The sequence below is a fragment of the Pseudochaenichthys georgianus genome, chromosome 10, assembly GCF_902827115.2.
Source record: "Pseudochaenichthys georgianus chromosome 10, fPseGeo1.2, whole genome shotgun sequence".
Classification (NCBI taxonomy): domain Eukaryota; kingdom Metazoa; phylum Chordata; class Actinopteri; order Perciformes; family Channichthyidae; genus Pseudochaenichthys; species Pseudochaenichthys georgianus.
This window is the reverse complement of record NC_047512.1, coordinates 30,461,030-30,605,208: the sequence shown is the minus strand read 5'-3', so window position 1 is coordinate 30,605,208 and position 144,179 is coordinate 30,461,030. Positions and strand designations below refer to the sequence as shown.

At 42.4% G+C, this 144,179-nt stretch overlaps 2 protein-coding genes and 3 long non-coding RNA genes across 14 annotated transcripts; 4 read left to right on the top strand and 1 right to left on the bottom strand.

The window, feature by feature from the left end:
* Window positions 1–5,441: 5,441 nt before the first annotated feature.
* Window positions 5,442–5,904, top strand: LOC117453802 (uncharacterized). Its single transcript, XR_004552930.2, has 3 exons — window positions 5,442–5,508; window positions 5,621–5,696; window positions 5,793–5,904. It is a non-coding gene; the product is annotated as an uncharacterized lncRNA (long non-coding RNA).
* Window positions 5,905–6,238: 334 nt separating this feature from the next.
* Window positions 6,239–6,870, top strand: LOC117453801 (uncharacterized). The gene is made up of 4 exons (XR_004552929.2): window positions 6,239–6,262; window positions 6,353–6,429; window positions 6,508–6,585; window positions 6,671–6,870. It is a non-coding gene; the product is annotated as an uncharacterized lncRNA (long non-coding RNA).
* Window positions 6,871–7,843: 973 nt separating this feature from the next.
* LOC139434621 (uncharacterized) lies at window positions 7,844–8,879 on the top strand. The gene is made up of 3 exons (XR_011643954.1): window positions 7,844–7,932; window positions 8,029–8,143; window positions 8,405–8,879. It is a non-coding gene; the product is annotated as an uncharacterized lncRNA (long non-coding RNA).
* A 52,823-nt stretch (window positions 8,880–61,702) lies between these two features.
* On the top strand, window positions 61,703–130,039 carry LOC117454338 (rho guanine nucleotide exchange factor 9). Of its 9 annotated transcripts, none has more exons than XM_034093540.2 (15): window positions 61,703–62,045; window positions 63,162–64,828; window positions 65,876–66,214; window positions 68,142–68,268; window positions 68,355–68,464; window positions 106,804–106,983; window positions 108,327–108,416; window positions 109,400–109,600; window positions 116,562–116,741; window positions 117,577–117,809; window positions 119,049–119,178; window positions 120,297–120,428; window positions 122,007–122,250; window positions 122,928–122,996; window positions 125,916–130,039. In XM_034093540.2, the coding sequence occupies exons 2-15, from the start codon at window positions 63,233–63,235 to the stop codon at window positions 126,089–126,091; spliced, it is 3,807 nt and encodes a 1,268-aa protein (XP_033949431.1). In that variant the 5' UTR covers window positions 61,703–62,045; window positions 63,162–63,232; the 3' UTR covers window positions 126,092–130,039. The 9 variants fall into 9 exon arrangements, with proteins under 9 accessions (XP_033949431.1, XP_033949434.1, XP_033949432.1 ...); XM_034093542.2 differs by having other exon boundaries at window positions 61,704–62,045; window positions 122,928–123,019; window positions 125,916–126,004; XM_034093543.2 differs by lacking the exon at window positions 65,876–66,214.
* A 102-nt stretch (window positions 130,040–130,141) lies between these two features.
* On the bottom strand, window positions 130,142–139,555 carry LOC117454340 (ankyrin repeat and SOCS box protein 12-like). Of its 2 annotated transcripts, none has more exons than XM_034093550.2 (4): window positions 139,367–139,555; window positions 138,701–139,030; window positions 130,998–131,526; window positions 130,142–130,915 (listed from the first exon to the last, which is right to left on the bottom strand). In XM_034093550.2, exons 2-4 carry the CDS (start codon window positions 138,983–138,985, stop codon window positions 130,770–130,772), a joined length of 960 nt encoding a protein of 319 aa, XP_033949441.1. In that variant the 5' UTR covers window positions 138,986–139,030; window positions 139,367–139,555; the 3' UTR covers window positions 130,142–130,769. The 2 variants fall into 2 exon arrangements, with proteins under 2 accessions (XP_033949441.1, XP_033949442.1); XM_034093551.2 differs by having other exon boundaries at window positions 138,701–139,025.
* Window positions 139,556–144,179: the final 4,624 nt, after the last annotated feature.

Sequence of the window (144,179 nt, the reverse complement as noted above, 5' to 3'; positions counted from 1 at the left end):
ACAGGTTCCGCAAGGAAACATTTTTGGAAAAGGAGGCCAAAAGAAGCGGGGCAGGGTCTGCAGGGGGTACAGGCCCTGGCGTTTCATGTCAGTGATGGGGTTTTTAACCCCATTCATCGTAGACCGTGAGACGTCCAGCAATGTCCCCCGGCAGACCCTGCCTCCATCCACCCCGGTGGAAGAGGAAGAGAGCCAGATAGATAGCCAGTCCACCAGCCAGTCCGCCAGCCAGCCAGCCAGCAGCAGCCAGCATGGAGGAGAATGCTGAGGTCCGGGGGAAAACACGGGGGAGGGAGATCTCCCCGTTTGAAAGAAGTCTGCTGTCTGCTGTGACCAATTACATACCAATTGCCCAGCCAACCCCACCAGTGGTGGAGGAGGACGAGGACTTTCAATTCTTCAAGAGCCTCTTGCCCACCATGAGGCAGATGACAAAGGCACAGAGGGCAAGAGTCCGCCTCGGGGTACACCAGATCATTTTTGAGGTGGACCAGGAGAACAATGTATACTTTTATAATTTTTTCACACATACTGATCCACATTACATTTGTTTACACTCATCACACACACTTCACTCAAATTCACCAAATAAAACATTATTTCAAGTATGTTATGGCAATACTGTGTCTTCACTTGTTCATGTAGTTTGTCAGTTGCAACATACCAGAAGCTTCATGTATGTCGGTATATATAATGTGCTTTCTTCTGTAATTGTTCAGTGAAAACCTATTGTAATTATGAGTGGTTTATCAGTAAAAACAGGGCTGAAAGAAAAAAGTTGTTAGTCATATCAAAATATAATAATATCAATTCAAGAAACATGTTTATTAGGAATGTTTGATTTTAAAATGGCTCATTTGGAATATTTGCCCTTTAAAGAAAATGGGTAGCTCTTAAAAGAGCTTTTGGTTTGGTGGAGCCATGGTGACCCTACACCACGTTATGCTGCCATGACACTACACCCTCCTCATTCAAATAGGAGCAGAAGGTCTCCCGCAGTTGGATGGATCGGCGTGTGGCATTGTTGGAGCCCATCATAGGTGCATCGCGCAGGGTTGGAGCTTCATCACTCGACTCTGCGACGACAGGGACGACAGGTGTGCATGATGACCTTCCTATTGTCTTCCTGCGGAGGAAGTTGTGCAACACACAGGTGGCCTTCACACACAACTCTGTTACCTCCGGGCTGGTGGTGATGACACACCGGAACATTCTCCACTGAGATGAGAGGATGCCAAACGCACATTCAACCACCAACCTGGCCCGGCTGAGGCGGTAGTTGAACAGCCTCCTGTGAGCTGACGTCCAGGGAACGGACGCAGCATGTTGTCCAGCAGCGGAAAAGCCTCATCCCCAACAAACACATGGGGAAGAAGGCCGAGCCGCTCTGCTCCCGTGATGACGGTGTCAGGTGGTAGCTGCAGACTGCCATCTCTGAGGCTCTCTCCAAAAGCGGAATTCCTCAGGCTCCCACCGTCGCTGCTCCTTCCAAAGCCTCCGACATCCACTACCCTGAAGAGGTACTGGGCATCCACGACAGCCAGCAGTACCAAGGAGTGGGTGGACTTGTAGTTGAAGTAGAGGGACCCAGAATTTGCTGGAGCCTGGATCACCACGTGCTTCCCATCAATGGCACCAATGCAAATTGGAAAGTTCCAGCGCTCCCGCATCACAGACACACACACACACACACACACACACACACACACACACATCACAGACACACAATTACACCACAGGCAGACACACATCACAGACACACACATCACAGACACACAATTACACCACAGGCAGACACACACCACATACACACACATCACAGACACACAATTACACCACAGGCAGACACACACACACACACACACCACAGACACACACATCACAGACACACAATTACACCACAGGCAGACACAGACATTACAGACATACAATTACACCACAGGCAGACACACATCACAGACACACAATTACACCACAGGAAAACACACATCACAGACACACACATCACAGACACACACATCACAGACACACAATTACACCACAGACACACAATTACACCACAGGCAGACACACACCCACAGGCAGACACACCACACACACACACACACACACACACACACACAATTACACCACAGGCAGATACACATCACAGACACACACATCACAGACACACAATTACACCACAGGCAGACACATCACAGACACACAATTACACCACAGGCAGACACACACAACAGACACACACATCACAGACACACAATTACACCACAGGCAGACACACACACACCACAGACACACACATCACAGACACACCACAGGCAGACACAGACATCACAGACACACAATTACACCACAGGCAGACACACACATCACAGACACACAATTACACCACAGACACACAATTACACCACAGACACCACACACTCACAGGCAGACACACCACAGACACACAATTACACACACAGACACACAATTACACACACCACAGACACACACCACAGACACACAATTACACCACACACACACACACACACACACACACACACACACACACACACACAATACTGCGTTTACCTAGCTATCTTAATTAATGTCATTCATCTGAACTAAATCACAGACTTCATTCATCCATTGCATGCATTCTCTTTCTTTATATACAGAGTCATATTAAATAAGTAGAAATACACAAAACGTACCGTAGGCAGATGGCGAGTCACTCGGCGGGTCCGATTGACAAACGCAAACGGGTGTCTGCCTTTGCAATCAGTGGACCGACTTTTCCGAGCAACTCGTCGAACGCGTATTTGCTCATCCTGAATTACTGCTGAAACAGTACACCATCCAGGTGGAGCTCTTGGACAAAAACGTGGTATTCCCCCCGTTGCAGACGTTTTCTGAGTATCGGATGTACCCAACAGCGACGCACTTTACGTGGCCTACTGCGATACATTGAATAAACCAACGCTACCGTTGCTACAAAACCGGCATCCATTTTGGCAATAGTGAAGAAGAGCCGGGCTTTTTTTTGCTTTGTATGCCGGGGGCGGGCGGGAGATTCCTGATTGGTTGTTGGTCGCCTTGGGCGCGAGAAAGCGCCAAGCCTCGGACACGCCCAGCTTCAAGCTTTTCTGACGCCTGTAGTGTGTACGGGCCGTAAGAAACACTGATGCATTAATCAATAACAATAATCCACAGCTCCTCTCTCTGCTCCAGAGGATATCAGCAGTAAACCTAGGGGAAACACTGACATTCAATATTATGTTAGAGACAAGTTAGTTATTACTCACATATCAAAGTATTTTCATCTGCAAGATGGAAGAATAGCTGGGTGCTGCCTGGAGAGACTGATGAGGAGTCACCGGCTGGCTTCAGCAGCTTTCCACACAAAGCCATCACATGTTCTGTTCCATAGTCTTTACTGTCCACTGTGCTCTGTCAAAAGAGTGAACATCACAGCTGTCATGGTAACCCTTTGTTACACAACATACAACCAACATGTGTCAAAAGTGACCCAAATTAGTTTAAATTGTAAATATCTTTGCAATAAATTACCTCCAGGAATTCCTCAATTAACCTGTTTTTGATCAACACCAATTTTCATTAAAACTTCTTACTTTTTTTAATAAAAATCATGTTTGTATCACTACACTTCTAAGGCACAACATGGGTAACAAATTATCCCTATTATTTCCTATGTTATTCCTAGTGTTTCTTTAAATACATTGTTTTTGATTACCACAAATCATTATTTTAATTATCCAGTTCTAATTGATGAACTAAAATAGTTTATGCCAAGTGTGATACAAATGCAAAAAAATAAAGATAATTTTGTTAAAAATAATCATGTATGATGTAGTAATACACCAACTATTTTAGTTCACACAGTGTGACATTAGCTAGTCATGTTAGCTTGTAATATATAGAGCAGAGCTAACTAGCAAGTTAGCCAAACGTTAGTGGTTAGCAGTTTATGCTATGATAGCTGTTGGCTACTGAACATTAACAAACTGGATTCCTATGGAGCTATTTCAGGGTCATAAGTTTTGATCATTAAAAAAAATACAATTTATTTGAAAGTCCAAGTTTTCATCCTGAACTTTGAAAAATACAGTGTTGTATTCAAAACAAAAAAAAGTATTTGAAATAATTTTTCAGGTTGAATATTATTTTGATTCAGTTCAGCAATTTTTTTGAATAAAATATTTATTTTCATATTTCACTTTTATACATATTTTGATATTTGAATATTTGTTTTTTTCAGTTTCAGATTTATTTTTTTTAGTTGCAAACCTTTTTCTTTCGCTTTCAGATTTATTTTTTTCGCCTTCAGATCGTTTTTCACTTTCAGATCTTTTTTTTTCGCTTTCAGACTTTTGACCCTGATATTGCTTCGGGGGGCGGGGCTTACCAAAGAGTAATTTGGTACCCTGAGTGACAGCCCTCCCCTGTCATGATGCCTTCATGGATGTTAGGTAGCGCAAGAAATACAACTACACACTTTCTATACATGATACTCCCATGATTGGTGGTAAACAAAACTGATACTAGCGTCAAAGTTCCATTAAGCGAGCTGTTGAGCATCGTAGTTGGCAAAAATTGCGGTATAAGAGCAATAAACTGTGCTAGAATGTGAAATTACGTATCCGCAATGAAGCGTTGTCCTTCCCCACTTCCACGTAGCTCCTTGAACGCAGCATAGTATTGGCTTGGCTTTTGTGATGGCGTCAGGTCCACCTGTTGGCTCCATGGCTGGCACCAGTGCACAGGTAAGAAATATTAACTTTTTTCCATTCATGGTCTTAGATGTTATCCAAGAGCATGATTATAATATTATAGCGACATACATAAAAGGAAGGCAGGCCTTTTGAGGTGGGGAATGAATGTGGCAACGCGGGAAACTAACCATGGCATTGAGGCTACTCATGTAGGCTATGCTATTAGCTATAGTCAGTGCAAGTGAATTTCTCTTATGTTGATAGAGTCCAGCTCACGTGTTTCTCAATCTGTTTTTGCCAGAGTGGCGACCGTAATTCATCTGTGGCTGCAGCAGCACACACTTTAATAACCATGCTCACACAGCATCTAAGCCAGGGACAGCCGGAAGGAAGGAAGGAGGACCAGACACTGCCTGGTCCTTCTGTAGAGCAGGAGATGGCCAGGTTTTAGATTTTAATACATATATATTTGTGTTTATCTACAGGTAAACTGCAAGTTGATATGTCCATTTATGATTATGTGCTAAACAACATTACTTTTTTGTTTAAATAATGCAGATCTTTCCCTGGATTCTTTGTGAAAAAAAAAAATTGCCTTGGGAAGAGAAAGCTTCCAGCTCTCAAGACCTTTGCAACTCAAGCGAAGAAAAACTGGAGACCCTTTACATTTTATGTTTACCTGTTAAACTTCAATGCAGACAGTACCCCAACAGCATCGGAAGAATGTGCGCTTGCCCAGGCGGGACTGGGCAAAAGACATATATCGATGCCCCTGGACGTGAGCCATGAAGAGGTATTGTATAAAGAAAACCATATTTATATAACCTGTATTCATATTTGAAACTTCGAACTTATTTGTAGAGTTGGTTTGATTTCAAGAACACCCTACTTTATTGTTTCCTTAGTTCTTCAGTCTCCTGAAAAAGGAATATTCAAAGTTGCAGGCGCTGGATGGAGGATGGCTCCTCTACAAATCAACAGGTGCGAAAAAGTGTCAAATAACATTCCTTGTAATACATTTTCATTTAAATATTGAGCTTAAAGCAACTGAAATGATTCAAACAATGTAAATTACAGGAGGTCAGGGTAAACGAAAACTTATAATGATTCCGCCTGACTCGGACGGATACACCGGCACACTCCTCCGCAGTGTCACAGGGGCAGGGAAGAACACCCTGTATATTGTCCCTCTGCAGCATGAATTCGACCTAACACCTTTGCCCACGGATGCTGTAGAGTTCCAGAATATGCCAAAAGCCCAATGCCAAACATGCAAGTTACATTTTCCTTTGCAAATTTTGGCTCTGCATGTCCAGGAGTGTATGGAGGAGTGTCTATCATCGGAAGAAGACATTGAGGTAAATGTGGGCATGAAATATATGTAATGTTGCATTTTTAATAGTACAACTTGCTTTAAATATTTCTTTATTCCGTGAGTTATAACATATGTGTTGGTAATATTTTTTGTTTGTTAGACAACAAGTGAGGTGGAAATTGTTTCGGTCGTGCACCTTGTGCAAAACCATACAGAGAAATCTCTTGAAGAGGTAAAGGACTTAATTGTATTGCATTGCACTGTAAAATTGCCTATATAAACTTGATACAGCTGCTAATATTTAAACTTTTACCTCCATCAGAAGGTGCCATGTCCCATCTGCTTCGAGAGCTTCACACCACAGTTTTTAGAAATACATGCAAGCATGTGTGGAGAAAGGTATTTTAGAGCGAGTACATTAAGGTTCATTTTACATGTTTTATATTAACGATATACATCTCCTTTGTACTTTTTCAGAGATCAACATGTCCGTCTGGATGAGAAAACTGACATGGGCCACAACAATGGAAAGGCAATGGAGAGGCAATTTGAAAGGTAAATACTGGGATCTTCATTCTAAAAAAGCTCTTTATTCAATATCAGTAGTTTACGCCTGTTGATTATGAGTTTTGTTTGGCAGTGTTGATGACGTATTGGACACAATCTCTGGAAGAGTAGACGAAGAGAAACGTTTCAATATACAAATCTCACGAACAAACATTCTCGAAAGAGGCCTTCTACAGTGGCAGCGTCAAAAAGGCAGTTCACCCACAGCTACCCTGAACGTGACCTTCTTTGGGGAGGCAGGAGTCGACACAGGAGCCCTCCGAAAAGAATTTCTCACAGGTAAACAAAAACAACCATTTTTGCATTCTTACATTTGACTCTTAATTAAAATAGTCTAGATTTATGGATAATGTTTGTGAAACTTTGGTTGAAGGGCTGATTAACAAAGACTTTTTTTCTTTTAGTCTTTGTTATATACTACTTAACCTTTTTTGTATTTAAACGGGGTTAGACATTAATAAAATACTTGTAAAATAGTATCCTGATTATTAAAGTAAATGGTCTTTGTACTTGTGTGTAGAAGTGGTGGCAGGAATTGAGGGTCGTTTCTTTGAAGGACCTCAACAGCAGCGGATCCCACGTTACTCTCTGAATGACTTGGACAGTGACCTCTACAGGTTTGTTTACTTTTAAGCATGACCAGTAAGGACCAACTGTTAATTTTTGATAAATCTTATATAACGTAAAAATGCATTCATGCTCAATCTGTGTTAATAGGACAGTGGGAGAGATTTTGGCTGTTAGTTTGGCACAAGGTGGCCCCGCCCCTGCCTTCTTCAGCCCATGGACTTACAGTTACCTCTGCAGTGGACGTATAAACCAGAAGGTTCTCAACAGTGATTCAGTGGCAGATGTCCAGCTGAGAGTTAATTGACCAGGTATGAGTTCTATATTATGTAAATGCTGGGTTAATAAGAAATAATCATTTATTTTCCAATTATAGTCATAGGTTTATATTGAATATGGTAAAGAGATGTACTTCTCTGTTTTCAGGTTGAGTCGGCGACTGAGCATTCAATGATGATAGGCCTATCTGATGAAATATTGAATTTTGGATACACTGGAAATGTCTCCATTCCAAACAAGGACACCATTGTTCGGTATGCTTGACACTGGTTTATTTTTGTATATTAAAAGAGGTTACATGAGTACCTTTTATTTAGGATTGCATTTACTTTGTAATTTTGTAGTGCCATCATACTCCACGCAGTGCTGCGGCTGCAGCCTATGTTGGAACAACTAAGGGAAGGCTTGCAACTGTATGGGCTCCTTTCACTGATGAGTCAGTACCCAGATATCTGCCAGCCCTTGTTTGTTTCTGGGGAAGATGTCAAAGTGAGCAGAACAAAAGATACCATTCTTTACAATTTGATATTTAAAGTTAAGGAGTAAAGAGTACATCATTTACATCTGGATTTGTTCTCATCATAGGTCAATGCAGAGTTTGTCATGGCATCCATTCTTCCTCAACTGAGTGACAAAGGGACTACCAGGCATCAGGTTGAGCTGGAGATGATGAACTTCATTCAGGACTTCCTATATGAAGGTATAAAGTTTTCAATGTACTTCTAATGAAGATTTAAGTGTAAGTTGGGTTTTTAAATTTGAAGGCATTGGGCTTGGAAAAACATTAAAATGTCCTTGAATTTAATGTTTAAGATGTTGTAGGAATCCTGAATTACAAAAACTTGATTACCTTTTTTGGATCAGATATTCTGTGGTTAAAAAACCTCAGTACAATTCACTTGCACGAAAGGAAAACTACACTTTAAACTGTCATAACGGTTTTTGTTTATTTTCCTCATAGCTGAAGATCATGGGCATGTAGATAAAGATGGCCTACATCCCATCACACCTGCAACGTTGCTGCAGTGGATCACAGGCCAGGGTCACGTCCCACTTCTTCCCTCAGAGAAGAAGGACTTTGCAGTTGTGATCCAATTCAATCATGACTGCAGTGCAGACTTTGGGCATCACAGTGTCTGTTACCCTGTTGTGACAGCATGTGCCAAGACAATCACCTTACCTGTGAGACATATGAGGCCCTATGACAAATTCAAAAACATCCTGACTGAAGCGTTTCAATTAGGCCAAGAATTTAGCAATGTGTAATAAGGCAACCATTAATTACCTCTGTTCCAAGTTAACCTTACTGTTTAAGTGTTAAAGGTTTAGCATTGACTACTTCCAGTCAAGTAATCTTAAAAAAAAAAGTAATGGCAGCAATAGAGTGGTGCAGTGATGACGTGTTTTTGTAGGCTGACCCGGAAGTAAGCTGCAAGGGTTCCCTCAACAAAAAAGCAGTGGGATTTCTCCATACTGTAGGATATCCCATTGCTTTTTGTCGAGGGAACCCTTGCAGCTTACTTCCGGGTCGAACTACACAAATACGTCATCACTGCACCACTCGGTTAAACATTGCTTAAAGAAAACCAAACAAATTGATATAATGTTGTAACATGTTGCTACCCAGAACTGTGATATGGAATATAATAAAATGTTAAGGGTTTAAAGGTGTTGATGTTGTTATGACCGGCTCGTAGGCCACAACGGAAAGATGACAAGACGTACACGAGTTTCCATAAACCACGGCACATTTATTGCGGTTGTTCAGTATAAAGTACAAGGTGAGAGGATCACCGTGTTACTCCTCCTGCGGCCGGCTTTGAGAGAGTCAGGGCCGCCATGTGACTCCGGGCAGCTGGGCTTAATAGCACCTCGGCTCTGGCCAGGTGTCCGCGATCGCAATGTCTAAGGCTGCGGCCCCACGAGGACGAATTCGGTCGTTTGCGTTACTGTTTAGTGTCATAGACCGTTCGGCCACACGAGGACGACCGAATATGGCACTAAACGACTGAGGAAACGACAACGGGTCCCAAGGTGGATAGAAATGCATACGCCACTCTCTGGGGGGTCAAACAGCTCCGTGTGTGCGCCCTATACGGACATTTTCAGATCACTGATAGTGATTGCGCAATAGCCCCGCCTCTCCCCACCTCTTCTGCTCACCTCCGCTTACCCTGCGCCATTGCTGAAGTGTTTCGCCACCAACAACAACAACAATGGCGGATCGCAGAGTTGCTATCGTGCTCCGGACGCTATTGACCATGCTACAGTTGTTTGTGCAACATCTACAGCAATAATGATGAGGCAATAGCCCCGCCTCTCCCCACCTCTGCTGCTCACCCCCACGTCAAAGTAAACTGCACCCTGAATTCAGATTATTTATCTTTCTCTCGCGAGTGAAGTCTAATCTGACAGGACGGAGACACGCAGCTCTGCTCACCTGCAGCTCCTCCCGCTGCAGCAAAACACACACTTCAAGTCAGATCATCACCCTTAGCTATTTTAATTACCTCTCAAACTCCCTAGTTATAAATATGTTTATTTTTTATAGTCGGCCGGGTCACTGATTACTGGATCAGCTGCTGCATGAGACAGACACTGACGCTGTCCGAAGAGAGGGAGGAAAAAGAGAGGCTCCGTGTATTTTATCATTATATTATATAGAGTCGTTATTCATTTGTTTTAAAGCTCAATAAATAACAAAGAAGACCTTTGACCGGCACTTTTATAATTTTGTCCGGAAGATTTCAACTTTAATACACGCTGACTGGCGAAAAACTCTGCCCGGTTCCCTCGGCCCCCACCGCGGAGAATAAACAGAAGGGCAACCATGACAACCTTCTTCTTCGCTGCTTTTGTGGAGGAAGTTACAGCGCCACCTACAGGCTCCTGCATATGTACTGCAGCTTCTCCAGCGGTTGGAGCTAAACGGAGCGGTCTCGTGTGGGCAGACACTATCCGGATAATTATTGCATGTGGACGGAAGCCGTTTGCGATTGCGTTTGCGTTAATCCTATGCGTTTAGCCGTTTTCGTCCTCGTGGGGCCGGTTAAACCCTTGAAACATGTTTGCATTTACAGTAGGATGCATGATTTAATACATGGTTCAATACAGCTAAATAAATGTCTCGGCCGTAGGACCCAGATGGTCTTGTAACATCAATATTGGCCAAAAGTCCTGCCATAGCTCACTGAGGGGACTTTCAACAGGTGGGAGAATCACTCCAGGACTGGTCTCATCTGGCTCACTGGCAGTGTTGAAATCAAGATCTGCATCCTCCATTTCCTTGATAAAAATTAAATATCAGTCATGGATTTTATGGGACCAAGAATAACTTTAAGCACCACAAACACTAGAGAATGTAAAGAGTAAAAACAAAACACTTTTTTGCCTTTTCAACTGTACATCTATCAAAAGTGGTGATTTTGAGGTCTTACAAAATGCATTTCAAGTGCAGTCCCATGCTTTGCATTTTACATTAGTAAGCAAGTTTTATGCAATTTTATAGAAAAATATCTATCTTTCATTTATTTGATGCTAGTGATTGTAAATTCTATTGAAACATGACAAATATAATTTTTTCCTAGCCCAAAGGTTCAATACTAATGTAATGAACAGCGAACATACAGTGGCAATGCCAATTTCTTTCATAATATAAGTTTAATGGAGTTCCTTTAATTTTGTTAAGCTGTTTTAAGCACAATACTTTGGTCTAATATATCTTAGTTTAAATAGTTTGAGAACACTGGCCAAAATGATGTTGATACAATTTTGCTTGAAATAAACATGTAATGAGTACCTCTGCAAGGTCTGGAACGTCAATAGGATTATGGAGGAGTCCCATTGTCCACAGTTGGTGTGGGGACAAATTTCGCTCTGTCCTTAGAGGGTGATTATCCCAACCCATCCTGAAGACATTGAGATCCCTCTGAAGACTCGGAAGAAATACATGCTGGGCACAGAACATGTGGATGCTATCAGACGGATCTAGAACACCCTCATCCTCGAGGCTGTGAAGAACCTCGTAGTGCACGTTTCAAACAGCCATCCAAACATCTCGCCACAAACGTTCGATTCTGTTAAAATAAAAATCATCAAATTGGACAAAGCACAGTATATTCACAAATTATGGCTTTGTGTTTGTCATTGTTTGACATTACTTCAAAGAATGTACCTTTGATTGTGCACACTTTTCCCTGACATGAAGCTTCCCCTTCCACAGCCCCTTATAGTGAACATGCATCGCGCTATGCCAACATTTTCCACTCCTTGGTCGGCTCTTACTCTTAAAAAGATGAATCACACACATGAAATAAAACATTACAAAAAGTTATGACATGGCATTTTTAAGATTTCTTAATGTAGAAGAAAATAGGCAAGTTATTTTTATTATTGTTTTTTAAAGACAGGTCAAAACTGAATATGTAATGGAAATAATCCTAAACATGGTTTGTTTGGAGAGACAGAAGGTGACTTAGTCATCAAGTATTCTATACGATATATTTTATTATCAATAGGGCTTTGGACAGATTGAGGTTGGTTTCAGTCAGATTTATTTCGAGAGTCGTAGTTACTTCCTGACTCGGTCGTGAATAATTCTCGGCTCATTTCAGTGATCAAAACATTGATCACTGTAAGTGTTATACAAACCATTATGCATCTTTTAATGACAGATAAGGCCCACATTACTAAAGAGTACAACAGGGAGCCACACCTAATGTTGGCCTTACCTTAATGGAATGCCATACTTTTGCACACCCTCCAAGAAGAAGTCAAGTGAAGTCGATGCTTTATTATTAGTGGCAGCACCCAGGTACATGATCTGCAGCAGAGAAAATTATTAAGCAGAATAAATAAAAGCAGATCTCTAAATGTGTTTAAAAACCAACACCAGACATTCTTGCTACAAGGTTTAAGATGGATACAAACTAAAAATATAGATATTTTGAAAGGAACTGTAAATCATGAATCAGGTTTAGTTATTAACCAATAACTGTCATTATCTGACTTATAGATAATCGTTATTTGTGAAAACAAAATTACCTTCCGTGAGAAGCCATCAATCCCTCCAAAAATAACAAGACCATATCTTTGAAAAACAACACAAAATCACTTTTAGTGTCCGTTATCTATTATGCAAACAACTGTGACAGGGCATTTTAAAACATAACTTTTTTAATTTGTACTCTATTATCCTTTATTGTAAATAGCATGTAAACATCAAATGTGTGGCGTACCTGATGAGTTTATGATTTGTGTCGATGTGTACCAAGTGCAGAGGACCCTGAACAGAATATGTCCTTCTTGCAACACACCCCATCCTTGCCATTCTTGTGAGTACACCCACAGAATCAACACAATGCATTGATGAAGACACTCTCTTCCATTGCACACGGTGACCCATGGCCTTCAGGATTCCTTTCATCATTCGATATCCTACATGTGGTGTCCTGGCATTAACTGACCGAACCAAATTGTCTAGTTCATCATCAGTTAGGGTACTGTAGGACTGTTTTATGGAAAGGCCATTTTCATGCATGCGCCTTTTGACTGTCTTCTCAGATACACCCAGAAGTGTTTCTATGGCCGACACTGGTAGGGACAAGTCTTCTATTAAGCCTTGTAGTTGCTGAGGACAGACAACATATTTTGGTCGTCCCATTTCTCCTTGCATTACTGGCACCTGATGAGGGGTCTGATTAGAGATGTCTTCAATATTGACAAGCCTTGACAGCTCAGTCAAAGCATTGATAACATCCTGTGGCATATCAACCTGGCCTGATAGCGACCTAAAAAGAGCCATCTCCTGGTCCACTGCAAACTGCAAATAGTCAACATCTAAGGGCAGTCTTTCCGTGATCTGGGAAATTCTAGTCAGTAGTCTCTGAAGAAAGTCCCTTTTCAGTTGCTCCTAGAATTGACAAACATCAATTTACCATATTGCACTGGATTAGTTCATGTTCAAATAATAAACAGCATGAAAACTATCGTTAAGGACATGTGCAAAGAAAATGACTGCAACAATTATGCTTTGTAAACAAACTCTATAAATAGGTGATCAAATCAAAACATAATGTAAATTATTACCAATCATTTAAAGAGAGGTGCTGTGTGAGCACGGTTATTAAAGTGTGTGCTGCTGCAGCCACAGATGAATTACGGTCGCCACTCTGGCAAAAACAGATTGAGAAACACGTGAGCTGGACTCTATCAACATAAGAGAAATTCACTTGCACTGACTATAGCTAATAGCATAGCCTACATGAGTAGCCTCAATGCCATGGTTAGTTTCCCGCGTTGCCACATTCATTCCCCACCTCAAAAGGCCTGCCTTCCTTTTATGTATGTCGCGATAATATTATAATCATGCTCTTGGATAACATCTAAGACCATGAATGGAAAAAAGTTAATATTTCTTACCTGTGCGCTGGTGCCAGCCATGGAGCCAGCAGGTGGACCTGACGCCATCACAAAAGCCAAGCCAATACTATGCTGCGTTCAAGGAGCTACGTGGAAGTGGGGAAGGACAACGCTTCATTGCGGATACGTAATTTCACATTCTAGCACAGTTTATTGCTCTTATACCGCAATTGTTGCCAACTACGATGCTCAACAGCTCGCTTAACGGAACTTTGACGCTAGTATCAGTTTTGTTTACCACCAATCATGGGAGTATCATGTATAGAAAGTGTGTAGTTGTATTTCTTGCGCTACCTAACACCAGTGAAGGCATCATGACAGAGGGAGGGCTGTCACTCAGGGTACCAAATTACTCTTTGGTAAGCCCCGCCCCCCGAAGCAATATCAGGGTCAAAAGTCTGAAAGCGAAAAAAAAAGATCTGAAAGTGAAAAACGATCTGAAGGCGAAACAAATAAATCTGAAAGCGAAAAAAAAAGATTTGAAACTGAAAAAAATAAATCTGAAACTGAAAAAAACAAATATTCAGATATCAAAATATGTATAAAAGTGAAATATGAAAATAAATATTTTATTCAAAAAAATTGCTGAACTGAATCAAAATAATATTCAACCTGAAAAATGATTTCAAATACTTTTTTTTGTTTTGAATACAACACTGTATTTTTCAAAGTTCAGGGTGAAAACTTGGACTTTCAAATAAATTGTATTTTTTTGAATGATCAAACCTCTCTGAAGAACCAGCACCTTACCGTGGTAGAGAGGTTTGTGTGCCCTGATGAACCTGGGGCTGTGTTGTCTGGAACCTTGTGTTCCTGGTAGGGTCTCCCATGGCAAATTGGTCTCAGGCAAGGGGCCAGACTAAGATTGGTTCAAAAGACCTCATGAAAGGAAAAACAAGAAGTGAGGATACCCGGCCCGGAGGAAGCCCGGGGTCCCCTTCTGGAGCCAGGCCCAGAAGGAGGACTCGTCGGCGAGCGTCTGGTGGCCGGGCTTGCCACGGAGCCCGGCCGGGCCCAGCCCGAAAAGGCAACGTGGGCAACACCTCCGCTTCTCTGTCCCGCGGGCCCACCACCTACGGGAAACATCGATGGGGTCGGGTGCGCTGCCAGACGGGTGGCAGTGAAAGCGGAGGGTCTCGACGGACCAGACCCGGGCGGCAGAAGCTGGCTTTGGGGACGTGGAACGTCACCTCTCTGGGGGGGAAGGAGCCGGAGCTTGTGCGGGAGGTGGAGCGGTACCAGTTGGATCTGGTTGGGCTCACCTCTACGCACAGCGTCGGCTCTGGAACCTTACTTCTGGATAGGGGTTGGACTCTATTCTTCTCCGGAGTTGCTCAAGGTGTGAGGCGCCGGGCGGGTGTGGGGATACTCACAAGTCCCCGGTTAGGTGCTTCGTTGTTGGAGTTTACCCCAGTGGACGAGAGGGTCGCCTCCCTACGCCTGCGGGTTATGGGGGGGAAAACTCTGACTGTTGTGTGTGCTTATGCACCCAACAGCAGTTCAGAGTATTCGGCCTTCTTGGAGACCCTGGAAAGAGTCCTGTATGGGGCTCCTGAAGGGGACTCCTTAGTCTTGCTGGGAGACTTCAACGCACATGTGGGCAATGATGGAGACACTTGGAGGGGCGTGATTGGGAGGAACGGCCCCCCTGATCTGAACCGGAGTGGTGGTTTGTTACTGGACTTCTGTGCTAGTCATGGATTGGCCATAACAAACACCATGTTCGAACATAAGGATGCTCATAAGTGTACGTGGTACCAGAGCACCCTAGGCAGAAGGTCCATGATCGATTTCGTTATCGTATCATCGGACCTGAGGCCGTATGTTTTGGACACTCGGGTAAAGAGAGGGGCGGAGTTGTCAACTGATCACCATCTGGTGGTGAGTTGGGTCGAGTGGCGGGGGAAGCCTCTGGATAGACCTGGTAAGCCCAAACGTGTAGTTCGGGTGAACTGGGAACGTCTGGAGGAGGCCCAAGTTCAGGAGGCCTTCAACTCACACCTCCGGCGGAGCTTTTCGGGCATTCCTGTGGAGGTTGGGGACATTGAACCAGAGTGGTCGGTGTTCAAAGCCTCTATTGCCGAAGCCGCGGTGGGGAGCTGTGGTCTCAAGGTCTTAGGTGCCTCAAGGGGCGGTAACCCTCGAACCTCCTGGTGGACACCGGTGGTCAGGGAAGCCGTCCGACTGAAGAAGGAGGCCTTCAGGGATTTGTTATCCCGGGGGACTCCCGAAGCAGTTGCAAGGTACCGACAGGCCCGAAGGGCAGCAGCCTCATCCGTGGCCGAGGCAAAGCAGCGGGTGTGGGAGAAGTTCGGAGAAGACATGGAGAAGGACTTTCGGGCGGCACCAAAGTTGTTCTGGAAAACTGTCCGACACCTCAGGAGGGGGAAGCAGGGAACCATCCAAGCTGTGTACAGTAAGGATGGGACGTTGTTGACCTCAACTGATGGAGTGTTGGGACGTTGGAAGGAACACTTTGAGGAACTCCTGAACCCGACAACTCCGCCCTCTATGTTAGAGGCAGAGCTGGAGTATGACGGGGGATCAACGCCAATCTCCCGGGGGGAGGTCACTGAGGTCGTCAAACAACTCCACAGTGGCAAAGCCCCGGGGGTGGATGAGATCCGCCCGGAAATGCTGAAGGCTCTGGGTGTTGAGGGACTGTCATGGTTGACACGTCTCATCAACGTTGCGTGGAAGTCGGAAACGGTACCGAAGGAGTGGCAGACCGGGGTGGTGGTCCCCCTTTTCAAAAAGGGGGATCAGAGGGTGTGTGCCAATTACAGAGGCATCACACTACTCAGCCTCCCCGGGAAAGTTTACTCCAAGGTACTCGAAAGGAGGGTCAGGCCGATTGTCGAACCTCAGATTGAGGAGGAACAATGCGGATTCCGTCCTGGTCGTGGAACGACGGATCAGCTTTTTACTCTCGCAAGGATCCTGGAGGGGGCCTGGGAGTACGCTTATCCGGTCTACATGTGTTTTGTAGACTTGGAGAAGGCGTATGACCGGGTTCCCAGGGAGTTACTGTGGGAGGTGCTGCGGGAGTATGGGGTGCGGGGGTCTCTACTCAGGGCCATCCAATCTCTGTACTCCCAAAGCGAGAGCTGTGTCCGGGTCCTCGGCAGTAAGTCGGACCCATTTCCGGTGAGGGTTGGCCTCCGCCAGGGCTGCGCTTTGTCACCAATCCTGTTTGTAATATACATGGATCGGATTTCGAGGCGTAGTCGTGGGGGGGGGGGGTCTGCAGTTCGGTGGACTAAGGATTGCACCACTGCTTTTTGCAGATGATGTGGTTCTGATGGCTTCATCGGTCTGCGACCTTCAGCACTCACTGGATCGGTTCGCAACCGAGTGTGAAGCGGCTGGGATGAGGATCAGCACCTCCAAATCTGAGGCCATGGTTCTCAGCAGGAAACCGATGGACTGTCCACTCCAAGTAGGGAATGAGTCCTTACCCCAAGTGAAGGAGTTCAAGTATCTCGGGGTCTTGTTCTCGAGTGAGGGATCAATGGAGCGTGAGATGGGCCGGAGAATCGGAGCAGCGGGAGCGGTATTGCAGTCGCTTTACTGCACCGTTGTGACGAAAAGGGAGCTGAGCCGGAAGGCAAAGCTCTCTGTCTACCGCGCCATTTTCGTTCCTACCTTCACCTATGGTCATGAAGGATGGGTCATGACCGAAAGAACGAGATCGCGGATACAAGCGGCCGAGATGGGTTTCCTCCGCCGGGTGGCTGGTGTCTCCCTTAGAGATAAGGTGAGAAGTTCGGTCATCAGGGAGGGACTCGGAGTTGAGCCGCTCGGAGTTGAGCCGCTCCTCCTTCGCGTCGAAAGAAGCCAGTTGAGGTGGTTCGGGCACCTAGTTAGGATGCCACCTGGGCGCCTCCCTAGGGAGGTGTTCCAGGCACGTCCAGCTGGGAAGAGACCAAGGGGTAGACCTAGAACCAGGTGGAGGGATTATATCTCTTCGCTGGCCTGGGGGCGCCTTGGGATCCCCCAGTCAGAGCTGGTTGATGTCGCCAGGGAAAAGAAAGTTTGGGGCTCTCTGCTGGAACTGCTACCCCCGCGACCCGACCACGGATAAGCGGGAGAAGATGGATGGATGGATGGATGGATGAATGATCAAAACTTATGACCCTGAAATAGCTCCATAGATTCAGCAGTAAAAAAGCTGTGAAACTTTACAATAAGATTGGCGACAACACTGTGACACCCTGCTGCACGTTTATGTGTAATCGTCCCGCGTTGGAGACCAGAGGGTGGCGGCAGCACTGCAATAAGCTGTAAGTTAACGTTAGCAGCCACCTTGTTAACCTTTATATCCCGATTGTCCCGCCGGTGGGACATCTTGCAAGAAACAGCATCTCAGGACTTCTTAAAATGTAACAACAACCTATTAATGATGCTTACCCACTTAACGGGAAGAAACTCAGCTAACTGACGATATTAACCATTTTTAACTAAACGAAACACAAGTCTAACAGCTAACGGGTCTAACGCTACTTTAGCACATAACTGGCAAAAGTGATCTTTTTTACTTCATGCTATCTGCACAAACGTATCATATGAAAGCTGAGATTCCACAGATTCCCTTAAAATATATGTGTCATCACTCAAAACTCACTGAACTAGAAGAAGAAACGTAACCTTAAATACACAATTAAACATTCACAAACTAAGGATAATCTAAATTAGGGGTCGACCGATTATCGGCCTGGCCGATTATCGGGGCCGATATTCCGCATTTGACCGATTATCGGTATCGGCCTTTTTTTTATAATATTGCCGATAACACTTTGGCTCTGATGCGGCCGTTTCTCTGGCTGCAGTCACCACTCTCTGTACACAAGCAATGTCCCGCCCACAGCATTATCTGATAGGCTATTACTGAAGTGCAGTGTTGGGCAAGTTACTTCCAAAATGTAATATATTACATATTACTTATTACTCTCTTTTGAAAGTAATAAGTTACATTACAAAATTACTGTCTCTGAAATGTAATGAGTTACACTACTTTAGTTACTTTTCTAGTTACTTTCACCAAAATAACCGCAAAAGAATGGCTAGGTATTTTAAATGCTAAAATGTAGTTTAGTGCAGCTCATTATACATCCAATGAAGGGCAATGTGGTTTAGCATAACCACTGTGTAGGCCCTTAAGGCTACTAACAACTTGTATTACACGGGTTAGTTGAATACTCTATTCTGATTGTAAATTCTTAACATGCGACACGTTGTTAATAGAGCAGTACAGACCACTGTCAAGGACTATAATGAAGGTTGCTTAGGAAAGAAAGGGAAAGGAAAAGAGGTTAAAAGACGGAGCGCTGGACGTCAGATAAATCACCAGAAGAAGGCAGAGAGGAAGTGAATAATAACAGGACACGGAATGGGCTCTGTAGTGTGTTTAGTATATGGCCGTGTACAGGCCCGGTTCCAGAACAAAATGACTCAGGGTGAATCTGAGATTACCGGGTGCCTCTGAGATCACAGGGGGCGCAGCAGTAGCAGGTTTACATGAGCAGTAGTGGCCGGCAACAGCAATGAGAAATAGCATTGATGGTTCCAATGAACAGATTATGGCATTTGTTATGTTTTGAAACCAAGCAAGTGAGAACATTTCAAGTGAGTTAAAAGTGCAATCCTGAAATATCTCATACAGTCCAAAGTGGACTGTGGCAAAGAAAAGCACAAAAGCTTCAAAGCTACTGATAAAAGAAATGAGTTTTGTAAATCAAGGCAAATATTATTTGAACCAGCTCATGGTTTGAAATGGCAAACATTGAAAAGCAAAAGTATTATTAAAACCATGTATTATTAAAACCATTATTAAAACCTACTAAACATCACCTTGGTCCCATCATATACTCTGGGAAGAGAATATTTACTGTGCTTGAGAACTGGTATCACATCATCATGTGAGGTTGACTTTGTGACCTGGAGATCATTTCAGCTGCAACATCAGCTCGTTGATAAGCTTGGGATATGAGATCTTTTTGTAGCCATTCGTGGTGAAGGCATCTGTGCTATTGTATGCATTATTTTTGACCCAACATTTCTACAGGCATGGCTGAATATGGCACTATTTTCACATATTCTAGCCCTTGTCTATTTGTATACCACGAGCTGCAAAATGACCACCTAACCCCACTGTACAGGCGGGTACTTGTTTAGATATACCTGGGCAGGCTCTGTTTTGTCGTGGTATCCTGGCACCTGCGGGCCGCAGAGGGGCGGCGGTGTTTCGGTCGATGAAGACTGCTGCTCCGGGGTTGAGGGCGGCGAGTCAGGCGGGAGTAAGCTAGTGTCCACAGCGGAGGGTCACGTGATGTCCCCATCTGACCTGTTGCTACGGTCTGCAGTAGATGCAGTGTTGCTGGCGTTTAGTGATGGTTGCTTTAACAATTTTCGTATAAATGATTATCCACAGATGTGTGTCACTGCTGTGGAAGCACTTTGGAAATGATGCACGCGCAGCGGAGCAGGTCACGCGCACCTGACACAATTTGTTGTTAGTATTTTTCGCTCCGTTCTCTTTTTTGAATAGAGGGTGAATAACATTCAACTGCGCCGAAGATCGCGGCGCGAAGCCTGAAGAGTTTACTAATCTACCCGCACAATTTGTCTGGTGTCGGAATGTCTCGCTATGTACCATTTAATTTCGGGTTAAAATGTGTTGTAACTGCGTTATTGCGCATTGTAACGGGTAATATATTACCCACATTTCATTAGTAATGCGTTACATTACTTCGTTACAGCAAAAAGTAATATATTACTGTAACTCCGTTACTTTTGTAACGCGTTACACCCAACACTGCTGAAGTGTCAATCAACACTGAAGACTTTCCGGGCGGGAGCCAGCCATAGAGGCGGGACCTTCTCAGATTACAGGCAGGCAGGTGCGAAGAACGCAGACACAGACAAGCAGCAGCGCTGAGCGGCAGAGCCACACATGTGTTTCGAAGGTAAATCAGTTGAAAGCCGAAGTTCAATAAACATCCCCATCCCCTCAGCTGAAGTTGCAAAAACACCACGATCTATTGATCCAATTCTATCAGCTTCCCAGTTACACAGGGACGCGGGAAGTCAGTCAGAGTTGGGGGTGCGTGCAGCGTCTCGCAGCGGAGTAACTGTGGTGCGGGGGGGGGGGTGCTGCGAGTGGAGCCTCGCAGTTTTTCAGGTTGATATGTGAAGCTCATTCGCTAGCCAACATGTATTTAGCAAATGTTTAGCAAAATATTAGAAGTGAGGCTACTAGTCTAACAGTTACGTGCCATAGTGTGTGTGTGGTCGTGTGTGTGTTTTTCCTCTCTCCCTCTGATTGTCCCCAGGTGCAGCCTCTCCCCAGGTGATCCTAATCGGCAATCAGGACTTCCATATAGGACCGGAGGAGGACGGCAGTGAGGCCCTTCTTCCTCTCCTTCTCGTCTGGCTGCATGTGTGCAGCGTGTCTCTGTGTGAGACCCAGCCTAGTGGTGTGCTGTCTTTGTAAACTTGTGTTGTAATTTGGCTGGTGAGCCGCCTTACTTATGTTATTATTAAAACCTCACTTAAACTCCTTCAGCATTGAGTTTCCTCTTCTTTTTCTCTCGTCCAGCTGTCTTTTGTGTCGCTACTTCCCTTGGTACCCCTAGATCTACCAGGGAACGTAACATGGGGGCTCGTCCAATCTTTGAGACAAAGAGTGAGTATTTGGTTGTTGGTTAGTGTTGATATTGTGTGTGGTGGTGAGCAGTAGTGTATATAGGTGTAAGATTGGCTATGAAGTGTCTTCCTGTTGAACAGCTTCCTCAGTTTAGACAGGGGAGTGTCTAGCTGGACTGAATCAGTCCTTCCTTCGGGCACTCATTTTTTATTTTGCCTTTTTTATTTTCGGGGTAATCCTGGGTGGGGATTCATTCCCTGTTAGGGGCAGGCGATTCAGGGTTTTGGCCGCTGATGTTTGCCTTTAAAGTCGCCTCGAGCCCGGCACGCTCCAGAAGATAGTTAGGTAAAGTTTGGTAGGCAGGATCTGGGGAAGTTTGTAAATAAATAAATAATAATATTTGTAAGTAGCCGTTGCTATGGGGTCTAAATTAGATGCCAGGGTAAAAGTGCGTATGGCTCGTCTCCAGTGTGAGAGGGAGGAGCGTGAGCGAGAGTTTCAGCTCAGGAGGGAGCTGGAGATCAAGAAGCAGGAGCTGGAGATCAGGAAGCATGAGCTGGAGATCAGGAAGTTGGAGGCAGACACTGCTGTCCGGATGCGTCAGCTAGAGCTCCAAGCAGCTGTGGTGGGTGATTCTGCTGTTACACCTTCAGGTTCTGCTGCTGCTTTTGATGCTGGTAGCAACATTCAGCTAGTCCCTGTCTTTCTGGAGTCGGAAGTGGAGATGTTCTTTAGTGCATTTGAGCGCATTGCGGCTGCTCTGCTCTGGCCAGACGACGTGTGGGCCATACTTGTACAGTGCAAGCTAGTCGGCAAGGCTCAAGCGGCTTGCTCTTCTCTTTCTGTCGAGGATAGTTTGGAGTATGACAAGGTGAAAGGTGCTATTCTCAGGGCATACGAGCTTGTGCCTGAGGCCTACAGGCAGCGTTTTCGCGGCATGAAGAAAGCTGCTGGCCAAACATACGTGGACTTCGCGAGGGAGAAGAAAGTCCTCTTTGACAGGTGGTGTAGAGCAGGTAAAGCGGATGACATCGCTTCAGTATGTGAGCTGATGCTGGTAGAGGAGTTCAAAAACTGTGTACCGGAGCGTACGGTAGTCTACCTGAATGAGCAGAAAGTGACTACCCTTCAGCAGGCTGCCACTCTGGCAGACGAGAGTGCGCTGATACACAGGAGCGTTTTGTTTCAGCGGGATCCTCCTCAGCGGGACACTTATCGGAGAGCTCCTGATAATTATGTTCCCTGTGCCAGTGTTCCAGTGTTAGGTCCCAGGATAGACAGAGCTTGTTTTTTTTGTCTTGACCCAGGTCATATGATAGCAGACTGTGCAGCTTGGAAGAGGAAGCAGGCCACCACTATGGCGGATGAGGAAGGGCTTGAGCTATCACACAGTGGTGTTTTGGCTCAGAGCGATTCTCCTCATCGTTTTGGTTTCCGGAAAGCTCGTAACAGGCGTGCCACACATGCTCATTCTGCTTCTCTTCCAGGACCCAAGAAAAATAAATTGTGTTTCTTTTGTCTTGATCCTGGTCATCTAGAGGCAGAGTGTGGAGCTCGGAAGGAGCAGGTGGCAGCTGCTCTGGAAAAGCCAAAAGACCGGCACCCGGTTGCGATGCGACAGAGTGGTGAGTTGCAGTTAAGTTCTGCATCTGTCGGTGACGGTGCTGTGGGTGTGGGTGTTTCCGTCTCTGAAGCGGTGGGTGTGGACCTAGCTCAGAGCGCTGTGGATCTGTGTTCAGTGAGTGGTGTGTGTGTTGTGTGTGTTCCATGTGTTGTTCCGGTGTTGGCTGCTGGTGAGCAGTATAAGGTGTGTTTTATGGGGGGAAGTGTTACGTGCCGTAGTGTGTGTGTGTGGTCGTGTGTGTGTTTTTCCTCTCTCCCTCTGATTGTCCCCAGGTGCAGCCTCTCCCCAGGTGATCCTAATCGGCAATCAGGACTTCCATATAGGACCGGAGGAGGACGGCAGTGAGGCCCTTCTTCCTCTCCTTCTTGTCTGGCTGCATGTGTGCAGCGTGTCTCTGTGTGAGACCCAGCCTAGTGGTGTGCTGTCTTTGTAAACTTGTGTTGTAATTTGGCTGGTGAGCCGCCTTACTTATGTTATTATTAAAACCTCACTTAAACTCCTTCAGCATTGAGTTTCCTCTCCTTTTTCTCTCGTCCAGCTATCTTATGTGTCGCTACTTCCCTTGGTACCCCTAGATCTACCAGGGAACGTAACACTAACGTTAGGTCTACTGTAATAGCCTCACTTTTAATAGTTTGCAAAACATTAGCTAGCACTAGTGGTTTGCAGTTGCTAGCAATTTATTGGGATTTCATGCTAGATAGACAGATATAATAAAGTAAGCATTATTGTTAGTTAAGCATGTCAGCCTGCAGCCCCACTTCTTGTCTCTCTCTAACTCATAGCAGATGGCTGCACTAAAGAAAAGGGCACAGAGAGGAAACCAGTTGTAAGATGTTTAAAGGTTCATTAAACATAATATATGCTTAAATGCATTTCAAAGAAGTTGAGTTGTGTTGGAGTTTGTGTTATTCTACATTTTGACCAAGATTTTCTGATTTTACTGCAAATGTATATCGGTTCCAAATATCGGTTATCGGTCTCCTTGATTACTAATAATCGGTATCGGTATCGGCCTTGAAAAAGCCATATCGGTCGATCCCTAATCTAAATAAATGTTTAACTCCATTACAGTTGCAGGACTCACCAGATCTCAAGTCTTCTGTTCTCTGTTGACGTCCCGATGCTCATATTTAACGTGTAGATGTAAAACTATTCCGATATTAGTCCATAAACTCGTGAGCAGACATACAGACAGCTGTCTCTCCGCAGGAGAGCCGCTCAAACTGACGTGGAAGTTTCAAATTGGATTGAAAGGCGCAGACAGTGCTCATTGGCAGGTTTTTTCGATGACGTTTATATCAACCAATCAGGAGTGTTGTGGACTCATTCCAATCCTGCTTGTCTTGTCTGCCGTTGTATGGCTGGATTCCATTTCAAGTGCCGTAGCTTTTTACATACATTTTACGTTTCTTATTTGACACTTTTTTTGTTACAGTTAACTATTTTAGTATACTATGAAAACTACTTTATTTACACAAAATCATTTTTGGGTATTTCTGCAATATATTACATTTTTTGTGAAGATGTATATTTATTTAACATTTTAGAGATGTTTTATTACATTACATTACATTGCATTTAGCTGACGCTTTTATCCAAAGCGACTTACAATAAGTACATTCGACCAGGAAGACACAACCTTGAGGAAAACAGAATCATATAAGAACATCAGGTTTCAAAGAGCCAATCGTTTCAAGTGCTGCTCAACTGGCTATAGATAAGCCAGTCCTTTATTAGTATATAAGTGCTCTGTTAGCAGTTCTTTGTTAGTCATTCTATCGCTCGAAGTGGAGTCGAAAGAGATGAGTTTTCAGTCTGCGCCGGAAGGTGTGTAAGCTTTCTGCGGTCCTGATTTCAATGGGGAGCTCATTCCACCATTTTGGAGCCAGGATAGCAAACCCACGTGTTTTTGCTGATGGGAACTTGGGTCCCCCTCGCAGCGAGGGTGCAGCGAGTCGTTTGGTTGATGCAGAGCGTAGTGCACGTGCTGGGGTGTACGGTTTAACCATGTCCTGGATGTAGGAAGGGCCAGATCCATTCGCAGCATGGTACGCAAGTACCAGTGTCTTGAAGTGGATTCTAGCAGTTACCGGAAGCCAGTGGAGGGAGCGGAGGAGCGGCGTGGTGTGGGAAAATGTTGGAAGGTTGAAGACCAGACGAGCCGCTGCATTCTGGATGAGCTGCAGAGGTCGGATGGCACATGCAGGTAGACCAGCCAGGAGGGAGTTGCAGTAGTCTAGGCGTGAGGTGACGAGAGCCTGGACCAGAACCTGCGTCGATTTCTGGGTCAGCTGTGGGCGTATCTTCCTGATGTTGAAAAGCGTGTATCTGCAGCAGCGGGTTGTAGCAGCGATGTTTGCAGTAAACGACAGGTTGTTATCTAGGATAACACCCAGATTCCTTGCAGTCTGAGTCGGGGAAACAACAGAGGGGCCGATGTTGATAGTTAGGTCAAGAGAGGGACAATCTTTTCCCGGAAGGAAAAGCACTTCACTTTGTCAAGGTTGAGCTTGAGATGATGAGCGGACATCCACTGAGAGATGTCAGCTAAACAAGCAGAGATGCGTGCGACGACCTGGGTCTCTGAGCGGGGAAAGGACAGAATTAATTGGGTGTCGTCAGCGTAGCAGTGGTATGAAAAACCATGTGGGCTAATGACAGATCCGAGCGAGTTTGTGTACAGGGAGAAGAGGAGAGGACCAAGAACAGAGCCCTGAGGGACCCCTGTAGTTAATTGACAAGGGTCGGACTCAGACCCTCTCCAAGTAACCCTGTAGGTGCGGTCTTTGAGGTATGAGGTGAGGAGGGAAAGTGCAGAGCCTGAAACTCCAAGTTCTTGGAGAGTGCGAAGGAGGATCTGATGATTCACCGTGTCGAATGCAGCAGACAGGTCCAACAGGATGAGGACAGAGGAGAGGGAGGCTGCTTTAGCAGTGTGCAGTTCCTCAGTGACAGCAATGAGAGCAGTTTCTGTGGAGTGACCTGCCTTGAAACCAGACTGGTGCGGATCCAGAAGGTTGTTCTGATGGAGATAGCAGGAGAGTTGTTTAAAGACAGCGCGTTCAAGTGTTTTAGACAGGAACGGGAGGAGAGAGACAGGCCTGTAGTTTATAACATCAGACGGGTTGAGAGTGGGTTTCTTCAGGAGAGGGTTTACTCTCGCCTCCTTGAGAGTGTGTGGAAAGTGACCAGAAGTTAGAGAAGTGTTGATGAAATGGGTGAGAAATAAGATTTCTTTTTATTCTACAACAGTACAGAATACAGTTATTTTTTAGTTTTTTTACATTTTGTTACATTAAATTTAAGGTTTTACTGCAACAAAAAAAAGAAACTTGCCTTCATTTTACATGCAGTAAGATTATGTGTATTGTATGTGTTTTTACATAGAATTCTATGTAATTTAACATTCAAGACAATTAAAGAATGGAATTATCCTGTAAAAAAACGATAATTTCTCATCAAACCAATTTACAGAATAAAACCTTTATTTATTTTAAATAAAAGTAATTTACTTTTATGGTATTTACACGTAATATAGAAAAACAAGAAAGGTCTGTAAAATAATACAGTACAATAAAAAAAGATTACAGTGTACCACTAGGTTAAAATAGGATATTATGGGACATTTGGACTGCTCCACTCCTTGTAGTCTCTGTCCAAAGGTAACTTTTAGATGTTTTTGTCATTACGCACAAACTTAAGAAGATTTACACTTAATAATTTAAAAAAAAATCACAACCCATTGTCCTCAACATATGGTGCTTAATTTAAAATGTAAGGCATGCACACGCACACACACGCGGCTCACACACACACACACACACACACACACACACACACTTTGATTCTGACACACACACACCCCAAAAAAAACTCTCTTTCTGAGAGAATGGGAATGTTACTCTTTTACTGTCGCTTTATGTCTGGATAAACTCCAGTCCAATGCAATTTTAAAGAGATAGTCATTTTTAAGTAATTAGTGGTTATTATTAAATATGGCTCTTTTATTGCTACTTTTAACTTTTTAATGGATCCTATGTAAGTAAAGCCTGATAAAAGTGTCAAACTCCCAAAATCCACCAGAATACTGGAAATTACATCTACTCTGTTAAAAATGTCCTGGGGGGACCCCCAGACCGCTTGGGGGCGTGTTCAGTATGTGCCCCCCCCCCCCCTGGAAAAAAATGTCCTGTTATCGGACGGTGTGAGGTTGGCAGGTATGGCTAAAGAGCTGATTAAGAATCCGTTATCCGATAGTGTCACAACTCAGGAGGAGACTGGCTCAGGAGGGAGCCAGTCTCGATTGAGGCCCATCAGCTCTGATCTGCGGCCACTTCTCATAAATCTCATCCTGGTCACTGACCTGCCAGTGTCCATCCATCCATCTTCTCCCGCTTATCCGTGGTCGGGTTGCGGGGGTAGCAGTTCCAGCAGAGAGCCCCAAACGTTCTTTTCCCTGGTGACATCAACCAGCTCTGACTGGGGGATCCCAAGGCGCTCTCAGGCCAGCGAAGAGATATAATCCCTCCACCTGGTCCTAGGTCTACCCCTTGGTCTCTTCCCAGCTGGACGTGCCTGGAACACCTCCCTAGGGAGGCGCCCAGGTGGCATCCTAACTAGGTGCCCGAACCACCTCAACTGGCTTCTTTCGACGCGAAGGAGGAGCGGCTCAACTCCGAGTCCCTCCCTGATGACCGAACTTCTCACCTTATCCCTAAGGGAGACACCAGCCACCCGGCGGAGGAAACCCATCTCGGCCGCTTGTATCCGCGATCTCGTTCTTTCGGTCATGACCCATCCTTCATGACCATAGGTGAGGGTAGGAACGAAAATGGCCCGGCAGACAGAGAGCTTTGCCTTCTGGCTCAGCTCCCTTTTCGTCACAACGGTGCGGTAAAGTGACTGCGGTAAAGCGACTGCAGTACCGCTCCCGCTGCTCCGATTCTCCGGAACCATCTCACGCTCCATTGTTCCCTCACTCGAGAACAAGACCCCGAGATACTTGAACTCCTTCACTAGGGGTAATGACTCATTCCCTACTTGTAGTGGACAGTCCATCGGTTTCCTGCTGAGAACCATGGCCTCAGATTTGGAGGTGCTGATCCTCATCCCAGCCGCTTCACACTCGGTTGCGAACCGATCCAGTCAGTGCTGAAGGTCGCAGACCGATGAAGCCATCAGAACCACATCATCTGCAAAAAGCAGTGGTGCAATCCTTAGTCCACCGAACTGCAGACCCCCTCCCCCACGACTACGCCTCGAAATCCGACAAAGTGATTACAAAGTGGTGACAAAGCGCAGCCCTGGCGGAGGCTAACCCTCACCGGAAATGGGTCCGACTTACTGCCGAGGACCCGGACACAGCTCTCGCTTTGGGAGTACAGAAATTGGATGGCCCTGAGTAGAGACCCCCTCACCCCATACTCCCGCAGCACCTCCCACAGTAACTCCCTGGGAACTCGGTCATACGCCTTCTCCAAGTCTACAAAACACATGTAGACCGGATAAGCGTACTCCCAGGCCCCCTCCAGGATCCTTGCGAGAGTAAAAAGCTGATCCGTCGTTCCACGACCAGGACGGAATCCGCATTGTTCCTCCTCAATCTGAGGTTTGACAATCGGCCTGACCCTCCTTTCGAGTACCTTGGAGTAAACTTTCCCGGGGAGGCTGAGTAGTGTGATGCCTCTGTAATTGGCACACACCCTCTGATCCCCCTTTTTAAAAAGGGGAACCACCACCCCGGTCTGCCACTCCTTCGGCACTGTTTCCGACTTCCACGCAACGTTGATGAGACGTGTCAACCATGACAGTCCCTCAACACCCAGAGCCTTCAGCATTTCCGGGCGGATCTCATCCACCCCCGGGGCTTTGCCACTGTGGAGTTGTTTGACGACCTCAGTGACCTCCCCCCGGGAGATTGGTGTTGATCCCCCGTCATACTCCAGCTCTGCCTCTAACATAGAGGGCGGAGTTGTCGGGTTCAGGAGTTCCTCAAAGTGTTCCTTCCAATGCCCTAACACTCCATCAGTTGAGGTCAACAACGTCACATCCTTACTGTACACAGCTTGGATGGTTCCCTGCTTCCCCCTCCTGAGGTGTCGGACAGTTTTCCAGAACAACTTTGGTGCCGCCCGAAAGTCCTTCTCCATGTCTTCTCCGAACTTCTCCCACACCCGCTGCTTTGCCTCGGCCACGGATGAGGCTGCTGCCCTTCGGACCTGTCGGTACCTTGCAACTGCCTCGGGAGTCCCCCGGGATAACAAATCCCTGAAGGCCTCCTTCTTCAGTCGGACGGCTTCCCTGACCACCGGTGTCCACCAGGAGGTTTGAGGGTTACCGCCCCTTGAGGCACCTAGGACCTTGAGACCACAGCTCCCCGCCGCGGCTTCGGCAATAGAGGCTTTGAACACCGACCACTCTGGTTCAATGTCCCCAACCTCCACAGGAATGCACGAAAAGCTCCGCCGGAGGTGCGAGTTGAAGGCCTCCTGAACTTGGGCCTCCTCCAGATGTTCCCAGTTCACCCGAACTACACGTTTGGGCTTACCAGGTCTATCCAGAGGCTTCCCCCGCCACTCGACCCAACTCACCACCAGATGGTGATCAGTTGACAACTCCGCCCCTCTCTTTACCCGAGTGTCCAAAACATACGGCCTCAGGTCCGATGATACGATAACGAAATCGATCATGGACCTTCTGCCTAGGGTGCTCTGGTACCACGTACACTTATGAGCATCCTTATGTTCGAACATGGTGTTTGTTATGGCCAATCCATGACTAGCACAGAAGTCCAGTAACAAACCACCACTCCGGTTCAGATCAGGGGGGCTGTTCCTCCCAATCACGCCCCTCCAAGTGTCTCCATCATTGCCTACATGTGCGTTGAAGTCTCCCAGCAAGATTAAAGAGTCCCCTTCAGGAGCCCCATACAGGACTCTTTCCAGGGTCTCCAAGAAGGCCGTATACTCTGAACTGCTGTTGGGTGCATAAGCACACACAACAGTCAGAGTTTTCCCCCCCATAACCCGCAGGCGTAGGGAGGCGACCCTCTCGTCCACTGGGGTAAACTCCAACAACGAAGCACCTAACCGGGGACTTGTGAGTATCCCCACACCCGCCCGGCGCCTCACACCTTGAGCAACTCCGGAGAAGAATAGAGTCCAACCCCTATCCAGAAGTAAGGTTCCAGAGCCGACGCTGTGCGTAGAGGTGAGCCCAACCAGATCCAACTGGTACCGCTCCACCTCCCGCACAAGCTCCGGCTCCTTCCCCCCCAGAGAGGTGACGTTCCACGTCCCCAAAGCCAGCTTTTGCCGCCTGGGTCTGGTCCGTCGAGACCCTCCGCTTTCACTGCCACCCTTCTGGCAGCGCACCCGACCCCATCGTTGTTTCCCGTAGGTGGTGGGCCCGCGGGAGGGAGAAGCGGAAGTGTTGCCCACGTTGCCTTTTCGGGCTGGGCCCGGCCGGGCTCCGTGGCAAGCCCGGCCACCAGACGCTCGCCGACGAGTCCTCCTTCTGGGCCTGGCTCCAGAAAGGGACCCCGGGCTTCCTCCGGGCCGGGTATCCTCACTTCTTGTTTTTCCTTTCATGAGGTCTTTTGAACCAATCTTAGTCTGGCCCCTTGCCTGAGACCAATTTGCCATGGGAGACCCTACCAGGAACACAAGGTTCCAGACAACACAGCCCCCAGGTTCATCAGGGCACACAAACCTCTCTACCACGGTAAGGTGCTGGTTCTTCAGTGCTGATTAAGAATCCGTTATCCGATAGTGTCACAACTCAGGAGGAGACTGGCTCAGGAGGGAGCCAGTCTCGATTGAGGCCCAACAGCTCTGATCTGCGGCCACTTCTCATAAATCTCATCCTGGTCACTGACCTGCCAGTGTGCAACTCGATTTTGACAGGATAACAACTGGTGACTTCTAGAATTGTGTGAGTAACGTTCTGTTTTTAGACTTCTCTGTTTCAGTGTGTGTACTCTGTATAAATGCTCTGTAGTTGATCTGACTGAAATTGTGATTTTAAATCTCAAAACCGCTACAGTATCTGTCAGGCAGAAACTTGGGACAAGTAATTTGACTGAAACCTGAAAACTGAAAACTGAACTAACTGACTGCTAGGGTTAACTTTGATTTAAACATTTGTAGAATACTAAGAGCTTTATTGAGTAGGTGTAACTGTATTAAGGGTTAAACTCATAATTGTATAACTTAGGGTTTAATGTAATTGTAAAACCATTGGGGGACTGAAAAGATACAATAACAACTCAGGAGGGAGCCAGTCTCGATTGAGGCCCATCAGCTCCGATCTGCGGCCACTTCCCCCCCAGAAACTGTATTTAAGGCCCCGGCCACACGAGGACGAAAACGGTCGTTTGCGTTACTGTTTAGTGTCATATAGACCGTTCGGCCACACGAGGACGACCGAATACGGCACTAAACGACTGCGGAAACGATAACGGGTCCCAAGGTGGATAGAACGGCATACGCAACGCTCTGGGGGGTCAAACGGCTCCGTGTGTACGCCCTATACGATCATTTTCTGATAATGATGAGGCAATAGCCCCACCTCTGCTGCTCACCCCCGCGTCAAAGTAAACTGCACACTGAATTCAGATTATTTATCTTTCTCTCGATATGGACATAAACGCGAGTGAAGTCTAATCTGACAGGACGGAGACACCTCTCAAACTACCTAAACTAGTTGTCGGCCGGGTCACTCATTACTGGATCAGCTGCTGCATTAAACAGACACTGACGCTCTCCGAAGAGAGGGAGGAAAAAGAGAGGCTCCATGTATTTTATTATTATATTATATAGATTCGTTATTCATTTGTTTTAAAGCTCAATAAATAACAAAGAAGACCTTTGACCGGCACTTTTATAATTTTGTCCGGAAGATTTAAACTTTAATACACGTTGACTGGTGAAAAACTCTGCCCGGTTCCCTCGGCCTCCACCGTGGAGAATAAACAGAAGGGCAACCATGACAACCATGCTTCTTCGCTGCTTTTGTGGAGGAAGTTACAGCGCCACGTACAGGCTCCTGCATATGTACTGCAGCTTCCCAGTGGTTGGAGCAAAACGGAGCTGTCTCGTGTGGACAGGCACTATCCGGTGAATATTGCGTGTGGACGGAAGCTTTTTTGCGATTGCGTTTGCGTTAATCCTATGCTTTTAGCCGTTTTCGTCCTGGTGTGGCCGGGGCCTTAATCTCATCCTGGTCACTGACCTGTCCTGCCAGTGTGCAACTCGATTTTGACAGGATAACATCGAGATATAACGCAAAATAGAAAGCCCCTTGACCCCAGCCAATTAAGGAGAACCGTAAGGCCGTGTATGACTAAAGTTATATGGGTATGTTCGGGGCAGCGCGCAGCGCGCTGACCCAGAATATGTTGTTTAATTTTGAAAAAATATTTTTCCAAGCCTTTGAGACAGTTATTAATGATTATCTTGGCCACTAGGGGTCGTACAGCTTTGAGACTGGCACCGTTGGATTCAGCGTCAAAAAGTAAGTCGGAATAGATATATTTTGATAAAAGACAAAACAAACAAAAAACAATTGGGGAGTCCCTAGCTCAATGAATGTTAGGGAAAAATAGTGTCACTACAAAGTACTACCAATCGAATCCAAATTGCCTGAAACGTGCTCCTAATTATTTTTAGGTGGTCAATTTTGGCCTCAACACTTAGTCCTGTGGGCGGGACTAAGTCTCGAGGATAGGAGTCGAGGAGGGAAGTTAGAGAAATGAGAAAGGGCCAGAGGCTGCTGTGCCTCCTGTCATCATTAATGGACGTCTCTTTAAAATTACCGCTCAGAGGAGAGGAGTTCTCATTTCTCTAACTGCCTGCTGCTTCCCCTCCTCTCTCCTCGGTTCCCCTCCTCAGTCGTCCGCTCGCATCTCCTGTGGGCGGCACTAAGTCTCGAGGATAGGAGTCGAGGAGGGGAAATTAGAGTATTGAGAAACCTCTAGTGTGTTTGGGCGCTGGCAAATTGAAGCACGACTGTTACATTGCGATATCACTTGTAAGTATGTAAGTAAACACAGGAGTCCAATTGAGGCTTAAATAATGGCTTGTTACATGTGGTTTCTTTACACTGTAGTTTAATACCTATCAGCCTGCTTCCTGCTTGTCAGACTGCTACTTGGACTTTTGACACCCTTAAGCATTGTTATACTATTGAACTTCTCTTGTGGTTTTTATTCTATCTTTGTGTCCTTCCCCTTGTTCCTCTAGACTTTGACATGTTCATTTTGTGCTTTAATAATATTCAACATTCACTAACATAACACCTACAACAGGCATAACATGGACATATTCCTCCCTGAAAAGGCATTGATTGATGTGAAAAAGCCTCACATTGTGGTGGAGATAAAACTTCACAAAACTCTGTCTCAACACTGCAGGAAAGAATTCAGCACTCAATTTCCTTACGTACTAAGACATTGCAGGTAGGCTACACTGTATACATATTATATAAGCCATCATTTAAATCCAAGCACACCAAGAAAGATATGTATATCACAGTGGCCTTGATACCCCGCCTTGAGCCTGGTATTAAACGCTGGAAAACCGTGGTATTTATGATGACAGTTTGACACAAATGCTGGTTCCAGTTGATCCCCGAATTTGTTTGTCTTCCCCAGTTGAAGCCTTTCAGATGTATACGTTCAAACTCTTCTTTGGGTCCACACAAAAGACAACACAAGACATTTAAACATCACATTCTTAAACATCCACAATATTAAAAAAAAAAAAGCTGAATGAATGAGGTAGTATGTAGAAATCATGATATCACCTCAACAGTACGTGATTAAATCAAATAAAAGGTTAAGATCTAGTAAAATAAATATAAAGGATACTTTTACTTTTTTACTTTTATAAAGTATAAAATAGAACTGCATAACAGTAGTATTGCACAATTAAGAATTACCTAAGCACGACAGATATAATTAACCTTCACATATAGTATTATATTTAGCTTTATTTAAATGTATTTCTTAAAGTCAGTCATATTATTTCAAATATTGGTTATTTTTAATAGTGCTAATGAATGATTTTATGAAATAAACATCTTTGTTAATGCATTTATTTCACTGCTGTGCTATTTAAAGTGAAATTATCCTTAACCCTAAAGCTTAATGCAGTATTAACGTGTACTCAAAATCATGTTTTATTGATGGCCATTCTGTATTTATATATGTATGTATTTGGTACAAAATCCAGGCCTGGCAGAGAAACTGTTAATTTCAAGTTTGTCTAAGTCCCAACATTATACAGAAATGCAGCTTTACACCTTGTGACTAAAAGAGCTACTCTAATCTTATTAGAATTTGAAATAAATTCCACATTTTCCTCCAGGCTCATATTTCTAAAAGTAATTTGACACTATTTAATCAGAGATGTGTAAAATTGGTCTTTTCACTACTGGATTCCACTCCTCGCTCTCAGGTAAGGACAAACTAATTAATCTGTAGCCCGTGACAGACTGTAATTTATTGAGATGAAGTCACACAATCATTCCCCTCTTCTCTGCCAACATTCACCATCCATATGGGATTAGTTTTGTTTCATAAAGATAAAGCAACACTTTCTCAGAATCAAGCAAAACTAAGAGTTTAAGAGAAAAAAAAGTGAGTCAAGCTAAATAAATGTAATTTAAAAAATAAGACTATAAGTTGCAAACAAATCATTTGTGTAATCATGTAAACTATAAGTCTTTTTATATTTAGAGTTTATGATTCATGAAAAAAGTTTCGCCTGCTTGCACGCTGCCCGCAGCTCCACCCACTACCCTCTCACTCACAAGCTCGTTTAGTTGGCACTGCATGTTTACCAGGCATTGTTGCTGCTGCTGACATGTCGAAAAGAAAAAAAAAACGTCCCTTGGGCAATTTCTTTAAAAAGACGGCCAAACAACCTGATCAAGAAGACCAACCGAATGTAGCCGGTGGTAGCACATCGTACGTTGTGACTGCTGCTACAACAGAACCGAGAGAGGAGGGAGCTAAGGTCAGTGCTAGTGCTAACTTGACAGCTAACGTTAACTTGGGGGCTGAAGAGCTATGTGCATCGTTGTGTTGTGTGTGTGGCGTCGCGTCTCTCCAGGCAGTGAGAGGGTTGTGTTGTGCTATAGCTGTATTATTAATATTAATATTGTTCATGGTTGGTGCCGCTGGCTGCTCTTATCGCGTGTGTTTGGTTCATAGACTGTGTATATATAAATGGACGTAGGGTCCGTGACGTCACCAAGCGGCAAACTCTGGGGAAGAGCCATATATTGGCCGATAGGCGATGGCTGCAGAAAGGAGCAATTTCCATAGACCCCCATGTTAAAATGCCCAATTTTACAGCAGAAAAAAACATGTTTCTACCCCTGGCTCCATACATTTGTATTATCGATATAGTTAGATTCCACCTTCATGATTATGGATCTGTGAGTGAATTGTTTTCTAACACGACCCTTTTATTTATATTAGGTCTTAACGTTTTTGCATAAATTAGGGCGTGGTCACTTTGATGGACACGTACATGCCTCACTGTCAGCTAACAGCAACTTGTCCACTCTGCTAGGCTACAACCATAGAGGCTACAACGTTAGTTAGTCATAGTTACTGTACTTGACCCTTTAGCCGTGTTCGTTGTGATTGTGGGAATATTGTTACAAATACCAGACAATTAAAATGTCGTGCTGTGCGCTTGAATGTACTAACAGAACTTCCAAGAAGTCTACTCTCAGCTTTTTTCGGTGAGTAAAATGATAATATTATACATGTTACATACAGCAGAGACTCTACTTCCTGAGAATACTCAGACAGGATCTGCTTGTGTCCTTCTACCGCTGCGCCGTGGAAAGCATCCTCACCTACTGCATCTGCGTGTGGTTCCTCAGCTGCACAGCCGCAGAGAGGGGTGCGCTCCAAAGGGTACGCTCCAAAGGGTGCGCTCCAAAGGGTCATCAACTCGGCCCAGAAGATCATCGGTAGCCCCCTCCCCTCCCTGGAGGTGCTGTACAGCTCTCGTTGCCTTAAGAAGGCAGTCAAAATCCTCAAGGACCCACACCACCCGGGTAACGAGCACTTCGTACGGCTGCGCTCAGGCAGGCGCTTCCGTACCATGTCTTCCCGGACAAACAGACTCAAATTCAGTTTCTTTCCCAGGGCCATATGTGCACTAAACACTGCTAATGTTTAAGTTATATAAACCTTCCGTGCAATACGAGGGGAATCGTGCAATTTAATTTATCTATTATTTATTTATGTACATATTCCCTTTTTTAAGTCCCATTTATTGTTTTTATTGTTTCTATAGTGTCTTGTTGTTTTTATATTGTCTTGTTGTTGCGTGTTGGCACCTTGAGTCTGTTGTAATTTCGTTGTACTTGTACAATGACAAATAAAGTTATATCTATCTATCTATCTATCTATCTATCTATCTATGTTAACCCCGTTAGCAGGTGTTTGTGTGCTTGTTAGCTTAGCTTGTTATGTAGCTTATTAGCCAGCTAAGGACGTAACCCTTTATACATGTGTATATATATATATATATACAGTTTAGTTTATGATTCAGCCTTGGATAAGACTTTTATAGTCTATGGCTATGACGCCCATAATGCTAAATGGGAGCAAATGTTAAAAGGGGACCCAATTATCCCAGTGGTGGCCGCCGGAGTCCGCCGCCGAAGCTAACCGGAGCCGTCGCTAGCCCTTTGCGGCTCCGTTAGCTTCGGCCAGCGGCGGAGCCCGGCGTTATAACTGGAGATCAAGGAATGCAGCGAAACGCGGAATTGGTTCCCCTGCAGCCTTCTATAGTATTAGCTAAATAAATGATGTTGAACAAGGCTTATTAAGCTGAACATCGCCACAATTGTTCTGCTATGTATCGGTACCATTTTATTTTCTTAACGTGTGAATGACAAGCATTAAGAATAACAACAAATAGCTATTTATCTTGCATATTGTCTCGTTTGATTATGAATGTAACGTTTATATATTGGAACTACACTGTTTTATCAAAACCAAAGTGCCACGCAGTAACTTGGTAGGCCCATGCATGTATTTCAGCAGGAAATGTGCAACCTATATTACATTTACCAACACAGACTATATAGAAATATTTGTAAAAGTTGTTCATGCGTTATTAAGTGAATATGGCATTAACTCTCCTGTTGTCTTTGGGTCGGTTTTCATGTATTTTTGAATAAAGGTTTCCTTTAGGTGATCCAGACAGGCTGGACCAGTGGGTGCTGAACATCCGGAGGAATAAATGGACCCCCAACGTTTCTTCTCGCCTGTGCAGTGAACACTTTGAGAGTCATCCCTTCAGCACGGACTCATGGGTACAGATCCTTTTTTTTTTTTAAATAACTTGGTTCCATCTCTGAGTGTAAATTGTTGTTACTAATTAAATACATGTTATACATCATACAATGCTAAATAATTGTTATGGCACAGCTTGCACATCAGTGATGAGTAATGTTCTTTTGATTAAAGGAATGGTCCACTCATTAGATAATTAATCAAAACTTCAGTATTTAGTGAAACATTATGTTTAAACCATACCCTGAAGAAATCAGCGATATTCCCCGGTAAATAATGATTTTATAGCTCTTTTTTATCAAAACCTGTATATTCCGTCTGGCCGCCGCCATTTTTGCCATTTTCAGTAGTCACGTGATGGTCGTGACGTCATCCATGCGTTCACTTTGTCAACACACGGAAACATGGCGGAGTATTTGAGTTCGGACTCGTCAGCAGAGGAAGAAGTTTTGACCAATGTGAAGAGATTGGATGGGGGAATCAGTATGACAATACGACACCCTCTGTCCTTAGACCCTCACATCGTACAAGGAAAAACTTCCGGAGAAAACCCCCAGTTTAAAGGGAACATGGGAGAAACCTCAGGGAGAGCAACAGAGGAGGGATCCCTCTCCCAGGACGGACAGACGTGCAATAGATGCCGTGTGTAAATTGAAAGATAATACATTTGCAACATAGGTAGTCCAAATGTTTGGAAATGCATGTGTGTATAATAGGAAGATGATATAAGATACTATATGTATGCATGTAGTCAGAGATGTTCACAAGTCTTTTTTTGCAAGTCCAAGTCAAGTCTCAAGTCTTTGGTCACGAGTCCAAGTCAAGTCTCAAGTCTTTGTGGGGTGAGACTTGATCAAGTCTCAAGTCTTTGGTCACGAGTCCAAGTCAAGTCTCTAAAAAAATAAAAGTATTATGTCTCTTCTGGTTGTAATAAGCCTTCTATTGTCTGCTGCTATCCAGTCTGTTAAGAATACTGCACAGCTATATCTAAGAAATTCAAAGCATTTACTGTGTTATTATCACTCCTATATCTATTAGCATACAGTATCAGTACTGATTAGTTGTTTGTTATACGATCACTTTAAACAGGCTATTGCAATGCAATATGAGGAAAAACATCACACTTTAGCTAAATGCAAACAACTTATAAGCAAAACACTTCAGAATCAGAAATCAGTATCACAAATACTTTATTAATTACCCGCAGGGAAACTGTTAAATGTACTTAAAAGCGGGTAATGATTAACGTTACCGACCTTTTTTATGTCATGTCAAGAGTTGGATGTCAACGCCACTCAACTCAAACAAGTGTGACAAGCAATTCACTAATCTTTTCAAATATTCAGTTACAAAGCTAGTAGCAAGCTAAGTTAACATTACACAGCTGATGCTGAGCTAAACATGTTTGCTAACCGTCCATGCGTTAATGTGACTGACCTCTCCGGGTGAGTTTTCAAGTGCCTGATGAAATTCGACGTTGTTGCGCCAGCATCCTTGATTTTGATATTGCAGACTTTGCAGTGTGCGCTCCTTTTGTTGGTGCCGCCGGCGTTTTGTTAGAAGTTTTTGTAGTTGAACCTAATTACAAGCGGTACAGCCGCAGGTGTGCCGCAGGTGTGCCGCCGGTCGCTATTGTGTTACTACGAGGTAGTAACAGAGGCGCGCACGTCTGCGTAATGAGCCCGGCTAAAATAACTGGATGGCCTACCTGCCTGTCAGCCTTCCATCTGGGCACAAACTTATCTCGTGCCCTCATTGGTCATGTGCGTGTTCGTGTGTGTTGGAGGAGGCGGGCTCTATAAGGAAGTAGCAGCCTCTAGCAGATTATCTCCGGTTGTGTATTTTCAAATTCTAGTGATCTCGAGCCGGTTTCTCTCAAATGTACCTACCCCACCTTTAATACGCCAAAAATAGAAAACACAATGATTGTTCACGAGTCCCAACACACGAGTCCAAGTCGAGTCTGAAGTCTTTTGGTCACGAGTCTAAGTCAAGTCTGAAGTCTCTGTGTGTGCGACTTAAGTGCGACTCGAGTCCGAGTCGCAGACTCGAGTCCCCATCTCTGCATGTAGTACCACCCTTGATAGCGATTCCCTCTCTAGTTTAGCATACTCAGCTTCGTTGTCCCTGGCCATAGAATCACGATGTTATGGGGCCGGAAAAAACTGGGGGAAAATACACACTAGCCGGTACTACGCTATATGGAAAGGCCACCAAAAACTGTCCTGGCCTGGACGCTAAAGGAAGTTAAAACGGGACTAGCCGCTGCAATGGAAATGTGCTATAACATACCTTATTCTTACTCCGAGCACTACTTCTGCTCCTCCGTTGCTTCACACTTGCAGAGGGCGATTTCTCAACTGGCCGAACTGGTGTCCTGGTCGGTGATGACACCAGAAAGACCGATGGTACTGCATCTCCATTAAGTAATGGTTGTTCCATAGATCCCATGTTATGTTTTATCATACTCTCAGAGTAGTCGTCCGGAAATTTGAAATGTTCGCTGCATACATGAGCCTGTGAATCTTTCGGTTCGGGCCGGCCACATTTCGCTAGCCACTGCCTCTGAATGTACTTCTTACGCTTACCTTTTGGCAACAGATGGAACTAAGCATTCCGTGGATTATTCCTATCAGAATTGTGGCAATATTTCGCGATACAGTGAGGCATATTTGAAGAGAGAAACTACAGTAAATAACATGGAGATCAACGTGTCCTCGAAAAACAAACGCATGGTTTACGTCACGTCCGGAAAATGGCGGCGCCCACAGTGTTGATGTTATTTCGGTATATAATCAGTTTAAAATCACTGATAATGTCATCGGATTAAAAAAAAAAAAAAAAGAATGGCAGAGACTGGTCTGTTTTATCGGATGATAATTATTTAAAGATGAGTGTCATGAGCATACCATTCCTTTAACAGCAATGAGGAGGTTGCAGATGTCGACCATGGTAGTGGTGAAAACAGTCTTGCTGCTGATCAGAGCAATATCATTATGATACAAGGCACACCTGAAGAAGCCTTTGTTGTTCCACATGTGGAGCGTAATGACATTCCAACAGTCAATGCTTGTGAGGATGTTGGTTTGGGTAGCAGCAGCCAACAAACAAAACAAATTGGAAAACAGGCAGACTCCGCCTCTGTTCACTCTTACACTTGGGCTTTAAACTAAGACGGGTCATACTGAATAGTTGGTGCACACGTTTTTAACATGTGATCTTTCTTTCATGTAGGACGCTTGAGGGAAGTTGCAACGCCTCGGCCAATGGGATGTCTTCTCCACGTGAAAGAGATTGAAGGCATAATTTATAACTTGAGACAATTTTCCAAAAGTTATGACTTGTATTGGCTTAGGTAGTAATGGATTACATCTAACATGAATCAAGATCGTATAGAAAAAAAGGAAAGTGTAATCCTTAGATACATAGGAAAAGATGTAATCGGATTAGTTTGACTTTTTTTAATAATAGGGAAACTCAGGATTACAATCTTATTCAAAACCTAAAAAGAGCATATAGTGCTTGTTGTAAAATGATCAAATGGTATCTCTTCTCTGGAAGCCGTACTGTTCTGTAGGCTAATCCTTTAATTGTGAATCTGTACACCTACTGCCTGAATCTGCTTTATGGTATTATATTATACATTTTAAGTAAAAAAATCATATTCATATTTCTTCTCTCCTGTGTTTGTTTGCATTGCATTTGATATTGAGGTAATCCAAAAGAAAAATAAAGTTATCACGTTACATTACTTTTATATCTTGATACTCACATGAAGTTACTGGTTGTGTTTTTGGCAAGTAGCCCTCCCAACCCTGTACATAAGTTATATCATTTTAATTACTGATACAGTTGTTGCAAATCTTTAATTTATTTTCTAGTGTACTTACTGTAAGTCATAAAATGATTCGAAACCTTTACTTTTCATAAAACGCAAGATGTAACTTTCAATGTGGCTTGTGTATTTATCACATTTTCAATGTGAAATAGATCTGATTAAATAAAGAGTAAAAGCACAATCTTAAATGTTGACAGTTATCATTTTCCTATGCTTATTGTTAATGTAGTGGTGTTATAAACAAAATGTTGTCCTAAAGGAAATTAAGATGTTTTTTATTTGTTGACAAAAGATTTAAAGTTGATGCTCACAACATGTGGGAACATTTATGGAGAAAAATGTTTCTATTGTAAAACAAATATTTATCTGCATACTGAACAATTTCGAAACTCTCTAAAAGGTATTATCTTCTGTGACGGTACGACCCTGTAGGGATTGTAGGTATTGCACTTCATAATTACATTCTATGGTATGCTTATGACATTGATGCCAAAATACATGGGACTAGGGGAGACCTTCTTGTTGTTTGCATTGTCACTGATAAATGACAGCGTAGTATTCATTGTCAAGATGTTGTGTTTTTAAACTTGGGACTCTTTTCAGACTGCTCCGGCTTGGGAAAAGATTTGAGCCTTAATGTGTAATGTGTTCTGTATTGTATGGTAAGCTTATCCTTTCATTTGATAGTCCCATTTGGATGTGATAGCTAACATTTTCAGTAAGCAGTAGACAAAAGAAGTGAAAATATGAATGTAATTTATTTTCAATATTTACATAAATACATAATTATTTTAACAAATAAAATAACAAAAAACATCATAACAAATACAAAATAAAAGGTTTGACAGACAGCCATGCCCAGCATGGGCCTGGAGAGCTACAGAGTCCATTGGGGGAAGAGGGGGGGGTGGGATGTGGGGAACAGGAAGAGCAGCCATGTTAACAGTGGCTACAGATGTAATATCTAACTCAACATTAGCCATGACAGTCTGGGCTTAGCAAGGGCCTTAGAATACATACTCTAAAGGCCAAATCCAAAAACAGTGATACTGACATTTTAGCAGTTCACAGTCTTTGGAGGTGGTTTTTCAGGCAATTGGCTAGTGACTTAAAAAATATATAATTTCCCCTAGGGGTGAAATGAACTCTATCTCGCAAAAACAGCCCAGGACTGTCATGTCTAATGTTGGAGTGGTCAACAATGGCACCATTTAGGCTATGAACAAAATAAGCCATAACACTGTTAACAAACTTCCGGGCCTTGTCAATTTTGACAGGATTTGCACCAGCCCTCCACCGGCGCCTCTGGGAGAGCATGATCTTCAAGCCAGGGTGCCGATGGTGAAGCTGGTGCAGGTCCTCCTTCATCTGGTTCAGCAACTGAACACTGGGCACATCCCCCAAGTCATTGCCGCCACAGTGGATGAGGAGGACATCCGGGACTGCTCTTCCTCGCAGGGAGTAGGAAAAGAAAGGGAGGACACCTCTCCAGCGCAGTCTACCCCAACCGAACCAGCACACCCTCAGGTCGAGGCCAAGGTTGCTTCCGATGGTCTCTGTAGCTCTCTGCAGAATCCTATGGGTGACGGTTCGGCTCTGTGTAGGCTACAGCCATAATAGGTTATAGCCCATGTGAAACAATGTAGCCTGTTTTTGAGTCATTTTAAGTTGATTTAATTAAACAGTCAAACGTTACATTGGTGGTCCATGGATTATTTATAATCAAGTTGATTGAAGTTTGCGTAGCCCATACATGCTCGGGAAATCTGTTGACATGAACATGATCCATCGGGACGTTTCATGTAAATGTAGACCTGTGGCACCACCCCGTGTGCAACAGATTTTCTCTTTATAATAGGCCTATGTCTGTGCTGTTGCTATTAATGCACGGATCAGCATTTACAATAATGGACATGCAATAATGGACTGACCAGTAGTGCTATACATTCATGCACGAAATATGACTACTACTCTACTGTTTAATGCTTTGGTTAACTTAATGTTACTTCATGTTAAGGTTAATAAAAATGACAAGGCTAAGCCGGCTGTAATGCTAACTAACGTGCTTGCTACTAGCTAGGTAGCTAACTTGATCCAGCCACTCTTGGTCCTTTCATCAGACGGTAAGCGAAAGAATGAGCAAGACCCATTGCTGGTATGATAACAACCTGGTACTAAGCACACAGCCATCTTGTTAAAGTTATCTTAGCTATCTCTTATATTTAGTGGAAGAAAACAATTGTGACATCAGTTATGACATCACTTACACGACTCTGGGATTTGTAGTCTTTCTAGTTGCATATTTTTCATAGTCTTATATTTCAACAGTTTTACGACAAACTCTGACCTTTTTTTTAAGATGACAAACATCATATGTGTAATTCATGGCACAATTCAAACGGGATCGAAAGATAATCTTTCTCTCCCCATTGACTTCAATACATAATTTTTCTGAAATAAGGTCCCATGGACCGGAAGTAGATGGGCGGGACTTCGCCTCTCTATGGGAGTCGGAGGCGGCGTGTTGAGTATGGAATTCCATACTTTATTTTCCATTAGGTTTACAGAAGGGAAGAATAACTTGCATACATGCTACTCAAGCTAGAATGATAAAAACCACCAGGTACACTCTCTAACGGCCCGTCCACACAGCAGCGTTAAAAAAAATCTTGAAAATCTTGGAGGTGGGCGTGTCTGAAAGCTTGGGGATTTTTTGCGAGCAACGTGACCAACAACCAATCACATGAATCTCCCGCCCCCAACATACAAAGCAATAGCAATGTTAAAACAAAGTAAACTGGATATAAAATCCCCAAACAAACGAAAACCTACCAGTTTCACCCACTGTCTCTGCCACCTCCCTCCATGCCTGGTTTCTCCGGTTTGTAATCCGGTAAATTCAATGTTGTACATTCGCCATGTAAATGGTGACTGGTCCTGTTAAACCCGAGAGACCCCGGTTCCGGGGGCCTCCTGCAATATCTTGCAGAAAACAGTGTCTGAGGGCATGTTCATTTAATAAACTATGAATGTTTTATATCCATGTAACGGAAAGAAACTCATCTAATTGATCATTTTAATTTTTTTTTCAAAAAAAACCCCACAATGCTAACGCGGAGCCTCTGAATTAGCAACGAGCGAAAAATGCTAACAGATGACTGCACCGAAAATCACTCACAAAACCTTATTATTTATCTTTGCTGCACATCTCAACCCATCGTTTCACATCGTGAGGGGACACAGAATCGATGGGTACCCTCATTATCACTCAATTATACGAATTCTCGGGGATAATAACAAGAACACACATCAAAATATATGGAGCTAGTTAGGTAAAAACGGCAAAATGGCTCACCTGTGTGATAGTCTGATCAAAAGTGGTCTTCAATGGCATTAAGACGATAAAAATGATGCTAAAGTTAATCCATAGGTTAATCCAATGTGTCTGTGTCACTTTGAATGATTTCTGATAATCCATGAGAAATAAATCTGCTTTTCAGTTTTGAGATGTCAGACCTAGAGACAGCTTCACTCTGGAGCAAAACTGTGTAGCGAAGCCCCCACCTTTTTGTTTTACCATGTGTGTGTGTGAGGAGATTCCCCTTCGATTCTATTGGCTCTAACGGTCAGAAAGAGATGTCACATGTCAAAATCGAAGAAGGGGGGCCAGAGATAAGGAAAATCCACCCAAATGGCCCCAGAAGAGGTTTTTTTTGCTAAATCTGTCTAAAAAGGTCAAATATCACTTGTTTTGCATCAATCTTGATACAGGGTACTTATTATATGTTGTACTTTGGATTCCTAAAGCTTTTAGTCTACTAACCCATCATCCAAGGTTAGTTTTCACTATAAGTACAAAATATGTTTTGGACGGACACTATAATTTACAGTTTTTTACCATATTAATTTAACCCTTTTAGAAGGGAAGATATGGTTATTTGTTCTGGGAATGTCATTTTCGAGCCTGAGACCTGAAAAACAGGCTCAGGGCTTAACGGTTAAAGAACCAGGTGATTTGCTACCGCAATAACTAATTTCTCCTCCATTTTCAGGAATATAGAAAATGAACTGCGGTCTGGCTCTCCCAGCTTGCACGCGGTTTGATTGGCTAGCGCTTGTACTGTCAGATTTGCTTAAACAGGATTTGATTGGCTGACGCTTCCACCTCAGCTTCAAAAGTTGAACATTGCTCAACTTTTTGAATCCTGAAAATCCTGAAAATCCTGGAAATCTTCGCTTTGCTTCCCCACAATGCAGTTCGGCAAAAAGCGAGGCAAAGTGACGTTACCCCATTCAAAGTCAATGGGCAGAAGCGTTGGAAGATTTTTTTAACGCTGCTATGTGGACAGGCCGTAACAGGTCCGTGGTGCAACACACACTGTATACCACAGTGAATTGTTTCCCGTAATGTTCCACCACACGTGTTAATAAAATAAGCTATCATGGCTTAGCCTATACTTGCATATCTAAACACAATCATGAAAGCATGTTGGTAGAGTGAAAAGTCTGTTTGAGTGTGTGTGCCGGTGTCTGAACGCTCACTCACTACTAGCTATGTAGCTAACTGTCCCTTCTGTTAGGCTACTCATTGTTATGGATCTAAAGTTAGCAAAAGCCAACTTTCATAGGACAGCTTTTCTTTACTTTTCACTTAACACAATAAAGAAACAGACTTTATTTGTTTTATGTTGCTTGACTCATTTTTTTTTCTTCTCTTAAACTCTTAGTTTTGCTTTATTCTGAGAATGTGTTTCTTTATCTTTTTGACACTAAACTAATCCCATACTTCCAGAGTTAAGTCTAAAATAAATAGAAACACTGCAATGGATACAGATTGAAGAGAAACCAACCATAGACTGTTGGTATCCTTTGTATCCTTTTCACTTATAAATCCTTGTAACTCAATCATAATAGGGATTATGGTGTAAAGTATTACTGTAACTAAATGTTGACTTGCATATTATGTATAGGAAATATAAGCATCAAATGTTGGTTTATGCAATGAAAGACACATGAAGGGTTAGGCTATGTTTTGCCTGCTGCAATATGTTCAACAAGTATTCAAATCTGCGAATGTTAGACGCAAAACTAAGGTAAAAAAAAAGCAGCAAAATCCATGACTGAAATTTTAAACCAATGGGAAGTTTCTGGAGTTGCTGCAAAAAGATTGTCAAATTGTATAGAAGACTATGAGAAAATTACCTTGGTTCTCCCTTGATTTATTACCTCAGTAAACATTCTCCTTATGAGTTTATGGCCTCGATCACTAGTTTTAAGTATTTTCAATACGGTTTGATGTTAATTCGGTAAATGATGGTCCAATTTAGAGTAAAGTAGATGATGAAGTAGAGTGTGGCTACCTTGTTCAAAAGACTGCACTCTGGACTGTACAGGGTCAGAGTTGCTGACACAGCTAAAGACTCTCCAATTATTCCCAATAGAAGAAACATTGCGGAGCCCTGTTAACCCAAAGTATTATCCTTTTGCACTGTGACTGGCCAACAATTGAAAACCCACCTATGAATAGAGTTCAAACGATAAGTAATGTATCCTTGATTCAGTTCATGGAAAAAATGAATCACCAACATCTTGATCTATTACTTATTCAAATCATTCAAGAAGCAACAATGACTAACATGTTCTGGTTTCAGCTGTCTTGATAATGTGAGGATGTGATGCATTCATCTGTTTTATATGATAACAAATTGAATGTATTTAGGGTTTGGATTTGTTGAAAAAACAAGGAGAATGGACAATTTCTTGAGATTCAAGAATAAAAAATGTATTCATCATCATCATCATCATCATCATCATCATCATCAGCAGCTTTATTGAAGAGACTCAAGGTCCATTTTTAAAAGACATACAACACTCAACACTTGATTTATTGTTAATTAATTAATTAAACTTCAGCCTTAATTTAAAATGATAGGAAATACACATAAGCAAACAAATCATTGCTACTTTGACCTTTATTGAGATCATGACGTACTATCAAAATAAGAGGCTTATTTTCCCTTAATCAATTGTTAAACTACTTGTTGACTATTGCAGCAATGAACTGAATTATTGAGCCAATGACAACTTAATCGCTTACTTTAATGCATGGCTGTCCTGCTAATGCAAGATACATTGGTTACGTCCAATTTGCGTCCATCCAATTAGGATTGGTTGATGTATCTGAATCCAAACCAGGGAAATATGGTGATTTAAAGGTTTTTTACGTGATGTTTGGTGGCTCATACAAAACCAATAAACTTGAGACATTACGACACCAACAATAAACACTGCAGATGGGAATTACATTACATCGGGCTCATGTACATATATCCAATGGTAACATAAAAAGAAGGATCGAGTGCCCTTCAGCGCAATAGACAGTTTACAACGGCCTCAGGGGAAGATGACACAGCAGGGGAGAAGAGACACAAGTGTTTTGATTAGTAATACTAATTATCTTCAGACCGTTAGCAAAGAAGAGAGCATCAAGTTAAATGGCCTGCTTTAAATTCTCTTTCTTTCAGCAACATAAATAGCCAAACAACTAATCAGATCTCCATCTCTTTCTTATTCTCTCCCCCTCCGACTCCCCCTTATTACTCTCCCTTTGAGGAGGGCAAAAAGAGTAGAGATCCTGCTCATTACAAGGAAATACAGCACTAAACTGTTCAATTAAATCCACCCTTCGTCAGACGAGACGCCCTCAACACAACTTGGTTCACACACCCAGGTCTCGGCAGACCGACGAACGGATTCCAGCTCTGCTGTCACACTTAGATGATAATTATAGTATATATTGTCACAGTGGATGCATCCTGACAAAACACAAACACACCATATGCAGATTGGCCAGTTTAACAGGCTGAGAGTAAATCAACATTTAGTGTGCACCGACGCTGGGGAAATATTTATCCTGGAGGACAAACGATGTGTGTGACAAAGCAGCCATATTGGGAGAAGTAAATAAGGCAGATTAAGCGTTCTGGTGTTGTGGGGATGTTGTGTTCCTAGACATGTTCTAGTAGCACAGATGGAGGCAGTGAGACATGCAACCCTCATTGTTCTCAACACAGACTGGGCAAAGCCGCATTAGAATTAATCAAATGAAAATGAACTCTGTGTGAGGAGTGCTTCATTACTTATCGTGTAACGACCTAAAAGGAGAATTAACCAGTGCTTCATCTTGAGGCTGGAACATCGAGTGTGACCATTTAACGTCTGCCTTCTGAAATATATAGACATTATATTTATCCCTAGCAAAAAAACTATCTGTTTTGATTTATTTTGTTAATGAGGGTAATATTATCATTTGTGTGTGCAGTGCCTTTACCCTTTCCTCCCAGCCTCATCACTCTTCCTGCACAGGTGTTTTTGAAACCCCTCTGCCACCGATCGCTTTTACTCCCCGATTATACTCTGTCAACAAAATGGTGTGCTTCTCTTTTTTTCCTGGCGGACAAGGCTGTCTGATATTGATGTCAATCCGTTGGTAAGGTCCAGCCGGACGAATGAAAGGTCAGAAAACAGACTCTATATTCCTTTTCAGTAGCAGCCGGAGTTACCCACATGTAATACTGTGCGCTGCATTATCAATCCTGATGAAAAGACACGAGGCAATCTTTCATCTAACCTAACTGAGAAATGTCATCTCTTTTCACTTGGACTTTGCCAGCGGTTGAAGCCTTTTGTGTTTGTACTCTCTTTGCCCCTGGTTTGTTGTGTTCCTCAAGGTATTAAGAGGTGAAAATAATATGACTTGTTTGAGCATTCATGCAAGTTGTGTGACTTTGATTAACTCGGATTGATTAGCTTTTTCTAGGGTTGCGAGCAAGTGTGATAAGTGAATATCTGATATTTCCTATGAGAAATAATGCACACGTAATCTTTCAAGGTCTAATAGCATTTACCTCCTGGCAAAGATCAGACTGAGACACTGAGACACAGATCAGTGGAGGATCCTCCGGGAAAAACTCCATCTCCATCTTCCTCTAACAACACATGCATGCTTATAGAAGTAAATATACCACAAAATCCTCTTTCCATTTTATTCATCTCTCTTCCTTTGTGCTTAGTATGTGTATGTCTGTGTGTGTTATATACATTGTCACTACTTATTTCCCTGCTTATTTACACTGCATAATCAATGTGAAAAGACCAGGGGACGTTGCAATTACATTCATTATTTCCATAAAAACAATCTCTGTGTATATTCACACACCAGAAGGACCCGTCTAATTCAATCTATTTCCTTTGCAGATGATGGATTCACCTTCTGTCATGGTGGATGTTGTCTGATTTCCATGCTGTGGAAATATGGTTTTATTTTCGGGCTTATCTCTGCTGCCTCTACCTCATCTGCTCTCGGTTCCCTCCGCATTACGCTCCCTCCCTCTTTTTTCTCTCTCTCTCTTACTATCTCACTAACATTACCACCACCAGCAGAGAAATGATGGTAATTGGCCATTTTGGGCTTGGACAGCTGCTAACATGAAAGCGAAAGTGGCTTCAGCTTGGAGTGCTGGGTTCTAACCTCTTCAACAGTCTCCCTCCTAATAACCAGAATACCTCTTTTCCCTTTCACATCCTGTGTACTCTCATTAGACACGGCTGAATAAATGAATGTGTACCCAGGTTAATGTGCAAAACAAGAATGGGACAAATACATACACTATTATTTATTTCTGATTTCACCTCGTCTTTAGTGATTGGAAGTGCGAGAGACAGACGTATGTCTCCCATACAGATTTTAAAAAGCCTCTTATCTCGCCTCTTAAGGCCTTTAAGCAAGGACGATGTGCTTGAAAGTTCCACTTGACTCTAAGCTTTTTAATTTAAACTAAGCTATTACCTAACTTGTATCAATTAGGCATAATAGGATTCATTGGAATTGGCCTGTAAAAGTGTAAGATCATCCCTTCTTTTCCTTATTTTAACTGCGCCTCCATGCACATGTGTAAAGCAAATGAAATCATCCCACAGTGTTACAGTGGAAAATCATGAAATTCAATAGAGTGATTCCACCTTTCTGCAGAAAATCCCAAGGCTTGGTACCTTGTAACAGAGATCCAATCGATGCCTATAGCCTTAATCACATCTAACTTTAATGCTAGCCACATCTTCGAGGTCTAATTCTTTACTTTCACACCAAATTACTTTTTCGCCAGAGGCACATCTCTCAAAAAAGTGTATCAGCGGTCACAGCTTCAGCGGTATAACCATGGTCCATTGATTGACACACGGCTAAAGGCTGAATTCCAATGGAGAGAATACCTGATAACACATATTGCTGCCTGTTACTATGGAGTTGTACATGTACCTACACCTTCATTACAGAGAGAGGAGCCCGGAGCCTCAGGGTACCTTTGCCATTAATGCTGCCTAAATCCAGTTGCAGAGCATAGTCACAGCTCTTTATCAGATTTAGTAGCAGTTTCTTATTGAACCTCTCTAACAGACACCAATAGTTCAACGGGAGAATGAGCTGCACCTCAGAACCCTAGTAGTTAATTAAAAATCCTTGCAGCGAATTTGGTCAATTTCATTTAATCATTTTAGATCAACTCCTTCGGTTCCACTCTATCAGTTTAAATTCCCCTGAAACTTTGCCTGTGTGGTAATACTCCTGAAATAGACAATATTCTCAAATGTACGCCGTATCTGATTTTTTAATAATAAAGGATTGTCCTGTAATTCACTCTTTCACTGGCAACATGCATGTGATGTCCTATAAAAGAGCCAGAGTGCCATCATGTGGAAGAGGTCTGTTACTGCAAAGAGGTGAACAGGAAGTCTCATACACAGCGTACAAGTATTTATTACATGTATAGTGACAGCCTTTTCTGTGAGAAGCAGACTTTTGTGCAAAAATTGTCATTTCATAGTGCCTGTACTAGTATTCAATATTTGCCATTGACACCCTGTTGGTTAATAAATGAGGACAGTTTCGTCTGGTTCCTCTAGATGTCTCTCTTCACTCAAGTGTATCTCTGCTTTTGGCTCTTTGGCATGACTAACAACTCCACATGCAGTTACATCACCCTAACAGAGAGGATCTAAATCATAGACTGTTTGATCTAAATGGGTGCATGTGTGTGTTTGAAGGGGAGGAGGGTTGTTAGGATGGCAGGGAGGGGTTTGGTTTGATTCTGTCATCAAACCAGCCATACATAACACACTTAGTCCAGATATTCGCAAAAGAGAGAAGGAAAGAAAGACAGAAAATAAGATCGAAAAAAAAGGAAATATATTTTCTAAGAACTTGAACTATACTTAAAAGAGATATACTTAGTGAAATAAACATGGATATGCAGAAACATGATTACATAATAGCAGATAACTCACACTAGTTGTTGCATAGAACCGAAGGTCATAGCATAAAAACACCAAATGGTCCAAAGTCGTCCATGATAACACCAAAGACAATGACACTTATTATACAAATGTCCTCTTTCCCTTTCTTCTTTATATGATCTCAGCTCAATGCAAAACCATGTTAATGATTTCAAATGATAATAACGTTTCAGAATTGGATTTTAAATCTAGGATTACTAACTGTTCTCGATGTTTAAAACCTTGGTACTATGAGTGAATGGACAATTTGGTTATCCTACTAGCCCAATGTAAACGTAAAAAATGTCAGCCCCACTCCTTCTTTTGCCCCCTCTCTTGGTGATAAGACAGGATGTGCAGGAAAGGAATGGGAAGCTCGCAGTGCATTTCTCTCCTTCCTCTAACTAGGACACGGTGAAGCAGCTCCAGCGAGGACAGAGAGATAGAGAGGGACGCAGGGGGGATTATATCCAATTATTATTGATAGCCCTAATAATGTGCCAATCGCTTCATCGCCATTAAAAACTGGGCTGCCCAAATCACAATTTTTACAACCTTACCCGATCAGAGGATACTGACCAGGGACGGCCGTGTGGTCATAGGTCAACATTCATCAAGGAGATAAAAAAAAAAGGTTCCTAATGACGAATCAGTTTGAGGAATGCCGTTTTCCTATCAATCACAATACTAATTGTGTACTATCTGGCTTTAGATCTCACCCTTATATTTCACTTCTTGTGTTGAGAAGACGCAGGATTATCTGCAATGTTTCATCTCCTTTTGTTCTTAAATATCCCTCCTCTGCCCGCCTGCAATCCCTCCCTTTAATCACCCCATCCCCCGGGCTTTCCCCAATCAGAAAACGTCCCTGTCCGTAGAAATGGAAGCACCCAGATGAGCGGAAATTGTGTTTTGTATGCCGGGAAGCTTTTTCTCTCTACTGCTGTGACCCACAAACACAGCCAAGTCCTGCTCAGCCCCCAGCCAGTATGACAAAGCCAGAGAAACCATCACTTGTGTCAAAACTGGGATGAATATCTGTCTGATCACACTGTTGACAGCAATATTTACACAAAGAAAAGAATGAAACAGAAAAATAGGTTTGACAAACGGGGAATTTAACAATAACAATAATTAATTTTGTCAAAACCAGAGTATTGTATCTGCTATAGAGATGTTCTTTATACGTAAAGTGTTGATTCTGATTTGAATTCCTAAAAAATGTGTGGTTTCCTCCCTTGTTTTAAAACAGGAAGTAGAACTGTGGTCGTCTTCCGCTCGTCTTGTTTAATGGAACCCGCCTTCCTGTTTTCAGATTCATCCTGATAATGGCTGAAAGTCCCCAGCTGAAAACACACAAACACAAACACACACCCTCCCCCTGTCCTGTCCCTCTCATTCTTTCTACCTCTCTATGCCCCCCGCCCCCTGCCTCTCAGATGGATGTTAGATAAAGTCGTTTAGTGAGACCTTCCCATCACCATCAACAGCCAGACCTTTCCTAATGCTGACATTCCAGCGTCCCATGTGTGTGCCATGTGAGCTGGTACGTGCGTGCGTGTGTGTGTGTGTGTGTGTGTGTGTGTGTGTGTGTGTGTGTGTGTGTGTGTGGTGTGTGTGTGTGTGTGTGTGTGTGTGTGTGTGTATGTGTGTGTGTGTGTGTGTGTGTGTGTGTGTGTGTGTGTGTGTGTGTGTGTGTGTGTGTGTGTGTGTGTGTGTGTGTGTGTGTGTGTGTGTGTGTGTGTGTGTGTGTGTGTGTGTGTGTGTGTGTGTGTGTGTGTGTGTGTCTTAGCATTACTATACTTGTGGGGACCTAAATCTGTTTACACAGTCATGTGTGGGGTCTCGCCTCCCTTATGGGGACAAATTGGAGGTCCCCATGAGGGGAATCATTAATTGTAGGCTGAAGACTTGGTTAGGTTAGCTTTCATTTTTGTAAAGCACCTTGAATTGCCTTGTGTTGAAAGGTGCTATATAAATAAACTTGCCTTGCCTAGGTTTAGGATTAGGGTTAGGGTAAGGCTAAGGTTATGGTTAGGCATATGTTGGTTATGGTTAAGGTTAGGATAAGTCTCCAGGAAATGCATGTAAGTCTATGTAATGTCCCCTGAAGTGATGTATACATGGTGTGTGTGTGTGTGTGTGTGTGTGTGTGTGTGTGTGTGTGTGTGTGTGTGTGTGTGTGTGTGTGTGTGTGTGTGTGTGTGTGTGTGTGTGTGTGTGTGTGTGTGTGTGTGTGTGTGTGTGTGTGTGTGTGTGTGTGTGTGTGTGTGTGTGTGTGTGTGTGTGTGTGTGTGTGTGTGTGTGTGTGTGTGTGTGTTCAGAGCCCAAACTGATTGATTATCCCAGACTGATTGTAAAGATGAAAGTATCTGTGAACTGCTAGAATCGACTCAAATGTGTGTGTGTGTGTGTGTGTGTGTGTGTGTGTGTGTGTGTGTGTGTGTGTGTGTGTGTGTGTGTGTGTGTGTGTGTGTGTGTGTGTGTGTGTGTGTGTGTGTGTGTGTGTGTGTGTGTGTGTGTGTGTGTGTGTGTGTGTGTGTGTGTGTGTGTGTGTGTGTGTGTGTGTGTGTGTGTGTTTCAGGGATGGTGCCATGTGCAGCCAGGCCAAGGAAGTATGCAGGTCAGAGCTGAGGGAATTTCAGGAATGTCAGTGTAATTCAAACTCTCTCTTCGGCCACTGAAGGCAAACCACTACCTGGGCATTTCTTACAGCAGAAGTGGGCAGAAATGTTAATCTGCATAAGTGTGTGTGTGGCACTTCAAAACGCTACTGTTTAAGGAGCCTCTGTGTATACCAGCGTCTAAATTACATTACATTGCATTTAGCTGACGCTTTTATCCAAAGCGACTTACAATAAGTGCGTTCGACCAAGAAAATACAAACTTGAAGAAAACAGAATCATAGAAGTACATCAGGTTTCATAGAGCAAAAACATTTCAAGTGCTACTCAACTGGCTTTAGATAAGCCAGTCCTTTATTAGTATATAAGTGCTTTGTTAATAGTTCTATTGCTCGAAGTGGAGTCGAAAGAGATGAGTTTTCAGTCTGTGCCGGAAGGTGTGTAAGCTTTCTGCTGTCCTGATGTCAATGGGGAGCTCATTCCACCATTTTGGAGCCAGGATAGCAAACCCACGTGTTTTTGCTGATGGGAACTTGAGTCCCCCTCGCAGTGAGGGTGCAGCGAGCCGTTTGGTTGATGCAGAGCGGAGTGCACGTGCTGGGGTGTACGGTTTAACCATGTCCTGGATGTAGGAAGGGCCAGATCCATTCGCAGCATGGTACGCAAGTACCATTGTCTTGAAGTGGATTCTAGCAGTTACCGGAAGCCAGTGGAGGGAGCGGAGGAGCGGCGTGGTGTGTCAATGTCAATGCTCGAGCTTTTATTCTATAAAACGTTTTTTTAAATCTACTTTATATCTTGTAGTAACTCACGGGAGGCTTCTTTTATTTTATTTGTATTCATAATAATTAAAAAAATTCGTCAGAATGTAAAATTTACATTAGTTACGAATTTGTGTTCTCAAAAAACAGTGCATTGTGTGTAATGCAACTGTGATTTTTATTAAATTAGTTAGTTTTTAAGGAAGGCCAGAGGGATTCCCATTGGATAACGGAGAATTGTACACCCGGAAGTAATAATTCTCCTTACTGTCGATTGATTATACAGTGATATCTGCACTACTCATCGACTAAAAAACACCAGATTATCCTTGTTAATTACACAACATTGATTGGTTTGAATTGTGTGCAATGCTTTTGTATTTTTCCCCTTCGATTCGGAGAAACAAATGTTTTTTCGGAGTTTTAGGATGGCCGAAGACACTACACTACCCAGAATCCTCAGCTATCGTTTGGGACTACACCATGTGCTTAGCTTGACAAACCCTTGATCAGTCCTCAACCTCTGTGATTGGATGCGGGAAGTTTACACAGAGCGTCCAAAAGGACTTTGAAATGGAATGAAACCCATCGACGGCACACTATTCAAAACAGGAATCGAACGTGTGTCTCCCCCCCCCCCCCTTAGGTCACAGGCTCCTCCAACAGTGCTACGCAATAAAACAGATAGGCCTACACAGAAAAAATAGTGAAATAGTGCAATAAGAGTCTACAAGTGATTGGAATATGATATATTAGATAAATAATTTCTAAGTAGCAGCCAGATGAATGTTATGGATGTTGTTTCTAAGTTCAAGTGTTTAATAATCGTATAGCCTGTGGGATGAAGCTGTCTCTGTGTCTGGTGGTTTTAGTCCGGATGCTGCGGTACCGCCTGCCAGACGGCAGCAGACAGAACAGTTTGTGGCTGGAGTGATGGGGGTCTTTTATAATCCTGAGGGCTTTCTTTAAGGTTAACCTGGTATTTTTACTCCACTACATTTATGTTAGTTACTTTACAGATTTGGATTAATGATGTGAAATATAAACAAGCCTTAAATCAGACTTTAGTTACACCTGAGTGAAATTCAGTGAAGGTGATTGTCAAGTGCCAACAATCAGGCAAGATATTTGACAGTTGGTGCTTGAGAAGACTACATATCTATCTGCAGATCCATTAAAGCATATTCATTACTCGTTATTCTCTAATAGTTCATTAAAGACTGTATATAATTGCTATTTTGCACATCCCTTTCAAGATTTCAAGATTTTCTAAGGTTTATTGACATATCATATACACAACAGTGTAGTTATGTAATGAATGAAAAACTTGAGTCACAGGTTCCTCAACAGTGCATTACAATACATCTATCAATATGTGTGTATACTTCCACCATTACACTGTCGTATTCTGCACATTTCTTATACTATCTACATACATAAGATTATAATTAATGTGTATAATATCAGTTAAAATAAGTGCTTCAACATAGTTAACATTGCAGGAAAGTTGATTGTCAAGTTCCAAAACAAACCATGCAATTTAGACTTTGTCAGGCTTAATATTTAGATACCCCCAAAGCTTTTTTCCTATTTAAATGAAGACCTTAACCTAAAGTATTCTTTAATGTTTAAATAAAGCCTTATTAGTTAGCACATCCTCCTATCAGGCACTAAACTGTTTTATTCTAGATATCATTTAAGTATCTTCTTGATATTTTCTATTCTATATTTATATCATTGACCTTCTACTTTCCCACTATTTTGTATGTACTCTTAATATTTAAATGTTTTCATAAAATATAACACATTCAAAAGTGCTTTACAAAAATGAAAGACATTAAGAAAAAGGCATTTAAACAGTCGTTAAAAAGCAACACAATCTTCCTGCATTGCAATTACTCTAAACGTGCAATAACGTGCTTTAACCAGTAGGTGGTTTGGGTTAAAAAGCGTCAAGTTTACAGTGTTAACAAAATAAGATATACTGCTGTTTCTGGTTTAGTTTACGACGAATATTATTTTGTTATTGTTTTGATATTTGTAACACAAAAGCGATGGAAAAACCCCATAGCAACACAGAAAAGATGGTCTTAACATGACCCAGCGGTCTAGTAGTTAATAAAAAACAATAATATCAAAACAAAATATGACTACTAATTTATTGTGAAATTAAAACAGAACAGTAAAAGAATAGTTTCCGGTCTATTTCTGATGCCCGATCTCTGGAGATAAATAAAGAACTATGACAGATGTGTAATATTTAATGCAGCCAAACCATTTATTACAATGCATTCATGTGATGACTTTTAAAGAGTAAAGCAAGCACTGCTGAATAAAGTATGATTTTCTCTTTTACGAAACCTTTTTTATATGGAATGCAGTTGGAGGTCAACCAATCAAAGAGCTTGAGGACTGATCACGGGGTTTGTCAAGCGAAGCACATGGTGTAGTCCCAAACGATAGCTGAGGATTCTGGGTAGTGTAGTGTCTTCTGCCATCCAAAAACTCCGAAAAAATCTTTGTTTCTCCGAATTGAAGGGGGAAAATACAAAGCGGCCGAGATGGGTTTCCTCCGCCGGGTGGCTGGTGTCTCCCTTAGGGATAAGGTGAGAAGTTCGGTCATCAGGGAGGGACTCGGAGTTGAGCCGCTCCTCCTTCGCGTCGAAAGAAGCCAGTTGAGGTGGTTCGGGCACCTAGTTAGGATGCCACCTGGGCGCCTCCCTAGGGAGGTGTTCCAGGCACGTCCAGCTGGGAAGAGACCAAGGGATAGACCTAGGACCAGGTGGAGGGATTATATCTCTTCGCTGGCCTGGGAGCGCCTTGGGATCCCCCAGTCAGAGCTGGTTGATGTCGCCAGGGAAAAGAAAGTTTGGGGCTCTCTGCTGGAACTGCTACCCCCGCGACCCGACCACGGATAAGCGGGAGAAGATGGATGGATGGAAATACAAAAGCATTGCACACAATTCAAACCAATCAATGTTGTGTAATTAACAAGGACAATTTTGTGTTTTTTAGTCGATGAATAGTTCAGATATCACTGTAAAATCAATCGACAGTAAGGAGAATTCTTACTTCCGGATGTACAATTCTCCGTTATCCAATGGGAATGGACGCTCGTAATACAATACAGGGGACATGATCATTATCTTTTAAATAACGTTAACTAAAGGGAACAATCTATTTGACACAGCTGAAGCTCTGGCCTTCCTTAAAAACTAATTTAATAAAAATCACAGTTGCATTGCACTGTTTTTTGAGAACACAAATTCGTAACTAATGTAATTTTTACATTCTGACGAATTTTTTTAATTATTATGAATACAAATAAAATAAAAGAAGCCTCCCGTGAGTTACTACAAGCTATGAAGTAGATTTAAAAAAACATTTTATAGAATAAAAGCTCACTGCGGGACGTTGTAGAAATGCGTGTGTGCACCACGACAAAGGAGCCTCATTCACTTTACATTGGGGTTGTTTGCGTGGTGCCGACACGTAAATGTAACAAGGTTCGTGACTCGTATTGTGGTGTTAAGGAGTCGTGGTGGAGTCACGCATTCTGGTGAGATCAGGTTGCATTCATTTCATGGTACTTTATACTTCTACTTCACAACACATTTTCTGGCGAATATTGTACTTTCAATTTATTACAACATAATAAGATTCTTTCCTGTGTGCAGAATCAGATTATTAGTTTTACACAGTTGTATTCAACTAATCATGTATAATGTATTATTATAGATTTAGAAACCCAACTGCACTTAAGGTATTTAGAAAATGCTCCAGCTTTAACAGCTGTAACATTATTGCATTCATATTTAAAATCCAATAATATGACACAATATCTTTTATTTTGAAAAGGGCAATTCTGATTAATTATTAATTTTAGTATTTTAAAGAGGCCTTATTGTGCTTATTTTCAGGTTTCATATATTTTATTTTGTGCCTATACTGTGACATGTTTCCATGCTTTAATGTTCAAAAATCTCTTTATTGTTCTCATACTGCCTGTGCTGCAGCACCTCTTTTCACCCTCTGAGCCCAGTCTGCTCTGATTGGTTAGCTGGCCGGCTCTGTTGTGATTGGTCAAGAGATGTTCCGCCCCTAGGCCAATCACGTACAATTTGTTTGAGCGCAAGCCAATAAAAGTATGAGTGTTACATAGTGATGTCACTATGTTACGAAAGTAAACAAAGGAGTCCAAGGCGTTTCAGGCAGTGTTACAAAATCCCTCTCGAGGGAACTTTGGGATTTTAGCCTTTGCAGACCTTTTACATGCACAAAAACCTAAATAACACACTAGAGGAAAGGGAAAACCCCCAAAAGCATAAAAGGGCCCCTTTAGTTATATTATAAATGTTTTTATATAAAGTTTAGAATGACATTTCTACCTTTACTTGAGTAAAATATATGATTACTTCTTCAATAATTTGTGTCTACATAATCACAGCGCCATCAACATCTCCCTATCTACGTACATCTAGTAATATTACACAGCTACACAGTGTGTTGGCCTCTATTTCACAAACACCTGCACTGGAAACAGAATGTGACTGAACTCCCAGCTGTTCCCACACGAGCTACACCTCCTGAATCCAGTTCCCAGGCTTTTAGTAAGCCTTTCGTTTGATATCACAACATATCTAACCCCCCCGCACTCCCTCCCTGTCTGGCCCGGCTTTTTCACGGCTGCCTGTTTTCACTCAGCTGCTTTGACAAAGACTGGTGAAAAAATTACAGCTGGGCCTAAACTCAGAAAGTGTTTGTCTTCTGTAATCTCTTGTGAGCCCAGCAGTGGGGACCGTGTCATAGGAAGAGGAGGAAGAGGGCGATTGTTCTAAAAACGAGAAGCTGATGACATCATTTCAAAGAGCTCGCTTAGAAATGTTCAACACTCTGGTGAATAGGCAACAAAGTAAACTCACAGTAATGTACGCAGTTCACAAAACGTCAACAAAACGTATCATTTCAGACATGTGCACAGCTGTTAGAGCGTCAACAAATCTCAATCTTTCATCAGTCTTTTTCTCCTTGTCATGCTTGCTGGCATAAAGACTGCTGTTTGGATTTATTTCCTAAAGATGAGAGTAAGTTAGTTTTATGTCTCTATATAAGTGAGGTCTGAGCTGAAACATTTGGCCTGTTCGAGCCAGGATGTCTTTTGTGACGGGAGGGGACAACAGGAAGACGGCTTGGGGTTCTGAGGAAGTGAGTGAGTAAGGGGAGGGAGGGGAGGGAAGGAGGGAGGGAGGGAAGAAGTGAGGAAACAAACAGAAAGTCAATGCAAAACTATGAGGAAAAATAAAAACAGAAATAGACAAATCTAGGTTACTATATACTGTATGAAGACAAGTGCCCATTTGGTCTACATATAAAGCCATATGCTAAAGATGCTAAATCCGAGGAGAGGTCATTTGAAAATGAGGTTGCTGTAATTCAAAGTGACAGTTGCGGATGACCTCTGGGGTAAGTGTGTAAATCACCATGTTGCAACTACTACTAATACACCCTGAAGTGGTCAAAACCTCTCCAGGGAGAGGGCCACGGAGAGGAGAGAGGCTCCACGGGCAAGCAAAGGGAAGCATGGACACATAGAGATATTTACATACAGTCAGACAGACTTCCTGGCATTGTCAGCCTGAGAGCGTTGATGTCAGATCCACTCCTTCCTGTGCAGAAGGGAGAACGCCATGCGATGACAATGGGCCAACAACAGGACAAAGAGGAAATGTTTAAATTTAGGCCCCCTCTTCCACCATCTCCTCTTTCACGGCTATGGAGCTCTGGAGCTGTTTAGTTTTTATGAATTCCTTCAGTTTCCCTCCCTGAGCTCCCTCTCCCCATTGTGCCTTTTCAATAGAAGGATTTTCACATCAACGCAAATCCCAAAGGAGGATCAGCTACTGAGACCAGAGTTCAGACAATCACTTGTTTTCACTGATGGTATACTTAAACAAATCACAAGTGCTGTGTTCAATTCCACGGACCAAATATGATAAGGAAATAACTTCAACATCATTAACATATATTAATGACTTTAGATAATAAAGATAATTCATGTTCTGTAGGATACAATTTTAGAAAAACACAGTAAACATCCCAAATTAGTAGAATAATAAAATATACATATTTAAAATATATATTAATATGTTTATAAAACACTTAACTTTGCTATGATTTTGCTATCTGAAGGATTAAGATAATTATAAACAAAAGCACAGTAAGCATTCCAATATAATACAAAAACATATATAATTTGTTTTAAATCTTAACTTAAACTTAAATTGTTGTGTATTACAACAGACTCACATTAAAAATAATTCATATTTATGAGGTTTTTCAGTGTTTAGCTATATGTAGACATGAAACTTTGAATAGGACATTTAACGTTTTGAATTATAAAAATAGGAGTAGGATAGGCACAGTAAACATCCCATTATAATTTTCTATTGAACTTTATTGTTATAACAATTAACTTAGCTCTGATTAAATATAAAAAGGTGTCTCTGCGTGTAGATAATTGTGTGTGTATCCTATTGTGTGTGTGTGTGTGTGTGTGTGTGTGTGTGTGTGTGTGTGTGTGTGTGTGTGTGTGTGTGTGTGTGTGTGTGTGTGTGTGTGTGTGTGTGTGTGTGTGTGTGTGTGTGTGTGTGTGTGTGTGTGTGTGTGTGTGTGTGTGTGTGTGTGCGTGTAGAGGGTGTGTTGGTGTCGGTGTGTGTGTTGCTCTGTCTGCGTGAGAGCTTTATCAGAGTGTCGGCGTCTGCAGGAGTTTGCAGGGCAAGAGTTCACCGCTCTGTCGCTAAATCCGGGAGTTCCTCTCAGTTTCATGATAGCTGGCGAAGTTTACGGGCAAAAACTGGAACTCATGACAACTTCGAAGGAGTCGCTGTCCGCAAAATAACTCCAGCCTTACTCATGGATATAAATGAAACCCGTGAAATACAGCGGATACTTTGAGCCGGTGTGGAAGGCGGTGTTTTCATTGGCTTTACGGACAGCAACGAAGATTCCCTTTTAAACGAGGAGAGTTTTCTGGGGGTAAGTGACGGCTTAAATAATGTCGAGAAAGAGATACGCAGAGATGAAATACGTATATTTTCGCGGGTTTAACTTGATAAACAAGTCTTTTAAGTTTTGAAAAGTGTAACTACGACGTTTACTCCAGCAAACAAATGCTAAACTAATGTCATTAAACTTAATTCAGCAACCAGCTGCGACGTTAATGCCAATTGTATTGACGCCTTTATTACAAGAAATACGACTGTCAGACGCCCAACCCAGTGTAAAGGCAACCTGTCACTTTTAGCTATGAGTTGTCAGTTTTAGGTGGAAACAGAGGTGGTAGTTACCGTACGTTTTGTGACTGTGGAAGTCAAAAACTGCAAAAAAAAGTGTATTTTTGGAGCTTATGTCATTCCTAGTAGGCTTTTTAAGAACACATTATCAGAATAAATGGATATTAGGCTAATGGTACACAAGATTTGTAGAAAAGTCACATCTTGTATTTTAATGCTAACATATTTACTTGCTCATTGAATTTGGACTTTATTTGTTGTTGACACATTTACATTTTTTTGGAATGATTGAGCTGCTTCAGAAAGTATTCATTAAAAGCTTATCAGTGAAAAGGTGTCTTAATGAAATTGTGCCATTCTGCGAAAAGGCCATTTGAAATGAAACACATCTTTTGTGATGATCTCATGTAACAACAAAGACACATGCTGGAAGCCCCAATTACACAAGATGCTTCCATACATTAAAGGGATTAATAAATGGGGGTAATTAACATGTTGAGCACTTGCTGAGCATCAACCCTCAGAAGGAGCTTATCTGAGCTCGGATGATGTCACAGCCGGAGCAGACCTGAAATAACCACACATCTCTGTAGTGTGGGTTTCCATGACAACACAGCCTCCTGGTTTAAATGGTGGACGGGGACTGCGTCTCAAATAATTACTGTGGATGGAATATGGGGGGTGGTTTGTGACTGTTGACTCATGGTACAAAAGCCCTTGTCTGATATAGATGACCCTCCAATGAGATGATTTCATATAATAGGTTGTATTTTACATTTATAGCATACTTTAGCATTAGCATGATATGAAGAAATGAGGTAAAACTCTTGAATAAAAAATGTTGTTTTGTTACTCCAAGTATTTTAGGGAGAGGGGCCCGAGACATGATGTCCATCGGAGCTAAAAGCTGACGCTGTAGAATGAGAGAGGATGGAAGAGACAGACAACCCTGCCCCCGTGAGCAACAACCCTAATGGGTTTGTCAACCGAGTGTTTAATGTTTCTCTGGACGTGGAGAATGAGAGCAGCAGTGTTTATATTGAGGAGGCTGGGCCAGGGCCTGCAGAGGGGCAGGGAGACCCCCAGGCTGCCTCTTCTCAGACCCCTGTCAAGGACAGCCAGGAGGTCAACCGGAGGCCCCGTGCTGCTACAGGGGGCATCTGGAAGATGTTGAACCGAAAGAGAGCGGGTTCAGAGCTGGAGCGCAGACCCCACTCCATGATCCTGCCCGGGGAGGCTTCCATCCCTAAACTCTCCTTTGCTGACAAAGTTCGCTCCTTCAAGAAGCTTAAATCCCCTATTGTGTTCCGAGGGAAGACGGGGAAATTGTCCACTGCCAGGTTCGGCAGCTCCTTTGTGGATGAGGACCCTTTCTGCCACGACATTGGCACACCACAGCAGTCCAGCAGGGGCACTCTTAGAAACCGTGGCAAGAGGCACTCCTATGCAGGCTACACAGCAGAATTTGAATGCTCGTTTGAAGACATCGACCTCACAGCTACTTTAGACAGACACCAGCGCAGTGGAACAGGGGAGACTGTGACTCAGAATGGTTGTAAACCACCAGAAAGAGTCTGCTATACTAAAAGAAACCACAACAACTCTACCAACTGTAACAAAACTGCTGCAGGCTGCGAGGAGCCGAGCGTTAAAGGTAGCCCGAGCACCCACCAGGGTCAGGGAAGGAAGAACAAAGATGTGTGGAGTTACCTGAGGAGGATCTCCCTGTTGGGGAAGGCCAATCCCGTCTTTTCAGAGAGGAGCTTTGACTCAGAGCTTCCCTCTTGGGACAAGACCATGGACTCAGAATACGGTTCTGTGGACTTTGAGAACGTCAAAGACTTTCAACCGCCGCCCCCGAAACACTCCACTGACACCAAGGGGCACTTTGGTGGTCTGTTCAAGTTTTTTAACAGTGTAGCAGAGACAGCCAGGAAGTGGCGGACCACATCACACTCCTTCGCTCCTCCAGAGGGAGAGAGGACGCCGATGAGCTCACCACAGCCCACAGTGGACAACATTCACAGTGTTTCCCTGACACTCCACAGTGATGGGCTTCCAAAATCCCAACCAGCAACACCAGCGACCGCTAAATCCTCGCACGCAAGTAGCCTTGAAAGGGAGAATCCAGCACCTGAGACAGGTGGACGGTCCCCTCAAGTTGTCCTGAGAGCCTTTAGGGCATGCTCAGGATCCCGAGCTGTTAATGGCCTTCAGAGGTCAGAGGGTGCAGAGACACATTTAGAGACAAACCACAGGTCCACAGCCATAGTAGAGAATCATTTCCCAAAACCAGGTCTAACTACACATACCAAAGAAGAAGAAGAAGAGGTCGAAAAGGATCCATTAAACTGTCTCTGTCCAGAGGAAAAGGTAGAGGGACAGACAGGAAATGACCCAGATTCCAGGGATGCTCCACCTGATTCCCACCCGTTACAGGAAGTGAGTGTCCAATCACAACAAGGTGATAAAGAAAGCACCACCAATAGCGTGCCAGCATCAGATTCCACAGAGGAGATATTTAAGGTATGTGTCTTTAAATACAAAATGTTAATCACCAGCATTTTTATAAATGCATTTGCTAAAAGTCATTTGAGTTGCTAATCAGCATTATCATGTATAATGTGTTTCACAATCATGCCATAACCACATTCCATTTCAGGCTTTTTTTCCACATCATTAACATCGCCACAAGCATGCACCATATAATTAGTGCATAAATGCTGTAAATATCATTTATGTAACAGTTTTAACCACGTTCATTCTTTGCTTCTTAAAAATCATCAACAAACCAGAATGTAAATAATACCAGACTTGTTACTCAGACCTAGGTGTGGTTTACTAACTGTCAGAAACACCAGCAGCCTGTGAGGCAATGAGTTGGGCACCGACTCTACAGTTGTCCTTTTGCCCCATCTGTTGGAGAAAGCAGGAAACAGTCAGTGAATACAACAATGGACAACATCTCAGTAGAAGAGTTTGTCCTTTTTCCCATGCCAGGAAGACCCTAATTCCCATAAAGCTGTCCGTGTGTGTGTGCAGCGGTCTCAGAGCCAGAGTGATGTCTGCACTTCATGGCGGCACCCTTCCCTTCTCACTCCAGTGGAGGCATTAGTCATCCCCTTCCAGTCACACCAACGAGTCAGGACATGTTATCCCTAACTCCTTGACGAAACGAGATGTGACATCTCTATACTCATCACACTTTCATAGGGGTTTATTATGCAAGGGGGCTGTGGGAATAAGTGTTTGGGGAAGGGTGTTAATATGCAGCCCTACACTAATATCAGAGTAATGATGGCACCGGGAAAATCCTCCCTATTCAGCAACTGTTTACACGTAATATCCTGTTTATACGTTTACACCTGTCTTCTCTGAAGTTTAATTGCCATTCGGGGACCTTCTTGGCACTCGTGTATAGCTACTGAAGCATAGCAATTAGGATCATCACGGCAAGTAGAAATGATATTTTGATGAACCTATAGAGACGTTCCTCCCAATTCCCCACACAAAAAATGCTTTGTTGCACCTTTATCGGAGCCAAATTGCTGAGTGTGTGTGTGCCGATCACAGCTGTGTGAGCAGATTGCCAGCCAGACAGGCTGCAGTGTGAGGCAGACCCCCGCCCGCCCCAGCACAGAGAAGACCTCTGTACCCCACAAGCCCCCGCGCCCTTGTCCTCGTCCTCGTCCTGTCTCTGCTGTACTGGACCTGCGGGGGCTCAACAACCTGGACCGAGACCTCTACAGCCACTATAGTGAGGTCGGCTCGCTCTGCCGGCAGAGACGCAGGCCTGCTCCCAGCATGCACTTCTCTCCGGGGCCGAGGCGAACGGCTGCTCGCTCCAGGCCTTGCTCCGTCATAGAGACCGGTGTTACTAGGGAGATGCAGTCCACGGAGCTGCACCACAGAGTAAGAAGACAAGTAAACAAACACAGGCATTCATGCATAATATCACTCAGAGTAAATATACAAACATAGACATTCAATAACAAATAAGCAGTCCTATACTCCTATTTAAACTGTGTAAGTATAATGCGATACCATAACACTTTATTGTCATAGCAGTGCTGACCTTTTTCTTGCATCATTGATGCTCCATTTGCAACATAAACAAATATGTAACATAACAACATAACATAACCCTTTAACATACATTTGATCCTGGGTTAAAACTATATGTATTGTTAAGATCAGCTGGTGCTTCAGTCTACTTAAATTGTGGGACCCTTTATCTCCAATTTGATTGTAATAATACATATTCGCTGTTCAGGACATGATTTGGGTGGGAAACAATGTTGTTGGCAAGCCTGAATATGTTATTTAGTTTTCATTTGATAAAGACATGTTGACCTTCAAGCATTAGACAAACTACTACCATGTAGTATTGCAGTATTGTAAACAACTCAAATGTATTTAAATGCAGTAGATAGACACAGTGTTGAAAGAAGTACTCAGATCATTTACTTAAGTAAAAGTACAAATTCTATGTTCTTAAAATATTGCACTACAAGTAAAAGTCGTGATTTAAAAATGCAACTTAAGTAAAAGTAAAAAGGTAATAGCATCAGTAGTACTCATTCTGCACAATGACTTGTTTCAGAAGTACAGTATTATCAGATAAATGTACTTCAAGTTTGAACAGTCAAAGTACTTATTATTCAGAGTGGATATTTTCCCAGTATTTTATTATTATGGCTATAATATGATCCTGTGTTTATACATGTAAAAGCATTTTAGTATTGTTGTTGGTCAATTTATATATAATTAAGGTACAGTGTAGATTGTATGTAGGAATAACTTGCATAATGATTTAAAGGACAATCATTGATCAAGTAAGGGGTGGGAATTAATAAGCATTTGCTTCCTCCTGCTCCCTTTCGGACACATATGATTTATTATTATTATTAATATGAAGACATTTTTTGTTTTTTTTGTTAAATATACAAATTATTACCATGAATGTGGATAAATACTGTATTATAACAATACGGTATTCTGTTTTTCACATTTGTTATTTTTTAATCTGTTCGAAATAAAGACTGAAAGAAAGAAGAAAGAAAGATTAGTAGTACCCTATCAGCTTATATGTGTTGTTGTGACTAGTAACTGTAAGTGTTAAATAAATGTTGTGGAGTGAAAAGTACAATATTCACATCTTGAATGTAGTGGAGTAAAGTAGCAAATATGTCAAAATACTTGAGTAAATGTACTTAGTAACTTTCAACCACAGGAAAGATATAAATATGATGTTAATCCTGATGAAAAAATAAAGTTGGAGGGTAACTCTCCAACAATTTGCTGATAAATATAGCCCATAATGAATCAAACTCTCTCTGGAGGGCAGCCCAGGACTCACCCAGTATTTATACCCGCTCACTGTTAGTTGCAACAATGCATGCACGCTCTGCCCCATTTATAGAGGCCTGTATTTCTGCTTTTCCCTCAGCTCACCTCCCCCTCTCCCTCTCTTTTTCCTTCCCCTTCTTTCTCCCTTCTTCCTTTGTGGCTTCTCAGTCTCTCTGTCGCCAATTTTCTGCCTCATCGCTCCCATAAGCTCTACCTGTCATTGCCCTAACTCAGAGTCAGTTCATTTGAACCTGAGAGACCGCCCGCTTGGCATGATGTATAGTCTCTCTCTCGGTATTGCTGCAGGCAGGGCATACACTTCGCACCAGAATAGAACCTTGCAGGATGTCAAATGCTTTAATAACCTGCAACAAAAAAAAATGGGACAAGGGAAGATTTGTTTCCAAGGTGAAGGGCACGTGTGATTGTGTGCATGGAAGTGACTCTATAGAATATATAGGAGATGCCCTAACTCCTCAGTCCCCTCTAGGCCTTGTCTCGCCCACCGGGTGTGTCCCCGTTAGAGCCCCCACTGAGGGCGTCTCTCCAGCGGTGCCGCTCCCTGCCGCTCCCCCCCAGCACTCTCTCTGCCTTGGCGCTGCTCCTGCCCAAGTCAGGTAACATTTGCATATTTGTATTTCACATTAATATGGAGACTGTCGATTGGTGTGTTTGTTGAATCGATCATCTGTCTGTCCTCCAGACATGGGTCAATCGTCGTCGTCGTCGGTGCGCCTGCGGTCCGGAGGCTCCGGCAGCTGCAGGAGGGGGAGGCTGCTGAGACCCGGATCAGAACCACTGCAGGTCAACATAGTGAGTCAAACACACATCATAAATACAGATTGATCTAGCCACTACTTTTACATTCTTTCTGTTTCGCTTCCAAGGCCATTAGAGTGATTTAAAAAAACAAAAACATGATGTGTTACTACAGTATATGCAAAGAAAAAAAGGCAAATATTTGAACTGATATTGCAATTGTGATGTGCTTTGTGATATTATAGGGACTGATCTTTCAAAAAAAACATGATTTACTTAATCATTGAAATATATATTAAAGGGGCCTTTGCTTTTATGGTTTTCCCTTCCCTGTAGTCCCTTGTTTACTTCTGTAACAAAATGAAATGACTTTGTAACAATCAAGTTTCTATTGGCTAGTGGTCCTACACATCTATAAGTGGTTGACCAATCACAACAGAGCCGGCCATCTAACCAATCAGAGCAGACTGGGCTCTGGTTTCAGACAGAGGGCGTTTCTCAATCTCGAGTACGCTTGCTTGGTAGCACATGTCTTCCGAGCGTCTTGCTTCAGAAGCGAGGGAAGAATACTTCCTGGCATTCGGAAAGCGAAGAATGGAACAGGCGAGCAAGTGTGCAGGTGTGCGTCATATGAGACGTTACATTTTCCACCACAGATTTGGGGAAATTGGTCCGTGCGCAAACATTGTGGGGATTTTAAGAACGCGGAGTCTACACATGTGCAGTCTCGAAATGTCTCCAAACGAAGTACGCTGGACTCAGTAGAATTCCAAGTATGCTGTACATTGGAACAGTACTTCGGCGGCACTCGTTGACATAGTATGCTTGAACTAGTGGCTCTGGAGCAGCTTTCCTCACGATTGAGAAACAGCCAGAGGGTGAAAGAGGTGCTGCAGCACAGGCAGTATGAGAAGAATAAAGAGCTTTTTGAACATTAAAGCATGGACACATGTGAGGCAGAAAATAAAAAGAGGAACTTATTACTAAGTGTGTATCAGAGGTGGTGGCGAAGTCCCGGCAAGACCAGGTGCTACCGAGGTGTCCCTGAGCAAGGCACCGTTCCCCACACTGCTCCCCGGGCGCCATTCAAAATTGCAGCACACTGCTCCTAACACTAGGATGGGTCAAATGCAGAGAAACAATTTCCCCACAGGGATTAATAAAAGTCCATCATTTTTTAATTTATTTTTTTACCAAATATAGCGCTTACAGGGATAACATGTCGTGCATCCTTTCTATGTATTGTGATGATATTTGACTTAACAAAAATGTAAATATTATTTTTGATTAAGAATTTGGCTTTCCAAATTAGATACATGTGATTGTTGGCCAAATTGACGTTTTAACTGTGTGCTTCACTGATAGAAAACTCAGCTGCCTGTCAAATGGAGTGCTTCCTAAACTAACATCCAGCTGCTTGGGGGTAATCTAGAGGTGTTGTCGTTCCCCTGTGCGAGCACCCTGCAGCACTAACCTGCGAAAACCTTTTTTTGCTGTTGCCTTCCACAGTAGAAAAATAGTATTTTGGGTAAAAGTTTTGGTACGCCCAGGTAGCTCACCTGGTTGAGCGAGCTTTCAATTAGCTAAGGCTGAGTTCTTGGCATCGGGCCTTTGCTGCGTGCCGTCCCCTCTTTTTCCCCCACTTTCCTGTCTTCATTCAGCTGTACTATATTGACAAAAACAGCCCACATCTTTTTTTCAAACATAAAGAATATGGCCAATTTGAAAAGAATGGTTTGCTTTTTAGTACAGTGGCTATCTGAAGTTCGTGACTGCAGGTCGCCAGACAAAAAATGTACATTTATTTTAAATAAATATATATTTTAGACTGAGGAATCACTTTTACACTACATTCCCGGTATATATGCCTTTTTAAATAAATGTATTGAGTTCATTTGAGTGTACAATTGGGGTCAGCGGGAGAGAAAATTAAAAAGAAGGCATTAAAAACTCTAACAATTCACAGTCAGGGCATTTCAATGAATCACCAAATCAATCAGCTGTTTACATGTCTATTGCCCTCTCTCATTGACTGTCCTTTCAACTCTCTGCTGACTGGAAATCAGTTACTACAGTAAGGCCAGACGATCTATTTACAGCCCTGAATAACAAGCAGGCTAAGTAATAAACTGAGACGTGACATGTTCTGACTATCTCCATCGATCCCTCCGCCCTGTCGTTTCAGTCCTATGGACAGCGGCACTCTTACACAAGCACCCCCTAATTAAGCCAAACTCCACTTCACAGCACAAACGCCCACTTGCTTAGCTAGAAGATCTTACACTCGTATCACATGCCAACATGTTTAGACACCAAAAAGCATTTCACCCACTTGTCAGAATACAGTTCATCTTCCTATATATGTGGTGCTAATGAGATGCACTGTGAATAAGGACTCTTACTCTGATGTAAAGATGTGTACATCAGTGGGAACGCTGCATGGCAGGGAAGTGACAGCAGAGCTCTGTTCCTTCAATTGAAAGTGAAATGGCAATAAATACAAATGTTGAGCTAAAATCAGTGAATAATTGTGACAAATTAGCTCATCATATTTTACATATATTATATTACATATAACATCAAATGATCATACTGTCCATAATCATGCCACTAGTATGTCACAGAAGCCAACAAAGGAGTCCAATGGAGGTGTTTCAAGCAGGGGCGGGGGGGGAGAGAAACTCCCTATGCAGGGAACTTTGGAATTGTAGCCTTTGCAGACCATTTACATAGTGCAACAGTCAAAAGTATTCATTATGCAGAATAGACATTTTCGGAATGAAATATGTATTATATTACGGGATTATATATATGTTCATCATTTCAATGTTGCAGCTGGTAAGGTTGGAGCTAACTTTAAGTACTTTTTAAACTGCTGACTGTTAAAGGTGGGGTAGGTAAGTTTCAGAAACCGGCTCGAGTGCACTAAAATTTGAAAGTACGCAGCCGAAAAGAATCCGCCCCTTCCTTCAGACTTCCTTACAGAGCATCTCCTCCAACACACATGAACGCGCACATGACGTCAGCAGACTGGTGAAAGTGGCCGCCTGTTGCTGGCGAGTCATTGAAGTACTGCTGCAATGCACGCCCAATGAGGGCACGCCCAATGAGGGCACGCCCAATGACGGCACGAGATACATTTGTGCGTGCACGAGATGGAAGGCTGACAGACAGGGCGGCAATCCAATCCGTTTAGCCGGCCCGGTTGCGTCTATCGTTATTCCCATAGATATATATAAACACTAGATGGCTCACACGCGCTGCTGGCCAATGGAGACCGACGTTGTCACTTGGCCGCCATCTTGCTACAGGCAGTGCTCTCATTCATAATATTATGGTTTACTATTTAAATAACCATAGCTTGCTCAATTTTTAACCGATTTTCAAACGGTTTGGTTTTTTATAAACATCAAAGATGTAGTTATGATACTGCATACTTATAATCATGGACTTTCATATGAAAATAACATTAATCAGATAAAGCAATAGCTATACACACACACAAGGTATTTATATTAAATATTTGCCGGTGTATATATTTCCATTTATTTTATTATATTGTCAATATTTAAAATAAATTATAAATAAATTATAAAATTAAAATACATTTATATTTTATATATAAAAATCGGTCTCATGTTACCACTCTGTAAACCAAGAGTTGTTAATTGAGCAATGCCTTAGCTTGAAGAACAGGGACACAACTAATGACAATAGCATATGTTGGTATATTATTTAGATATTCACACCTTTATCAGAAGAACCAAACCAACATAAAATGTGCTCACAGACAGGTCAGTTCTGTCTAATTTATCACAATTATTTTTGACATGAGATCTTCATATCATCCTAGTTTTGTATTTAGTTTCTAGATTTGTAAACAAATCCAGAACCTTTGAAATATGTTATTGAAAAAAGACCAAGAATAATATAAACTGTACCATATGTCCTTCTGTAGTCCATTTGTGGTTTGTCTTGACTCACCCCGGCTGATATATCACAAAATCCACTGTTTAAATTGTTCCCTATATTGCCCCTATGCCCCTGTAAGGTGTCCTTGGGTGTTATGAAAGGCGGCCCCCCAACATAAATGTATTATTATTATTAAGAAGAACAACTTGGTGTGGTGTGGAGGGGATGTAGGAAGCAGGAGCAGGTGGGGAGAGATGGGGCTTCAAGGTTCAAGGTTATTTGTTTTAAATGTGTCTTGCACACAATAAAATAAAATACAGTATACCACAAAACCAATAAGACACACAGTGACACATGGCACACTAACAATCAATCATCGTCCAGCCTCAGCTTTGGTATTCTTTCACAACCATGTTATGGGTTTATTAGACTGAGCAAACATAAACATATGTGGTGATCCCACGGGTTCTTGTTTGCAGACAGCGGCGATTGGAACATCCGTAGGCTGCACAAAAGTCCGGCATAGTCAGGTACTTCTGTAAACACAAAGCCAGCAAATTCCTGTATCATAATGCAAGATGTTTTTAACAAGACAAACCACTTGGAAGAAATCATGTGTAACTTAAGTTATGTTGAAAAGAAAGAGCAGTTCTGCCTCTCCCACTGGTGTAAAGTTGCTGGGTGAACTTTGTAATACTAGGTCTCACTGACAGCCTCTTGTTATTAGCCAGCTAATAAATACAACCACATACACAAAGAAAAGCTGCAATTTCAACATGTCCAAGCATCCTGTATCATAGCCATGCTAATAATGTTTATAATAAACCAAACCGTTTGTAAATCAGTCAAGATTTCAGCGAGTTAAGAGTATTTTTGTGCAGATCACTCACCTTACAACAGCTACCATAACGCGAATCAGAGTAACTGTTGACTGTAGCAAGATGGCGGCCAGTCAGCTACGCTGGAAAATCTCCCATGAGCCATCTAGTGTTTATATATATCTATGGTTATTCCAACCCAGTTTAGATCCCACTTCCGCATTACGCAAGCATCGACGCGGGGTTACGTCACAGCATCAACCTGGCGTTACATCCCTATGGTTACATCACTGCCTCACGTGGCACACCTGCGAAATCTGAATCTGCGGCACACCCGCGAAATCTGAATCTGTACATCTGTGTGTATACATGAATAAATACATGTGTGAGTACATATAAGTGTGTGTGTATATGAATAAATGTATATATAAAATAGTATCATTAAATAAATATATATATATAAAATAGTATCATTAAATAATGCTGTCAGATAAATGAAGTACACAGTAATAGTCAAGGTTATATTCAATATTCTGCACTTACACCAGCTGATAAGATATTTAAAACGTCTTTTGTTTGTCCTGAAAACGACATTTGAGAATACACACAGGCTATTTATAGATGATAAAACACCAGTAATACAATCTCAGGACTCTTCGATATGCCTTTGATTACAGGATCGTTTACTTTCAGTCAACAAATCCTTTGGAACACCGCGACCGCTATAACTGCCGAAGAAGAAGTTTATGACGCGTAGAGCTACGTTCTTGCGTAATGCGGAAGTGGGCGTGGTTAAATCTAAACTGGGTTGGAATAACGATAGACGCGGCCCGGTTGTACTTTTTACAGTATTACGGCTTCCACAGATGACATTTTTTTATGGATTTGTTGTCCAAGCACTTAAGATATTCATTGCTATCGGGATGTTAAGAGCATTCCATGGAATATAACAAAAAGTGTATCTCGAGCCGGTTTCTCAAACTTACCTACCCCACCTTTAATCCATAAAAGTAAAAAAACATTTTTTTTAATTATTCATTCCATTTTAAATTATTTATTTTAAATAAATTTAAAGTAGTAAAAAGTATGATATTTGCTTCCAACGTTGAATGGAAAAGTATTAAATAGCAAACAAATGGAAGAATTGAAAGTAAAGTGCAAGTACCTGGATATTTGACTTGAGTAAACATACTATCCAACCCTCCCTGCAGCCTAATAATAATAATAATAATAATAATAGATTTATTTTGTTAGCGCTTTTACAGGTGCTCAAAGACGCTTTACAGATATAGTGAAAAGAAAAGAAAAGAATAACAAATAAATATATAGTTAAAGTTAAAGTCAAATAATACAAAAACAATCACACATTAAAAGCCAGATTGAAGAGGTGAGTTTTTGTACATTTTTTGAAGGTGGTGAGGTCAGTGCAGTCTCTGATGGGTTGGGGGAGTGAGTTCCAGAGAGAGGGGGCAGCGACGGAGAAGGCTCTGTCCCCCCATAGGAGGTTGGCTTCTGATGAGCGGAGGCAGCGGGAAGGGGCGTGGTGGTGCAGCAGGTTTGTGAGGTAGGGGGGGGGCCTGATTGTTGAGGGCTTTGTGAGTAATGAGGAGGACTTTGAAGTTGATTCTTTGACGGACGGGGAGCCAGTGGAGGTTCTGGAGGATGGGAGTGATGTGGTCTCGGGAGCGGGTGTGGGTGAGGAGGCCGGCAGCAGAGTTCTGGATATGTTGGAGTTTATTGAGGGATTGGATGGTATGCCGTAGAGCAGGGGTATTCAACTAAAATTCAACGAGGTCCAGTTAGAGAAAATGTCCCCATGCAAAGGTCCGGAACATCAAAATGTCTAACTTGCTTCATGAATTAGTGTGATATATATTGAAGTGACCTGTAGCTTTATCAACGTCTGCATGTAATCAACAACTGACTGCCAATCAAAGAAAGAAAGTACAATTAAAAAAACAACAACATTTATTGTCAATGAACATTGAACTATACAGATATACAGTAAATACTGTGGATATGTGTAATGTTCTTCTCGGGCTGCATTTAAAAATAAAATAGAGAAAATAAATAAAATAGCTTTTGAAAATGTGTGCATCTTAAAAGTGCTTAAGTTTAGATAAATAAAATAAAGTGTAGCAGCAGCTTGAGTTTCCCTTTTTCTTTGTTAACCGTTTCACATCATGACTTAACAGTTTCAGACGATTATAGAACAATATCAGTCTTTACATCATAACAATTGAACAGTTTCTCTTTCTGTCCCTCTTATATTGCAGTCCCTCACTCGCTTTTTTTTGTTCAGTGCGAGAATTGAGCTCGAGCTTGTCCTGCCAGGATTTTAAATCTGGGCTGAAATGGTGTCAGAGCCATTCTCATACACACACGCTGGTTCTCATTGGTTAGCCTGGAACGATATTTTGTTTTAATAATGTTCATTGTGGAGAGAGCTGCCTCGCAGCTGTATGTGGAGCCAAACATGGTAAATATATATAGAGCTACTTTCCTCAGACCTGGGAAAGCTGTCTCAGAGACTGTTTTGAGCCAGAAAGTGGCAGGGTCAGTTCTTCAGGGCCACGTCTGCTTGGAGATCAACCAGTTGCATCTGGAGAGGCCCAGCATTTGCCCACTTGAAGTGCTGTGTGACTTCCTTTGAGAACTCCCTGACATCTGTAATAAGAAATGGGTTCTGAATGAACATGGTGAGCTGCCGTCCAAAACTGAAGCTGTCAAAACGTTTGCTGAAGTTTACAATGAGCTACAAAGTCAACAAAAGAAGACACATTTCTCTGTCCCTGAACCTGTTCCTGCACTGCTGGGAAGTGTGCACAGTCTCCCTGCAGATCTTCCTTGAACACTTCAAGTTTCCTCTGAAAGGAGCGGACAGCTGTCATCAATTCACAAATTGAATTGTCCTTGCCCTGTAGCTTCAAATTCAGATGCAAAGTGATGTCAACCAAAAAGGCCACATTATCCATCTTTTTCTCATCTTCTAAAAAGAGAGAAAACTGTGTTGCCTTCTTACTTCCCATCTCTGCCAATAAGCTGCTACTTCCCTTCTGATGGACCAAAAGCGCTCCAACACCCTGCCTTTGCTGAGCCATCTCACATTGTTGTGCAGCAAAAGATCATCAGCGTTTGCATCAACTTCTCTGAGGAATTCCCTGAGCATGCGATGCTGATAGGAAGAGGACGCCCTGAGAACATTGATCATTTTCATCATTGTTTTCATCACCTCAGCATGCTCACCTGACAGGGAGGAGCACAGGACAGATTGATGGATGATGTAATGGTAAGAGATGAGCTCAGGATTATCCTCTTTCATTCTTGACACAGCTCCTTTCTCTCTCCCTATCATGGCAGGGGCTCCATCTGTGGTTCAAATCAAGTTTTATTTATATAGCACATTTATAAACGATTTTTGGTCGAGCCAAAGTGCTGTACATATAATAAAATTAGCCTACAGTAGAGACACTTTACAGCAAATACAACAGCACAGATTGTTCGGAATATCAGTATGAGAAAAACGACACCCTCTATCCTTAGACCCTCACATCGTACAAGGAAAAACTTCCAGAGAAAACCCACAGTTTAAGGGGAACATGGGAGAAACCTCAGGGAGAGCAGCAGAGGAGGGATCCCTCTCCCAGGACGGACAGACGTGCAATAGATGCCGTGTGTAAATCGAAGAGATAATACATTTTACAGCATATAGACCGAATGTTAGGAAATGCATGTGTCTGTAATAAGAAGATGAATCCACGAGGATGTCGGCTACAATCCTGAGGAAGCCATCAGGGAAGCAGCATGGCGAGACCCAAGGCAGGACCGCAGAGACAGGTTCAGCCACGACCCGAAGTCCACGACTTAATCCAGAACTCAGGATAGAGGATCCAAGACACAGGACTACAGCAAGAGGATCAGCCTCGACTCCGGATCCCGGCGTAGATATAGATACAAAACAAGAAGAAAGATTTGGCTGGGTTAATCGGAACAAGAGAAAACACAGACACAGACAGAGAGGGGAAAGGTCATTGGATAAAAGCTATTCTTGATAACCCTCTAAGATCTCATGAACTTCCCCACTCAATCTATCAGGACCCGAGCAGTTCTATTAGATATAGGATAAGAAACAGAGAGAGGGAGCACAACAACCTATCTCTTCGTCAGATGCACTCCCCCGCTTATCTGAGCGACTCTGTACCCCGTTAGCCTCTACAAGGCCATAGACCAGCAGAGGGAAAATGGGGGGTGGCTAAGGGTAAGGGTTTTTAAGAATAAACCACAAGGGTCTAAAGGAAAAGAAAATATGAAATATAAGGTACTATATTTTAAGTAATCCTATCTACTATTCCTATATTCGAATAATGTATAAACTATTTAAAAAAATACTTTATGAAATCCTATGTTATGTTATAAATATTAAAATAAAGAACTAAATGAATAAATAGATAATTAAACAAAAGCCAGAGAGAAAAAGTGAGTTTTAAGTGTTGATTTAGTCTGTGCCGACCTCACATGGAGGGGCAAAGTATTCCAGAGCCTAGGGCCAGCCGCTGCGAAAGCTCGATGCCCTCGGGTTTTAAGCCTGGTCTTAGGCACTATCAACAGCAGCTGATCAGCCGACCTTAAGGCTCTGCCTGGGGTGTAGCGATGGAGGAGTTCGGCTATATAGGCAGGAGCCAGTCCATTTAGGGCTTTAAAAACAAATAAAAGGAGTTTAAAATATATTCTGAACCGAACTGGAAGCCAGTGCAATGAAGCCAGAATTGGGGTGATATGGTCGCGCTTTTTATGGCCAGTGAGAAGACGTGCAGCTGCATTCTGAACTAGCTGGAGGCGTCTAATTGAAGCCTGGTCCATACCCACATACAGAGCATTGCAGTAATACAGTCTCGAGGTAACAAAGGCGTTAATAACCCTTTCTAGGTCTTTAAAAGATAAAAACGACTTGGTCTTAGCCAATAGTCGTATTTTGAAAAAGCAGGTCTTGACTACAATGCTAACCTATCAACCGGAGAGACTGTTGGTTGGGGTCCAAAAAAGATGACCTCGGTCTTGCTCTCATTGAGGGTGAGGAAGTTTTGGCTCAGCCAGGATTTAATCTCTATTAAGCAGTCCTTCAACTGCTGTAGTGAGTTGGCATTTTGATTGAGAGGCAGATAAATCTGTACATCATCAGCGTAACAATGGAAGGGGATATTATGTTTTGTGAGAATTGAACCTTGGGGCAGTATATACAATAGAAAAAGGATATTGGTTATTGAAACTACTTGTTTTGGCTCTATTCCTCGCTTCGTTAACATCTCCTTAATGGCCAGGTAGATGTCCTCTCCTCTTGTACTGGTCTGAAGGGGAGTTACACCTAACATGTCTTCACAGAACACTTTCTTGTCTTTGTTGAAGAACCTTACATAAATGAACAGCTGAGCATTGTCAGAAACATCAGTGGACTCATCTACAGCTAAGCTTACACAGGGTGCCTTATGAAGGGCTTCATCCAGCTGGGCTAGCACATCCTGGGTTAATACTTCACTCCTCTTTGTGGCTGATGATGCTGACTAAGGTATTTGCTTAATTTTTTCACAAAGCTCTTCTTTTTGTTTTCCCTCAAGCAAGGTTTGAGCTACTGCACTCCTTGACAACCTCTACATCAGTAAATGTTTTTTTGTTTTGACCCAAAATCCAAGCCACTCTGAGGGAACATTCATTAGCACGTTGTTGGGCAGTGAATGAATGGGTCAGGATCCTGGTGGAATGATCATATTGACTGCTTATTTCTTTGTGACCTCAGTTCTGAGTTGAGAGGGAATGTTTGGTCAAACACTTTGTGTTTTGTCTCATAGTGGCGTTTTGGCACTTTTAATGAGCGCCACGGTCTCTGAACAGATGAGACACACTGGTTCTGTGCTCCCAGTGGGCAGGATGAACATGAATGAGTCCACTCAGGGTTAAAAGCTCTGTTCTCACTGTCCACTTTCCTCTTCTTAGAGAGCGCCATGTGTAATTATGTGTATCTCCCTGTCTGCCGCTTCTCTCCCTGTATCGCTGCTCTTCACTCAGTCTCCTCCCCTTGTCTGCCGCCGTCTTGTCTCACTGTATCGCTAACGCTTCTCTTCACTCACTTTCCTCTCCCGCTACTCTCACTGGCCGTTTCTCAATCTCGAGGATTCTGGCTTCCAAGCCAATATTTCAAGGATGCTACGTCATCGAGTGCCGCTGAAGGACTGTTCCAATCTCCAGCATACTTGGAATTCCACCGAGGCCGCGTCCTTGGTTTGGGGGAAATTTCGAGGCTGCACATTGGTAGACTTCGCGTCCTTAAAATCCCCACAATGCTTTGCGCACGGGCCAATTTCAAAAACCCTTGCGGAGAATTGCTGAACCAACGCAGCACACATTTAAATGTAAGTATGTAGTGGCGTAGAACATGTGCTGGTAAATATGTTACTTTGTTACATTTGTTTGTTATCATCAAAAATGTGTTCCGTGAAAGTAAAGCAAGTTCATAATTAGATAGACATCGTGAGTTATTTATTTTCGGTACAGTTTATGTTGAAACCGTTAGAAAGAGTGGCACACTTGTTAGCCTGTTCCATTCTTCTTCGTTTTCCGAAGCCGTGGCCTGGAAGCATACTTGCTTCGTTTCTGAAGGAAGTGACTTGGAAGTACGCGACTACCAAGCCAGCATCCTCGCGATTGAGAAACACCCACTGTCTCCCGCTCTCTCGTCTCTTCTTCTGTGTTTCTCTCCCTGTATCGCTCTCTCGTCTCTTCTTCTGTGTTTCTCTCCCTGTATCGCTCTCTCGTCTCTTCTTCTGTGTTTCTCTCCCTGTATCGCTCACTCGTCTCTATCACCCCCTGTTGGCGGCGGTTAAAATAGAATTGCCCCGTCAAAAATGTAAATCCCCTATTAATGTATCTTATAGGTCCGGGTCCGCATAGGTCAGCGTCTGGGTCCGGACCGCGGTCCGCCTGTTGCCGACCCCTGCCGTAGACGTAGAGGATGCTATTGCAGTAGTCGAGTCGTGATGAATGCATGAATCAGGGTTTCAGCAGCAGAGGCGGAGAGTGATCGGCGAAGACGGGCAATGTTTTTGAGGTGAAAAAAGGCGGTCCTGGTGATGTGATTGATGTGGTGGTTGAATTTGAGCTTCTTTAAGTTGTGAGGCAATGACACGTTCAAGTATTTTTCACAGAAAGGGGAGATTTGAGATGGGCCGGAAGTTGGACATGATGTCAGGTGTGAGTCCAGGTCTTTTGAGAATGGGTGTGACAGCAGCCAGTTTGAGAGAGGGGGGAACTGATCCAGATCTAAGGGAGGAGCTAATGATGGTGGCGATGAGTTGGGAGATGGCAGGGAGGCTCTCTTTAACACATTTGGAGGGCATTGGGTCACGTGTGCAGGTGGAGTTAATTCCAGTCATGAAGTCGGACAGTTGCATGGGGGTCACAGGGGAGAAGTGAGACAGGGGCTTTGAGGTGAAGGGGGGGAGCCAGGAGGGGAGGTGGGGGGTGTTGATGAGGGTGTCAGATTGCTGTAAATGTTGCTGATTTTGGTTTGGAAAAACGAGAGGAAGGAGTTGCACTGTTATATGCACCTGGATATTTGACTTGAGTAAACATACTATCCAACCCTCCCTGCAGCCTACTGTATATTATACATGTTACAAAGTGAGAGTCAGTTCACCTGTTGCAGACACAGTATGAACATCTGGAGATGAGATAAGCGGACGTATAATAAATACTGATAAATCCCCTCTCACTGATAATATGGAGATGACAGAGCACCGGTCAATGTTTCATCAGATAATGAAGGAGCTGATCCGTGAAGATGGTGGCCGTGAGGATTAATGTCATCCCGAACATTTAGGCCATTATTCATCCTGAATCAGGCGCCCAACATTTCAGATGTTGTTCTTTAAATCTGACAAGAGCACTTGCAGACAAATGCAAAGAAAAGGAAATTACATTTCATCGTTTTCCATATACCCAATGTGCTGGAATCTTCCAGAAGTGAAACGTGTCTTTGTCAGTTGTGTGAAATTGGCTTCAGAGTACGTCGGAGTAATACAACTCAGGATGTGAAACCAGGCATTTCAGTGCTTTGATGTGTGAGTGGCCTCAGGGGGATTTCACTGGAAGGAGACGCAGAGTTTCTCTAAAACATCCTGACGGGGTGGTGATGCTTTGTCAAACATCACAAAACTGCAATACATAGAGTTTAACACTGTCGATATTATTGTTTAGGTATACTTAGTGACATTTGTATTGATTCCAATATGCAAAGTGTTATCCACATACACATTTCTTAGTAGGGCTGCAAAATTATTGAAATGTTAGTAAATATCATCAAGAATGAAGTATTATGGTGCTGCAGAGAGGTCCAAACCTATAGACTTAAAATCATTTTTTCCGTACAGATAATTCTCCTGTATTGTGCTATATACATTTAGTGCATGTAAATGGTGTGCAAAGTCTAAAATCCCAAAGCTTGTTTCAGTCCCACACACTCTCCCCCCCCCCCCCCCCCATGTGTTTACTTCCGTAACATAGTGACATCACATTGTAACACTCACGCTTCTGGTGCCTAGCGTTCCAACATATTTTACGTGATAGGCTAAGGGGCGGGACATCTCTAAACGGTTGACCAATCACAAAAGGGCCGGCCATCTTACCAATCAGAGCAGACTGGTCTCTGGTTTCAGACAGATGGTGAAATGTCACAGTAGAGGCACAAAATGCAAATATTAACCTGAAAATGAGCATTATATATCCCCCTTAATACAAAAAGATTATGATAATGTAAATAATGATTTCATCACTCCCTCTAAAAATGCAAATCATATCCCAATTGCAATATCATTTTAAATAATTACAAGCTATTTCTTCCAAATTTAGCAGCCCTTTTTCTTTAGTATTAAGTGTTTTCCTATTGAAATGAATAAAGATTATAAAATCTATTTAGGAAAGAGCTTAAGCTTTGTCGGTATAGCTCACTTTAAAATTCAAGGAGTCAGTGAGGATTAACCACAACATTTGCAGTACAGTAAGTAATACATGTTCCTGATTCTGTCTACTGCTAAATACTGAGCCCCCGGGCTTTCTGTCCTGGTATTGACATTTAGTCAACTGCGTCTTTGAGGAGGTGATACAGTTCGGCTTTGATTACAACTTTTTATTTTATTGCTGGTCTAAATAGTGTTTGTGCACCACTGCACGTTGTTGCCATGACACTCGCTGGCTCCTGTTCATCTTCTTGCTTCTATCTTTAGGCAGCCTTTTAAGTGTGAGCTAAATAGAGAAAGTATGTGGGTGGGAGAGAGAGAGAGAGGAACAGAGAGGGTGGAAGAGAGAGAGAGATGCTCCCTTTATGTGTGCACTTTTGTGTCGTGGTGGCCCTCCCCTGGGGTATTGCACGTGGACTCATAACACTGGGAATGTCTCGTGTGGGTTTGAATGGAGAGGGAAGTTCATTTGCAGCGGGCTCAAATGCTGGGATTCATGACTTGACCACAGAGGTAGCATATATATATATATATATATAATATATATATATATACTGTATATGCACAATATGACATAACACGGTAACGCAGCTGTAGTGCAGTCACTCGGATGGAAGATGCTTTCACGTTAAATCTGTGTGTCTTATTTCTGGTAAGTCATGCATTGTTTATACGGAATGGATCTCATGTGAGGATTGGATCTGTTGGTTGTGATACAGTCCGCCTGTTCGGATAACTACTGGAGCCTGGAGGCCGCAAGGCAGAGAGAAAGCCTTCTCACTGCAGTGGATTAACTGCTAATGCTGACACCTCTCTTCTCCCTTTCATTTAAATGGGTTTCTCCCCCAGTCACTGCCCTCCCTCTCCTCTCCTCTCCTCTCCTCTCCTCCTCTCCTCATCTCTACTCCCCTCTCCTCGTACAACAAACACCAAGCAATGGCAGGTCTTTGTTAATTCCTATGCAGATGAGAGGACTGCGTGTTGCTAATGCTGTGCCCGAAGCTGCGCTGTCAACTTGTCAGAAAGGGGGACTGCTTTATTAAGGGCTTCACACAGATTAAGAGTTTCAAGAGAACTCTTATATGATTACGTGTGGGCTATCCTAGGACTGTCTGCTGGTCATAATCATATTGCTGCTTCCCTGATGGCTTCCACAGGATTGTAGCTGACATCCTCGTGGATTCATCTTCTTATTACAGACACATGCATTTCCTAACTTCGGTCTATATGCTGTCAAATGTATTATCTCTTCGATTTACACACGGCTTCTATTGCACGTCTGTCCGTCCTGGGAGAGGGATCCCTCCTCTGTTGCTCTCCCCGAGGTTTCTCCCATTTTCTCCCCTTAAACTGTGGGTTTTCTCTGGAAGTTTTTCCTCGTACGATGTGAGGGTCTAAGGACAGAGGGTCTAAGGACAGAGGGTGTCGTTTTTCTCATACTGATATTCTGAACAATCTGTGCTGTTGTATTTGCTGTAAAGTGTCTCTACTGTAGGCTATTTTTATTATATGTACAGCACTTTGGCTCGACCAAAAATCGCTTATAAATGTGTTATATAAATAAAACTTCATTTGATTTGATATTATGCAATGCCATCTATTTATTAGGAACGCATGAGTCAGCAGGAAGTGGCTATTTGGGCAGATAGTAAGGCAGTGCTGGAAAAAAACAACTTATACAGACACTCTTATGTGCTGAGCACCATTGCTCCTATGATAATTTGATTTAATAACACTTTCTATCACGACCATGTCTATAATGCATTATAATAAGCTTACCGACGTTTGTCTCTCATGGGGCAAACATTATAATATTTCATAGTCGCTGGTCACTATTGAACATTTGTTTTTGCAAGGATCATAGTGTGTCATTTCCTTTTTTTCCCTATTTCTTAAAAAGCATTATGATCACTGTTGTAATGGTGTGATTATAAATAACTCCAGGGCCTTTGCTGCATGGCGTCCCCTCTTTCCTGTCTTCATTCAGCTGTACTATATTGACAAAAACAGCCCACATTTTCTTTTCAAACTAACCCTTTGCTGCCTGTGTTCCTGGTGCCATCCTGGTTTGTCCCTCATTCAGTTACTACTGCTTTTCATTCCTTTTGTACTATTTTAGCATGCTCCTATTTTTCGTGTTTTCCTGTTCTTTAAAACCAGCTACATTTTTAAGCTCCCTTTTGTTATTTTTACCTGCTCTGTTTGGGTTTAACTGAGTTGACCTGTGACATGAGGTACAGGCAAATATGACAAGCCGGTAAAAAGTCCCTGTTCATTGTCTACTTTAAGTACGTTTAAAAATATAAATATAAATCTAAAATGTCAGGAAGTGACTAGCAATTCTATAATTATGACCCTTGACCTTTTAAGTCATTTTAAAATGCTTTATATTGGGTTATGAGTATTCTAACAAAGTGCTATAAGCAGATTTCTATAATAACTTATAATGCATTTTAGACACCATTTTCACACCCTCTTCACTCTGACACACACGTACACACCCGTACACACACTTCACATGCTGATGTATTCAGAACTCATCTGTCAGGCTGCATGAGTCATCGCATTGACGACCTCATTATTTGGTGAGGAATGACTAGCACCGGCCAGTGATATCTCTGTCCAACACGCTGTGATTGTGTGGCATCTATTTTACCCAGGGCTTACTTTAGAGCCAGACACGAACCATGGGAATAGGTCTTCCTTAAAAAGAACTGAATGCATGTACAGTCTGTGCTCTGAGCCCAAGGCGACTTGAAATCTTTTATCAGTGTCCATTCAACATTGTTCCCCTGCCAAAGCACAGGCAGGTATCCGCTGTGACTTACTGCAGCCACCAGCTATTACTATTTTGCAGGATGCATTGGGCTCTAATAAATAGTAGTGCTGCTGACTGAATCTGAGCAGGTGGTTGTGTCAGAGCCTCCCATAGGCTGTTTTCTTCCAAAGAATGGGTTTCTGCCTGTCAGGTGTTTGTGTTGTTGTTGTTGTATGCATGGGCGTGCGACTCCATGCTTATGTGGTGTGCTTTTGTGTGTGTCAGAGCGAGAGAGAGAGAGAGAGAGAGAGAGAGACGGATAGGCTCAGGGCCTGTTCACTTATATAACATTACATGTTACTTGTTAGACGCTTTTATCCAAAGCGACTTACATACTCAATACTGTGGACAATCCCCACAGGAGCAATTTGGGGTGAAGTGTCCTTCCCAGGGACACAACAACATGCTGACTGCAGTGGGGTTTGAACCTGTGACCCCCTGATCCGAACACCAATGCACATCCCACTGCGCCACACACCTCCCCATAGCGCTTGAGAAGGTCTCTTTTGCTCCCCTGCAAAAGCCATCTCCACTTTGCTCTTAGATGGCTACATGTTCCAGAGGACTGGAGGAACAGTGCTGTGTGCTAATTCTCTTCCTCACTGGTGTATCCTGTTTTACAGTTGTTCCGCCTTATACCATTTTGTCAGATCATGCATGTCTGTGCATGCACAGATTTGGATTTGTTCTTTCTCAGAGCACATTCTGTTTTATACCTCATCAGTGCCGGTATGTCAACCCTTATATCCTCACTGCCTCACTAACGCCACTGCCACTGTAGGACAGGGTATTTATTGGTGGAATGTTGCAGCAATGTCACAACATGCAGTGATGTTTCTGTTCAGACTATTTAAGGCCTAAGGCACTCGGCTGCTTGTTATCCTGCATCAGTTGTATCATTTGTAAACCTGTTCCCAGGGTGCTTAGCTGATTTTACCCACAGTCATCAGTTTCTGCTGTTTGTGTATTACAGTTTATTTCCATGGCTTCTTAGGATTATATTGGGGATAAAGACTTGTTCTGGTATTAAGTCAACCCAGAAGAATGTCACCTCGTGTTCTGTGAGATGGTGATCCCTTATTATCTGACAGCAGCATCTTGAAGCAGACACGGGCTAAAACGTGTTACAGATGTCTCTAACGGAGAAGTTGTGGATTTTCTTATCTGTTCATTCCTCTGATAAGTTTCATTTGAGCTATTCTCTAAAATAATAGCCTAGGATTTAATACGTTTCTATGACTCTTTGCAATACATTACTTTGTAGAGTCGAGCTCATTGGAAATAGAAAGTTGATCAATATTTTTCAATTAATATGTTTTACGGAGCACAGTAGTTTATAGTTTATAGTTTATTAGGATCCCCATTAGCTGGTGCATAACAACAGCTAATCTTCCTGGGGTCCACAAATAACATAAAACATGACATTCGACAGTACATTACAAGACAATGATACAAATCGTGTACGGCGTCAATTTTCCTTCAAACAGTGACTTTCATATCAACCATCACATACAGCTTGTTTTGTGATTCCCCATTTCATTGAAAAAAAAAAAAAAAAAAGAACAATAATAATAGTGATTTTACAAATGTCTCCCTTCGCTTCTTTTAGAGTAAAAACAAACTAAACAAATACAATCCTCATCATAACTGTGAAAGGCTTCTAGATGCCTCTTCAATCGTCTTTTGAAGCTTGCTTTAGTTGTTTCTTTAGAAATCTGATCTGGCAGTGTGTTCCATGCAGCCATGGCTCTATACAGCACTGTGCTCTTCATAGACTCTGTTTTGGCTTTAGGGATTTGATAGCAACCTCTTGTGGCATGTCTCGTTGTATATGTATGGATGTTAGAGCTAGGTGTAAGTTGCTTATATAGACAGACATTTATGTTTCTCAAAAAGACAAGGAGTGATACCATCAGCCTCTCCGTGACTAATGTCCAGGAGAGCTTGACATGCATTTTGTTTACATTATGTCTTGGTGTACACCTAAGGGCAAGCCGAGCTGCTCTGTTTTGAACCAGTTGCAGCTTTCCCAGGTCCCTCTTGTTTGCCCCTGACCAGATCATTGAGCAGTAGTCCAGTTGTGAAAGGACTAGAGTCTCAATGACTTGTTTTGTCAGTTGCGGTGGTAAAAACACTGAGCACCTCTTGATGACAGATATATTCCTCCCCATCTTTGCCACCACTGACTCTATGTGTTTCGTCCATGATACATTGTTCACTAGGATGAGTCCCAGGAGCTTTGTTTCCTCCACCTTCTCAACCTCTACATTATTCAGCATCAGATTCAACGGCGGTTTAGACCTTAGTACGTAATTTGTGCCAAATACAATACTTTTTTTTTTTTTTAATGTTGAGCTCTAATTTGTTGCTGGTCACCCATTCCATTACTGTTTTCAGTTCTTTGTTCAGAATATCAGTTATCTCACCAATTGTGGGAGCCTGTGTATATATTGTCGTGTCATCCGAGTACATAGAGACTTGTGCTTTTTCAAGAGCTAATGGAAAATCATTTGTAAAGATTGAGAAGAGTAAAGGACCTAGTGAACTTCCTTGTGGAATTCCACTTGCAACACATCTAGCACTAGAGATACTGCCATTAAAGTATACACTTTGAGTTCTGTTATATAGATAGCTTTCTAGCCATGATATCGCCTTTGGGGCAAAACCATAGCACTAGTGTTAATTTCGTCAGCTATATTTTTATTTAGTTTTAGTCTTAGTCCTGTGTTAAATTTCCTTTTTAGTTTTAGTCCTATTTAGTCACCTTCATCCTGTTTTTATTTAGTCAAGTTTTAGTCGACTAAAAGTCTGAGCATTTTAGTCTTATTTTAGTCAAAGAAAACTAATTATTTTAGTCTATGAAAACTGTTGAGTCTTTTTTAGTCATCAGATTATATAGAACATTTCAGTCAAACTAGTCTAGCCAAAACCAATAATTTGTCATTTTAGTATATAAATAAATAAGATTATCTTGTCCTTATTTGATGAAAAACACAGGTTGAATGATTTAAGAAAGCAGCTTTGCAGAGAGTATCTTGTCAGGTTTGTGGTGTTTGTACCTCTGTGTTATGGCCACATTGCTTCCCTTCTGATAAAACAATGCATTCGCTTTTTTTCTCCGCCTCATTGTAGCGAAAATGGGCCCAAATATCACATTGTTTCTTTCTCCCAAGCAGTGGTGGCTTTAGACTTTTTCGTTGTCAGTCATTTTGACGGACAGGATTGTGACATTTCCGTCATAATCCATTATTATCCGTCGAGTGCACAATGTATTACTCACTCGCGCTGACAGGGGGGGGGTATTCGGTTAACGTGACCACTGCTCCTAAGCCCTGTTGTTGCCATTTTATTTTCTGTTAAATAAGGTTAGTTAGACCATGAGTTAGACCCGAGTCTTCCTGACAGTTCATATTGTGCCGCTGCCCGGTGTAATTCAAATGTACCGCTGCGCGCAGCACAGACACACAGCTGCTGCTCTGCCGCAGCACCGGAAGTGGAACTGCTGGGAGAAAAACTGACTATCAGAGATTTAACGTTATCTTTGATAATATTTCGTCTCCTCATTTTTCGTCAATGAAAGTAAAGAGATTTTGTCATAGTTTTTATTTAGTAAACTAAATTTTCGTCTCGTCACTTTTCGTCAACGATATTGCATGATGATTTCGTTACAGTTATTGTTTACTGCCGTCGGTGCCGTCTCGTCATCGTCTCGTTTTCGTCATGGAAAAAAAGGTCGTTGACGAACATATTTCGTCATAGTTTTAGTCAACGAAATTAACACTACATAGCACTCCAATTTGTCAAGTAAAATTCTATGGTCTATCAAATCAAAGGCAGCGCTATAATCTAATAGTACTGCTCCCACCATTTTCTTCACATCAATCTCTTTCATCCATTGATCTGTCATTTGTGTTAATGCTGTGGCTGTTGAGTGACCCTCTCTATACGCATGTTGATACTCACTCATCAGACTGTTAACAGAAAAATAGCATTGTATTTAATTGAATACAATTTTTTCTAGTAGTTTGTTTAGAACAGCTGACAGGCTTATTGGTCTGCTGTTAGAGCCAGTGAAGGCATTCTTTGCATTTTTAGGGAGTGGAATAACTTTAGCTACTTTCCAGATGTGCGGGCATGTACCTTCCAGACTCATGTTAAAAATATGACAGATGGGTGCAGCAATGAACTTGGCTACATTCTTTAATAGCTGACCATCTAAGTTATCAATACCTGGTGGTTTATCATTATTGATTGCCAACAATAACTTTTCCACCTCTTCTGTCCTAACTTTACCCAGCTCAAAGGTGCAATTTTTATTTTTCATAATACGTTCTCTAATATTAACATAGGACGACTCACAGCTAGATGTTGGCATTCCCTGCCTTAGCTTCTCCACTGTATCAATGAAATAGTTATTAAAATAATTGGAAATATCTAGTGGTCTAGTGATGTATGCCCCCTCTGATTCTATAAAGGATGGTGTTGAGTTGTTTTTCCTACCCATGATGGTATTCAAGGTACCCCAGAGCTTTTTTCCATCATGCTTTATATCATTTATCTTAATCTCATAATACATTTTCTTCTTCTTTCTGTTCAGTTTTGTCACATTATTTCTTATTTTGCAATATAACTGCCACTCAGAATGATTGCCGGAATTCATTGCTGCCCTTTTTGTTCTGTCTCTATCAGCCATACATTTCTTTAGCTCCTCGTCAATCCATGGTGCCTTTACTGTTTTAACGGTTAACTTCTTAACAGGTGCATGTTTATCCATCACTGGTAACAACAATTTCATGAAAACATCCAGTGCCGCATTTGTGTCACTCTCTTTAAAAACATTAGACCAACATACTCCCTTAACATCCTCCACATGTGAATCACAGCAAAACCCTTTATATGATCTCTTCAGCACTATTTTCGGTCCTGCTTTTGGGACTTTGGCTTTCCTACATATTGCTACAAGGTTATGATCGCTGAAGCCAATTGATACTGATACCGCTTTTGAGCACAGTTCACTTGCGTTTGTGTATATGTGATCAATGCATTTGGATGATGTTACTCCAGAGCTATTGGTAATTACCCTGGTTGGTTGGTTGATTGATCATCTGATCTAGGTTACATGCACTTGTTACCGTCATCAATTTGTTTTTCAATGAACAGTCTGATGACAGAAAGTCAATATTCACGTCACCCAATAAATATATCTCCCTGTTTTCATCACATGCCTTCTCAATCATTTCACACAATTTATCTAGATAATTACTATCAGAGCTTGGTGGTCTATAGCAACATCCCAGCAACATAGGTTTTAAATGGGGCAGGTGAACCTGCAGCCATACCATCTCTACCTCACTTAACATCAAATCCTCCCTATACTTCACAGGAATGTGACTTTGTACATAAAAAGCCACTCCTCCCCCATTGCAGTTTCTATCCTTTCTGTAAAAATGGTACCCCTGTATTGATATTGCACCGTCCTCAAACGAGTCATCTAAGTGAGTTTCAGAGATCGCCAAAATATGAATATTATTTGATATCAACATATCCTGAACACACTGAACCTTATTTCTAAGGCTGCAGATATTCAAGTGAGCGATCTTTAGCCCTTTCTTAGGTAGTTTAGCATTCACTGAGATAAATAGAGATAGACTAACAGAAAATTAAGCACAATGTCCATTACAGTTCTGATGCTAAAGTGCATGTTTGTTTGTGTGTGTGTATGTGTGCATCCCTTGTGTGTGCGTGTGTATATGCATGCACCAAGCTACGAACCCTTCTGTCTCTTTAGTCCCTTTTCTCAGTCCTCTGAGATGATTGGCGTGAATCCGTACTCTCAGCCCTTTGGGAGGGGGGGATCGGGGGATGGGTGGGGGTTTGCGGAGGATGAACAATTAGTCTGTCGTACCTAATGTAAGCAATGTTCCCTTTGCTCCTTTCGGCCTTCATGGCAGGGATGAGTCTCCGCCTCTGCCGTTTCCCATTCGATGTGCCCTTTCCACCTCGATCCTCTCCTCATCCATCTGTAGTTCTGTTCTGAGCAGCTCCCGGACCTTGTACTCCGATTCCTCCCAACTCTCCCCTGGAGACTCTGGGATTCCATCAATAATTAAGTTTTTGCGTTTCGATTGGCCCTCTAGATAGTCTGATTTTCCACTCATTGTCATAACAGATTCACGCACAGTACTAATGTCTGTGCGTGCTTCTTGGCTCTTCTCCTTACAAGTCTCTTTTAGTTCATCCACTTCTTTTTGGGAGAACTGTAGACTGTTCTTAAGGTCCTGAGCCTCCCTATTCATATCATCCATTCTCTTGTTGGTGGAATCAACCAAGATTTGGATGAAACTTTTACAATTGTTTTCTTGTTGCGTTAGTAGCTGCCCGTATGCATCCTGTTGTTGTTTTAACAGTTCACACACCTGTGACAGGCTGACGTTGTTCTCTCCTTTCGGCGGCATGGTTGTTTGGTTACCGTGAGTTTGACGCTAACTCCAGTTAGCTGCTGTTAGCAGGAAGTTAGCAGCTACGTTAGCCTCCTTTGGGTTCCCTGCTGTTTGCTCCGGTAAAATAGTAAATCAGGCCACTGGTCGGTGGTGGTTAAAGCAAACAGCGGCGCTCTGTCAACAGGGCTGAGGAATGCTATTGACACAGATGCTGTGGACACTGAGAGTTTTCAGAGTTTGACGTGATGGCTGGTGTACTCCCTGCTGTATTCAGTTCCTCCGATGCCTGCAGTAGGAGTACAGCAACATTTGGCAGACTATATGTTGAAACTACTCCTCTTCACACTAATTGTGAACTTCCATATGCTGATAACCGTTATACTTTCTGTCGCTCAAGGACACAGGTGTCTAATAGCGATATGAGACATCCGTGGTCTTCAACTGTTTTTGAGTAATGACGCCAGCCGCAATCAATAGGGAAGATGTACAACTAGAATAACCTGATTGGCAGATTTCCATTATACTTTAAGCAGGCCCAATCAATACACTAAGAAGCAGTTCATAAAATATAAAAATGAAAAAAAAGGAACATTGTTTGGTCTTTCTTCAGTCAGAATGAATATTCTATGAAGCGTTTTTTATCCTGCAGTGCAATGCACATTGTTATTTCATTCATGGTAAGCAGTCATAGTAGCTTAACAATGTTCTACACATGTTACCAACCGTGACATTGAAGGGAAGAGCAGACTAGGTGAGTGTTAACATACAGTACATAGCACTACATTATTCAGACCTGATCAGGGGTTGTCTTCTTGCAGCTTATCTTCTGGCATCAATTGTCTGTTTTAAAAGGGGTGTGACCATACAAAAAACGTGACATTAGATACCACTTTCAGTAAAATGTCCAGATTTGTATTCTATTCAAAACATTTATTATTATTATTTGTATACTGGTTTTTGCTGAAAGTTAAATTCAACATAATTCTATCACTAACATCTATGTAATGCCTTCTTGTGATCTCCTCTAAACAACTGCATTGCTCGCTTTTCTCCCCAGATACTTTCTTTCACAAGATAACATTTGAACACATCATTATAACATTTGATCAATCTTCACTCAAATGTACCGAATAGATCTTCTTCACAATGTCTACAACATTATAGGATCTCTGTTCACCAGCTTCTAATACATATTTGTAACTGGCTTTCCCATCTGCCGATTTGGACACAGATGTGTTAACAATGCTTCGGAAAGAATATGTTGCCTTCCCTGAGCATGTTGATTGCGACTTTACTGCGTCCCAAACTCCTTTTCTATCATCTCCAGGAGGATAGGACGTTGTGAGTCTCGAACCCTGTAGACAAATAATTCAAGTTTTCACAATTTAGGCATCGACTCGGTACCAAATCATCGGTTCTCGGACTACTTCTACATTTACCACAAACCACCTGTTGCTTGTAATAACCATTTCAGCACATATAAAAACAATTCTGACTTCAGTTTTAAAAAAAATAATTGTAACCATACAAGATGTTACATTTGCTGTTGTAATCAATCAAGGGAACAGTACTTTGACTTAAAAGTTAATTAAGTACCTCTCCCTATCTAAATATATTTTACATTTAGAACTCGGCTAAATGCTAATATGTAACATTTACTGTAATCCAGTCCTTTTTAACCTTTTTATGAGCTCATAAGAAATATTTAACTGACAATTCTTCCAGTAATGAATTTTAATAGCATATTGGTGCTTTTTTACGAGAGACTTTATTTGAATCTAAAACTAGACAACAGCTGTGATATGAATATAAGTTAGTTGACTGTGACCCGGGAATAGCATACGCAGCTTCAGCCCTGGTCTCTTTGTCCCTTCCTTAAAAAAAAAAAAAAAAAAGAATGAGACAGAAGCTAACTGCCTGTACATGACATTACATTACATTGCATTTAGCTGACGCTTTTATCCAAAGCGACTTACAATAAGTACATTCGACCAGGAAGACACAACCTTGAGGAAAACAGAATCATATAAGAACATCAGGTTTCAAAGAGCCAATCGTTTCAAGTGCTGCTCAACTGGCTAAGCCAGTCCTTTATTAGTATATAAGTGCTCTGTTAGCAGTTCTTTGTTAGTCATTCTATCGCTCGAAGTGGAGTCGAAAGAGATGAGTTTTCAGTCTGCGCCGGAAGGTGTGTAAGCTTTCTGCGGTCCTGATTTCAATGGGGAGCTCATTCCACCATTTTGGAGCCAGGATAGCAAACCCACGTACAGTGCGCTGCTAGTTAGAATGTGTCCTGCAGGCCTCTGTGAAAGATGGGCCGGATTTTTTCTGGCAGCTGCCACTTCTTGTGTACATTATTTAGCTTAACTTTCTGCATCTGACCTCCCTGGCACACCACATGCGGAGTCAGAAAAAAAAATCTCCATCACATACACTTATTATGCAACCCCCACTCTCCTTGTTCTTCTCCCTCGTTCCCCCTCTCCATCTTTTCTTCCTGACCTCAGCACACGTCATCACTCCCTCCATCACTCCCATGTCTCTCTCCACCTCTCTCAGATATAGTTTTCTCTTTTAATTCCTTACCTCATCTCCTCACTATTCTCTCCATCACATTACTCCCTCCAGGCATGTGAAAACACCTGCTTTTTGCATCCGTGCCCGTGTGCAGCTGTTTGTGAATGTGTTCCAGGACTGCACTATCTCAGGTGCAGACTGAAAGGTTTTTGATAGCAGCAATTGACCCACCAACACAGAGTTAGGTGCTGAGAAACAGAATCCCAAACAACCCCTGCACCCAAACACCGTTTCACCGCAGAGTTGTGCATTTCAATCCGATGCTCTGCTTTTGAACTCTCGTGGCGTGGAGGCAGTCAGAATGTAAAATCGTTTCAGTGCAGAGAGCAGGTGGAGCTGTATAATTTCCAACCCGAATCCCCTTTTATGAGAGCTACAGATGAGAGTATGGGAGTAGGCTGTCTCAGATGATGTGACTACCACCACTAAAACTGTTCAAATCTAAATCTAAATATGCTTCCAAAGAGAGCAAAACCCAACAGATGCTGCATGCAAAGTAGCAGTCAGTAAACTCAGCGAGGGTGGGAAGACACTCCTGCTCCCACCTCCCAGTGTTTCGGTCCGCAGGTGTCTGACAGTGCTCTGATGAATGATGACACCAGCCAGCACACTCACACCAGTGCTGGCTGAGGCAACCAACCACATCTTAGCATAGGTCACTCAATGTTACCCCTCAGCCCACAGCTGGGCTCTGAAATGAACACTCTTTGGGCTTTAATGAAGTACACACTGGCACTGATGCTGAACAGAAACATCAATAAATAACAGTCTCAACAGTACTCCTTAATGCTTTCTTTTTGTTGCGGTTTGTGGAAAGCTGCAATGCTGTCTTTGGGGAGCTTGTTATAGTGTGTTTTGTTTAGTGAGGTTTCCCCTCCATGGGAAGTTTTACAGGCGTTTTAGACTCAGTGCACCTTTCACTTAAATGCAGGAGGCTGTTGGGATTTCAGTTTGTCGCTCTTGAAGGATATGTTAAGGACTCAACATGCCCCGATGAAGTTAAGTCCACCAATCAAAGAAGAGGGACAAACAAATAGCTAATGAAGCTCAGACAAGTAGCTTAGCATAAATGCTGGAAATAATTAGCATTTTTCTTTCTAAATAAAGAAATCTGCGGTACCTCTAAGGCTTATAAAATAGTTGCATATCTTATTTGTTGTTGTGTTAACTCATTTGTGCAGTGATGTGACATTGATTTTAAGCATCACTGTGTGTTTGCCAGGCCATCAGCGTAGGTTTTAAGTAGTGACTTAAAGTGACTTCAGTATAGTCAAGCAATATTTCTGCACAGTACTCCTCATAAAATGATAATTGTATACTTTCGGTTATTGTACAGATTAAACAAAAAAATTGCAAGTTTTGCTTTTTGCCATAACATTTTGTAGGCAACATTAGGTCAAGTGTGCACTGTCAGCAAACAGTTGTCCAAAACTATTTGGATTTAAAATAAAGGTAAACAAGCAACCTTTTCAGTTAGAGTTCTCGATTTTATTCTTCATCTTTAATTTCACAATTATCAACTACCCCTTAGCAAATAAAATATCATTATCAAAGTATTAATGATCAAGTTTCCGACCCAGTAGTGTGGAAAACAGGTGAGACGTAGCTTCATATTTTATGATTCTCCTCTACAAGCTTGTCCTTTATATATACTCTTATTTCTTTCCGTGTTTACACAAAGACTTAGCGTCTTCTCCTTCCTTGCTAGAACTTGACAATGTTTAGCAGACTCACTGGGGGGGGGGCTATCAAAAACAAAGTCGCAGGGCAGATTCGTAGATATTGCACAGGGTCGTCAGTAAATAATTCATTTGTATCCGTCCCTTGGCTATGTCATGACCGAATGGAAAATTCCACACAAACCTGTCTTGTAATGTTGTGATATCACTTGTTTTGTTTTGTTTTAACCCTCATTTCTCCACCCCACTTGGCATGACCTACTGCTCTTATCTCATCTGTTTTGCAACATTTCTTAAAATCCTCGATGCTCTGACCCACTCACTAGCCTTTACACCAATAGCCAAATTGAGCCGAACGGAAAAACAGCTGACGTCTGAACAATGGTGCAAAACTGCGTTCAGGAAAAGTCCGGCAAATTATTTTTAGGCCGCTTTAAGGCTTGGGAGGAAGAGGGAAGTCAGTGTGGTTGTCATGGGGACGGGAGGGGAACAAAAGAATTGGAGCAGACTGGAGGGGAAATGGGTGTGGTGGGCTTCGCCTCCCATTAGCCAAATACCTACTGACCACAAACAGATTCCTCTGCCAGTACTGAAATGTGTAGTCTTATTCAGGGAGAGACTATCTAAGGACGTCGCTCGCTGGCTAAAGGCCAGAAGGAATGACCTCAGAGTGGATACAGTCAGAACCAAAGGGCTGATCTCAGACCAGCAAATAAACATGAAGGACAATGGTGAATTCATAATCTACACTACTCTCTGGTTGTATAATGAGAGGATGTCCAGCAGTGTTCAAAGAAAAATACCAATGTCATGAAATAAACTTAAAGGGGTGACTCTGCAGCAGTTTTTGACTTAATCTAATGCTCAAAAATAGGGAGGGGCTGGAATATTTTACCGTCCTTCATCTAAAGGTGAGCGGTGCAAACATTGTTCCTTATAGGGCTGTCACTGTGGCAATGATTGATGATGTCAATACTGTAGCAAGCGACCACAGACTAAGGTAGCATAACTTCCTGTCTATATCCTAACAGGATACTAATGACTATGAGTACTTATTGAAGGTACTGTAGTGCTCTGCGGCAATACTTGAATTAGACTCTGGGTTTTGTTGGCAGCATTACATCAACCTTGTTTTAAGAAAGGTGTGCTTTGTACTCACATGTGTTTGTAATATTCACGGACAGGATATTGAGGCACACTCGCGGTCTGGAAAGAGTCCAGTTTGGCGACATGGTATTTCCATTGTGTACTAGAGTGGTTCTCTCACAGGGGGAAAGATGCCCCAATCAAGCAGGCAGCAAGCAGCTGGTTCTGCGGAAGGGGTTCAAGGTCATTGTCCCAGAAAGAGTGAAGGGTGAGCTCATCAGTTTGGTGCAGTGGCTGCTGTAACAGACATTATATCAGACCTTCATGATAAAGAGAGTGCACAGCCACAGTGCAAAGTTCACTTTTCCAACTATTAATTTGCTGTGGCGAAGAGATGTGACAGTGAGCATACCATTTCAAATGTGAAGAGCCAAAGTAAAGCAAGATGAAAGGATGCGTACCAAATGTTGATGGCAAGACCAAGGGGCATCGTGAGTTGTCCGTCCGTCTGTCCACACATACATCCATTCAATTATCTCTCTATATAGCTGAATGTGTTTGTTGTAAATACATTTTAAGAGGGGCTTAAGGAAAATCTTATTTTTATTTGGTGGACAAATGTCTAGGCAGCTGTGACCTTACAAAACATATTTTTTCAGCCATTACTCAAGACTTTATATACTAATTGTGATAATTTCACGCATGTCTAAAAGGTTAGAATTATTAAGTGATGACATTTTGAACAGACATGGATGTAAATTGCAACTTAACTGGTTGGCATGGCATATTGGGTAAACTGAAGCTTCCTTATTTGCAAATTCAAGCATTGCTGTTAATACATTGAGGGGACAAAAAAACACAATTACCATGGCCCTGCTATAAATACTACCCATTTGAAGCTTTACAAAAAATAAAGAAAAAGGCTGATGACGGTACAAATTATTTGTACAAATCCCTCACAATAGTAGCATCTGAAAATGATGCAAGTCATATTGATTAACTGCATCTTTGCATGTTCTTCACATACAGTAAATGTAATCTTATTTAACATGTTATCCTCTGCTGGTGGGATATAATCTGCCTATTTTTTTTACAAACCCCCTCTCTCCCCGTCTTTTGTATATGTATGAGTATATTAGCCGTGGTGTCTGTGCAGATTTAGACTTTCAGATGTGACCTTTGTTGTCTAAATGTCAGGGAGATTGGAGAGGGAGCCCACAGAGGTAGGGCAGGCTTATGTAATCTGCTCACTCTGCGTTTCATACACACACCACCAAGCACAGAGCAAGAAAAAAAAGGATCTTGTATCTTGTTTGAGGACGGTTGTCATATCTCAGCTGTGATGCCTCGTACAGCAACCCACTGAAAGCCTGGCTTTCAGGAGCCATTGCTTTTATCAGCATGTATGTGCAGAAAGTGCCCTCGAAATAATTTATGGCTTTAAAAATACTGATATAGTGCACTCCTTTTGTGTTATTCTTTTAAACTTATTCTCAGGTTTTTTTACCCATCCCGAGGCTCTCATTTGAAGACAGAGTGTATTATTGAGAGGGTTTTTGTGTCTGGGCGTGTGTTGGATGGAACACGAGGTGGTGGCTGGACTTGAACCGATTCCCCTTTATGAATTCATTCATGGTGCTGTTGTGCCTCTCTTCATAATCTGCTGACAATGAGAGGCGCAGACGCCAGGACAATAGCTGCAGGCTGGGGTGTACTCGTTTGTGAAACAACTGGAGGCCAAAATAATAACGTGCACACCAATGGCAAACACGTGCATCAGATGGAAGCCTAAGCCATTTTGGACTGTCAATCAGAACAGAGTCTTAAAGGAATACTGCACCAAAAAAATTGTTTTGAATAACAAACCCTCCTTTACCTAGGGTTTGAAAGTTGAAACACAGCTTGCTACTTTGTGGAAAAGATCATCTGTGTCTGCATTGATTCACAGATTGGTTTCCAGCAGAAGATTTAAGGTGGGAAAACAATGTGTCCAATCATCAGAAGCTTCTCAAAATAATCCTGAAACATAACCCACTAATCTGGTATCCATCCAAAAATGTGCACTCTCTCTAATAGCCAGCAGGGGGCCACTCCACACATTGTTATTAGAAGTCAGTTAGTGTATACGTCTATTTCTCCCTTAATGTATTGCCATTAAATCATCCTTGGAAGTTTATGATCATCAATAATCAATCAGATGCTAGTTCCAAGTCTTCTTTTACATATCATGATGTTCGTTTTGAAACCTATGGTCTCATTAAAAGTCAAATGGACAATAGGATTTATGGAGTGGCAACCACGTAATCAGTAGTGTTTGGTTTAGTGTTGTTCGTGTTTCTCTCTTCCGAAATGTTACCTTTTAATGGTATGTTTTCTGTTCAGGAGAGTTAGTTATAACATGTCCGTCACCTAAGGAAAGACCTTGTTTGGTTGTATTTGGCTCCACCCACGTGGCATGTGAATTTCCCAAAAAAAGAATGGCGAAAACACCCAACTCAAAGCTTCCAAATCGTAGTCCACACACCAATGGGATTTGTCCCTGTAACAACGTTCTTTTATACAGATTATGTATCCATCTATATGTTCAACATCCAAACAACATAGTTTGTTTATGTTGGCCCTGTGTCTAAGAAAAAGCTAACCACGCTAGCAGCAACTGCAATGTGTTCATTTAGCCGTACTTTAGTGCAAATTAGAGAAAACATATTGAGCATATGGAATAGCAGCTGTAGGAATGGTTTTAGCAGTTTTAACTGAAATGATATGTCTTTCTTGCAAAGAATCTGGGATGCTTTTGAAAGTTATTGTAATTGCTCAAATTTCAAGCTGTCTCCAGCTTCTGTCCCCTTAACTAAACTGTTAACAACAACCTGCTACTTCTAATGCTGCATGGACATATCACCAGGCAAATTGTTATACAGCTTATTTGGAACTTTTACATTTAACTTGTGGGAAAATGATATTGGTTGCGGTAATTTTATTGTTTTTAAATGTGTATGCCGCTCAGGAAAGTGTTACGCAGTTTTGTTGAATATGTGTATGTCATATTGTCCTTCAGAGTTAAGGGCGTCACATGATTACCGCAGTTTTCCTGGGGGTTTGGAAATGAAATTCACCACAAGTTCTGGGCAAACCTCAGTCCTTCTGAATATATTTTCCTGTTCCGCAAATTTGTGTTTGTTTAGAGGACTTACGATAGACACACCCTCTAGTTGAGGTTTGGTGCTGTGTATTTTGTACTTTTTAATTTGTTTCCAAGGCAAGGCAAGGCAAGTTTATTTATATAGCACCTTTCAGCACCAGGCAATTCAAGGTGCTTTACAAAAATGAAAGACATTCAGATAAAGGCATTTAAAAACAGTAAAAGATAATAAAAGAAACATTAAAAGAAAAACAAAAAATGAAAGACATTAAGAAGAAATGCATAGATAAAAGTTACAGTGCAGTCTAAGATATGAATAGTTCAATTAAAAGCAGCGACACAAAGAAAAGTCTTCAGTCTTCAGGTAGGTTTTCCTCTGAACCTACAATGTCCTCTGTGGGACACTGAGCCGCTCCATCTCTTAAGGTTGAACATGTGGCTCAAGGGCACCTCAACGATGATAAGGGGGTCGGGATACTCTCACAAACCAGTTGGAATCCATTGTGTTGAGTGTGTCCTTGCATTAGCATTCACCATTAAAATTAGTATTGAAATATATCCACAAAAAGCTTAATGCACTTGATCCTTGTCCCATTAAGGTATACGAGTGTCTCTCTTTATTACATTAAATGGGAAATAAACTGATTTACAAAATATCAAGGTCATCATAGGGAGTTAAACTCGGAGTGTGTGGATTATGGATGGACATGCATTATCAAGGGTAAAAAAACAACCAGTATTACCATAAGTCCAGCTATATGAAATGATGATGTCACTCCCCGAGCTTCATCAGCATAAAGCTCTGAAACTGACTAGGATGATCTTCCCCTTTTTTATTGATTTAAAACTTGGAAAAAACACACAAAAACACAGTGCTCAATACCTCCACCTTAGAAAGCAAACAATAATTATCAATAAATGTTTAATAAGTCATGATAATTATATCGATAATAACAATAATGAATACATTAAAATACAATTTAAAAGTCACATACATTAAAACTAAATAGATATAAGTATGTTATTTCAAATGTCTCTTTTCTCCCCCAAAGAATAACATTTTCTGAATTTCCTCGACTTTTAATGTGCATTTTATAAAATACGTTTTTGATCATGCAGAGATTTCTTTAGTTCCCATAGAGGGCACATCAGAGTGCCTGCTGCCTGTCACCATAGGGTGTGAATGGGGCTGATTATAAGATCAACTGGGCACACTGTATCTGATTGATGCGTGTCCACAGACAAATTGGCAGAAAAGGCTGACATTACGCCAATAAAATTATAAGACGGTGATCACTTTAGGAAACGTGCATCCATTATTGTGACATTTATTCTCCCTCATCACGGCCCGTTAATGATAAATGATAAATCACCACGGCACGGGGATATTTTTAGACGGGGGGAGATGGATGAGGTTATGATTCTGGCCTCAGTGGTCGATGTGGGGAGTGAGTGAGGGGCTGGCTGTGCCCCTCCCCCGACTGTAGGTGATGGCTGAAGCCGGCAGCCTCAGTATTAATACAGGACCGCCTCTCAGCCGCACAGCCCGTCTCTCTGCTGGTCCCCACTCACCGGAAGGCAGCTCGGCAGCTGCGATCAGCCTGCGCACAGCCTCTCTCTTGTTTGCTTTGAGAACCTATTGGCCTGAGACTCTCTTGGTTTAAGGGGAAGAGGCGAAGCACCGGCAGGTGTTGACTAGCGGGGAGAAATCGCGGTGCAGACTGATGACGATGATGATGGTGAGGAATGATGCATCTCTTCCCGTGCCTTTATGAATTACATCGCGTGTTGTGAGGAGGCGTAGGGGCATCTTTCTTTCTCATTTCTCGCCTCACTGTAATGGTGGATTTCTCCGTGGCTTTGAGGCTACGTGTCTAGACGCCGTGGAGAGCTGAATTCTGCCAGAAACCTGAGAGCGCATCTCAGCATCGGCCTGCAGCGCTGCGCCATGGCCTTGGATGTCCAGACTTGCGCGGTGTTTACTGTGATCGCGGTTCTGGTGCTTGTGAACGTGCTGTTGATGTTCATCCTCGGTACTCGTTAATGGATCTGCGCTTGGGGCCCGGTTCGCAGCGCACCACACTTTCACACAGGAGAGGAGAGAAAGGCGGTGCGCTTTGGTCGAGAGCGGGGACACCCGGCGCTCCATCACGGCTACGCGTTGAAATGAATGACGTTGGTACAACATAATGTATTTCTGTTACCCCCTTACCCAATCCTTCGTTATGTCTTGTGTCCTCTCACCGTTTGTGATAGCTAGTGTTGTCTGGTGGTGGTCGTAGATGTGCGGATACAGATCCTTCTCTGTGGTGACTGGAAATGCATATCCCCTCGCATATAAACATGTCCCCCCCCCCTCTACGTCGATACCCCTCTTTCCTCCATGTTGTATTTTGTGGACAATGCGCATGGATTAACGTTATTCTATAATCATTTGAGATGAAAAATGAATCTGTGGTGTATTTTGTAATCCCAGCCTACTGCTGCGTCAGGACTTGTTTTGCTCTTGTGATTCACCACATCCACAATATGGCAGCTTATAGCTGAGCAGTGACTTCTTCCTCTGAAGGAAATGTGATATTTGTAGCAAATAGCGGTGCAAGTGAGAGGCTGCTGCTGATGCTAGACTCCAGAGGATCATTGTAGTCTCAGCTGAGCAGTAACCAATAGCAGCTGCAGGGCTAGGCCTAATAAAGGAGGGCCTCCGTCACTCCAGGTTTCCCCCATTTTAGATGCAGCTAAACTCAGCTCCCATTTCAGAGCCCACTATATTCACTTTTTCACTTAATTTCAACGTGGCACCTGAAGCTTGCACGTTATGACACCTGCATATTTCTTATATAAGAAAGTGAAAAAACATGTCAGATGGAGATGAAAAAAACAAACCCATTTCCTCTTTTCTTCCTGTGCCATAACATAATAAAGGATTGAAGCCAGGTGTCATGAATGTTGAATGCATGTCAGAAATAGATATGCTAAAAGCCTGTCCATGACGGTCCTATAAATAGCGATGGTAGGCCGGCTGATGGGATTTTTAAAGACACCGTATGTGCTCTCACACTCACACACTCGAGGCTAAGTGCCATGTGTGTTTTTGTGTGTCTAGTGGCAAATGTTGTACTTTAGGTGAAGGAAAGAAATGATTTGCAACCATGTATACAAATAAATACTTTAATCACATGGTTAGGCATGTGGATGTGTGTTTTTAATTACTGACCCCCACATTACTATATCATAACATTTGAGTATTCTACACTGCAGTGGTTATGGCTCAGATGGCCTGCATTGATTACATAGTGCATATGTGTGTTCATTAAGTTGTATATGTGTATATGAGCCTGGGTGGGTTTAATCTGTAGCTTCTCTTTGCATCTGAGTGGTGCACACGTCCCGAGCGTTCACACATTTGTAATCCCCTCCAGGGCAGGTGCCTCCTAATAGAGTACCATTAAATGCTTTGCAAGCAGAAGTGTCAATGTGTGCATGGTGTGAGCAGAGCGAGACAACAACGTGTGTGAGGATGCGAGTGTATTTCTCACCGGTTTTAGGCAGAGCGTCTTTGATTGGCTCCCAGACTCGGGGTATAAGTGTATTACATAACAGGGTTGGCAGACACAGGGAGGACGGAGCGCGAGACTCACTCAGTGCGTCGGAAAGAGGAGCCTCTTTTCTGGAGTACGGCACATTGCTGCTCGACATCGCTCAGCTCTCGCGGAGGACCCATCCCCTCGACCGCTTCTCAAAAGAGATTTAATTATCATGATTGTATGAACCGGACTTCTCCATGCATACACTCTCTGAACAGTTTGCCACAAACATGGTAAGGCGTGTGTGTGTGTGTGTGTGTGTGTGTGTGTGTGTGTGTGTGTGTGTGTGTGTGTGTGTGTGTGTGTGTGTGTGTGTGTGTGTGTGTGTGTGTGTGTGTGTGTGTGTGTGTGTGTGTGTGTGTGTGTGTGTGTGTGTGTGTGTGTGTGTGTGTGTGCGCGTGCTCAGGGATGCTGTAGGTGCCTTGCTGCAGATGTGCTATGGCTAGAGATAGAGGAGGATGTTGTAATGCAGTGGAGCTGCCAGTGCAGTGAATGCTGATGTGTTGCACTGCAAATATGATATAATAGAGTCAGTAGGCTTTCTGTTCTCACATGTCGGCCTCCATGAAACAGATAGCATTGTCCCATATGTCCATATATAGGGATACATTTCCCTGCATTCATTTGCATTGACCCAAATACAGGTTTTGCGGTGTAAAGGCGGCCGTTTGGCCCTCTGATCTTTGATGTTGTAACTGCAGCGTACACCATAATCAGGACATAGGTCATTACAGCTGTTAGACACACAGGTAATGAGACTTCTGTGTGTCTTGCACATTGATCAAGCTAGGTGGGAAGAAGTGCTAAGGCAGGGATTGGGGAGATTGATTATGTAATGTAATTTCTAATTTATTCAGACATGTAGGGAGGGGGAAATGATGCTACGTATCAGAGAGGGCAGTGCTGATCTCATTAGGGAGATGGAGGGATGAGGGGAGGAACATTGGCTGTGAATGGATCTCTATCTCTCCCCTTCACTCTGCCACTCTGTTGGCTATATTACCGCAGATTGATGGGGAGTGGAGAGATTGTGCTCTGAGAGAATGGGGCTGAAAATGGGGTTGTCCTGTAAAGCGTGTGGGGGGGGATGGGGCTGGATTAGGTAAAGCAGGCATCAGAGTAAAGAAGCAAAAAGTAAATCTGACCCGAGTGCAGAGGCTCATCTCTTCTATTGCTGCTGTTTTGTGGCTTCCAGTAACTATTCCAATATGAATCCTTTTTCTTGAATCGCCAATGATTTTAAAATCTTTTTGAGTACTATTCATTGGTGCTGTTTCCATGGCAGCGTGACACATGTTTTTGCGGTAATCTTCCTCTCTTTCTAGAGTGGAGAGCTTTGATGTATATGTTATAAGATCTATTGCTACCCTGGCTCCCATACGGGATTGGATCCACCTTCTCAATGACTTTGATCTAGAGCCTGCGTGCAGAGGCCTCCACTGTATACATGTCTGTAATTTAGCATTGACATAGAAATGATCTCATCATGGATCAACTACTAACTCTGGTTTTTATTTGAATATTTAATTAGCAGAGTGATGTTGCAGTTATTCAGCCTTCACTCTTTGTGTGTCAGCTGCTTCACACACACACACACACACACACACACACACACACACACACACACACACACACACACACACACACACACACACACACACACACACACACACTTAAATGTAGACATATTCTGGTGCCTCCTGAAGCGTCCTTGCCTCATCCCATCATCTTGAAGCATCCTCATCTGTCGCCATGACGACGGTCGCTCTTTCCCTTCCAGGCATGGAGGTCCCTCCCTATGTCCCCCCTCCTCTGCCCCTGATTGGCTCGTATGCCCGCAGGCGTCTCAGTAAAGCTATCGGGGAAGAAGGCTTGTCTACAGGTTGAAGGGGCAACGTAGCTGCTGAGCCGGAGAGCTTACATCCTCACTGGGGGGCTCGGCTGAATACAAACATACACACGCACACAGTATGCGGTTTCCTGTGGACCTCCTTAAAAACACACCGCGTCAGCACATAGGTAGAATAGCATATTTGTGCTGGAGTGATGAGGTGCATTTTAAATAGGTGTTACCATCAAGGGATTTTATTTTATAAGAGGCAGAGAATAAAAGAGGGGGGAAACAAACTCAGCTTATAAAGTAACACTACCTCAATATGAATACGCAGAAGCCTTATTACAAGTGAAGAACTAACTTAATGTCCGTGTGACATCCCGTGTCTCCAGGCCTTTGATAACTCCTTACCTAGAGACTAAGCAGCTCCTGTCAGGCTCGGTTAGCGCTGGCTGCTCGGCCCACAGCCCCAGGGACTTGACGCATGGTTAGCTGCGGACCGGAGAATGCTGATGAACACTACGTCGGGGAGAACAATTGGAACAAACTGTTGGAGCCGTGCCACAGCTGCATGCAGGGGTTTAATGTATGGGAAGTGTGGCTGCACGTGTGCACATATAGTGTTTTTGCACGCCTCGAAGGCCACACAGCCTCGGTGTGATGGATGAATAGGCCGTTTGGTAGATGGATGATGTCAGGCTCGGGTCCTTCTCGGGAACATTGTCTCTTGTCCTTTAATAAGAACCACCTTTAGCCTCTGAAACCCCCGTAGAATACTGATCACCTGACAGGGAACATTACACACTGTTCCCAATGCAAGCTCGCAAAAATTACAGTACATGCGCACAGTTGAAAACATTCATTCCCATGTCCACATTATTTATTCATGATGCTAAAATCAATAGAACAGATTTGATGAGTCACCCTTCCATGTTTTGTCAAAGACTGTGCCGCTGATAAAATAACAAGCCATGGTGACAGCATGAGGGAAAGGAGATTACCCCTTCACATTTGTTTGCTCCTCTGCATTTATATTACATTAACACATGTAATTATTCTAATGTCATAATGGGCCAATTACCATCCCTGTGTGGAGACTGGTGCTGTGCTTCTGAACGCTGTGTTGTTTCTCCACTAATGGCTCTGCTCTTTTTGTTGTGTCGTCGTATCTTGTTGTGTCGTAGTGTGGTCTGTGTCTTGGCTATTGTGTCGTCCTATTTTGCAATCCCTAAGCTGCTACTGGGCCCCTGGCTTTGAGGGTGTGTATTTGCATCCATTAGTAATCTGAGTGGGCTTAACAACAAGGATTCACATACATTGAGGCCAAAAGGAGACTGAGTACTGAATTACAATCGCTTTTAAATTTGATTTCGATGCTGTTTTAGGTCACGTGGATCAGTATTGGTCCTCATGCTGTTGCAGTAGTGTTCCCACAGCGCTTCACATTATGAGAATAAAGCGTAAGATTGTCTGTCTTTCCCTCCCATATCTCCAGTTGATAAGTGGAGGTTCAATCGTCAACGCTGAGGCGGTATGGGACCATGTGACCATGGCGGACCGGGAGTTGGCGTTTAAGGCCGGTGACGTCATCAAGGTGCTGGACGCCTCCAACAAGGACTGGTGGTGGGGCCAGATTGACGAGGAGGAAGGATGGTTCCCTGCCAGCTTCGTACGGGTGAGTTTGCTGCAGCCATAGCTGGACACCATAGACAAAACACACGCCCACACACACTGGAATGAACATATGCACACAAGTTGAGGTCATATACACAAAAACACACACATGGGTCGCAAGCATCGGGCCTTATGCAGCAGATTTTTCTTGATTTTGGGAGGAAAATACATAAAAAGTCAACCTTATATTGTTAACATGCATATCTACTCATACCCAGGTGTGCTGAATGATAAATAACACGTCACCGTAATTTGGAGGCGTATGGCCAAGTGTTTATAATTAGCCTTGGTAACGCCCACTGAACACTAAATAAGGGCAGGAGCCGGGTGCAAACACTCTGGTGCATGCCTGAGAATTGGAGCAATGTCTACAAAAAACAAATATACTGTATAAAAAGAAGAATTTCAAATGAAAATACTGTTAAATGAGTCAACATTTTCTGACAGTCAGTACTGATGATGACATTTAAAAAGAGTGAAATGCTTCCTTTGTAGCTGGACAGATGCTTTATCATCCTCCAGGGATTGTATAGTCTTAATTAGGATCAATGGGCCAATATATTTTCTTTAGCCTACAAATTTAATTATCCAATCATTATAATACCACTTGATTACATGCTTCTTTTAAATGTTCCTCACATTTTTCAAACATAATGATTCCTTGTGTTGGAGAATCGATTCCCGGACTGTGAAAGCTAGATGTTTTTTTATCTTTGTAAGAGTGCTTAAAATATTCTTTTGAAAATAGCAAAAAAAACATTGATGGATCGCAGGTACTAAGCAATAAGAACAAATTGTACAAAATATGAGATATGTACTTTTAATGCTTCCTGCATGAGGCAAATTGATGTGCTTGCTCCACACACGTATACAAACTGTTAAATAATGCTTTATTTTTGTAAACATTGAAGATATGAGAGAATAGCTAGCTACAGTAAGTGCCTTTTATCGGGCGTTCAGGGACAGCGAAAACAAAGCTACTGATGGGCCCCTTTTTAAACTTCCTACCCTTGAAACCCACTTAAATATCCAACGTCCTCACTTTACATGGTGATTATATAATCCCAGCCATATTTGAGCTGGACTAAACACTGATGACGCAGCTACTGCATGTTATTCCCTACTTCTGTTACTCACCGAAGGAAGAACTAGCATCCTTGTTTGTAGGTGGAGGCTTCCCACAGCAGACACACACCCTCTCCTCTCCCCACACAGATACACCTCATGGCCATCCCCCACCTCTCCACCCTTCCATCCTCACTCCTGAGAGGGCAGGGCAGACAGGCTGACTGACTGTCGACCAAAAAAAAGTATCTTTCTGTTCTGTCATTCTCTCTCTCCAAGGTGGAACCCCACCCTCCTCAGCCCCAAACAAAACAGGTTTTCTATCTCAACCCCATAGCAACTCCACGGTTCCAAAACACCACGTCAAAGGTGCGTTCTCCCAGCTTCATCCACCCATCCAGCCTGCCCGCCCACCCGCCCGCTCCAGTCTGTCTACGCAACGTACCCTCGACATTACCAAACATTAACATGACGTTTTCACACCATCCTCCACGGGGTCGATATAGAGGCAGAACTGACGAGTCAAAAGTAAAGTTTAAAAGCATTATTAGATTTTGGAATAATTATTCCTGTACATTTCTATTTTTAAATATTGATTTCTCCATTTACTATTGACTCTGACTTTTTTCTCAGTCTTAACGCCGCGCTACTCGTTCTCCGTCTGCAGTCAGTGCTCCACCCGTCACTCTGCTTGTCTGTGGCGCTGCATTTCTCATCCTGTGTTTGGCATTCTACCCGTCGGTTCTTTGATGTTCTCTTGGCAAACTGTGTGTCATCAGGTGTTGGCTGCTGGACATCTGAAACCACGCACACTTGGCCCCTTTTTATGAGAGATAGTGAAGTGCACCGTGTGTGTTGGGTACTGTGTGTGTCGCAGGTGCATGCATGTGTGAGGAAATTGAATGAGAGTGTACGTGCATGCGGTGGGGAGGGAGTCTTTTTGAGTCACACACAGGGCCGGAGTTGGGCATTAAATAATCTCTGTGCGCAGAAAGAGATATTTATTTTAAACTCTGCAGTTTGTCCCTTGTTTTAATGGAGGGACACTCTGGTCAAACTACCAGAGACCCTCTAAATGAAGCTCTGTGTGTGTGAGATATGTGTTTGTGTGTGAGTGTGCATTCATGCTCACGAGGAGTGACCAATACCACTTATATGGAAAAGATCTTTTAATATAAATACCTAAATGTGTTTATTAATTCATTTTGCAAGATTTATACTCTTAAGAGACTTAACTGTGCACATTTCTTATTCAAGTACATGTGTGTGTGTGTGTGGCTCTGTGTTTCTCTGCGTGTGTGTGTGTGTGTGTGTGTGTGTGTGTGTGTGTATGTGTGTTTCTTTTTACTCAGCTGTGGGTGAACCAGGAGGATGGGGGAGGGGAGTCGTCCGAGGGGACCAGTGAGGTGCAGAACGGGCACCTGGACCCGACCAATGACTGCCTGTGTCTGGGTTCGCCCCTCCAGAACCGGGACCAGATGAGAGCCAACGTCATCAACGAGATCATGAGCACAGAGAGACACTACATCAAACACCTCAAGGACATCTGCGAGGTACTAAACCGTGCACGCACGCACACACACACACACACACACACACACACACACACACACACACACACACACATACCATGTATACATCACTTCAGGGGACATTACATTGACTTACATGCATTTCCTGGAGACTTATCCTAACCTTAACCATAACCAACACATGCCTATCCCTAACCCTAACCAAGTCTTCACCCTAAAATGAATGATTCCCCTCATGGGGACCTCCATTTTGTCCCCATAAGGGAGGCGAGTCCCCACACGTGACTGTGTAAACAGATTTAGGTCCCCACAAGTATAGTAATGCTAGACCACACACACGTAAGAAGCTGAATCAACTGAAATGTGTGTGAGAGAAGGAGCGGGCCATTTACACAACACTCTAGTATGAATTATTCACACTCCCACATTCACACTTCTATTCAAGGCATATTTTTTCTCTTGTTTTCAAGATATTAAGACACAATTTGTCAATTGTAAACAGCGATGGCAGCAGCCACACTTGGAGACGTTCAGCCCAGATTACATTTGTCATTATTTTATGATTCATGCCGTAGTGACAGGCTAGATTTAGACGAGAGCCTTAGAATTTGTTTCAGTTAAAGCAAGGCTCTTTATAAAAAAAACTCAAAACATGACACATCCAAATGTATACTTTGTTATTGAAATATATTTAAAAAGTCCTCAATTCTGTGCACTCATACAATTCTGTAATTCTTTTTAAATGCATTTGTGTGACTGCATATGGGCCTAGCTTTACATGGCATACAATTAATTCACTGTAGCCTAATACATAATGCATGTACACTATTGTTGGTATATTTTAATGTGAAATAGACTATAGTTATGATGACTGATATCCTTTCCATACCTTCATGCTTGTTTTTCTGGTATCAATAACAATATAATACACTATTAAGTAGGGATGCTCCGATCGACAATTTTGGGGCCGATCGCCGGAATCAGTATCGGCCAATACCGATCGCCAGGGGCGCCATAAGGGGGTGAAAAGTTAGGACGATTCTAAGGGCCCCGTGACTGACAGGGGTCCCAGAAAATTGTAGAACATTAAGAAAAAATGTTTAAGTAACCTTTCATCAATCATCAATAATTAACATTACTATAACGTTATATCGATAATGTACTGACTAAACTTTTTTAGTCATTTCACTTTTTTTGTTCGAAAAGTTAATTATCCAAAGCCTCTGTACACCCCCCTCTATTTACATGTAATGGTTTGGTCCTGTCCCCAAACGCCGTGCGGCACCGCATTTTCTAGCAGAGTGAGAGCATGTGAGCTAGTGATGGGAATTATGGCCCTTTATATATATGAAGGGAGCCGGATCTTATGGCTCCGTTCCTTTCAAAGAGCCATTCAAAAGAGCCCTTTATTTGAAAGGGGGCGGGGTTACTAGGTTTACCTGCGAAATAATCACCAGGATAATGATTGACTGTATTGCCAGACCTAATGTCAATAATCTGCATTGTAAACATGACACAAGGTGGCGCCATATCCATGTCATTCATGTCAGTGAATGTACTACTTTGAATTGACCCTCTGTATGTGTTCAGTAAATATTAATATGTTCAACTATTAATATTAGATACTGTGTTTTTAATGGTGGGGTAGGTAATTGTGGAGAAACCAGCTCGAGATCGCTAGAATTTGAAAATACCCAGCCGGAAAAAATCTGCCACTTCCTCACAGAGCCCCTCCTCCAACACACACGAACGCGCACATGACCAATGAGGGCACGAGATAAGTTTGTGCACAGATGGAAGGCTGACAGGCAGGTAGGCCATCCAGTTACTTTAGCCGGGCCGGCTCATATGATTGGTCGTGCTTTTTACAGTATTACGGCTTCCACAGATGACATTTTTTTAAGGATTTTTTGTCAAAGCACTTAAGATATTCATTGCTATCGGGATGTGAGCATTCCATGGAATATAACAACAAGTGTATCTCGAGCCGGTTTCTCAAACTTACCTACCCCACCTTTAAGTGGCGATGGAGATTATTTGTTGCTTTAAAGGATATTTTGCCTTTACAAATGGTGCGCTTTATCACTGCCTGGGTTTTGGTTGAATTGCATCCAAATGCTGCTACGTTTTCGCGTTTGGCTCATTTCCATTCGAAAAACACGTTGTCTATCTGTCCTGTACCACTTGTTATGACTTCTCTCTCGCGCGTATTCCATTAAGACCCACCCCACCTCACTCCTCGTGCTGAAACCTACCAATCAGAGGGTCTTCACAGAATAGTTTTGGGGAACAAAATCAAGCTTTTTAAAAGGCGAGTGAATTTTGGCAGGCAGTGAGTGCGGACCAACGATTGAACGATAACTAGAACGGCTCTCAGCAAGTAGGACTCGGTTCCCCTCGTTCGTACCAAAGAGCCGTTCAAAATAATTGGCTCGTTCGCGACCGACACATCACTAATGTGAGCAGGGATGCTAGTACTTACGTGTGTACGATATATCAACGTCTAACAAAGTCAGGCTTTCAAAAAAGAAAAGAAAGGAGAGAAAGACAAGAGAGAGCGACAGTATGTCTCCTAGTTTTGCTCTGATTTAGCACCACCATCAGGCCTTTTCATTTCCATTTCCGTTTTGTTGTCCATTTACACTTTAATACCCGCTTATTTTAGTTGGTATGTATATTTAATTAGAAAATCTGCTGCTTATGTTATTTTTTTTGTGATAGCATTTTATAAATGATAATATTGGTGTTAATGTTCACTTTATTTTATAGGTGGGGTAGGTACGTTTCAGAAACTGGCTCGCGATACACTTTTTGTTATATTCCATGGAATGCTCTTAACATCCCGATAGCAATGAATATCTTAAGTGCTTTGACAAAAAATCCATAAAAAAATTCCATCTGTGGAAGCCGTAATACTGTAAAAAGTACAACCAACCGATTGGATTGCCGCCCTGTCTGTCAGCCTTCCATCTCGTGCACGCACAAATGTATCTCGTGCCCTCATTGGGCGTGCATTGCAGCAGTACTTCAATGACTCGCCAGCAACAGGCGGCCACTTTCACCAGTCTGCTGACGTCATGTGCGCGTTCATGTGTGTTGGAGGAGGTGCTCTGTAAGGAAGTCTGAAGGAAGGGGCGGATTCTTTTCGGCTGTGTACTTTCAAATGTTAGTGCAATCGAGCCGGTTTCTGAAACTTACCTACCCCACCTTTAATTTAGGAGGTCATGTATATTTAAGTTATATGTATTTTGATTTATGAATGTTCCATTCAAAAATGTTATTAAAAAGGCATGTACACCATAAAAGATGACTATTGAGGTATATTGTCAGGAATGTTAGTGTTATATCAAATAGTGAATTCTACTGCAGCAGAATGTTGCACGTCTGCTCAGTGTTATATATTCACAGCTCAGTGTCAGTAAATATTGTGCAGTTAGTATTGGACTACAAGATAGATGCAAGCCTGTACAGGTAGAGTTATTTAAAGCATGAATGAGTGGGTTGGGTTCTGGAGGTGTGGTTACAGCAACTGTGCTTGGTTGGTGTGGCCTGGGCCTGGTGGTGGGGCCCAATGTGATATATTTTCATGGGGCCCAAAATCCCTGGCGGTGCCCCTGCCGATCGCCGATCCGATTGAGTGGGCGGGGCCTAAATGGAAGATTTAAACATCACTTTAAATGGAAGATTTAAAGTGATGTTTATATCTTCCATTTAAAACTCAGTTAAAGGGGCTCATTCACTGGAGCTTCCACAAACAACAATCAACTTAATTATTACATTCAAATGATGTATTGTACATTTTTCAAGTTTACATTCACTTTGGATAATAACACAGGAGAAATTAGCGGAAGCGCTCTCTCCCCCTCTCTCCCTCTCCTGACAGCCTGTCAGTATCTCATGCAGCTCACTGATCCAGTAATGAGTGACCCGACAGTGAAGAATAAATATATGTATAACTAGTTTAGCTTGTTCCAGAGGTAGATAAAATAGCATTTGATATAACTCTTAGTGTGTGTTTCGCTCCGCTCACCGGTCCGGTGGGCGGAGCTGTAGGATTTCTGCTTCACACACGTTGCATACCGCAATTTTACTGTCTTTTTCGGACACCTTAAAATAATGCCAGACCGGTGAAGCCATTTTGGCGAGCTTGTTTTGCCGCGCACAGAGAAAAGTGTCATGTACACTGAACAAAAATATAAATGCAACACTTTTGTTTTTGCTCCCATTTTTCATGAGATGAACTCAAAGATCTAAAACATTTTCTATATACACAAAATAACCATTTCTCTCAAATATTGTTCACAAATCTGAAAAAATCTGTGATCGTGAGCACATCTCCTTTGCCGAGATAATCCATCCCACCTCACAGGTGTGGCATATCAAGATGCTGATTAGACAGCATGATTATTGCACAGGTGTGCCTTAGGCTGGCCACAATAAAAGGCCACTCTGAAACGTGCATTTTTGCTTTATTTGGGGGTCTGGGGGGATCCGAAAACCAGTCAGTATCTGGTGTGACCACCATTTGCCTCACGCAGTGCAACACATCTCCTTCGCATAGAGTTGATCAGGTTGTTGATTGTGGCCTGTTGATGTTGGTCCACTCCTCTTCAATGGCTGTGCGAAGTTGCTGGATATTGGCAGGAACTGGAACACGCTGTCGTATACGCCGATCCAGAGCATCCCAAACATGCTCAATGGGTGACATGTCCGGTGAGTATGCTGGCCATGCAAGAACTGGGATGTTTTCAGCCTCCAGGAATTGTGTCAGATCCTTGCAACATGGGGCCGTGCATTATCATGCTGCAACATGAGGTGATGGTCGTGGATGAATGGCACAACAATGGGCCTCAGGATCTCGTCACGGTATCTCTGTGCATTCACAATGCCATCAATAAAAGGCACCTGTGTTCGTCGTCCATAACATACGCCTGCCCATACCATAACCCCACCACTCGATTCACAACATTGACATCAGAAAACCGCTCACCCACACGACGCCACACACGCTGTCTGCCATCTGCCCTAAACAGTGAAAACCGGGATTCATCCGTGAAGAGAACACCTCTCCAACGTGCCAGACGCCATCGAATGTGAGCATTTGCCCACTCAAGTCGGTTACGACGACGAACCGGAGTCAGGTCGAGACCCCGATGAGGACGACGAGCATGCAGATGAGCTTCCCTGAGACGGTTTCTGACAGTTTGTGCAGAAATTCTTTGGTTATGCAAACCGATTGTTGCAGCAGCTGTCCGAGTGGCTGGTCTCAGACGATCTTGGAGGTGAACATGCTGGATGTGGAGGTCCTGGGCTGGCGTGGTTACACGTGGTCTGCGGTTGTGAGGCCGGTTGGATGTACTGCCAAATTCTCTGAAACGGCTTTGGAGACGGCTTATGGTAGAGAAATGAACATTCAATTCACGGGCAACAGCTCTGGTGGACATTCCTGCTGTCAGCATGCCAATTGCACGCTCCCTCAAAACTTGCAACATCTGTGGCATTGTGTGTGATAAAACAGTGTGATAAAACTGAACATTTTAGAGTGGCCTTTTATTGTGGCCAGCCTAAGGCACACCTGTGCAATAATCATGCTGTCTAATCAGCATCTTGATATGCCACACCTGTGAGGTGGGATGGATTATCTCGGCAAAGGAGAAGTGCTCACTATCACAGATTGTTTCAGATTTGTGAACAATATTTAAGAGAAATGGTTATTTTGTGTATATAGAAAATGTTTTAGATCTTTGAGTTCATCTCATGAAAAATGGGAGCAAAAACAAAAGTGTTGCATTTATATTTTTGTTCAGTGTATTTTACATCTTGCGATCGGCTCTCGCAATCGGCATGTTTAGAGAGCACCGATCGATCGGTAGAGAGTGAGTATCGGCCGATCGATCGGAGCATCCCTACTGTCAAGGACAGTAGCCCAATGCCATCAGGCCTTCCTGCTGATTAAATTCACAAAAAGTTTGTTGAAGTAAGACTGCATACTTCTCTTTTGCATGTGAAGCAGTTATTTCTAAAATGTTGCCACCAGCACAGCATCTGTTACATAAAGGTCGTATTGTAGAACGAAACTAAACACCCGCATCATGACTTTGGGTGGGCAGGAATTTCTAGTGCAAATGTTTTGTGCTTATCTAATCATCTTTCCATAATCCTCTATATGCCCTTTGTCTGTATTTCGAGTGAAGCGTAATATATTTAAAAATAGTTGCAGTAAAGCGTAAATTTCACCTCTGCACTTCTTGCCTGAGGGAATAAACAGGCACAGGCATGTCACAACGTGCTTTACATGGATTTAGAACAGGCCGTTCAAAAATTCCCCAAACCCACCCAATCAAATATACAGCATTTCAACAATAGCAGCAGTATCACGGACTGACACTGAAGTTGTGGTACCACCGTTTGGCCACTACGGAAATGTGCATCAACATCCCGCGCACTCTCTCGGGCGTGATACATACACATTATTTTAATCCCCCCACATCGATTGTTTTGGAAAGACATTACTTTTCTCAAATAGCAGACGCACCGTGCTTTTAAAACAGAACTTTAGTTTCCATTATTGACAGTTACCATTGTATAAGCAGAACACAAAATGCTTCGCATGTGTTTTTCAGAAACAGAGGGTACCGGGTGATGGAGTGTAAAATAGCATAAAGCTACCTCTTACAGTAAATCTTTCCCCAAGGTGCCGAAGCTTCAGGGCATTTCATTAACCACAAGAATTGGACCAACTGAAATTGAGGCCACAGTTCGACCTACTCAAGATTGTTTCTGACGTTACGGAAGCTTCAGAGTCAAAGTCCATTTCGACTCGTTTGAATAATGTTTAAGGAATGACTTCACGTGTTTATTCCAAAGAATTAGCAAACATACTGATGAGATGTATAAAGCTATGGCCTACATTGTACTTTACTGGCAGTTAAACTGTATCTTCGTTGTGAACTTCACAGAGCTTTAACCCATATTGTTTCAGGGCTATTTGCGCCAGTGCAGGAAGCGTGTGGACATGTTCAATGACGACCAGCTGAAGGTCATCTTCGGGAACATCGAGGACATCTACCGCTTCCAAATGGGCTTTGTTAGAGACCTGGAGAAACAGTACAACACAGACGACCCCCACCTCTCTGAAATCGGGCCGTGCTTTTTAGAACACGTGAGTTCAATTAGTGTTTGAGGGAAAAGTACGATGTGTAACTTTTCCATATTGAAATGTCTAAAAACGACTGTTACACTTTTTTGAGGTTGTTTATTTAACATTATTCCAAATGTTTCAATAGAATCAATATCCATAATTGTAATCAATTAATTTGCTCCCTTTTAATAGCATTTTATCTCTTTTGCCACTGCCTTGCAGAAGCATCAGAAAATGACGTTTAATCAACATTTTAACTTTTTTGATCATGGTTGTTTTTAACTATGTTTTAACTATAAAAACTCATTTTTGAGAGGAGACGTATAGTTAGAATCCAAGTAGAAGGCAATGGTGATTCAGACAACAACTCCCATGACTGCTATACTAGTAGTCATGGTAGTTGTTGTCTGAATCTTTACCACACCACCTAACTCCTTTTATTGTTATTGTTATGAGACAGGTTATTGAGACACCTGGCAGTGTACACATGTTTTTTTATTATATTAGGCGTATAAGTCTTTACTTCTTTGATGAAAATATGTTTACCTCACACACACTGTCCAGCTTAGAGAAGCTTACATTGATAATAATTGAGTTTGGCCTGTTATCTCACCATCAGAACTTAATTATCCCATTATCTTGAAATAGCAGCTGTGCTGATAATTAAGTCAACAGCAAACTGTTTATTTCAAGATAATGAGATAATTAGGTCATGATCATGAAAACTGCTATAATAAAAAACATCCAAGCAACCAGAGCTTCTTATCTGTCCATGTTGACACTAGCATGTTTTACTGAGAAGAGAATTCAGTACATATCTCTCATCATGTGTCTCTCGCCCCTTTATTCTCTACAGCAAGATGGTTTCTGGATCTATTCTGAATACTGTAACAACCACTTGGACGCCTGTATGGAGCTGAGCAAACTGATGAGGGATGGGAGGTACCAGCACTTCTTCGAAGCCTGTCGCCTCCTCCAGCAGATGATCGACATTGCCATCGACGGCTTTTTGCTCACCCCTGTCCAGAAAATCTGCAAATATCCACTCCAGCTGGCTGAGCTTCTCAAATACACTGCGCTGGAGCACAGGTACAGAACTCTCTGGCCATGCTCACATTTCATCAGCAGAAGGTGTTGCTTTTTGGATAGTTATTCATTCGTTTTGAAAAGAAAAGAGGCCATGCCTTCATGCTTTAATGCTCAAAAAGCTCTTTATTTTTCTCACACTGCCCGTGCTGCAGCACCTCTTTGCACCCTCTGTCCAAAACCAGAGCCCAGATGTCCCGCTCCTTAGCCTTTAACGTACAATGTGTCGGAGAGCGAGTTTTACTTAGTGATGTCAATACAAAGGAGTCCAAGAAGTGTGTGGGAGAGAAACCCCCTCTAGTGTGGACTTTGAGATGTTAGCCTTTGCAGACCATTCACATGCACAAAAACCTTTTGAACTCTCTACCGGAAAGGGAGACCCCCAACATGCATAATAGGGCCTCTTTAAGGATTAGTTCACTGACGAAACAAACACCAGTGGCAATGTAGCTGTTGCAGGTTTTGGGTTTATTTGACCAGCTTTCTGTAATTGCTTTTGAGTGAAATATAATCAGGTAAACTCAGTTTCATCGTAAACCTTTACTACAATACTGAACATCAACTCGTTCTTATTTCACTCCATGGCTATTGTGTAGGACTCCGGATATAAATAGACTGCACATTAAATATGGATTTGGGCTTTAGCTGGCACATGCATCAACACTCCCCACTCACTGCGCAGCACACAAGCACAACACGCGGGCATCCAGATATGCAAACTCATGCGTGCGGAGCAACCAAAACATGGCGTGAGCGATTCAGCGTCTCAGCCAGCTCCGGGTCATTCACGACTCCGTTCTCAGCCAGAGAGGGACAGGTGCCAGCGCCGCCTGCCAGATCACAGCGTTCCACTGTTAGGAGCTGGAGACAATCTGCCAGATATAGGCCTGCTCTCTGTCACGCACACACACAACACCGTCACACACACATTATCTTCCAAAGTGAGGATTGGATCCGTTTCACATCTAAGCCAGAGGGATAGATCCGGCTCAGTTAGCATAGTCGCAGTTAACAGTGGATGGAGAAAGTGGCTGATTAGAACGAGACAGCATTGTGGTGTTGGACCGTGCTCCAGCTGACGTATTGCTCTTACTTGACTTTATAAGTCCTTTAATAGGCTACCTTATATCACTCACTGCTGCAACATTACATGGGTTTCTTTAAAGGATGGCCGAACTCCAAGAGCTATAACTTTCCCCCTCTAGCACCCCAGGAGTAATCATATGTACACTGTGTCCGCAGTGATTATCGATACGTGGCAGCGGCGCTGGCAGTGATGCGGAACGTCACTCAGCAGATCAACGAGAGGAAGAGGAGACTGGAGAACATCGACAAGATCGCCCAGTGGCAAGCCTCCGTTCTGGACTGGGAGGTTTGTTTGTGTGTTCTCTGTGGAGTCCTTCCAAAGCATCCAATGCCCACTCATGTTGTTCATTGGCAAGAACAGCTCTGGCCTGTTTGGTCCTTCTGTTTGGTTACAGATATTGCCCCGGCATTGAAAGAAAAGTTGACATAGAAGCCCGATATCTCTCACTAAATGTGGTCACAATCTCAAGGTTACTGAGGGGGTCGGGTTTAATTACTAATCTAATTGATATGCCTTTAAGATTCACAAAGTCAATCCTTTTTACTCTCCTTTAAAACTCCATTAAATATTTGCGATGTCCTCTCGACTTTCACTATCAGATTTTTTTTTTAAATGTAATATATTTTTGTTCATTTTGTTAGACTTCCACTAAAACGTTTTCAAGCCTAAGCTGATTTATTTGTCTTTGCTTCTTCCTTTCTTTCCTTCTTTCTTTACCCCTTCCCTCCTTCCTTTCTATTTTATGAATCTTCCTTTCTTTCCTTCTTCCTTTCTATCTTATGAATCGTTCTTTCTTTCTTTCCCTAATATTATAATTGTTGTCCTGTGTGTTTTCACCTGTTGTTCTTATCTGTGACTTTTTTCCAGGTGTGTCTGTTGTTGTTGTTTTACTGCCACTGCAGCAGTCCAAATTGCCCCTCAGAGACAAATAGGTCTAACTTAAACTTGATGATATAACTATGACTTCTCAGGCTAGAAAATGCCACAGAAGGCACTCACTAAACTGTGTTCATACGCTGAGAAGTAGATACTTAATGAGTTAATTACCTTGTTTATTTTGCAGTTTTTTACAACATGATAATTACTTTAATAACTTCAAAATAAGATTCTTGCTAAATGTATGATTTAATAATCCCTGAAAATGAGAGTTTTGTTTATGTAAATGTGTGAGTTTCTTTTCTCGCAAACGTCGCACTCTTATCGCAATCCATTACCAAGTTGTTCTTTGTAATTTGATGTAATCTAAAACATACATTTGCCCTTCAAATGTAGCCCAATTGTATTTATGTGTACCTTAAAGGACACCAGTACTCCATCATATTAACCTGTCTTTACTCTTATTGGTTAGATAATTCATTATAAGAATAGTATCTCCTTCATTTACACGTTGTGTGTGTGTCTAGGGCGACGATATCTTGGACAGGAGCTCGGAGCTCATCTACACCGGGGAGCTGTCATGGATCTATCAGCCGTACGGGCGCAGCCAGCAGCGAGTCTTCTTCCTCTTTGATCACCAGCTGGTCCTCTGTAAGAAGGTACGCTCGCTTTGTTCTTTTGCTTCCTTTTTATAAAGACCTTGATGGATTAAAAACAAGCTGCCTCATCTTATCTTCTTACAAGTCGATATATCACTTTGCTGTTGACGCAGACGCTTAAAGACTTTTCTGAACTTACTCTGGAGCTGCGACTCCAATGCGCAATGAGACGCACCAGCCCTTAGTGAAATGCGTTCAAAATCCTCCGCACCTTTTACAAAATGGAGCTGTGTTAGTTTGGGCTCGAATGCACCGAGGCTGTGCTCTCCTGTCAGACTGATGTTCACGCTCGGCTACACCCAACACAAGTGCACACGGACACACAAACGCAGACCAACACCGCTGCACAAACACACTAAGAGAGGCTTGAAAAGGGCGTCACAGAGGAGCAATCATTTCAAAGACACACAAACGTCTTTCCCCCCCGTACTCTATCACTGTCGAACATCGAGGGAGTTTGGAAAACGTTGCATGTAGCCTTCCATCTTTTCCGCCCATCTCTTCCTTATCAGCACGCGGATGCAGATTTGTCTCTGCATGCTTATTAAAAGACGCCGTGTTTGTTTTTTCCTTACCTTCCTCGACCCCTATAGTGTGACTGGATGGTATTTGGTCCTCAGGTAATATTTAACGTGATGTTTTTGATGTGGCCGTCTTGTTCCTGGAGAGCTACGTGCTGTAGATTCAGGTTATTTATGGAATGATGCGCTGCGGTAAAGCTCGATTATTCAACAGTAATGTGAGGATCTGCACTTCTTTGTCTTGTTTATTAATAATGTGAATATCAGTCAAAAGATATCAACTTTGGTTTGATAACATTCTGAGATGTTAACTTGAAATTGTGATTGAATTTTGCATTTTTCACTATTTCTTTTTGGACCAAAAAGAATAAAATATCCAAAAATGATTTTAATAGTAACCAAGGATGAAAGGAATAGTTGGGTACTTCCGTGTACCAGTTGGAATATAAGTACAAAATAAATATCTAGTTTATTTTATCGGATGAACTTGAAGATAAAAGAGATAATGTTAGTCATTGACAGGGGCATTTCTGAACGTTTAATGTATCTTACACACTTGGGCGCTTATTACTAGTTTATGGGATATGATATTGTCTATCCGAGTGTGGATGGTTATCTACTATAAAGTAACTGCTCTGAAAAATACAAAAAGTTTGGATATGACCTTGGGCCTCAGTGCTAATCGAGGACATAAAATAGTTATTGGTTGCAGTCAAATGTTATAAAATAACAGTCAAATGTTATTTGAGATGTATTTATTTTATTGTTATGCACAATTTGAAAGTGTGTGTGTGTGTGTGTGTGTGTGTGTGCGTGCGTGCGTGCGTGCGTGTGTGTGTGTGTGTGTGTGTGTGTGTGTGTGTGTGTGTGTGTGTGTGTGTGTGTGTGTGTGTGTGTGTGTGTGTGTGTGTGTGTGTGTAGCAGATGGAAAGGGTTGCATAAGGCTCAGGACACCGAGGGGAGGATGCTTGTTGACACCTCTGAGGTTCAGCGCACACACACTAACAGACACCTCTCTCTCTCTCTTTCTCTCTCTCTCTCTCTCTTTCTCCCCCAGGATCTGATTCGCCGGGACATCCTGTACTATAAGGGCCGCATCGATATGGATCGCTACGACGTGCGGGACGCCACAGACGGGCGCGACGACGACTTCAACGTCAGCGTGAAGAACGCCTTCAAATTGTGCAACAAAGACAGCGAGGAGATCCACATCTTCCTGGCCAAGAAGCCGGAGGAGAAGAACCGCTGGCTCAGGGCCTTCCACGAGGAGAGGAAGATGGTGCAGGAGGACGAGAAAATCGGTTAGTCACACACCGCCCTGTTTGGAAAGGTTTCATTCACAGGGGGAATGGAGTTTCAGGCACATGTTGACTTAGCTACAGCATGCTATATGCACATCATAGCATGACAACATGTGTTATTAATTATTAGGGTGTTTTTTTTTTACTTTATTGTGAAAAACTAAATAAACAGTTAAAGGCAGCTTCTTATGGATTGCTACATCCCTTTTATTCTCATAAATAAAATAGTATTAAAATATATTATATATAAATAATATTTCCTTGGTGTACAGCATAAACAAAGAAATAGGAAAACACATTTAAATATAGAATAATAGAAAAAATAAATAAATAATAATGATAATATAAAATGATATGCAATAAATCAATTTAAAGCTGTAAAGAAGAAACATTATAATACAATCTGAAAAAATACTAACATGATACTTTTAAATTACAATGAAAGCTGTATACAAATAATTTTAACTGTATAGAAAAACATGACTTTACATTAAAACAGAATATTACAATAAAAAATGTGAAAAAAATAAAAAATCTAAACAATAAATCTAAATTAAAATGGAAGCCATGTAGAAAGAAATGACAATAGAAATGTGATAAAATAGCAATGTATTTAATAAATCACAATTAAAATGAATGCTAATGAATTGTAAATGTCTGAATGGTTTGCGGTTAAGGTTTCGAGATCTCTGAGTACCAGAAGCGGCAGGCGGCCATGACAGTGAGAAAGGTGACCAAACAGAAAGGTGAGGCAACAAGAAGATATCAGGTGATTTTCCTTTTCTTTTCCTCGCTGGTGTGCTCTGTCTTCTCATCGCTGTTTACTCTTTACTCCTTAACCTGCTCTGTTTTGTTTTTTTAACTGTCTACACGTTTTCTAAAACACGCCTACTTTGTTTATGAATGGACTATCTGTGTACTGAGTAAGCTAGAAAAGTCACGTGGATTCATGTCTTCTCGCTATATCACTTTTTTTTGTATCGCTTTGAGTCAAATGTCTGTCGCCCGTACACGAGGAAGAATCGATATGAGTTGTAAAGCAGACGTTAAGCATCAATGAAAAGACAGAGGGCTATTTGCATGAAGTATTGAGTTTAAAGGGCGATACCTGCATCCCTGACATGTGGGTCCTGTGTCACGCTTGTCTCGAAAACAAATTCCACACCTCGAACTGTTTGCATTTTTCCTTTTACTGAGTTAGGGTGGCTGTCGGGGCTTATCACTAAAATCCAGATTTTTAAAAGAATGTATTCCTCCTTGTTTTTGGTTGATACTTGCTTCTGAACAATGTAATTACTTTACATAGTGTAACCTAGGACAATAATACAACATCACGCCTTGAAGATTGAAGAAACATCAATCATTATTTTGACTTATTTTCAGATTTAACAAGTTTTGTTTTACAGCCAAATATGTCAAAAATAATGCCAAAGCTGGAGTTAGCAATTCTTACACAATACACTTTCAAAGTCAAAAATATTTACCCATGCAGAGTTTCACGCATCCTTTAAAGTCTTAATTTACTTTACTGAAATTCTAAATGTTTCTTAAATATGATTTAATAGATCTTCAAATATATGCCCTACTTTTTGGTTAAATGCAAATAAAAGAGGGTTGGCAACATTTTCTTTTTGCTTGGAGTCGGGAACAGAACTACATTTTAAATAAAAGCGGTCAGCATTTTCTCAAGCGTCCCTGCCTCTTTCACAGCCTAAGATCACCACTAATGCTACTCTCAAAGCTTCTTAAGACTTTGATTTTAGATTTAGCTAGATATACATTTAGATCAAATGTGGGGGAGTATATTACGTTTAATACACAGTTTAAGCTGGAACCAGTTTAAAGCCTGATGCTGCCTTTCTATCAACACATAAACATTTCGGACAGTAGGAATCAAAGCCCTAAAATCACATTTCATTAAACTGCGATTAAAGTGGACTGGAGACGCCAGTGATCTCTCAATATTGTTCAGTAGAAGTCTACACTTTGGCATAGCTGTTTACTCAAACATCTTACAGTATGGCGACTAACCCTAATTGCCTTATATATTAGTCTACTATTATATTGTTTAAACATGTCAATAAATATAGCAATATTCCAGGGCTTATTTTCATTCAAAATATGTTTCCGTTGTACTTCTGCTATATCGCAAAATAAAATGGGTAATACATTTGCTGTCGGAAGTTTGGTCTTAAAGCGGTCAATTTTGTGGCAGTGCTGAAAAAACACCCGGTAGACACAAACACCCCTGATGCTGTAAATGGTAAACAACGTGGATTGATTGGTACAAGAAACACAACATTTTATTTTAGCCAATCATCAACAAGGGGGCATTCATGTTTTTGAAAAGATATACAGATTAATGTGGATGTAGGCGGGTTTTTTTGTGGGTGTTCAAATATCAACACTGTTCCTTCAGAATGTCTGACTCCACCTTGATCTCCAGCAGCCACCAGCTATCTCTGTAACAGAAGAACATGTCAAGCGGGTTCCTCCAGATGCTAGCCCCTCACAGAGCCTCAGACAGAGGACCCTCATGTCCCCCCCCTGCTGGTATCCCCCTTTAAGATTTAGCCATTTGAGCGCTAGGCTAGATGTTTGTACCTTTTACTATTGCCAGTTTCACAATGAGCATGACCATCCATTAAAGTATGAATTAACCCCTTGCTAGAATGTTCTCTCTGACGTTAGGACCCCTGTAGACGTGTTGTGTTTTCTAAGTGCTGTATGTGTACATGGCTGGCACAAGGTGAAGTACTCTCTTGAATTTCAGATTCATTTATAGATTTCATCTTGAGAAAGAGGGCCATGTTGTATGGACATGGTTTGAGAATGATAAAGGTATATGCATTAGAGTTCTCCTTTAGAGCTAGCACAATAAGATGCCATGGCAACTGCTAAAGCATTATGGGGAGGTGTTGTGATTAACACTGGAGCACAGTTTAATCTAATACAATATAACAAAAAGCCCTTCTAACTGCTCCGTATTTTAAGCAAATTACCCCCCAATACAGACACTGTTCTAATTGTATTCCCTCCTAAGATGCCATGGCAACTTTTGAATATTTCATCTCCGAATATTGATCTAATTTTTACTGCACTAGCACTAGTTGTGATGCTTGTAGACTGTAGCGAAATGACGTCGTAGACTGTAGTTAAATGCATATTAACAGCTGTTCTGTTGGCTCTATTTTCGCCACTCTTGTGTTTCTCAAGTGTCGAGGGGGTGCTATTCAAACAAACGCGCTGTCAACAAACACGGAGCAACAGCGTCTCTTGTCCAAATGCCTTGTTTCATCAAAACGTGAATCTGTCTGTTCTCGTTTGCCCGCCACACAGTTTGATTGAATAGCATCATCAGTCTCCCTTGTGTCATCGCTAGAGCTGAATTCCCCGATTCAGCCGTCATCATATGATCATTCTGTATCATATCTCAGGTTTAATATGCAGGAATGTTACTGTGTGTCCGTGTGCCTGTACTCCGTTAGCATGACTCGGTGTTGTGTTGTTGTGTCCGTTTCCTGATCCGTTTACTGACGATGTTTCTCTTTTTGCCATCCACCTTTTTTCTTCTTCTCTCGCTTTGTGCCCCCCGCGCTGCCTCCTTGTCCCCTCCCCCGCCCACCCCACTCCCGTCTTGCTTCTTTTTGCACCTGCCTTCTCAGGTGTAAACAGGTGCACGCCCCCCTCATACCCGCCCCCGCAGGACCCCCTCAGCGCGGGGCAGTATGAGGTCTCGGAGGACATGGCACAAGGAGAGGTTTTTGAATTCAGTCAATCCAAAAGAGGCCAGGCTCCTTTCTGGCAGAATTTTAGTAGATTAGCTCCATTTAGGAAATAGAGATACGCGGACTCTTCTGAAGGACCAGATATTTTTCTTAGACGCACTAAACACTGGATGATCCTGACCCATCATGAAGACAAATACGACAAAAAACACACACAAGAGACTTTTGAAAAAGGAAGGACTATTGTGAATATGATCAGCAAGAGGACTGAAGACTTTGGATTTAAACATTTAAAAACGTTACGATTCATATATGTTAGCAACGTTATAAGTTATCACGCTTCTCCGGCTGAACTCTTTCCCCCTCGGATTCTGCATCCTCACGCCATCTGAATGTCCTGGAGTTATTTACATTGTTATATTAATTCATTTTGAATCCATCGTCTGGAGAGAGAAGGCCGAGCCGGGGCATCTCCTCGTAGTAAGATCGTGATAGAACAAGCTGACATGTTGCTGCTATGTGAGATTGCTTGTTTGCATTCTTCTGAATGTGAGGTTGAATAATTGACAGCCGACGAAGGACCCGCGGAAGCTCGGCGTCATCTCTGATCCATTCTGCCACTGATCTCAGAGCAGCCATGACAACACTGTGTCTGCCCCCCCTCCTTTACTCCCCTCTCTAGCTGTCCGCATTATAGTAGCCCTCTCTTCACCCAGTATGACGTTCTCAGTGTTTCCCTCGCTCTCTCCTCTCTATCTCCTGCCCCCCCGCTCCATCCTCAGTGAGTCACGGGCTCTCAGAGGAAACAGCTTCATTCTCTTGGCAGGCTGCCATCGGCCACGATACGACGGGTCAGGGAACAAATCGATAGATGGGAACATCAATAGAATATTTTCATCCTTTCACCAAACACTTCTGACAGGGTATTCATAACCCATCACACCCAGGGGGGGGGGGTTGACGAGAGATGAAACAGCTGGGCGCGGGAGATAGGCAGACTATACGCTCCACCTGCCTTGTGTTTAAACCCCCCCCCCCGCGACACTCTCCCCCCAGAGACCACCCCCTGTAGCACTGTGCTGGCAGCTCACTGGGCGTTTGGAAAGAGTACAGCCTACCTCCTGAAACAGCTTAAAGTGAAAGCATTGGGCGATGTTTAGAGAAGAGACTCTTTCCGTTAATTCTTTTCTATCTCTCACATTGTAAAAAGCACATATCCAGTCAGAGGAACACTTTATTTCCTCTCGTGTGAGGACGCTAAATGGGCCCCAGTGTGACGAATTAGAACGCTCCCTTAACCAGCACAAGGGGAAATGGTCACGTAATCAATTCTAAATGAACAACTGAAAGAAAGGACGCTGCAGAAAAGTGAATTCAAAGTGTAGCATGCAGACGTCCTCTGGCAAATTTCTCTCTTTAAAATCTCAGCTCCCACACCGTCGTCTCTCCCGATCTGATCAATGTTCTGGCATTCAGCTTAAGTGATCAGATTATTGGTTTGATCAAACAATGCTGTGGATCCCGCCACATGAGGTTTTAGAATAGATCTACTGAGGAAACAACTATTTACACACATCATGAAGGTATATTCTTTTCTACAGTGGGGAATGTAAGTGACACACGGTTGGTGATCATGCTTTAAACCTCAGATACTTTGTGTTGAATTATTACCACCTGATGGACAGTACATATATGACAACTTGTGCAATGTGATATATCATTATATATCTTCACTACTCACTACTACGTGATATCAAAGAGTTTATATATCGTTCTATGTCATTTGTTTGCCTTCTTATAGGCCTTATAACCTACTGGAGAAGAAAAAAAAAGACCTTTTTAGAATTGCTTTGTATGTTGTGTAATTTATGTTTTGTTTTAGTAAAAGGAAAGCGTTGAGAAACGGGTGAGTCGGCTGCTGGTGTTTGTAGAGAGATGGCTCCCGGTGAGATTGTTTTGGAAGATTATTCCCTGGTCTGGCACTGCAAAAAAAAAAAAAGATATGGTTCCCAGGCCATGATAACCTCAGGTCCTGTGCTACGCCCCCCCCCCCCCCCCCCCCCCTACTTCACACCACCAACACACATAATCATGCACACTTGCTGGCCCGTTCTGCTGCGGAGAAGAGAGATGCTATCTAACAGTGCCTTCCAGCATTCCACTAGTGATTATCTATTCAGTTTCACAGACAGATTTGAATTAGTCATGTGTTTTCCCTTCGGTGTGGGACTCGCATCTCTCTCTCGTACTTTCTCTCTCACACACACCGGGAATTCCTCTTTCCCCAGTGGCAGGAGATCCAAAAACTTAAGAGGTCAGGCCTTTTTTTCTTTATTTCCCCCATATGAGTAGATACTGTAACGTCTGACGGACTGAAACACACGAACATAGCGGTAATTTTATTGCACAGAAATAATTTAGAAACGTTATCATCTATTTAACATGCTGAACGGTGGTTTCATTTCAAATATATTATAGTCTATTAGTTTTCAAAGTACATTATTAAAAATCAAAAGAAGAATCATCTATTTTACCTTTATCAGCTTACACACTGTAAATAATGTAAAAAAACAGATCATATATTTGGATATTGGTATTTTGCGTTGGAGACGAATGTTGTTCCAGTTCTAGCGTGCGGTAGACCTCAGTACCAGGTAAATGCATGCTTGTGGCATCCAATATTTTGCATGAGACTTTGGACAACTCTTAGCAGATTGTTTAGTTTCATTTTACTTCCTATGGGGGATTTTTTTTGTTTACCACACACTGCGGAACCATTCATTTGTGAAGCCCATACCATCTCACTGAAGGGAGTTATTTTCTCTGTCCACCTGTCTCCAGCTCACATCACCGCTTTGTAGCTTCTGGTTTTTATTTATTAAGTAGAGTGGGACATCTTTCCTGAACTGCTGATAGGTGAAATTAAAGTAAAGGCACTAATGCTCTCTTCGCCCAGATATATTGGGTACTATAAACTGTCATTCTAAAGTTATATCTTTGACTCCAACATGCACTGTCGTAGTCCAAACTGCTGTTTTTGATTTGTTTTTATTTTCATTTGAATACCATTAACCGCTGAGGTAAAACGGGTATCATTTTTCTATGACAACGGTGAACAAAATAGGAGTTAGCACTGATCATGGGTGTTTGTGTATAGATTTGTAGTCAAGCAGAAGAGCTGAATAAATTAAAACCTCTCGAGATGAGCTAAAAATAAACATAATCCTGTAGACACAAACACACACACAGTACTTCATTACAATTCATATCATGCTCTTGTTTCTACTTAAGAAATTATTCTTTTGACTTGACAGTAACAAATTAAATTCTGCACTTGTATTTATTGAATGCAGTATTAAATAGAACCGTTTTGGCCATGCCGTTAAAAGGGTGTATATATTGGTTTTATTTCTCTTATATAACTATCATCTGACCTTGTGCTGAGAGCTGAGACGACAGCCTATCTATTTCCGGTCATAAAACCGAGACAGCCAATTTAGCAGACTGTCAATTTGATGCATCAGAGGTTTGCTCAGATTTATGTCATTCCTTTCAGCCCATGAGACGCGTTCACTCGTTAGCATATCAGTAGGAACTCCTCGCGGTTGGTTATGAAGTCCTGTGTTGTTTCACAATAGTCAGGTAACAACAGTCTTCAATGAGCCATATTATCGATGTGGTGTTCAATGAAAACAAGGTTAAACCGAAGACTGACATCCCACTTTTGTAAATCTCCTCATTGTAAATGACCTTCTAGTTTGAGGTCTGGATTTTTGCCTATCACAGAAAAATGTACTCACTACCCACATCCTTTGTCACCATATGCAAACATTTGTCATTTTCTTTCTCGCTGGCCTTTTGAGTTTTGATTATTTGTTGTAGAAATTAAAAATAATGCCTATTCAATCCAGAAACTGTGAATGGGAGAGTGGAGATGTCAACTGTATGTACATTATGTTTTGATGTAATCAGAAGCACTGGGAATATGTTGTACTTCGCTGTAAAAATAAATCCATATCTGATATAGCTGTACTTTTGTTGAAAATAAAACCTCTACAGAACTCCATGTCTAGGCGTTAATGTGCGAGTGGGAGCATTGTGCTGGGTTTCCTGTTGGTGACATCATTTCCTGTCCCCATTACCAACAGCTGACACATAAACATTTATTTATTACAAAAAAGGGATACCAACGGAAGATAAAAACTTTTTCAGAAGAATATTACAAAGTCACAAAAGAGAAACAAATTACAAATTGAAGCCTGAAAATGCTGTCATCAATGAATAATGAGACTGATGCAAACATATTCTCCCGGTTGGCTGCACTGATCGTTCCGTTTCCATGTTTTGAAGGTGTTTTTTAGGCAAGATCTAAGACGTCCTGCTGCGATGCAGACACCGTCTCTGTGTGTTTGTGTGTCTTGATGTCTAAATAACTCAAGCGAGACTGTACAGTATGGGAACAAGAACAAATCATATGAGGAGCCTCAATGAGCTACGACCAGTATTACTGTTGTCTCTAGTGGTCAACCGTGTTACACTTCCCAATGACATGGCCCTTTGGCATGGTCATTTCTTTCACTTCAATGAGATTTGTAGAGCACAACTATATATTAAAACTTAGCTTACGTAGCTTCAAAATATATAATAAAAACAAGGATTTACAGAACTGGGATGATATATCTTCTGTGAGTATGATGTCCTACAAATAAGATAACTAGAAATCAGTCATCCAGTCATGAGTTTAAAACAGCTCAAAAAAACTGGCCATGTATCGTGATGCTAAGTTGAGCATCATAGGAGTTCAGATGTGATGTGCTTCAGGTAGTTCCTCAGGATCAGAGGAACGTCCAAATTGTCAATGGCACATTCCTTGTTGCCAAAGGGAAGGTATCCTCTTATCGCTAGCCGAGTCTGCGACATCAGTGTTTTGGGACAAACTGGAACAGAAACAGAAAAAAGGTGGATCACCATCTTGACACTTGTACAATGCACAGAACCAAACTGGAACTACTTTCTCACCTCTCTCTTTGAGCAGCAGATTCAGAGCCTCATTCTGCTTGGTAGTCTTGTCAATGATGAGCGTGGGCAGATACACGTCGGCCCCAAAGTCTATGAGCAGCTGGATGTACTCCCCCCCGCAGCCGTAGCGCAGACACACCTCCAGCACCGTCTTTGGCTGCTTTATCCTGGCCAGCATCTTCTCGTCCGTGCAGTTGTAGTTGGGGTTGGCCCCGTGGAGAAGGAGCAGTTTGAAGCAGTCCAGGTGTCCGTAAACAGCGCAGATATAAAGGGGCCCCCTGCAGGTGGTGGCGTTGGAGGCCCATTCAGGGGCTTTGGGCTTGACGTCCACCTCGGCTCCGAAGCGCAGCAGCTCCCGAAGCACGTCCAGGTCGCCCTCCCGGGCCGCGGTCAGGGCCGGGGTGCAGTTGTTGTACTGGCTGCCGTTGGGATCGGCCCCGGCCTTCAGCAGCGCCACCACACAGTCCAGATGTTTCCCATTGACAGCTGTGAACAGAGGCGTCTGCGCCTTCACGTCCAGGCTGTCGATCTGGATTCAGACAAGCAGTACATCAATATATTGTAACAGTACAAACACATGCCTGACAAATTGAGACATTATGCATCATTAAGGTTGCATCTCTGGTTTTCTTTGTGGATGTGAACATAACATTGACTAATTATCACTTCTCAAGATCGTCAAGGTATATTATTTACACTACCTGAATACACTGAGATTAAATAGCATTTATTTTTTCACCTAATGACTAGAATCCAGTATTGAATCTCCTTTTTAACTTCCTCCCGGGAAGATTTTTTTGAACATTTTAAAGTAAAATGCTTCAATCTGGTGCACTTTGACCACACAATTACTAGAGACCTGATCTAGGGGGTACAACTCTAAAACACCCATATGAAAAAGATTGGTTTACATTTTAATAATCAAATGAGTATGTGAACATAACCAATAACAAATAAATGTAACTTATTTTATTTTTGTTGTTCATTTATATCTTATTTTACCAGTTAACATTTATTAATGTATGCATATGTTTGTATCTCTCCAACTTTAAACGATATTTTTGGTTTACTGTCCTATAGTATACATTGGAATGATTTCAAAAATATCCATTAGCGCAGCTAGCACCAGATTCTAATAACAACAGCGCCGGTACCGGTGCACGCTCTCTCTCTCTCTCTCCCTCGCTCGCTCTCTCGCTCCCACGCTCACTCGCACTTTGGCTGTGAGCTGCGGGCGCCTGATAAGCGAACATCCCCCACTTTCATCACTTACAGCGCCTATGTCAAAAATTGGCCCTGCCAGTACATACAGTGGCAATGTCTCAAGATTTAGCAAAAATACACCTTTATTGAACATACAGTAACACAAATACTACAAATCCACATAACAAACAATCAAAAACAAAAAAGGGTCGCCACTTATTATTATTTTATATATTTGTATATAGGGGAAACACTGCTACCCCTCTAATTCATTAGAAGGGGCAAACTCCCCCCACCAGGAGACAAGAAGGTGCATATCTGAGTTTTCTCAGGATCCACTTTTATTTAGGTTGGCTTTAGTTGCTTTAAAACAAGTTTTCTTAAATGATGTATGTGATATCAGATTGCTTACATTGTCCTTGTGACATACTCGTAGCTGCTGCAATGCCACATTTCCAAACCCCAATAGTCTGAGAAATGTCCCATTGTTCCTAAGGCCCTAAGGCTAAGGCTAATTGCTCAAAAATTACACACTCTTCGCAACAAACCAAAACCCCATTCTAACAATTATCCAAAAGAAGTACTTGTACTTGAGTAAAAGTAAAGTTCCAGAGTGTAGGAATACTCTGTTACAGTAAAAGTCCTGCATTCAATATGTTACTCAAGTAAAAGTAGACAATTATTATCATCAAAATATAGTTAAAGTACCAAAAGTAAAAGTACTCATTGTGCAGATTGGTCCATTTCAGAGGATATGATATATGATATGTTTTGACTATAATTATTGATACATTATCAAAGCTGGTAAAGGTGCAGCTAGTTTTAATTACTTTGTTTGTTTACTGCAGGGTAGCTTGTGAATTTACCCCAGGTGTAACTAAAGTCTGATTTAAGTGTTGATTATATTTCTCACCATTAATTCAAATCTGCAAAGTAACTAAAGGTATTAAATGAATATAGTGGAGTTAAAGTACAAGATTTACCTCTGAATTGTAGTGTGGCAAGTAGCATCAAATGGAAATACTCAAGTAAAGTACAAGTATCTAAAAATGGTACTTAAGTAGTACTTGGGTATTAATGTACTTCCAACATCTGCAATTATCTATCCTAAACCTAACCGACCTAACTAACACCACTCATGATTTGAGAGTGTATTTTGGGAGAAATATATGGAAGCAAACAAGAGACATAAGTGTTTAAATTGTATCAGACACCGAATTTATAGCATTGAAAATAATTACTTTGAAAATCATGTATCTGAATTTTTTTTGCTCCGAATTTACCTATGTGAAATAATTTTAAAATGTTCAAATTCAGATCCCAAAAATTCGGTGTATAAAATTCGACGTCAAAAATTGCGATGCAGCATCATCCGGGCTACTCAGACAGGATAAGCAATCGAGCCCGAATGCAATCAAACCGACTTCTGGGGGACAGTGCGGTGAAGCCCAATGCTGCAAACTGTAGGCGATGGATGCAGATGGGAGCAATTCCCGTAGACCCTATGTTAAAATGTCCAACTTAACATCAGAAAATGAACATGTTTCTAGCCTGGATCCACACAAACATATTCTGTATATAGTTAGATTCCCCCTTCATGACAACGGGACTGCTGCTCCTAGCTCCTCTGTCTCACTGCTAGCTCTGTGATGCTACAGCGGCTCAGCTCATGAGGAGAACACTACATGAACTTGGCCGTGTTTGTTGTGTTGGCTCCTGGTGGACTATTCGTCATGCAAATATAGGATTTATCTGCGGTTAAAACAGACCAGTTTCTTCGGTAAGCCAACACTGCATACTTTATGTTATGTTACTGGTGTTTTTATTAAGCTAACGTTAATGAATATTTAGAGTTGGGTTAGCATCTAAGAGTGTAAAACATTAAGCGGGATGCTACTGTATACCAGAAGGCTTCTGTGCGAGGTTGCTAAAATAAAGTCATCCTTATACGTTAGATAGTTAGTTTGCTAGTTAGGTTACTGTATGCATTGTTAAGGTTAGTTTAAATTCGCTATGCTCTACTATAGCATAAAATAGACTAGCTAACGTCAACGTATTGTTGAAGAGAGGCTTAGTGTATATTAAATCAACCTCACAATGAAATGTGTGTATCTTTAAAGTATGAACGTCACATTTCAAGATGGTCCATCACACACAGTGACGTCACGAGCTACCCACAATGCAACGCGCGCCATATATATATATAAATACGCCATTTTCCTGGAGGTGCAAATATAAACAGCTAGCTAACGTAGCCAGGCAGAGAGCACTAAAGGTTTTTTTTCTGAATTAACGACCGAATAAATCGCTGCATGTCTTCGGATTACATATCTGGACTTGAGGGGTGTGCTCTAGGTCATTACCAGCGTAAACTAGAGCTGTGTAGGTTGTCGGATTGCCCTTACAGACTGCCTGCAGATGTATGGAAAAACGACCCTCGAAAGTGGCCTTCGTCAATTTTGGCTGCATCTACGTCTAATTTCTGGAAACACCAGGTGAATATCCCACTTGTCACAATAATATTATCATGCCATTGCATATATGTGGTATTTTAGAGTTGACTAGATATTGATTAAGGCAATAGACTATGATATTCAGTACAGGAAGCTAAGCAACACCTAGACGGTGTACGGCTAAACCCTCGGCCTGCTTGCACCTCGTGTAAAATGGCGGATACCGGAAGTACGGTGTCGCCCTCTGCCCAATACCCGTATGTGTGTGTGAAAGAATAGTAATATGGTTTGTTGAACTGGAGTTATTTATTGCAGCTATCCGACGAACGACCCAAACATTGTCGTTTTTAATATTATTACCAATGCCTCTTTTAATTGTATTATCTTCACACTTGAGAAACATGTAACTTAATTCCTGCATTTAAGGACGATGAATAGCGTAGTCAATGCTTTAGTGACAAGGAAATGATTTGTTTAGATATGACGTTATCTGTGACTTCAGTGAAAATTAAGCTATTGCATTGCATTTGTTCAATAGGTTTGTGTCTTACCCTTACGTGTGTGATACATATGAATATGGCATATGAAAACAAATTAATTTGACTGACTCATGAAAAACTCCAAAATAACAGTAAAATAAAAAGGACCTAGCCTACACAATAATACTCAATCAAACTGATACAGTATAAGGACTGTGATATCCAGAAATGTCTTAAGTATAACAATAAGATTATGACCTGTTTTTAAAAGAAGATAAAAAGTTGTTTGCATGTAAAGAAGTCTGTAAGCCATGCATGTAACTTTACATCTGTTTGTTCAAAGTCTCCTTAAGGTGATCCAGACAGGCTAGACCAGAGGATGAGAGACAGATCTGGACTCCTAACAGCAGAGAACTTCAGCACGGATTCCAAGGTACACCTTTTTCATACTTTACAAAGAATGCATAAAGTAATGACTCTAATACACTGATATACATGCCATTACACATGACTGAATACTAGATCACCTACACATCAGTGATGTTGAGTGCACTTTCTTAGCTAAAAGGTTACATTTACATTTTACCAAGCAACATCACTTTTGTGTTCAACTTTCACATTTCAATGTATTTAATAACAATTAAATATTATTGAACATAGTGAGAACTACGACCCTTTGTCTCTGCATACTGACTGTAAAACAACATGTAAAAGTGATTCTTTCAGTGAGACAACCGAAAAGAGCAAGCTTCTACAGTTGCACTAAGTTTTGATAACAGTTCAATATTATTTTAATAATACATTTATTTCAATGTTGATGAATTTAGAACGGTTTATTCATAATCTGATTATCTTTGTAGTACACTGTTGGATTTAAAAACACATTCAAATAAAAAAATCATTATATGTATAGCCCCTGAACAAACAAACAAACAAACAAACAAACAAACAAACACCTCTTTCTTAAATAACACACTTGCTCTGCAATAATATTTTTTTTTGATATGTCTGTTAGGAAAGGACACGCCTGAGAGACAGGACTGCTTCACCAGTTTCTCTTTCTCTGAGGGTCCAGAAGAACATCCAAGAGGGAAAGGAAAAGCTGAGATTTAAGAGCAGTACAGGACATTCTCTAAGAGACACTTAGGCCCTTTCTCATTTCACTAATTCCCCTCCTCGAGACTTAATCCCGCCCACAGGAGATGCGAGCGGAGGAGCCAAGGAGGGGAACCGAGGAGAGAGGAGGGGAAGAGAAATGAGAACTCCTCTCCTCTGAGCGGTCATTTTAAAGAGACGTCCATTAATGATGACAGGAGGCACAGCAGCCCTCTGTCTGATGGACAGATGTGTTCATGACGACTTATATATTTACTTTGATTCATTCACAGTGCGGTATAATGAGACAATAACAGGCTACAGATGCGGACACACACACACATATATATATATATAGCCTATGTATATATTTATATAAATATAAAACAGCTAGCTCAGCCCAGCATGGGCTAAGTTCTGTAGTTGCCATCAGGCCTGGTCCTCCTCCCTCAGGCCTGGTCCTCCTCCATCAGGCCTGGTCCTCCTCGCAGGGAAAGACCCTCTGTCCTCTCTGGTCAAAGCAACAGACAGGACGTTCATAAATCTGAGGTCTCCCCCAAAGTCTCTAATCATCCATCCTGTGAGTATGAGAGGGGAAAAAATAGTGTAATAGATGCTTTGGACAATAAGAAATATAAAGTTAACTGTTGAGTTGCTCAGTTTTTAATAATACAAACAAAAGGAGAGGCACCGTAAAATAAAGATTGGTCTTTCAATAAATTGTGTTGATTTTGTCTTTTGAATTGTTTGTGTAAAGTCAAGTAGCTAGAACTGTTACTTATAGTTTGACTGATACAGTCTGGTTATAATGTTTGGAGGAGGCATCACAGGTAAGAGCACCATTTGTTGTGTTCCATCCACAACATATTGATGTGTGTGTATTTATTTATCTACTATTTCTTGAATCATTACTGTCAGTCCAAAACAAGAGATTTTGTTTTAGTAACATGTTTTTAAAACATTATCTCTTTTCCACTACACTATCTTGAATATTTTAGCGTTTACATCACTACATTTATCTAACAGCTTTAACATTGTAAAGGTCTCACTTCGGTCTCTGGGTAATTATGACAGCATGTCCTACTATTTTGAGAGTTTGAACAAACCAGACCTTGATCTATTAATGTAGAAAATAGTCAGCACATTAAACCATTATGAAAGTAATCATTAGCTCATTGTTCAAAATGAGCTCCAACTACAACAGTTAAGTCAACTCTTGCATCGGTAATAACAATAAAACAAATGATATAATAGTATAACTTGTGTCTACTTTAAATACTTTAACAACACTTTCCTAATTATACTAGCAAACATTAACATGTTTAAATGCAGGGCTTTTGTAAGAGTATTTCGTATAGTGTGGTCTACTTGACTTACTGTATCTAACCGAATCTAACCCCCCCCCCCAATAACGTTGTGATTCACTTCAATTAATGATAACTACGGAGCTTGCTAACAGCAAGGCACAAGGCTACTTCACTCATTTAGCTAGCTAATGTAAGATACAAATGCTGTCGAGCCCTCACTGCTTGTAAAATAAAGAGCACAAACTGACTACTTACCCGAGCGGCGAGCCCCACTGTTCTCCGTCATTTTTCAGGTTGTTGTGATCACATGACTGACAAAGCCGTGCTCTGATAGGCCAGAAGTCGGTTTGATTGCATTAGGGCTCGATTGCTTATCCTGTCTGAGTAGCCCGGATGATGCTGCATCGCAATTTTAGACATCGAATTTTATACACCGAATTTTTCGACGTCGAATTTTTTTCACTTGAATTTTTGGGATCTGAATTTGAACATTCAAATTTTTTTCACTTGAATTTTTACATTTTTATTTCACATAGATAAATTCGGAGCAAAAACATTCAGATACATGATTTTTAAAGTAATTATTTTCAATGCTATAAATTCGGTGTCTAATAAAATTAAAATACTTCTGTCTCTTGTTTGCTTCCATAGAACAGGCTTTCAGAAGTAAAATCAGCAGACCCCCTTTTAACCCATATCTAGACTGCTGATAACCCCTGATACTGGCTATGTAATGGCATCATCTCAAGAGGGTGCAATTGATTACTTGCATTTAACGTCTCCTGCTGGGGACTGGTCAGGCAGTATATAGTGGGGTTATTTTAGCTTCTGAGTACAATAATGCTGAGGTATGGAACACAACGCTAGAGGGTTCGGTAGGACTTAGATAAACTGCAGAACTCCTTTCATATTATGCGTTTGATCCATTGTTCTATTAAAATATATTATTTTAATGCCTTTAGGTTAAAAAATCTAGTTTCTAACTCATAATTTTTTATAGGTGAAAAATATCTGCCGGCGGTATCTAGGAACATTATTAGGCTTTTAAATTAAATGTGTGATTTGGGTTATTAATCAGGATATTTATAAACATTACACCCACCAGCAGCACCCACTCTCAAAGATCCATCTCACCATCCTCCAAACAACAGAATGCTCCCCCTCACCTCGGCACCGTGCTCCAGCAGCAGCTCCAAGCACCTCAGGTATCCCAGAGCAGCAGCAGTACGCAGGGGGGTGACCGGGACCCCCCACCCACTCCGAGCATTGATAGACTTCCTGTAGGACTCCTGAGACAGGAGCTGGGAGAGCAGCGGTCCGTCGTCGCTGCTCACGGCGTTGTGCAGGGCATGACACTGCTCGTTGTCTTCATCCTCCTCCTTAGGCTGCAGCAGGGAGAAGATCTTGGAAATGTCCATCAAACTCATGTTGACAGCTTGGCCCAGAACCATAATGTTACCCCCGGGCCGGTGCAAGTCAGAGCCCTTCCATCTGCACTGGCAGAAATGTCACAGGAAGATGGTAATACACCCGAAAACACACACAGCTTTTGACATTTAGAGTTATTTTTGTTGGACTTGATTTTCATTCCAATATATAACACATTTTGACATCTGTCTTTCATGAACACACAGTATAAGACAGTGTAGTTTGTTTATATGAAAAAGCTACTTCATATAACTCAAATTACAGTAATGCAATCTAAATCAAGGCCATACATGAGTGCATTTTAGACAAAAATATAATAATTGAATAGTTTGGCACTAAGGTCGACAAGATGTGTTTAGTAGAACAAAGTAACAGAGTGTCAACAGCAGCAACGAGACACTTACCTCGATTAGTTTATTGCTGATGTTGTTTCCAACGACGTGAGAAAAATTGAGAATGTAAAGACTTTCAGAACTTCCGAATAAGTCACGTGGACAAGAGAAGGGAAGAAAGGTCCTCTGAGGAGTGTGTGATGCTTCCACAGGAGCTGTGAAAAGCGCAGTTTGGCGTTTGTGTGTGTGTGTGTTAACTGACAGAGGGGACCACAGCTCCTTTCTGGGGGGTGGGGGGCTAATTTTAGGCCACAGATGGGGCCTGGCCAAACTTCCATTCTTGGAGAGTCCCTGCTCAGGTTTATAATTAGAAACAGGAGTGACACTCAGACAGTGATTTGGGAGTGTGTCCTGAGTAAAAACAAAAATGAAATGGAGACGTCTGTGTCTACAGTGCATGGAGAAGCCTAATTCTCCATATATATTAAAGACACAACAGCCCAAATACATTGTTGGGTTTATCAGTGTAAGGATAAGCCTAATAACAAATACTACATACCAATAGTTTGCCAGTATGTGCCCTGTTATCACCCTGTTCCCCTTCTCACACCAAAGCAGCCATTTTCAGTGTCAGCTATGTGACTTCCGAGGAGCAGCCAGTCAGCTGTTGCCCTGCCAAACCCCCCCTTCATGTCTTTATAATGTCCCATGTTTAGAGGAGAGAGACACCACATTCTTAAAGCAGTTGGCACAAGAGTCCAGATTCCTATCATTGTATAAATACACAAGGACAATTTATTTTTATATTTGAAGACTAAGCAAAGAACATTTGCTTTTAATGCCCTCTTCATGAATTCTGACACAAGGAGCCATGGCAACACAATAAAGCCTCATCCCAATACCCCTCCTCGACTCCTCCTTTCCCTCACTCGCTTCCCTTCCTTGCGTCTTAGCTCCGCCTCCGTAAGATGCGAGCGAGAGACTCGAGGAGGTGACGCGAGGACAGAGGAGTCCTCAGGTATTAATTGGGATGTCCTCGTTCACTCAAACGTCACTCTTAAACGACGTCTGTTAATGATGACATGTGCACAGCTGTATCCCCTCTCATCGGGCTTAACTGAATAACCCCTTAGAACCGGCCCATTTGTTGTTAAATATTTATTTAAATAATAATAATAATAATAATAATTTAAATTTATATAGCGCCTTTCACGAAACCCAAGGACGCTTTACAGTGAGAAGTAACAAAACAAAAGGTAATAATAGACATACAGAGCAATAGCAGGAAATAAGTGACTATAATTTAGTTGAGGCCGAAGGCCTGAGTGAACAGATGGTGTTTGAGGTGTTTTTTAAAGGTGTCCAGAGTGTCTGCATTCCTGACTGCAGAGGGCAGAGAATTCCAGAGGGTGGGGGCTGCGACACTGAAGGCTCTGTTGCCAAATGATTTTAGCTTGGAGCGCTGGATCGAGAGCAGCCCTTTGTCAGAGGACCGCAGGTGACGAGAGGGGGTGTAGGGCTGAAGGAGGTCAGAGATGTATGGAGGGGCTAGGGAGTGGAGAGATTTGTAGGTTAGCAAAAACAAAAACAAAAAAACGAAAAAAAATGAATAAATGAATGAATCTTTCTCGTTAGTCAAGGAATTCAATGTACATGGGAAGGGGGGTGCTGAGAGCGCTGCAGCACCCCCTAGCGGCAGGCAGGGGGTGCGGAGCTCCCCTGTCTGAATTATTATTTGACGGTTATTGCATGCTCACGATGTGCATAATCTGTGTAATATGTAGCCAATAAATTCCACATTGTTGGTAAAATAATATTTTGGCCTGCCCCGAATGTTTTTTCTGTAGCCCCGGACAATTCTACATCAATAATATAATAGCCTACATTAACCGTGCTTTACGGGAACCTCATCAAGACACTAGAGAGGACGGCAGGACTGTAATTTCCCGTGTTCAGTGAATGCAACAGAGGCAAGATACCAGACCAATCAGAGAGTTGCATGGAAATAAAAGTGTGCTTGTATCATTCAAGCTCGGCTCTGTGTGTGCGGAAATTGCGCATTTAGTGTGTGTGAGAGAGAGAGAGAGAGAGAGAGAGAGAGAGAGAGAGAGAGAGAGAGAGAGAGAGAGAGAGAGAGAGAGAGAGAGAGAGAGAGAGACTTTTAATAAAACCTTTATTTAAGTCATTTCAAATTAAAAACTTACAAAATCATCACATTCATGCATTTCTTTTTTTTAAATATTCATATCAAAGCCACTTTTTTTTTTTTTTTTTTTTTGTTCCTTCAATTTTATAAATGCAGCTCCAGCGTACCATCTTCCCTTGTCGTACATAGCACATGATTGACCCCCCAAAGAGTCCTGAAAGCAGGCAGGTTGTTGGTCACACTGTAAAAAGCATGTTCGACTTTTAGCCGAGCAGCCACCAAACCCTTCACACTTTGAACAACATCCGTCCAGCCCTGCCCTAGCATCTGGTTATTCCTGGTCCTCCAAATTGCTAGTTTAGCAGTTGCAAAGATAGCATTAATCAGAGTGAGAGTTACCCCTTTTGTTGCCACATATCTAGGCCCATATACAAATAGTGGAAGCGAAAACACCTCCCCTAACCCTTCCACCCATCCTTTCAGTAGCCCAAATAAGCCTGCCAGCCGCGTGCAAGAAACTACCAGGTGCTCAACTGTTTCACTCTGCTGGCAAAACGGGCACTCGTCCCCAGCACTTGGATCAAGGTGAGCTCGGTGTCTGTTTGTAGCTAAAGCTCCATGTATAATCCTCCACTGGAGGTCAGCCATCCGTTTTTCAACAGGACGCTTATACAGGACCCTCCACCTGCCTTTAGGGGTAAAGCCTGAAGGGAAAAACTCGTTCCACCTCGACTCCTTGACCTCAGCCAGAAGACGGATGTGAAGCGTCTTGACACAGCACTGGTACAGCTGCTTTTTCCCACAGGAAACGAAACTGCCCAGAATTGGTGTTTTTAGCGAGAGAAGTTTTCCACGCTCCTCTTGCCACTCTCCGACAGCAGCACTGACGGTGAGTGAGGGAAACTCATAGTCATTCTCCTCCTTACAAGTGTCCAATCTAGCAGGATCCTCAATGAATGCCCTCTCTGGCGCCGACAGGGACTGCATGATGTCTTCAACGACCCTCTGTATCACTCTGGAAGACTTGATGTTTATGGTGTGACAAAGAGTTTCAACCGATGTTCTTTTCAGATGACCCAGCTTGGTGATGCCAGCCTCAACAAACTTTGTTCCCAAAGCTGCAGATGAAAAGGTTGCAGTTGGGAAGAGGTCATTCTTTTGGAGTGGCTCCTCGAACACCCACATTCCCGGTCTCTGGTCCGGGATCCGTGTGACCTTTAGTGTCTGCCAGGCGTTAAGAACGGATCTGTAGAAGGATGTAAGTCCCGTCAGGTCAGCTTCAGTCGTCCTGATTAGGAAAAGGTGTTTATCCATCCCAAGCCTTCCAGCCTTCCTGAGGAGCAGCCGAGCAGGATCCAACCAGCGCTGTCCGCTGCCGTACAGCAGTCTCTGAGCAGTCTGCAGTCTAAAAGCTGCTGTTTTGGACTGAATGTCTATGAGCCCTTGCCCTCCCTCTGCCACAGGGAGATACAGGACCGAAGCCTTCAGCCAGTGTTGTCCAGACCAGAAAAAGTTTACAAGGCACCGCTGTAGTTCTTTCACCAGCCCTGGTGGTGGTGCCAACACTATGAGCTTGTGCCAAAGAGAAGAGGCAACGAGATTATTCACAACCAGAGCTCTTCCCCTGTATGACAGCTGAGGTAGCAACCATCTCCATTTAGACAACTTAGCTTCCACCTTGTCCAGCACTCCCTCCCAGTTCTGTTTTTGAAACTCCTCAGTCCCTAACTGCACCCCTAGGACTTTAATCCCTCGTCTACCCCACCTGATGCCTCCAGGAAGACTAGGAATGTCCCCTACTCTCCACTGGCCCACTAAAACAGCCTCGCTCTTTCCCCAGTTGACCTTGGCTGAAGATGCTTTTTCATAAAGGGCAAGGCTTTCCTTCAGTTCCTGTACATCCGTGTGACCTTGGATAATTATATTTATATCATCTGCATATGCTGACACAACAACAGGAGGGCTGTGAGACATCTCTGGTAGACAGAGACCCCTCAGTCGGCTCCTCAACCTGCAGAGAAGAGGCTCAATGGCAATACTGTAAAGCTGACCTGAGATAGGACAGCCCTGCCTGATCCCCCTCCCAACCGGCACAGGGACACTCAACCCTCCTCCCACTTTTATTACACAAAAAGCTTCATGGTACAGAATCCTTACCCACGACAGGAACCCCTCCCCAACACCAAAAGCCTGCAGTGTTGTAAAGAGAAACTTGTGATCTACACGATCAAAAGCCTTCTCTTGGTCAATTGATATGATGCCAGCATTGATATCATACAATTTACATATGTCAAACACATCCCTCATTAAAAACAAACTATCAAGCATCGACCTATCTGGCACACAGTATGATTGATCCACAACAATCAGTTGACCAATAAAAAGTTTTAATCTGTTTGCTAAAACCTTTGAGAGGATTTTGTAGTCCGTACATAAAAGAGCCACTGGTCTCCAGTTTTTTAAAGAGGTCAAGTCTCCCTTTTTAGGAAGCAGAGAGAGAACTGCACGCCTGGAGGAAGCTGGGAGTATCCCTTCTTCAAAACATTCTTTAAAAACATCCAAAATGTCGTGTCCCATAAGACTCCAAAAATGCTTAAAAAAGTCTGATGATAATCCATCTATTCCAGGAGCCTTTCCTGACGCCATTTGAGACACAGCGGCAGTTAGTTCATCAAAAGTCAGTTCAGAGCTGAGCGTGTTCTGTTCCTCTGAGCTCAGCTGAGGAAGTCCCTGCAGCAG

Excerpts from the sequence above, each read along its gene's own strand:
- LOC117454338 (XM_034093540.2), top strand. The coding sequence starts at position 63,233 with ATGGAAGAGACAGACAACCCTGCCCCCGTGAGCAACAACCCTAATGGG. Across the intron at positions 116,742-117,576 it reads GGCCGTGCTTTTTAGAACAC|CAAGATGGTTTCTGGATCTA; the intron begins GTGAGTTCAATT and ends TATTCTCTACAG. Across the intron at positions 122,997-125,915 it reads AAAGGTGACCAAACAGAAAG|GTGTAAACAGGTGCACGCCC; the intron begins GTGAGGCAACAA and ends CTGCCTTCTCAG.
- LOC117454340 (XM_034093550.2), bottom strand. The coding sequence starts at position 138,985 with ATGGTTCTGGGCCAAGCTGTCAACATGAGTTTGATGGACATTTCCAAG. Across the intron at positions 131,527-138,700 it reads TGCTGGAGCACGGTGCCGAG|ATCGACAGCCTGGACGTGAA; the intron begins GTGAGGGGGAGC and ends GTCTGAATCCAG. Across the intron at positions 130,916-130,997 it reads TCTGCTGCTCAAAGAGAGAG|TTTGTCCCAAAACACTGATG; the intron begins GTGAGAAAGTAG and ends TTTCTGTTCCAG.